The sequence below is a fragment of the Dipodomys spectabilis genome, unplaced genomic scaffold, assembly GCF_019054845.1.
Source record: "Dipodomys spectabilis isolate Male_0828 unplaced genomic scaffold, ASM1905484v1 ptg000140l, whole genome shotgun sequence".
NCBI lineage: Eukaryota > Metazoa > Chordata > Mammalia > Rodentia > Heteromyidae > Dipodomys > Dipodomys spectabilis.
Genome location: NW_024870817.1, coordinates 26,257,515 through 26,401,693, shown reverse-complemented (window position 1 = coordinate 26,401,693; position 144,179 = coordinate 26,257,515). Strand labels below are relative to the sequence as shown.

Here is a 144,179-nt window from a genome sequence, read left to right as displayed (position 1 = left end):
CACACACAACACACACACACACTCATGCACACATACATACACACAAAACACACACACACACACAAAACACACACACACAAAACACACACACACACACAAAACACACACACACACACTCATGCACACATACATACACAGAGATACTAGAGAGTTAAGGAGTACATTACCCATCACCGAGGATATTCCTCTAATAATAAAAGACCATCTACTTCTACTATATGATAGACACTAGGTTGACTACTGGGTACCAGCTCCATAATTTTTCTGGACTCAGTGAAAATGAATATGCAAGGCTTTTTGTTCAGAAAAAAAATAATGAGTCTGGCATAGTGGCTCACGCCTGTAATCCTAGCTACTCAGGAAGCTGAGATCTGAGGATCGCAGTTCAAAGCTAGCCCAGGTAAGAAACTCCATGAGCCTCTTATCTCCAATAAACCACCAGAAAACTGGAAGTGGTGCTGTGGCTCAAGTGGTAGAGCACTAGCCTTGAGCTGAAGAGCTCAGGGACAGCGCCCAGGCCCAGAGTTCAAGCCCCACAAATGACAAAAAAAAATAATGAATATCAGGAAACAGGTGGAGGAAGGGCTAAGGGAATGAAATAGAAGAATGAAGACAGGAAGAAAGGGAGAGTGCAGTCAATCATAAAATTTAGTGTATATCCTACAAAATTAAGAAAACTGATGGGAAGGACAGGGTTAGGAAGGAAGGGGAAAAATGATGAAAGAGGTAACATAGATCAAGACACATTGTATTCATAAATTGAGGTGTCGAGTGATAAATCCTTTGTACAACTACTTAAAGATAATATTATAAATTAAAAAAACCAATTTCTTAGGAAAAAATTAATCAAAAGTTCAAGCCAAGCATGGTAGAACTTGAAACGAAGTCCAGAACCACTGTAAGTACTGGACCCCAGAATGCAAGTCTAGATGGGTTTTGGTCATGAAGTTCCTGGCCCCAAGAGATCAATAAGTAAGAACCAGACTGGACCATAGCATGCATATGTCCTTGACCCATTTATGCAGATTCCTTAGACAGCTGTATTACTGTCAAGCATATACCATACAATTAAATAAAACTAAATATGGATGCATTTTATCCAAGTTTTGAAATCTTTCTCTCCTTTTTAAAATTGTTAAAAGCAACAGATGGAAAACTGCCAGAGATACTCTCCGAGTCTCCCAGCTGGTTGTATAGCCATTCTCAATTTCAGACAATTTCTCATAAAGGATTCTGTTTGAAAATCGTGCTTGAAATCCTTAAGGACATCATTATCTCCTTTCCTCAACTCCCTGGCCTTACACAGTTAGGTAGTCTTCGGAAGCCAGGAAGGGCAGGGCTCTGTTCCTTCCTAGAGACCAAGTATGTCTTCTAATTGAGCTCCAACTTTGTGCAGCATTTAATCCGGGGCAAGACCCTGCTCTCCGTATGGGCCAACATCATCCTGTCTATTGGGAGCCCAGATGAAAATTGAAAATGTGGAAGTAAGGTCTCTTCCTATCTCTCCCTGTGCCTTTGTCTCCAGACAGGGGGCTTCCTGGTTCTGAAGCTTCCAGGCTGAGCTCCATAACAGACTTTTTTGGCTCTGCAGCTTCCTGTCAAAGGGACTTCTTGGGCTCCATGATCACAGAAGCCCATCTTCCTAGTGAATGCCCCCTCAGAAGCCTGCCTGTCCCATCCTTTGGAGAACCCTGGCGGATATACTCTGCGACAGATTATACAGAGGGTGGGTAAAGGATGTGCAGGGCATCCTCTGTGTCAGGCGCTGCCAAGTGTTGTCTCTGCTTCTGTGGGGGATTTTCCATGAGTTGAACTGGGAATCCCAAAGCAAGTGCAAGGCACAAGCTGCCTCTGAAAGCCACAGGACCAGCCTTGTTATAAACCAAAGCCCCTGCTTACCAAATGGCTGCTCTGATCTAGATGGGCCCACCTCTGCCATTACTTTTTACAAACATTCTCCTCACACCATTTCATGTGGGAAACTGAAGCTCTTAACATGACATAGCCAGGATATAAATGCAGGTGCTTGGACCACTCTCCGCGGGCTCTTCACCTGACTTCGCTGCAGAGGTATAGACAGGAGGGAGTTAAAATCCTCATTCTGGGCTGAGGTCCCAGCTCAGTCCCCAGCAGAACCCATTTTGTTGTTCTGTTCCCCAACACAGAACAGGTGTTGCCTCTTCCACAGCTATCGAGGAGTTACTTCAAGGAGCTGAGCTTCATCTACAAAGTGGACAGAAGCCAGAACTTCTGAGATGGGAGGAGGTAAGAGGGCTCTTCTAGCTGTGCCAGCACAGAACCATCTCTGAGAGTTAGGGCAGTGGTGTGGATGGTGAATGTAGCAGAGGGTAGCATCCTTGAATGCTCATCAGACAGCCTAGGGTGTTGCACGAACCCTGGAATGCAGGATGGATCTGGGGATATGGGTTGGATCTGCCTTGGGAGAACTTAACTTCTGGAAATCAAAAATGAATGAATTTCAGTTTCGGCATAGTTGGGTTTTAGGTTTATATTTTTGTTTTTATTGTTGTTGGTTTTCTTGAGACACAGTCTTGCTGTGTAGACCAGGATTGGCCTTGAACTTGAGATCTTCCTGTCTGAGCACCAGGATTGCAGGCATAAACCCAGCCACATTTTATGGTTTTGTATAAAGCTTATTGAGAATGATGTGCTACAAAGGATATCAGAATCTTCTGTACTTGAGACCTGGCCATCTTAATCTGGCTGGAACACCCAATGTTCTTCTTACCTTGTCACATTCTACCTCTATAAATCCCTGTATGGACAGGCTCTATGCTTAATATCCCACAACAGAGGTCCCTTTAGGGAAGGGTAAGGCTAAGAACTTGTGCTAACACCTGTGAGATGATGCTAGTCACTCGTACTTAAGCCAGTTGAGGGGCTAATAATGGACATCAAAATTTCCAAGATGAACAATAAGAGCCTGGGCCAACAGGCGCCCAGAGTGGCAGAGAAAAGTCTTAAAATAGGGCAGGAAGTGGCATGCAATTTCTGCTGTCTAGCATTGGTCCTGTGTTTGTTTTTCAGTCGGTTCCACTGTCTGGCTTAAATATTGTTAAGTCAATGAACCTCACCTGGGAGTTCCCACGAGCCTTTCAGGTGGAGCGTAGGCCCCTACTGACTGCAGGAACTGCATTCTCTCGTTCTCCATGCCACACGCCTGTCAAGTGAACCTTTGCCTATTCCGAACTTTACTTTGTGGAGAACACAGAAAACCTTGCCCTGGCAACCAGCTTATGTAAAAGCAATAACCACATTGCCTTCTATACTAATTTCTTTACAAAGAGATGATACTCATATCCCCCACTTTCCCACAAGAAATCTGAGAAAGAGAAGGGTTAAAAAAAATTCTGCCCAGAGCCACACATTGAGTAAGACTACTATATTCTAGCCTGAGCTCCACCTCTGTACCCCCTTCACACACTAGCTTTAAAACAGGTTTTCAGATTCATTTTCTTCTCAACACTTTATATAACCCCACTGGGATGAATTATTAACCCCGTTCTATAGATAAGGACACTGTACCTCAGAGGGTCAAGCTTAGACTTCTTTGTAAGGTACCTTTTGCTTGGCAGTTTCACTCTGGAACATTTTGATGAGAAACAAGAGGAGGTTGGCTCATGAATATGGAGGAAGACAGACAATGTGGGATGCTGAGAAACCAGTTAGAGGAATAATTTCTTACCTCCTCACCTCCACCCCCAGCAGAAAGAGAGAATAAAACTTAATCATCTGTTGTAAAGAGCTGGTTTCAACTGGAGTGAGAAAAGCTAGCTACCCCTCACCCCACCCTGCTTTCCCAGGAGTAGAGAACTCTGGTAGACCTTATAGAATTAATGAAAGGCATTTTAATGAGATGATAAGGTAGATATGAACTTCATCCATTGGACCTTCTACACTGTATCTTGCCTCACATACACAGACAGATACACAGACAGACAGACAGACACACACACACACACACACACACACACACACACACACTTTAAAAAATTGACAAATTCAGTTTTGGGAGGTTTATGCTTTTTCAGTTAAACCAAGTCATGCCAATTCACAAGTTAAAAAAAAAAAACACAGCCTACTTTCTAAGACATTTCAGCTTTTGTAAGACTTAAAGTCCTTCCGACTCCTATAATTAAGCTCACATTATTGCTACATACCAATTTAGTGTCCAGATTGAAAAAGTGGAATAAATGTTTACCAGAAACCCATTTACTCGTCAACTTCAGCAATGACTCTGGGATGTGAAACAATATTTTCTAAACTGAGGGGTGTAATTTTACCACCCAGTGCTGTTCTCAATGTCTCATCAATTGCAAATCAATAAACTTCAACCAGTTCTTGAGATCCTATTGCCTGAACTTTTGGGGAGGTAAAAGCCCCTTTGTGCTCCTGGCAGCAGCAGATCTGGTATGGTTTTGCCTTTTCCATATAATCAGCAAAGCGCAAACTGCTTCCCGATGGAAGAAAATTGCTCAGCAGCCCTTGGTAAATGATTGGAAATTGTTTTCCGGTTTCCAACAATGACCATGGGAAGTGAACGCAATTGGAGAAGGCCACACTCTCAGGATCTCTGCAGGCGCTTACTAGTTTTTTTTCTTCTTGCTGTTTGATTATTTTTATTTCCCCTGTGTTTATTGTGGGGACTCAAAGTTATGTGGACCATCATCTCTGCCCACCAAAGGACAAGGTACTCCTCAATGGGAGCCTACTCCAGCAAAGACCTTGCCTTGCAAGCTGAGAGAGTCTACTGCTCCCAGCTCTGATGCTTAGGAGAGTAGCTCAAAATCATGCTCAGAATTGCTCAAGTTCAGGGGGCAAAGGGAAAGGAGGTGGGGCTGGCCTTCTCCTTGTTCTAGTTAACTTTTGAGACAGTTTCCTTTTTTTTTTTTTTGACCACTCCTTGTACCACTGATCAAAATGGGTTGGTATCTTGGGTGAATACGAAGCCCAAGATATAAGATAGAGTTATCCCTTGCAGCAAGCAGGTAAGGAGAGCATGGGAGTTGTTTCTAAGACAATGCCTTCCCATCAAGGGAAGCATGGGGATTTTATTCATGGATTTTATTTTATTTATGATTATTTGTTTTATTGATGATTGTATAGGAAAACACTTTGAGGAGGGAGGAGCACATTCTTGAGAATGCTCAAATTAAGAAGTACTTTCCTAAGGTAATGGACACATTTCTGGACATGTTCAGCTTTTCTCAATAACTCTCAGCTAAAACAAAAGGGAAGGATGTGTTGAAAGTTTCCCCTTAAAAGGGCTTGCCTTCGGGCTGGGAAGGTGGCTCAGTGGTAGAGCGCTTGCCTTGCATGACTGAGGCCCTGGGTTCGATTCCTCAGCACCACATAAGCAAAAAGAAAAAAGCCGGAAGTGGTGCTGTGGCTCAAGTGGTAGAGCGCTAGCCTTGAGCTGAAGAGCTGAGGGACAGCGCCCAGGCCCAGAGTTCAGGCCCCACGACAGGACCCAAAAAAAAAAAAAAAAGTGCTTGCCTTGCGTAATGGCTAACAGGTTGTATACTATTTTACCAAGTTTTCTCTTGCTAAGAGCATTCATCTCCATTTTTCAGAATCATTTTAAATATATTTTAAAATATGTTTCTGGCCATTTCCATAGGAACTTGGGAAGAAAGAGAACAATTAATGTGCAAGCTCAAATAGCCATCTTAGAACGGAAGTCTTAACGTCCCTTTCAAAAACAATTACTAATACAATTTATAGTCCTGTTTATGGCATCAGAGTAGAAAGCCCATGAACAGTTAAAAAAAAAAAAAAGCCCAGTAAAGTGGGGAATGAATGGCTTATTAAACTGTTGACTGTGCTCTAATTCTGGCTTCAGAATGATTAACTAACAAATCCATCATCTAGGGGAAAGCTGGCTTGGCAGAGATTAATTCTGAAACTATTCTTATTTGGGAGCATTGTTTGGCTTTTATTTTGGGAGAACTTCCGAAACTGTTAAGGAGGTGTGTGTGTGTGTGTGTGTGTGTGTGTGTGTGTGTGTGTGTGTGTGTGTGTGTGTGTGTGTGTGTGGTTCGATGTGTTTAAAGTTAGAATAGAAGTAAACTGTGTTTTATACATGGTTCTACATATGCTCCATACACTTTAACTGATTTTGTTTCCAGAGTAAAAAGCATCAGAATTACAGAAAGAGTCTCTAAAGAGATTTTTCATCAGGATACAAAGGGAAAGCAAGAGTATCAGTTAGGATCTGATTGATAGGAGTTATCAGAAGCTCATATGTTAAAATAATTGTATTTTATTGTAAAGGCGAGGGCTTGCAGTTTCATAAGTAAGGTAAAGAGTACATTTGTTGTCGAACATTGTTACCCCCTCCCTCATTTTTCTTCCACCTTCCATCCCCCATAACTCTCCCCCACCCAAGTTGTAAAGTTCATTTCCAACGTAGTGTCTTGTGAGTATCGCTGTGGCATTGGTTCACCCTTTGTCCATTGTCTCACTATTTTGTTATTCCTTTTCCTTTCCCCAAATCAAATAAACAGGGTGCCAAAATCAAAACAGGGACAACAAGGGATGGGGATAAACCAAAGGAAAACAAAAGAAAAAAGAAATAACTTCACACAGTACATTACAAACAAAGATAAAAACAAAAGACACTTTTGTTTCCATATCTTGGAGTTCATTTCCATTAGCATCATTTTATATGGTCATATGTACATAGCTATTGAGCTATTGTGATCCTCTAGTACTATCCTAGACATATACTAATTATTACAAATGAAGGAAACCATGGAGCCTATGTTTCTTTGGATCTGGCTTACTTCACTTAATATGATTTTTTCCAAGTCTTTCCATTTCCTAACAAATGGAGTGATGTCATTCTTTCTGATAGAAGCATAGAATTCCATTGTGGATACATACCACATTTTCTTGATCCATTCATCTACTGAGGGGCATCTGGGTTAGTTCCATATCTTAGCTATGGTAATAATACTGCAATGAACATAGTTATGCTGGTAGCTTTAGTGTGGCCTTGTTTGTGGTCATTTGGGTAAATGCCCAGGAGTGAGATTGCTGAGTTATAGGGGAGCTCTATGTGTAGTCTTTTGAGGAACCTCCATACTGCTTTCCAGAGTGACTGAACCAGTTTACATTCCCACCAATAATGGCCATTTTAAGTAGAGTGAGATAGAATTTCAATGTGGTTTTTATTTGCATTTCTTATATTATGGCAAGAGATGTTGAACATTTCTTCATGTGTCTATTGGCTATTCTTACTTCCTTTCTAGAGAAGTCTCTTTAATTCTTTAGCCACTTATTGATGGGGTGGTTGTTTCGTTGAGGATTTGTTATTGGGGGTTTAATTTTTTTAGCTCTATGTATATTTTTGATAGGGGGCCCTTGTCTGTTGTATAGCTAGGCTTTCTATTTATCTTGCTAGCTATATTCTTAGCTATGCTCTGCAGTTTAATGCAATCCCATTTATTCAGCCTTCCTTTGATTTGTTGTGTTTCTGGATCTTTATTTAGGAAGTTTGACTTGTGCCTAGGAGCCTTAACCTATCCCCTATCCCTTCTTGTAAAATTTTCTTGTAATATTTTCAGGGTATCTGCTCTTATATTGAGGAGTTTGATCCATTTGTACTTGATTCTGGTGCATAATGATATATAAGGACCTAACTTCAGTTTTCTACATGGGTAGAGCCAATTCTGCCAGCACCATTTGTTGAAGAGGCCACCTTTCTTCCATCTGATGATTCTGGCTCCCTTATCAAAGATTAGATGGCCATAGGTCTGTGGGATCATTTCTGGGTCTTCAATTCTATTCCATTTGTCCTCATATGTTCATATGCCAGTACCAAGCTGTTTTTATAAGTATAGCTTTATAATAAAGTTTGAAATTTGGTATTGCTGTTCCTCTAACACTGTTTTTCCTGCTAAGGATTGTTTTAGTTATTTGGGGTCTTCTATTATTCCATCTGAGTGTTTGGGTTCAGAAGCCCATGTTAACTTAAGATGAAGGATATGTGGAAATTGGGAAGTTTCTGCAAGCAGAGGTGAGACTGGAGAAGATCACTTGCAATGAGTTCAGCTGCCCATTATAGAAAGCTAAGTAGAACGGCTTCTCCCCATCTCAAGTAGATGGAAGTTTGAAGGTAGGGAAGACTCCCAAGCAGGTCAGTGATGTTAGCAAGTGTTCTTGTTGACATTTCTTTTTCTGACAAGGGCTAAGAGTGTCTCATAATGCAAGTCTGTATTCTTGATCCTTCTGTGGGGTAGATATTTAGATGAAACTAGGAAATCTTAACACACTGGAACAATAGTAAAAGCTTCTTCACAGTGTTTAAGAAAACAGAATGGTATCAGTAGGCAGACCTGTGCTTCCCCCCATGCACACGCACACACAGTGCAGGCTGAGCTGCTACGCATGGGTGAGAAAACATCTCATGAGCTGCATAATAATTAGGAAAACTATTGAGAAAATGAGACCAACGTCCTGCAAATTAAAGACAGTTGAAATGGAAAAGGAAATTAAATCTTCACTTAAAAAAGAGAGAGAATCTTGCTTAACAACATTTCCATTCTTTTCTCTCTCTTGTTTTCACCCAGTACACACATTCTCTTGATCTCTCTTAATTCTTTTTGCAGGGGATGGGGGTGGGGCTCCTATTCAGGTCTTCTGAATAGCAGTGAGTGGCGTCTGTCCTGAAAATAAGGATATAGTTTCTTGGCGTCTGTGATGACTTGGTAAGTTCAAACTCTGTCCACTGTGTTATTGCAATGGATCAGCCCCTCATTGCATAGAGCCTTCTGGATGCCCAGGGTGTCTGGTAGAGCTCTGTTTGGACAGTCATTTTATCCAATCAGACATGCAAAGGAGGGTCAGCCAAGTGTTATGGCATCCAATTATTTGTATGAGAGCCCTAATGAATTTGGGAGTGTTGGTTGCCTTTACTCTGCCTTGTATAGCATTTGGGGAAGCATTATGACTTTATACAGCATAACTCCAACTCCTGAGATCTGGGATGAACGCTTTGGGGTTCTTTGGTTAGGCTTAGCCAAAGCTGTATAGAAGGGCTTAGCCTGGTACTTCCTAAGTTTTAACCATATGGGTATATTGCTCTGAATCTTGTTTTAAAAGGGTGGGGCTTACAATCCTGCATTTCTTTTCTTTTTCCTGTGTGTGTGTGTGTGTGTGTGTGTGTGTGTCCCAGGGCTTGAAGTCAGGGCCTGGATGCTGTTCTTTTTGTTGTTGGTGGTGGTAGTGGTCATCGTGGGGCTTGAACTCTTGAGCTCTTCAGCTCAAGGCTAGTGCTCTACCACTAGAGCCACAGCACCACTTCCCGGATTCTGTTCTTTAGCTCTTTTTTGCTCAAGGCTAGTAGTGCTCTACCACTTGAGTCACAACTCTACTTGTGCCTTTGGGGTGGTTCATTGGAGATCAGAGTCCCACAAACTTTTCTGACAGGATTAACTTTGAACTGCATCAGATCTAAACCTCTAGAGTAAGTAGCTAGGATTACTAGTATAAGCCCCCAGAGCCTGGCACAATCTTGCATTTATAAGAGATGGTTCTTGTTCCACACCATACCAGATTTCCATGATTAGCAGATGGGAGAACAGAACTGAATGTGCCTCTGGGTTTCACCAACCCTGTGATCTCCACCATGAATAGAAGCTCTACAATACCCAAGCATGAAACCTAGCTTGCTAGCACTGAGCAACCTGAGTAAGAAAATGGTTAGGTAGAACCTGGCATGTGAGTCCTCCCTCCCTTTGTAACATTGCGAGTAGTTAGTGTTACCAAGGCAACTAGACAGGCCCAAGATGCCACCTCTAACAGAAGTAGACAGATGTTAAGAGAAACCAAAAACCTAAAGCACATGACAGGAAACCCCAATTCCAAGAAAAAGGTGCCCAAAATAGAGGCGTGTTGATGCAAATCAGCAACCACTGCTGTTCTCAGGGTAGAAGAATAGACTGGAAACGCTCTGGTGACTCATCAACCTTCACCATTGCCAGCAATTATCTTCAGCTCTAATCAGGCAGCCAGTCACTGCCTGGCGGAGGGAACCATCCCTACAAGCTTTTTCTCAAGAGAGATTCTGGATTGAGGAAGGAACTGGCTGGGACCCATCAAGCAGGGCCAGAAGGCATAATGGAGGATGCTGTACCCTGGGGAGACCTTTCTGGCAGGAGAACCAGACTGGTTATCACAGGCCTTTCTTAGTTCCAGTCCAAATCCTATGCATTGAAAGACTGTGAGTTGTAGGGATGTGGTTTCCCCAAACCAGAGAGAGATCCATTTTTCTGGAATGCTTCACTGTCTGAGTCTGGAATTTACACGTGATAAGCACCACAGGGCTGGCCCCTATGTCCCAGAACCGCAGGTTCCAGTTTCCACTGGAAGCAAAAGTCTTGAAAGTTTTCTCAGCAGACACTACCAACTAGATATACTATGTATACTTGCACTCTCTTGTCCTTCCGGCACTTCTGTAATTCACACCGCTTGCCTTCGATGGGAATCATCCTGCTGACTACAGAAGCCAAGAGTAGGTGAATAAAAATGGTTTGTCATGGTGTCAGGACTTCTGAAATAATTCACTTCTTAGGCAAGTATTTTCAAACATCAAGATCCTGGCCTAGAACTACTAACAGGGAAGAAAGGCTTCTTTGGAGTTTTGAAAGGTATTGTATATGAGAATATATATATATTGTATATATCGGTGTTGAGGCTCTTCTGTAGGTGCCACACGATGTTAAGAGAAATAACAACATCTTTATTATCTGATATGGAGTGGGAGTTTTGTATTCTGGATGGTTCAATAATACAAGTGCCCATAACAGGAACTGTAGGAAAGGGAAGATTTTTTCCCCCTTTTCCCTTGGAGAGGTCTCTACCTGACTCTATATTTACAGCAGATAGATTGACAGAAGAGAACACCAAAACCGTTTTGTGTACAAAGGTGTACCACAGGGAAGAAACGCATTACTACTCCAAAGCCAGTGAGATCTAGAGGCTTGTGTGTCCTCTTCATTAAGGAAAGGGGAGGAATCATAGAGGTAAGTTAGAGAATAAGTGATTGGGGGAGGGGGTGAATGGTTCATCAGAAGAGCAGTGGCAGTCAGTCTGGATCTATTGTTGACTTCCAACCTCCTCTCTGGAGGTCCTGGTTGACCTCTGGTTGGGAAGGCATCCTTCCTAGTGAGCTCCCTTTGGAGCTTGTCTTTAGGAAGATAAGGGGACTTCAGAAGATGCTCCTCCCTCCATTGGCTGTTCTCCAAAGGTCCTCAGTTCTTTGTTTTGTTCTGTTGGCAGCACTGGAGTTTGAACTCAGGGCCTCTTGCTTGTGAGGCATGTCTTCTCCACTTGAGCTGTGTTGCCATTCTATTTTTACTTTAGCTTTTTTTCCTTTCTTTCTTTTTTTTTTTTTACATAGGCTCTTGTTTTACAGCCCAGGATTGACTTCACAGGTCACCAAAGTGGCATATTTTGGGGTGGCCCTTCTTGAGCACCTTTAAAAGAAACGAGTGTGGCACATTCTAATTCATAAAGAACTTTCCTATGAATGCTGTCACTTGATTACTATCAACTAACTTGGAGCTTAAACAACCACAACAAAACCCCTGTACTTTGGAGATGAGTAAAATGAACCTCAGAGAGGTTTGGGTCATATTTCAAAATTAAATAGATGTCTAGAAATGAATTTGAGATTCAACTTAGATATTGGTGTTTTTTCTCCTTATCATAGTGCCTGAGGGCATTTTAGCTCCTCTGGAGTAAGAGAAGAGTGTCGTTCTTCTCAGGATTCTCCCCTTATACTGGGAGAATCCTGGACACATACATCTGGCCCTCATTCGTCTTACATCACTAACCCCTCATTCTCCACAAGATAGAATCCTCTAGTGAGCAAGACTTGTGACTCTCCATACACACACAAAATACCTTTTCTCTCTAAAGGCTTCTTCTTAGTTTAGTTGTTCCCATTTCCATGGTTAAAGGTAAAGAATGGACTCTTAGTGTATGTGGGGGGGGGGGAGAAGGGAAGGGTCCCCATAAGAAAAGAACCTATGCTATGTTGCATTGGAGCCACATTTTATCAGTTACAGTTTTATCAATATCTATATTCTCCTCAGTCAGTTTTATAAAGACTACCTTGTTTCACAAATGGATTATCTGTCTATAAATATCTCAGACTTGGGACTATGTTTTATTACTTGTGGTCGCAGCTCCTAGAAGATATTAAGGTATTAGGGGCAGTGTTTGACTATACTTACCAGAATAACCCAAGAGTCCTAAGGCAAAATCTGGAACATTACCCTCTTTGTCAGAAAGCATCTTCCAGGGCTCTGTCTATGGAGAAATGAACTCAGACTTCAGGATGTCAGTGGCAGGGCTTTGCCCCTGGGTGGCACAGAAGGCTTTCCAAGGAATGCTCAGTCATCCCATTTTCCTGGAGTCTCATGCCTATTTCCCTCCCTCCCCCTGTGCCCACCCCCAGCCTGGTAATTCCCATCCAGCTCTGAACCACCAGGAGACCAAGGATACAATATCCAAGAGGTGCTGTGTATGAACATGAACCCTGCCAAGTGAGGACATACACTTATGCGGGCTCATTTCAATCACCCATCCTCTTCTCACATCTGTGTTCTCCCTCATGGAAATCCCACAGGTCTGGGATTGGGGAGCAGCACCCCTCAACGTCTTTGCATTTTTTTGTACCTGAAGACATTCTGCCTTTTACCAATACTGCATTTCTATATTGTGATCTGGCTGGAATCTTTTCTTTCTTGGGCATTTTTAAAAATGTTTTTTATTGTAAAAATACTGTACAGAGGGGTTACAGTTATAGGAGCAAGGTCATGAGTACATTTCCTATCAAGCAGTGTTACCTCCTCCTTTGTTTTCCCCTACCCTCCCTTCCCTCCCACCTCTACAACTACACTCCCCCCTCCCCCTACCCCCTTTTCCCCTACCCCCTTCTCCCCACCTTAATTGTAAAGTTCATTTTCTACATAGTGTCTTGTACATTTCATTGTTACAATGGGTCAACCTGTATCCCTATTTAAGCATTTTGTTTTTTCCCTTCCCCTCCCCAAGCTAGAGAAGTGTATATACAAGATGCAGGACACTGACATCCAATACAGTGAAAACAGGGGGGGAGGAAAACTGTGGGGGAGGAACATACAAAGCAACAAAAAAATCACATGGTATATTATAAATATGTTAGGAACAATAGCAAGAAAAAAACCATTTGTGTCCCTATCTTGGGGTTCATTTCGCTTAACATCATCTAATCTGGTCATATGTACATAGCTTTTGACCTTTTCTGTTTGTCCCAGACATATACTAGTCATTGCAAATAAGGGAAACCATAGGACCCATGTTTCTGTGGGCCTGGCTTACTTCACTGAATGTGTTTTTTTGTTGTTGGTGGTTTTTTTGTTTGTTTGTTTTTTTGGTTAGGAAATGGAAAGACTTGGAAAATTCTTGGGCATTTGTTCAAAAGACTGAAACAAAGGCTAAGGAGGATGGGTGGTGGAGGAGGGAGGCAGAGTATTTGTTGGCAGAGCCAACTATGCCTCTCTGTCTGCCATGAAACTTGCTCTTTGCCCTGTACCCCAATTTAACCTTGGTGGAGCACAGATAACTCCTCACCAGGGTCAACCAGGGCAAGGGTCAGTGGAAACACAAGCTCAGACCACCTCGTGGATGTATTGGTTTTAGCAAGATCTGAACTGTGTTATCCTGTATGAAACATTCATTTTTGTATCCAGGGGAGAGCAGACATTTTTTTAAAAAATCAATAATACGCAGATAAGTAATTAGGAACTGGCACAAATACTTTGACACAGACCCCATAGGCTAGCTATTTTTCTATATGAATTAGCAAATTTACAAACAGATCAAAGTAATTAGTAACATCATAGGGTTTTTTTTTTGCCCCTACCAAATTCCATACCTAAAACAAAGAGTTTGTCTTAGCTCTTCCTGAATTCTCATCTTCCTTCTGTCACTTACTTAAGCAAGTTACTTAACCTCTTGGCTTCAATATCTCAAGATTTAATTGTGGGCAATAATATCTGCTTGAAAGAGCGAGATGTGAGGATTAGAAATAATGTATGCAGAGGAGGCTTTCGATAATAGCTAATATTGTAATGACTCTAGAACTCATTTCCAAGGTTAATGGAATGTCTGAAGATGAATCTAATTGCATGAAAGGCATAGAACTCTGATCTGTATGATATCAAAAATAAGGATGCAAGGTAGTGATTGGTATATTACTGCTCCTGTGAGCTCACACCACAATGGGTAAATAGCAATATTACGTCTGTCACTTTATTTGATCCTCATAATGATCCTGAGGCATAAACAGGCTTTCTTTTCTCTTTTTCCTTTTGGTACTGGTTCCTAGGGTTGAACTCTGTGCCTGGGTGCTGTCTCTAAGCTCCTTTTGCTCAAGACTAGCATTCTACCACTTGAGCCACAGCACCACTTCTAGCTTTTTCTGTGATTAATTGGTGGTAATAGTCTCACAGACTTTCCTGCCTGGGCTGGATTCAAACTGTGATCCTCAGATCTCAGCCTCTTGAATAGCTAAGATTATGGGCATGAGCCACTGGCACCCAGCTTCTTGACTCTTTTTAAATCATATGATATTAAAAATTAGAAAGTTTGAACAGTTTATTCCCACAATTTATAAAAATTGACACATGTCTTCAGAAGTTAAATTCAAAGTGTTTTCTACCTGATCATATTAGAACTTGTCATTTTGTTTTGAAATTACTCAGAGACAACATAGACCTAGTTATTAAGAGTGAGCCTAACCTTTTCTCATATTCAGCTATGAGAAAGTTATATTCCACAGATGGAAAGAGAATTCACTGAGATCACACAGAAAGCAAGAGGACTGGAATTGTTTTAAAGAGCCTTTAGTTTGCCACAGATTAAGACACCCAACAACATCAGAAAAAGCCCAGACTGTGCTACTTACTAGCTGTGAGATGAAACTAATTAAGTTTACCAGGGTAAAATTGCTTAATTCCCCAAGTTCTCAATTGGGAATAAAAGTATCGACTTCATGGTGTCATTATGGTACTAAACTAAATAACAGATGAACACCTGGCAAGTAAATGCTCAATAGACATGGGCTGCCTTTACCTCATGCATTAGCATGACAAATGAGTCCCTGGCAAAGGCTGCTAACTTAAGCCCCAGCATCATGAAGCCTCCTCATATCCACAAACTAGGAACAGTGGGTACTTGGCAGGGGTGGCCTAGCATCTCCGCAGTTCCCTATCTTGGCGATCCTAAAGCAGAGCTATTCCTAGAAGGGGCACCGAGAATGTTTTGGCCACAGTGAGCAGTTGCCAGCAAGGGTGCTAATGCCATCCAAATGTTGGAGTGCTTTGTCTGCTCTAGATGACTTAGATCCTGATAACTAATAGATGTGTGAGGACTGAAATCCAAGCTTAATGTGAACACATGCTTGCCTAAGAATAAGACTGGGGCCATTAGCTCCCAGAAGAGACTGTGTGAAATGATCACACAACACTGGCTTGATTTGCTGCCCAGAGCAGTGATGGGTTTGAAAGCCCATTACCAATGGTTGAAGCCTCCTTCCTCAGGCCCAATTTGTATTCCACCTGCAGATGGGGGTGATTCCCTGAGGAAGGAAGGAAGGAAGATTCTTTTCATTCCAAGGAGACAAACCTTCCCCAAAAGCATTTCTTTCTCCTTTCTCTCTCTTTTAGTCAAAAGACTGAAAAAAGGTTTGCAAGCTCTAAAGTTACATGTAAAGGAATACTGTTTCAAATCTCCTTCTATAGGACTATGCTATAATGCACACCCAAGGTCAACTCATTAGCAAAATTACACTTCTCAAACCCAGGTTATATCTGTGCCTCTCAGCTCAACCTCATTAACTAGGTCTGTGGGTTTGGCCCTGACTTCTTGGCTTGCAGAGTTAAAGTTCTTGCAGTGCCCCACCCAACTCATCCTGCTGAGAAAATACCAGTTGTTTGTTTGTGCTTTGGTTTGGTTTCAGTATGTTCTAACTCAGTATCTATACTTGACGTGAAAATGGCAGTCAAATGTTGGTCAAACTTTGAAGTGCCTTGACCCCAGGAAGGACCGAGAAGGCCAAAATGTTCACAGCTCCCTAGTACCTTCTTTGTGCTTGGCTTACTTCTTCATTACAGGAATTGTGGCTTCTACCCTTCTTGTCTGTCCAATGGCCCTTTCATCTCCAGAAGTCAGCCTAGGAAATCTCTACAACTCATTCCTCTCCCTCGAGTACTTAGTCCCATCTAAATTCTATCCTGTATTTTCTTGGGGAGAGGGGGAAATGGCAATATGTTGTTTTTTTTCTTGTTGCTATGGACAAATTCAAATGAATTTAGCATCTTATAACACAGCAAATACACTATTTTACAGTTCTAGAAATTAGAAGCCTCACAGAAGTTTCACTAGACCCAAATCAGGTACTAGGAGAGTTGTAGGTCTTCTATAAGCTCTAGAAGCATCTTTCTATTCAAGGCTACCCACAGTCCATGACTCATGGCCCATCTTCTATCTTCACATGCAGCAAGGCCAGGCTAAGTTCTCATGTTGCCTTCTCTCTTGTTCTCTCTCTCTTCTACCATCTTTCCCACTTACAAAGACCTTTGTGGTCTCTCTTATTAGAGAGACCCAATAATATTGTCACCTCAAAGTCAGCAAATTAGCTACCTTAATTCCATGTGCAACCTCAACTGCCCTTTGCCATGTTACCGAATATATGCATAGGTTCTGAAGATTAGGTGTCAGTCCCTTTGGGAGCAGGACATTACCTATCACACACAGTCACCATTTTTCCCAGGAAGCAGAGGTTGTACATGTACTGCTGAAGCAGGCCTGGTCATATGCTGGACTTAGAGCAGCCTCACCCATTGAACTATCTCCTTCTGGTCACTGATAAATGTCCACAATCAGTCTCCCTTGGCAGCCTTCCCAGGCATTTCGTCTGAATTGGCTTTCAGGGCTCCTACTGTCCTTTACCACTTCAGCTGACATATGTTCTATGTCCTCAGGGTGATCTCTGTGACCTATCTAGTACATTCCACCTCGAGTATAAATTTCCATTTGGGAAAAAAACATTTCTGAACAACTTCTGCTGAGGCATCAAACATCTGATTTGCTCCTGAAAGAGTGTCAACCCTAGGCCTGGTCTTGGGGCTATGTATCTCAGAAGTAATTGAGTTAGACTCATTCCACCAGCCCCTAGGGATAGGATAGGGCCTAGGACCAGTAATCAAAGCATTTATTTCTCTGACCACATTCTTTTTCTGTCAGTTGTGGGGCCTGAACTCTGGGCCTGGGCGCTGTCCCTCAGCTCTTCAGCTCAAGGCTAGTACTCTACCACTTGAGCCATGGCACCACTTCCAGCTTTTTCTGCTTATGTGGTGCTGAGGAATCAAACCCAGGATCTTGTGCATGCAAGGCAAACACTCTACCACTAAGCCACCTTCCCAGCCTCTGGCCATACTTTTGACCTAAAAATGGACATATGACCCATCAGGTGTGACAGGGGCTTAGTCATCCTGCACTTTGGAGCTTGTCATAGTAAACATAGTATATGTACTACCATGTAGCAAATTCTAGTAAATATAGTATAAGGAGAGGTGCTGTTGATCATTTCTGAACTAAGATGATGAAGACTCTATGTTTAATTCTAGAGTCTTTTCCTTCCTTTGCTGTACTAGATGACACAACTATAAATGGTGGCATGTCCTCCATCCCAGTTTCCTGATAAACAATGATACACATTGGTCAAGTAATAGTACCAAGAAGTTTCCCAAGTGCTTATAGCTAACACCTATAATCCTAGCTACTCAGGAGGCTGAGATCTGAGGATCATGGTTCAAAACCAGCTGGGGCAGGAAAAGTCTGTGGCCCCAATTAACCAAAAAAACTGTTAGTGGAGCTGTACTAGCCTTGGGCACAGAAGCTCAGAACCAAGACTCAGAATTCAAGTTGAGGGACTGACACAGAAAGAAAGAAAGAAGGAAAGAATGAAAGAAAGAAAGAGAGAGAGAGAGAGAGAGAGGGAGGGAGGGAAGGAAGAAAGAAAGGAATGAAGGAAGGGAAGGAAGGAAGAAAGAAAGGAAGGGAAGGAAGGAAGGAAGGAAGGGAGAGAGAGAGAGAAAAAGAGGAAGAAAGAGAATAAGAGAGAAAGAGAAGAAAGAGAGAAAGAAAGGGAAGGAAGGAAGGAAGGAAGGAAGGAAGGGATAGAAAGAAAAAGAGAGAATAAGAGAGAAAGAGGAGAAAGAGAAAGGGAGGGAGGGGGGAAGGAGAGAAGGAGAAGAAGAGAAAGAGAGAAATGAAAGAAAAGAAATGAGCTTAGTGTTAAACCTTGGATTTGAGATTGTTACCACAGCAAAATTTCTCAATCCTAATTAACATATCAACTCAATAAAAAGACTTCTTTGTGCTTCCCAGAGCTTTCTGGAAAGAACCTCTCCCTCCCCTCCCCCTCACCTTATACTTCAGTAAAGGCATTTCAACTTGGAACCTCCAATAGCCACCTTGAGATCAGCTACAATCTGAAAATGAAGCTTTTCAGAAACAAGTATTGCCAAGAGATAAAGACAAAGACATTTTGGGTATATTAGCTACATAGGCTGCTTGATCCTTCCCAGCTCTCAAGGTTAAAAAGACATTTTCACTTTTGTTTAAGCCAATATAAAATGGGTTCTTCCTCTGCCATAGTGAGAGTCATTATGGTCATGGTTCCTCTCTTCTGACTGACTTGTGACAATCTAAAAATATCTGTTTGGTTCCTTCCTATAGAAGACAAGACTACTACATAGCAGAGTGTGGTCTTCAACCCAACCTATTGCCTCTAGAGATGATTATTCTTTCATTCCATATGCAGAAACCCTATAGAAGTATATTACATTCTTTCCCATTTCATGGGAAGGAAATGACATACTAACAAACATTCAAATGGAAGTACTCTAAAATGTTCCTCTTTGGCCACCAAATCATGAAAGGAAAAAATTCACCAATGATCAAAGACACGGAGAAAGGGTTTTTTTTTGGGGGGGGGGAGGTCAGTTGTGGGGCTTGAACTCTGGGCCTGGCCCCTGTTCCTCAGCTCTTCGGCTCAAGGCTAGCGCTCTACCACTTGTGCCACAGCACCACTTTTGGTTTTCTGGTGGTTCATTGGAGATAAGAGGTTCATGCACTTTCCTGACCAGGCTGGCTTTGAATCACAATCCTCAGATTTTAGCCTCTTGAGTAGCTAGGATTACAGGTGTGAGCCACTGGTGTACAGCGAAAGGTAATATTGATGCCTTGGTTTGCAGAGATTCATGACATGGGGAAAGCAGAGCTACCTCTATTTCACTGTATAATACTCTTTCTAGGCATTGATTGGCCTTCTTGTATTTCCCAAACATTAGTGGAGATTTAGGGGGGAAAACCAAAGTTGTTCTGGCTTCTCCACTGTGCCGAGGATGAACGTGCATTGACTCATCCACAATCTCTTTGGTTCCCTGAATGGGTCAAGGAGACCCCTCAGAGACATGCTTGGAAAGGGTTAGTGTGCCGGCTAAAAGGTCCACTAAAGGTCAAACCACCAACACAGACCTTTGGCTTCATGCTTTAACCAACAGTGCTGAATTCACACTAGCTCCCCAACCACATTTTGATAGGACCCGAGCTGGTTCTTGCTTTCCATCAATCACTTTAGAGCTCCCTGAACAGATCAAATGGAACCTCCACTCTTGGAAGTGGTCTGTAGTCGAGAGGTTGAAGTCTCAAAAAAAAAATTTTTTTTTTACTTTGACCACAACTGAGTCAGGAGCAGATAAAACAGTCTTTACCAAGTGTTCTTTTGGTACTAGCTCAGGAATTCAGCCAGCTCTGAAAGACAGATGGTACTTTATTGAGTGTAGAAAGGCAAGTCCAGATTTTTAAGTTTTTGTTTATTTTTGTGCCTTTGATTTGTTTCATCTTGAAAATGGAGAATGTTATTACCTACATTCTAGGATTATTAAGCAATTATTATTTAAGTGCTTTTCCCTATGGTTAGATAGAACCTACCATCTTATAAATTTTACTCTTAGAACAAAAATGACCAAGAACTTCAGGTCACAATTTAAAGGTTACAGTTGTAGCTGAGAGCTGGTGGCTTGTGCCTATAATGCTAGCTACTCAGGGGCCTGAGAAAAGAGGATTATAGTTCATAGCCACCGTGGGCATCAGAATCTTAATCTCCAATTTACCAGCTAAAAGCTGTCAGAAGAAGAGTGTCTCAAGGGGTAAAGCACCAGCTTTGAGCAAAAAAGCCAAGTGAGCGCATTAGGCCTTGAGTTCAAACCACAGTATCAACAGAGAGAAAGACAGACAGAGAGAGAGAGAGAGAGAGAGAGAGAGAGAGAGAGAGAGAGAGAGAGAGAGAGAGAGAGAGAATGAATCACAGTTGCTAGGTGCCAGTGGCCCTTGCCTATAATCTTAACTAGTCAGGAGGCTGAGATCTGAGGATCTTGACCAGCTGGGTCAAGAAAAGTCCATGAGACTCTTATCCCCAAATAACCACCAAAAAAGGTAGAAGTAGATCTGTGGCTCAAGTGGTAGAGTGCTAGTCTTGAGCAAAAAATAAACCACCAACCAAAGATAGTGCTCAGGCCCTTACTTCAAGCTCAGGACTTTCACACATACACACTCACATACGTACACACATACACACACACACACACACACACACACACACACACACACACACACAATCACAGTTGCTTAAAGCTGTGAAGGGTGAGAAGAAGTTATGTTTATTGATGATTTCTAAACCACTTGCTAACTCATGTTCTGGGCTTTGCTTTGTCTTAGGTATAAAGAGCATCAGAATAAAAAAAAATTCTTTGCTCTTAGAGCTGTAGTGCAAAGAACAGTATGAGACAGATTATTTCAATAATACCTATAAGTGAAAGACAGTTCATTGTTTCCAAAATACTCATAAAACTGTTGTTTAATGCAATCTGTTTTACCTTTCCCGTTCTTTTCCATTTGGAAGTAGGCTCATAAATATCATTAGAAGACAATATCTAGCCTCCTGACAACCTGAGTTTATTACTACAAATGTTCTACCTGCCTGGTTTTGCTATCCAGCCTAACACTATATTTCAATTTAATTTGCAAGTATAGAAACTAAGGTTCAGGGAGGTGATAAAAATCAGTTAGAGGGCACAATGGGTATTTGCTGAGCTCCATGGATAGCAGAATGTGTGTGTGACAAGGAATACTATAATTTCAAGCTCTTTCTCACTGCTATCCAACACTTCCTTTGGCAAGTGTCTATACAAGGCACAGTGTACCAAGAGTTCCAGCAACACCAGGCAGCTCGGTAGAGCTGTCAGGCCCCAACCCAGACTAGACCTGCATTTTAATAAGATCTCCAACGCTACTAACGTGTGTCGCAGCTTGTAGAGCTATGTCTAAGGAAGGAAGGCTACTTGCTATTTTGCCTCGCTACTTGGTCCCAAGTCACTGTGACTGGGATAGTGCCTGGTAGTGCCCACATTTCTATCCCTGAATCACTGAAGACAGAATGCAAGAGAATCTCAGGCTGTTTTTTTCCATGTGGCCAGTTAAAGAAAGGAAGAGGAATGGTATAGTCAGGGGCCAAGAGGACAGGAGGAAGGGAACACAAAGGATAAGCAGCTACCTGGAATTTTCTAGTGAGAGAGAGATGTGTGAGCGTAGTTGCAATTTGTGTGTTATTACCTTTTTTGCAGCTGCCGGAAGAAGCCTTTCATCAAATCTCCATTTTTTTAATTTCAAAAAAAATAAAAAATAAGGAAGCTGCAAATAATAGCCTTATCTACCTACTTACGGCTTACACTTGGCAAGTTTTAATAACCTTTCCATGTTTTCCCTAGATGTTTAAACAATAAGGCATGACTGATAAGGCTAAAGCCCCCTTTGTTCTCCTTCTTGCTCTCGTTCCTCTTTCTAGATGCAACCAGTGTCATGATTTGATGTCAATCCCCTCTGTGTATACACAATTACTACATGTATATTTCCATATCATATGAAAATGTTCTTTGTTTTTAGATGTACACGATTGTTATAAACTCTCAGCAGTATTCTATGACTTACAATTTTGAAATGTATCCATATCCAGAAAGGAATAAAGACAAGGCACAGTAGCTCATGCCCGTAATCCTAGCTACATGGGAGGTATAAGAAGGAGTATTACAATCTGAGGCCACTCCTCAGACACAAAATCCTACCTGAAAAATGAAGAAAGAACAGGATTTGGGGTTCAAGTTGTAGGGGACCTGCCTAGCAAGTAGGGGACCCTGAGAGCAAACTCTAGTATTGTCAAGAGAAAACAATGACAACAAAAAAGTCATTTTTATTGGGATGAAAGATCCATTTTAATCATGTTTAGTGTATAATTTGGTGGCATCAGGTGTACTCAATATTTTATAATGATCATCACTCCCAATTTCCACAACATTTACATCTCCCAAACGGAAAATCTCCCTCACCCCATGTCCTAGCCCCTGATAATTCTTTTTTTCCTTAGTTCATTTTTAATTGCTATATTTCATTTCTTCAGTAACTGTTATATACATTATCTGTTCCTCTGCTATGCTAAGATATTGTATTTGTTTTCTGTTACTGAAAAAAAAAAGCAAACGGCCACACCCCTGGGTGGCTTAACCAACCTAAATTTATTATCTTAGAGTCTGTAGTTCCAGAGCCTGACATGGGCTTCACTAGGTGAAAAATCAAGCTATTGATGGGACCCCATTTCTTTCTGGGCACTGAAATTCCCTTTCTTGGTCTCTTGCCTCCATCTTCAATGCCAAGGACATACCAGCACTCTGACGTCGCTTCCCTAGCTGCTCTATTCTCTGATTCTCCCATTTTCCTCCCTGGTTCACCTTTAAGGTCCCCTGAAGTTACATTATGCCAACCCAGATTATCTTTCTTTTGCAAAGTCAGCTGATAACTTTCATTCCACCTTCAGGAAACTTTCCCCTTTGCCCTGTGAGATAATACCTTCACAGTTCTGGAGAATGAAGATGTGGATATCTTTGGGGAGCCATTATTTTGCTTATGAGAATAATGCTGCATTGACATTCAATTCATTCCTTTCTGCACATATAAGTCAGAGCTCTCTGGGCAAGATAGATGCAGTGGAATTTTTTCCTTCCTCCTTGGCTTTTCCAGGTCTTTTTTGAGTCAGGTTTGTTTGTTTGGTCATTGTTTTGTTTTGTTTTATATTGGGGAACAATTCTTGTGAGACAGACCTCAGAGAGTTTAGCTTTATTTCTGCTGCATAGGAATGCAGAATTTGACTCTGCTTTGTGTTTACGGGCCCTTGAGTTTTCTTTCTCACAGCTTTATACCGTGGAAGCCTAGTTCTAGTAAGAGCTAAGAGGGAGGCCAGAACATTCCACAGAAGTCTGGGGTGGAGTTTGAAGTAGAGCTATCAGTATTGCTGAAGTTCTACCCCTGGGATAAGGGAAACTGGAATGTCACTTCAGGGAGAAAGGCTGGCTGCGCACAAGGGAGCAATCCTGACTATCGGCTCTGTGTAACATGGAGGTACGTGTGCATATGTGACATGCTGTGTAACGGACTCGTGCCCCAGGGCGATCCACTTTGGAGGAGATGTATTTACAAGGACGCTGCTGCCCTTGTGCAAATTACTTTTAGAATTTCATTTGAAACCCCAAATTACATTCTTTTGTTGGCTATGATCACAGAAGTCATCATGTCTCTCTATCCAATAAGAAAAGGTTTACTTTGAAATAACAAAAGATAAGCCTAACTCTTACATTTTAAAAAAAGGAAATTATCAGCTGACTAAGAATATTTGGGAGGTGGGGGTCAAAAATTGACTACAACTGATTTTCTTCTGTGGCTCTGGGGCAAAGTAAACCACTCATTTTAGCTGCCCAAGACTGGGTATATGGTTATACCAGTTTCATTGTTGATAGGACCCAGTGTCTTTCTCAAAGTTCCTCAGTTTGTAAGCTAAAATTACAATGGCCTGTGCTGAAAACAATTCTAAGAAAGAGGTAAAAACATAGGTAAACCATGGCTGGTTTGGGGATGAAGCAGCCAGTTTTCTCATGTGACTACTTTTAAAATATAAAAGAAAAAAAATAAAATATAAAAGAATTATTTCAAATGTGATTGCCTTTAAAAAAAAAATAAACACACTCAATCCAATAAACCCTCCTCTCTGCTTTCGTTGGCTTTCTTGTAAAAGCCAAGGCAATGGGGCTGGGGGCGAGGGGTCCTTTCCTTTCACACACTGTCAAGATGAGCCATAAGGACTTTCCTTGCATTCCGCCCTTGCCATTGCTTACCAGAACTAGGACTTAGCCTCAATAATAATGCAGGAGGCTCTGATCATGTAAAAGCATATTTATGAAAGTGAACTCCAGGAAATGGAAACAAGAGGGTTTCTTTTCTTTGTTGTTTTGTTTTCTTTTTTCTTGTTTGTTTGTTTATATGTCTTTGGTAGACTAAGCGAGAGGGAATACAGAAATGGAGGGACGAAGGGTGAACAAATGCAGCAGTGATACTCACTAGACATTGTGTTGAAAATGAACTATACAACTTGTGGGTGGGGATGGGAGAGAAAAACAGAGAGAACAAGGGAAGGGGTTGTAAGGTCCACTCCTGGATGGCGAGCAGACTCTACCCTCCTCGCAGCAAAGTCTCCACCCAGTACCTGCGTTACCTAGGCAACTGGGACACCTGGAAGAGGTCACATCTGCATCTGCTGAGGTCACATCTGAATTTGATGTGGCCACACCTTTCTCCGCCCATACCCTAGAGAAGGCCTAGCGCAGCCCCAGGCTCTCTCTCTGCTCTCTCTCTCTGCTCTCTCCCTCTGCTCTCTCTCTCTCTGCTCTTTTCTAGCTCTTTCCCAGCTCTTTCCTTCTCTTCTCTAGCTCTTTCTCAGTTCTTTCCTTCTCTTCTCTTTCCCAGCTCTCCCAGCTCTCTTTCCCAGGCCTTTCCCCACCATGTGGAGGACCAAGATGGCCTGGTGCCAGCTGGAACGATGAATAAATCTACCCCTTACCTGAATACCACGTGCATGCTGCTGTTTTTTAAAGACCTAACAGGAGTGACATTGTCCAAAAAGAAAAGCTCTCTTTGACTTATGTAACTGTAACCTCTTTGTATATCACCTTTATATTAACAATAAAAATATTTAGAAAACAATAATAATGGAGGAAAATAAAGGAGCCTATGTAGTATAAGGTGTCCTGGGTCCTGCAGGCCCATGGGGATGGCCTTGAGCAAAAGCATGACGTTCTTTTGGGGGTCAGGATAAAACCAGAAGGGGTCAGCCCAACCATGAGACTGTAAGGAGGGAATTTTGAAGAAAGAGTATGAGAACGATGGCTCTAAAAGGGGCACAGAATCCGGCTGAGTTGTCAATAACTTAATTCCACAGACACTCCATCTTCTCACATTGTGGCAAGATAGCAGCCTATTACTTTGTAAATATGACCTTAATCATTATCATAATACATTTTCCTGAAAGCTAGCGAGGGCAAAAAATAACTCACAGGGACTTGTGATTATTGATATAACATCATAAAAGTCTATTAAGAACGTGAAGACATAATACTGACAACTTCAGACTATTTTGAGCTAAAGAATGTAAATAGACGAATGTTTCAAATAGCAACATCCCAAGCTGCTGGTATCAAGAATAATAACTGTGCAACAGGCCACATATCTGTGGGTTCTGATGACAAAGGACTTCAGAGTGGCATCACAAACCTAGTGATGAAATACAGACTCAAAATAACACAGTTCCAACTATTTTTAGAAGTCTTTTCTCCTAAGATTGTCAACATAATGAAGACCTTTAATCATTTGCCCTAGCCTAGCTCTCCTTGGGAAGGTAATGTAGGCAGGACCAGGTTAGAGAAGGGTAGGGAAACCAATTATTACTGAAACAAATATTTCTTGCATGGCTGTTGAGTTCAGGACATAGTATAGTAGATATGCATAGAGACTCATCTTCTATGAAGGGCAAAAATCCCCTCAGTGACTTACCTTTCTCTGTGTGTGCTCCCTAATTTAACATCAGACTGATCAGAAGAACTGATTCAGAGATGGGTTATGAGAATGAATCAGTTTAAAGCACTGCCCAGTACAGTGTTCCTTTCATATGCACTGGGGATTGGTTCTGGGATCCATCAGATGACAAAATTCATAGATGGGCATAAGAGTTGCCTATATCGTCACACATCTTGTAAAGATCTTCTTAAATCTCTAGATGACTTAGTAATCTAATACAGTAGAATACCATGCCTATACTTTTTGGTTGAATTATTTAAAGGACAAAACCAAATATTTATTCGTGTCCAGTATGGTTGTACTTTTTTTCAAATATTTTCACTCTACAAATGGGTGAATGCACAGGTCTGGAGCCTACAGATAGAAATGGCTTGCTATAAGAGGCACAAAACAAACTCTTACAAGCTACAGTTAGGGGGCAAACATATCTTCAGGTAAAAATATAACTATCAAGGTAGGGGAGCATGTCATGACAAATGAAGACAAGACAATCATGAAGGTGGAGGACTTCTTCATGGAGGGAACAAGGTCTGACCAGAATCTACAAATCCAGGAGAAAGCAAGCCATGTGAATATGAGCAGGGAAGGCAATAAGCTAGCCCTTCTGTCTGGAGCAGAAGATGCATGCAGGGGGGACAAGTGAGAAGAAGTTTCGGGTTAGTTTGCAATATTAGATGTTAGCTGATGAAGGGTGTTTTGGTTGTTGTTGTTAACAGGCTCAAGCATTTATGCTGTAGGAAGTATTGGGCAGGGGCTAGTCAACCTGGAGAAGAGAGGATTTGGGTTAGAAAGATCAACTGTACTATGGTGTTTTGCACTTTGGCAAGGGATGGGTGTGAGGGTCTGGACTACGGGAAGGTAGGTGAAAATGAACTCTTTTATGGGATCAGACAGATGTGAGAGGCTCTGTTTAATTTGTGCTAACTGATCTCTAGGAAACTTTGGGTGCTCAGGACAAGTCCAAGACTAAGGTTCAGCCTAGATTACTAGAAAAGAGAAATAATAAATTAAGTAGTACCTGCATTTCCTTTTTTTGTATGTGTTAAAAAAGAATATCCTCAAAGGGACAATTCTTATTCATCACAGAACAATTATTTGGTATCTGCCTATGTATCAGATACAATCAGAAGAAATATATTAATCAGTTCTTTAAGACTTTTCTTCATATTTTTGGTTTTATGCAAAATTCCATCTTGATCATAGATATAATGAGCAAAGACAATTAATAATGATAAACATTTCTCAGATGCTTTAGGTCGAGTACTATGCTATATCATATCAGTTTATTTAATTCTTAATTAAACAGGTACAAAATTATTATCTTTCTTTCATGAATAGAGATGTGTATAGAGTCTTATTTTATTTCCCCGAAAGATTGGATTTCCTGTCAGCATTATTATTACCCCATGACTATACTCAGACCTGTTATTTCTTTGTGGTCACCATTTCCAACACTCTTTTAGAGACTAATAGTCATATGATTTGGTAGCTTCAGGCATTGAAAACTTCCAGTTGAGACTGACCTTGGAAATGCCAGTATTGGGGCATGCCATGTAGTAATCTCTGCCTCAGGTTCAAGTCTACAAATGTTGCTCAAGCTCTGCAAAGAGCCACTGCTGTAAGCATTGCCTGAATTGCCTCCACTGGCCACTGCCCTGATCACTTGTGTGCTGATGTGAAAGCATAGGGGTAGAAGTTGGTGAAGAATGTGTATTTGCTCAGGTCTATGCCTTTTCAGATCCTTGGTCACTGTCAAAAGGGCTGGCAGTCCTCCACAGTTCCATATCTTCCAGCTCTTATTAAAGGCTGTGTGGGCTAAATAAGCTGTTTAACTCTGTAACAATTGCTTTCCCCTTCCATAACCCAAGTACCTACACACTAGGGTTGTGAAACTAAATGAGTCAGTGCAAAGCACTTAAGTTACTAAGAACCCATAATAAGTATGCAATCAATGTTTATCCTTGTTTCTGGAAGGTCTCAAGTGTTTATGAGGTGATTGGTGACTAGAGTCAAATCACACTTAGAAATGATAAATAACATGTATTGTGGTTATAGAACAAGACTGGCAAGTAGTTATTTTATCAAGGAAGTATTACAGTATCATTGAATTATAACTTGGGCTTCTTTATCAATTAGGAAGTGCAGCAAAGGGGAAGGCTAACAGGTTGCATGTTGGTCTAGTCAAGTGCCCTTGATTTCCAATACTGATTACAGTGAAGGCTGAGGACCACTTACACCTGGGTACCTTAGGAGATGGTAACTTGGATCCTACTGATTCAAAAGTCCTAGGAACCTATTACCTTTTCTCATTTCTTTAATTTTTAAATAAATACCCTAGATGACTGCATGAAACTTTGGTGGCTATCTATCCAAGGTTTGAGAAACAGCATACCATTGCGGGGGGGGGGGGGGGGGGGGGAAGTGGACTTGCAGCTAGATGAAAGCTAGCCTAAGCATTAAGGTTTCATAAAACGATACCAATTCTATACCTGTAGAACTCTAGCTAACCAGAAAAATAGTAATTAAACTGGCTTTGAGGGACATTTAAATTGAACAAGAAACATTTATCATCTTGAGATACAACCTAGCCTGATATGAACCCTGCAGAACACTCAGTGACTATGGATATGGGGCCCAACAGGAGCCGAGTAACAAATAGCCTAACAATGGCTGCCTAACTTCCCCTAGAAACTCACTCCCTTAATAACAATAAGCCTGAAAGGCAGAAATGCTGCCTTTCACGGTACTAGAAGCCAATGGAAGTTTGAAGCACGAGACATGGCCACAAAGGCACATGGAGGATTTCTAAATGACTTAACAGCATAAGACAAAGCCAACTGGGCGCTGGTAGCTCACATCTGTAATCCTATCTACTCAGGAGGCTGAGAGATGAGGATCTCAGTTCAAAGTCAGCCCAGGCAATAAAGTTCATGAGACTCCAATTAATGACCAGAAAGCCAAAAGTAGCACTGTGGCTCAAAGTGATAGAGTACTAGCCTTGAGCAAAAGTGCCAGGACAGCTCCCAGGCCCTAAGTTCAAGCCTCAGGACCAATAAAGAAACACATTGACAAAGACAAAGATCTATAGAATTGCTGAATTAAGCCAGTTCTCCTCTAGGATATTAGAAGGGTATCAAAATTGGTGACATTATGTATTAGAAAATGTGAGGACTAAGGAGGCTGAAATGGTAAGAAAAAGGATGATTAACAGCTATATAAAAATTACCAGAGTCCCATTGGGTTCTGCCCCATACAGAATAACACTGAAGAAATACGTTACCTTCCCGTCTTCTTTTTCTGGAAATTATTGGAGGATGTACTGAGCAAAATGGACAAACTAGAAAAGAGCAAGTTATGGATTTTAGTAAACAGGAGATCACACAGGAAGGATGTGAAGGGAAATCCCAGGATGATGGCAAAGGGAAGTCCCCAAACAGCTGTGTAACAAGTGTAAAGAGGACCCGGCCCAATGTGGGAGGTAGAATAGCTTTTGCTGTGAAAGGATTGCTTCCATAAAAAGATAGTGATTGAAACTTCACAATTACTGATGAATTTGAATATGTAAAATGTTGTATTGAAAGCCATTATACATAGCTATAGGCTTTTTTGGATGTTTCAAAATCCAACTAAATAAAAAATTAGGTAATAATTAACCCCAAGGAAAAAACAAAAGGTTCTATAAAAGGGATGTATAAACAGTATTCATCACTGATCTGGGAAGTGAACTGTACTGAAGAAAAATAAAAACACTGACTATACCAACCAAGGAGTATAGGAATGTTCTTTAGAACTATAATGTGCTTTAGAACAAAGACAGAACTCAACGTGTCAAAGAAAGCTATCTCTTGAGAATCAGGATAGTACAAGTTATACATGCTACCTTGTTATTTTTTTTCCAGATTCTAAACTCCAAGGTTTTATCACAAACTTTCTTGAAGCAGAATGCCACAATGTTAAGTGTGTCAGTGTCAGAGTTAAAATTCTAATGTGACTATTGACTAGCTCTGTGACCTTAGGGGAAATTTCTGAGGCTGTGTGTAACCTCAGCACAATGCAGACAAGTTGAGAATTCACTTTGTGAATGTGCTAAGAGTAAGAAACTCCTAGTTTGGGGTCTGACACACAGGAAACACTCAATAAATCTTATCTATTGTTATTTTAGTTTTAAAATATGTTTGTATATTAAGAAGAACAACATTTTTAAAGTAGAACAAAATAAATTCTTGCCAACAGAGCATTTCTGCCCATGCCAGCCCTATAACTGCATCCTGATTCCTTGTAGCCAGGAAAGGAGACTGAACGAGTTGTGGTTCCTGTAGAAAGAAAGAAAAGAGAAAAAAGAAAGAAGGAAGGAAAAAACAAAGAGGGAAAGGATGAAGGGAGGGAAGAAAGGAGGAAAGGAAGACAAAAAGAAAAATAAAAAAGAAAGGAAGAAAGGAAAAGAGAAAGAAAGAAAAAAGGAAGAAAGGAAGGAAAGAGGGAAGAAAGGAAGGGAAAGAGCTCAGTGTGTATGTGTGTGTGTGTGTGTGTATGTGTGTGTGTGTGTGTGTGTATTTATTTGAGATAGAGGGAGAGAATGAATATTCCTGATAAACATCACTATTTGAAAAGTTAAGCAAGGGCTCAAGGCTCTGAATTCAAGACATAGTACCAGAACACACACACACACACACACACACACACACACACACACACACACCATGAAAATTTTAAAAGCTGTGTTTTTTGTTACTAGCTCTCCTCTCCTAAATCTCTGATGTGACTAGTTCTCCTCTAGCCTTGTTCAGTGACCCTGCAGGTGGATTTTTTTCCTGGTTGGTCAGGCTGTGGCCTGTGCCTGCGCCTCTACCTGTCTTTGGGGGGGGGGGGAAGGTTAACTTACAGGCTCCTGAGGATGGTGAAGCCTTCACAATCCCTGTACATCTACTCCAACAGATGAAGAAAATGGCCAGTTCGGATTGGAGACAGGTTGGACTCAGGCTGCTCTCTTGACTGCTGCTAAATCAAAACAGCTAATTGGTACCTTTTGCAGCTCACTCTAGGTACAATTGGCTGAAAATCAACTGCAATAGCGGATACAGCGGGAGTTTGATTTTGTTTCTCCTGGAGAGGGCTGCCTGCAGGGCTCCTGTTAGGAACAAATAGCATTTACCAACTCACCATGCTCTGAAGAGGTCCAGACTAGAACCCCATTAAAAGCCACTGCCTTCCTGGGGCCCAGTGAAGGCATCTGGAATCTACCTTTCCTTACTACCCCTGTGGGAAGAGCTCACTGAGGTTTCTGAAATGCCACCACCTTCACAAAACTGCACCCAGCCCTGGACAATGGCATGTAGATGTTCTTTACTTCCTCCTGTCTAGACTTGTAACCTCCTGATCTTCCTCCCTCACTTCCCATCTTAGCTGTTTACTTGTCCTGACTCCCCATTCTCTGGGTACTTACCTGTGACCCAACTAGGCAAATCCTTTCTTGGTTACTCACCATCCCATGTTTATTTTAGGCTCAGTAATCTATCTTGTCCAAGTCTTAAATTGGGAACACCCGAGGTCAAAGATTGCATTTTTTTGCAATGCTCTTATTGCAATGAGACTGATAACAGCCATGGTATGGCCAGAATGCTTTGTGTTTCTCCAAATCTCATGTTGTAATTGGATCCTCCTGGTGGTGGTGGCATCCAAAGGTGAGGCCTTTAAAAGATGATCAGGTCATGAGGGTCTACACCTATGAATGGGATCAGCCTTATAAAGGAAGGCTTGGGGAAGGAACCTACTCTCCGATTCCATCTGGTGAGGACCCAGAGACACCATATGGGGAATGAATGCTTACCAAACCTTGAATCTGCTGGCACCTCGAGCTTGGACTTTCTAGCCTCCGGAAGGGTTAGTAATATGTTTACGCTATTGATCATGAACTCTCAGTCTTTGGACATTTTGTGATAGCAACCACAGGTGGCAGCTCTAGCTGCTTGCTTATGGGAGGACAAAACATTAAATTTTAAAGTTCAAAGAGGTTTGGAAAAGTAAGAGAAAAGCAGGAAGTTGAATAAGGACACAGGGTCAAGTTTGGGGATGGAGCAGCATCTGGCAAAGTGATGGTGTGGAGAGGATCTCATCAACAAAGGTGTGAGCCTTGGCTACCAGGTCCTCATTAGTCCCTTGTGTTATAGTCTTCTAGTTTCCATATTTCAGGATGCTAATGAATTAGGGAAGGGTGAGAAATAGCTGTGGAATGCTTCAGAGTGGCTCCACGAAATGAGGGCCTACACCAAACCTTTGGTGCTTTGAGTCTTTGGTGTGAGCAAAGTACAAAGAGGTGATTGACCCCAAGCTCATTAGAAGTGGGGTGGCATTTGTTGGTAAGAGGGTAGAAATTGGGCCAAGGCCGTCCCTTTCAGCCAGAGAGCCCAATGGTAAGAGCAGGGTTTAGGCCTCCCCATTGAGTGTTACAGGAAGCATAGTTCTGGCTAGCACTCTATTACTGTCTTATTTCTGTTGCAGCCCATTAAAACCCATGCATATGTCCTCTGGCAATGTGGATGTCAGGACAAAATAGGTCTCACAAGCTAAAGCCTACTGAGTTAATGCATTCACTTCTACAGGAAGCCATGAGCTGTGGAAGGGAGGGCCTTCTCTCTTTCCTTACATTCTCCAGCTTCAGGTTTGGGGGGGGAGGGGCATGCATTCTAGCCTTGGGACTCACCTTCCATTTTGTCATTGTATGTCCTCTCTTCACTGTCACACCCAGCTACCCATAAGGACTCCGCGATTGCAATGCCCTTTCCTAAATAATTCAGGATAAAATCCTTAATTCAGATCCTTAGTTACCACATCTGCAAGTCAGAAATAGAACATCTGGGGGGTTTTTTAAATAATCTTTTATTGTCAAGGTGATGGATGGAGGGGTTTCAGTTGCATAAGTTAAGGTAATGAGTACATTCCTTGTCAATCTTGTTACCCCTTCCCTCAAAGGGAACATGTCCAAAAGTTCTAAAGAGTATGATGTGGACATCTTTGGGAGCCTATTCTGAAATGTTTAAGACTGTTTTGTTGTTTTTAGTGGTTGAATCCATGACCACTTATAAACATCAAGTAAAATAAGCATGTCAAAGATTTAACTCATAGGAAGGACACCAGCGGGAGAGGTGAGGGAGGTGAATGAAGAAAGTGGATTACATTAGATAGATAGATAGATAGATAGATAGATAGATAGATAGATAGATAGATAGATAGATAGATATACACACACACACATACATATATATACACACATATATATGTTTATGAAAATCATGAAACACATTATTTTATATAATTAATATGAGATTATTAAAAAACTAAAGATTTAACTCATGAAGGAGTTGGTAAAAATGGTTCATGAGTCTCAAAGGATTAAAGAAATGCGCCAGCAGTGGAAGGCATAGATGCCTATGTATAGGGCAATAATTGAGTGCATTTCCCCACAACTCATGGATCTATGAACAAAGTAGTTTGCTTTACTGACCTCAGGGGTCCACAATTTGAAACAAAGTTGTGTTTCATTAAAGGACAATTAACCCAGATGTGTAGGCCTTGTTTTTGCTCATTTCACTCTTCTATAATATTTCCTGATACTTCTAAAGCTGAAGCCCTGGATCCCTATAGAAACAGCTTTCCTGTCTCCTAGCTCTTTAACCCCAGGGACAGTCTCTCCCTCCTTCTCAAGTGGCTCCAGTTTTCCTCACACATCACACCAGGCCAGCAACTTCACTGATGCATGTTTACAAGGCTCAGGAAACAACTTAGGTGCATATACTCCGAGATGGGTACAAATCACACAGGGATCAAGCATTGTGAACTGAATGTGCCATGAAGCTGAACTGTAGGCAGCTGTGTTCACCCTGGTTAGAACCACCTGGGAATTAATTTTTAACTGCCAGTGCTGAGCTGCAACCCTCTACCAAGTGCAAAGAACTCCCCAGGTGAGTCTCATAGGAAGGTGCCAAGTAGTCCCTAAGGTGGATCCTTGCTGCTCGAGTGCGCACTCTTTGCCGGAGAGAGAGAGATTGAGCAAGCCTGACAGATAGGTCCACCTGTTATTCCAATTAAACTCCGCAGTTTATTAAGAACTTGAAGGCTTTGTGTACTTGTTCAAGTTTGAAGATCGTTGGCCTTTTCAGGGACAATCACTGGACCTCATACTAGCTAGGCACCAGAATCATCCAGATGATTCTTTGGAACATAGAGCATACCCTAGAGTTGCTGATTTGGTAGGTCACAGGAGAGTCCAGGAATGTGGCTTCCTGAGATTCCCAGGGAACCATGGGACCTGGTTTTCTTCACTTCGGTTTATGGGTGTGTCTTACTTGCAGGTTCTAAGTTACTTGCAAGTTAATGCTAAGAATGCTCACTACCCACATGTGCCTCTGGAGCGTTTCAACAAGCAGTCATCCAGGTTTACTTTCTTTAGGTTTACTTTCTTCACCTGCTTTGTGGAATCAGCATCCTACCTTCAGCCCAGGGCCCCTGGCTGCTACTGGAGTGGACTAGCAGCCTTGTGCTAGAGGGTATGGTTAAGACTAATTTCCAGAGATGAGAGTTGGAAAACTCCAGAGCCCAGGGCAGGGGGAGAGTGGGGAGGAACTAAGGACCTGAGGCATACCCCAGCCCCATGCTTGCTGTAAAAGGAATTCTGGTACAGGTAGGGAAGCCACAGAACTCTTTGGTCATGCATCATGTATTTGTTTCATGCCCTGTTCTTCGAATAGCTGACCTAGGGTTGCTTTCTCTAGCTGGGAGAATAAAGATTTGAAGAAAAATTAAATGCAGCATGTTTTTCTTTTCTTTTCCCGCTCTTGCTGGATGCTTGCTTTTTTGTACCTCCTCTGAAAATAGCCTTTATTTTTCTCCTATTGGTCTCATCAAGCCACCTCCAATATCATATAGCTAGAACAACTTTAGATAATGCTTCATTGCTGTGTGATGAAAGCCTGTATGACTCTTCCTTCATGAGGAAGACCTGATTATTGTGCAGATGTGTTTCTGTGATTGCCTTTGATCCATAGCTAAATGGGAGTTTGCAGTGTGTCAGACACTGTACTAAGCTCTTCATAGCTCTTTCCTCTCATTTTAGCCTTCTGATATATTACGGAGTATGTAACATTGTGATCACTATTAGATAGGTGAAAAATCACAGAGAGGAGAAGATTGCCCTGTAAAATTTACTGCCTTCCAGCTACCCAGGAACCTGAGATCTGAAGATTATGGTTCAAAGCCAGCCAGGGTAAGAAAGCCAAGGAGACCCTTATGTCTGATTAGCCAGCAAAAAAGCGTGAAGTAGAGCTTTGGTTCAAATGACAAACTCTAGCCTTGAGGGAAAAAAAAGAAGCTCAAGGACAGTTCCCGAGCCCTGAGTTCAAGCTCCAGCACAAGCAAAAATAAGTGCTATACTCCAGAATCCTGTAGCTGATTTCCTTTAAGGAGGTCCCAAGTGAAGTTACTCCTATGATAGTCAAGTTCCAAAGCAAGATTTAGGCAGAGGGATGGCAAAAGAGAAAACATCCTGAGTGCTTTGTTAGTAAATTGGTGGCTACAGATGTGACCATGGACTGTGTAGCGAAGGGGCACAGGCACAGAACGGTCCAGGCTCTGTCATCGGCCCTGTGAGAGTCTCTCCATCCCTTTGCCCTTAGCTTCCTCATCTGTACAGTGCAATGGTTATGCTCTTTTGCTTCTAAGAACTTTGCCAACTGTCATAGGTCTGTAATTTTCCAAAGACCACATGTTTTAAAACAGTCAAAATCCAGTTTGACTTGAGATACCTGCTCTGCTCCTGTGTTTATGAACATGGAACCTGGTCTGCCTGTTGGACAAATGGACCAATGGGATATTTGACCTAAAATAGCCCAGTGGACTTTACTGGAACTTGCCTACCACAATGACAGATCTCAGCTATGAAATGGTGGCTGGGATGGTCTGCTATTAGCCCTATGTCCAACTGAATTGCCATCTTAATGTCCTGCCAATGAGGTTGTATAAAGCTCTCCTAGGCTCTGTCCCTCTTAGATGTTATCCATGCAGAGTTTACATGTCCCACAGTGAAAGCCCTTAACTATGGATTTATAAAATCAAATAGGGTTAACTGGAGGTCATATGAGAAAGAAGCTGTGGTAGGAAGCCAAGAAAAGAGTAGTCATGAGAGTTTCTTACAGACTCAGAATTTCAAATAGCTGCAAGTTCTTGAATCACATAAAAGTGACATAATAACGACATAACAGGAGCTAAGACCAGGGATCTATCTATCATATTCCCTTACTACTTCAAAATCTTTTGTTTCTTATTTGAGATAAGCAAAATAATAATCTGAGGATGAGTGAGAGTTAAAGAGGGAGGAGGGGAAATCTTTAATTTGGAGAAAGTATGCATATTTCTCTCACCCAAATCAGGGAGCATGGCAGCTGAGTTTAAGGTGCTCCTGGCAATAATGTCTTTGATCCCAGGGAGGGGCTAGAGTTTTCTAAGCTTCTATCAGCTTGAACACAATTCAGTGGTAGTTAAGCCAGTGTTCCATTACTCTTGGCAGAGAATGAAATGAGGATGAGGTGGTCACTTACTTTATGCCCCATTGCTGTCGCAGAGGGTATAAAGTCTCCCAAATGAGAAATCAAATGAGCCAAGTCTTTGGCCTGTCCTCTGTTTATTAACAATGCATTCTTAGCAATGTGGTGCTGTCTCTGAGCTTCTGTGCTCTTAATTCATCTATGGATTGTTTTACCTGTTCATTGTATTTCACATACAGGGGTTGTAAATATTGAGATAGTGAGCATACAGCAGGCTTTAACATAGTGACTTAGCCCACATGCCTGCACTCCTAGCTACTCAGGAGACTAGAATCTGAGGATGAAGGTTCAACGCCATCAGGCAGGAAAGTCCATGAAGCTTTATTTGCATTTAACCACCAAAAAGCCAGAAGTAGAGCGATGGCTTCGGTGGTAGAGTACCAGCCTTGAGTGAAAAAAACTAAAGAACAGAACCTAGGCTCTGAGTTCAAGCCTAAATACCAGCACTAAGTAACTAACTAACTAACTAAATAAATAAATAAAAATAAGGTATGGCTTAAAATAACCACAAAGATTATAATCACATAGTTTTTTCAAGAAGGTCCTGAATTAAAGGGAAGGTTCGGCTGAGTGGTTTAAGTTTAAGAGGGTGCTCATGAGGCTTAACGGGCTGGAGAATAGTCTTCTAGGATGGCACACCCCATGGTGAGCAAGCTGGTGCTGGCTTTTTGGCAGGAAGCCTCCCAAACAACAGATTCCAAAGGTATTAATATGGATAAAATGCATGGCAAAGAATTTAAAAGGTTGATTAGTAAACAGCTTAAGGAGATCTCAGAGACTGGAGATAAACAGTGAAATGAAATGAGGGGGCCATGCATGGTAGGGTTTCACTTTTCTTGCCTGGAATGTTATAGACAAAAATCCTCCTTCTTTAGGCCTTCGACACAGCGTGAATGACAGGTGTGAGCCACCATGCCAAGCTTGGAGATGCTGTCTTGATAGCTTCTTTTTTCTTAAGGCCTGGCTGGCCTTGAACGGTGATCCTCCATATCTCTACCTTCTGAGTAGCTAGGGTAAGTTACATGCATGAGTTACCATACCTGATATCTCTAATTTCATTTAACTGTTTACCTACCAGTCTCTCAGACTTCATTAGACTGTTTAATCTGTGATTTGGAGATATTCTGTTCTTTTGGCAAGGTAACATTAAGTGAGTTTTTTTCATATTTCTTGTATTCTCATACTGAGACCTGTGCATCCAGTGGGTCGAGTTTTTCCACCACATGTATGAGGTATCCTTAGCGTTGTGGAGTGTTCTTTGTAAGTAACTTCTTTTCCTGAAGACCTGTCTTGGAATTACTATTTTCATCATTTCTAGCCAGGCGTGGCTACAATGAATGACTCTGGGCACAGAATTAAGGGGTCCACCATCTCAGCAGGCAATTCAAGGGGAGGGAGACACTAGCAGTTCATCTAGGTCATGGCCTAGACAGTAGAAGGTATGCGGGTGCTCACTACTGTACCCGTACAGTGGGAAGTAAGGGTGCCATAGCCCACGATGGGGAGTTCCTCTGTCCATGTTTGTTTGGCTCTGAGACAGGGCTTCTGCCACTGGCAGAGTTGAAGGGCCTCACAGGAGCCCTCTAAGCAATCAGTGGTGTGGGCACAGAGGCTCCCTTGGAAGAAGCAGGTCAAGAAGAACCACAGCATCCCGCCTCTCATCTTCACATCTCCACAGCCATGTGTGTGATCAGATGCGATGGAGATGTGGCAGGAAATGGTGCTTGTCTCCTGTGGCAGTGGTCATGGCTGCCGAGGAGGGAAGCCTTGGTGAGCACTTGGCAATGTTGCACATGTTTCCTCAAAACTGTGTTTCCTGAGGTGATGGGTGACAAACAGAGCCAGGGAGTTGCTGGGGGATTCCTCATGCCAGGACAGCCAGGGGGCTATGCTATTCCCTCCTTGCTCTGTTAGGAACAAGCATCTGAGCAGGGCACAGGAGCAGAGAAGGTCGCAACTCTGTGCGCATCTGCCTTCAGCTCTGGCATCATGCACAGGTATAGACCATGCCTTTGGGCCCTGATCTGCCTCTCAGGGGTAGGGCCCTCCATTCCCTTTGGAGTTGTAACATTCATCCTGTATAGTTCAGAGTGCCTACTGGGCCTAGTCACAGGCATTCCACTGGGCTCAGCTGGAGTTCAAAGGCAGCTATGGCCCAAGCCATTATACTGGAATACTGGTGGAGTTCAAATGACAAAACTTTAAAGGTGCTTCTTCCTCTTAGAACTGTCCAAACTTAATAGCTCATTTCTCAAGATGAGCCCTGTCTATATCCTGTTTATATTTGCTGGGAGATAATTTGAGATACCATCTCTAAAGCCATACTGTTGTGCAGTTTTCAGGTTCTTTTCTTAGTGTACCATGAATCTATGCATGTTGGGAAACTTTTCAGTAGCCGAGAGTGCCGTGATCGCATGGCTTTGACTTTTTTTCTCCATCGCCCCTGCAAAGGGAAGATTCTTCTCTCCATGGCTTGGGAGCTGGAATGGTGGTTGATAGGGTATTTTATTTCTCTTACCACACAATTGCCTCTGTTCTCTTAATCTTCTAAGATTCCAGGCTCTCTTTACTTCCAGTGTTCTCTCATGGCTCAACTTTTTGGACTCTGGTTCTTCTTTGTGGGAGGACATGAATGGTGGAGGATCTGTTCAGCCACCTTGCATCTCCTCTCTCTCTACTCTGAGAAGGCACCTGGCCTACTAGTTTCAGTTTCTGTGGCATCCAATTTGTAGCAGTCTACTTAACATTTTGCCAGTCATGTGTTTCATCTGATGATAACAAACCTGGGCCCAGATAACTTCCTAGTCATGAGTGCAAGGTTCTCTCACATTTTCAAAGTTTATACAGAGATTCATTCTGTTTTCCAGAATCAATTGTGTGTAGGTGTGTGTTTGCTTTGTTTTTGTTAATGAATTTCTGGTCCAACCCTGTCAAAATGTCCACCTCATCCTTCTAACTTTATTGCTGAAACTTTTCACGTTTGGTAATTGGTGGCAAACTTTCTATAGCAGGAAATCTAGCTGGCTTGGGTTCTGACTGAGATTGAGTATGCCTCTGTTTGAACTTCTAATTGCAGAAATAAGAGCGAGGAAATGAGAGTGAGGTGTTAAGTATAGGGTTTTCATAAGTTCATATTTGTAGTTCTTAAAATTATTAGCATTTTGGCTGGGAAGGTGGCTCAGTGGTAGAGTGCTTCCCTTGCATGCATGAGGCCCTGGGTTTGATTCCTCAGCACCACATAAGCAAAAAAGAAAAAAGCCAGAAGTGGCGCTGTGGCTCAAGTGGTAGAGCGCTAGCCTTGAGCTGAAGAGCTGAGGGACAGCGCCCAGGCCCAGAGTTCAGGCCCCACGACCGGACCCCAAAAAAAAATATTAGCATTTTAAAATCTAACGTTTAATTTTAGAGTAGGCCTTTTTTGCAGTGGGATAGGAAACTTCCTACTTCCTTCCTTCCTTCACTCCCTTCTTTCCTTTCTCCCCCTCTCTCCTTTTTTCTTTCTCTTTCTCACTTTCTTACACTTTCTCATTTTGTCTCTCTCTCTCTCCTTTTTTTTGTGGAACTGGTCTCAAGCATGCTAGACTGTACCACTGAAGCCACACTGCTACCCACTTGTAAGCATGTAGCACCACACTCAGCTAAGTCAATACTTCTGGAAAATAGTCATCGCTGTAAATGATGCAAATTTAAAATCACATAAGTGCAAATACCATTAAAAACTTAATCATATAATTTTATAATCAAATACTCGAAACTCATTATTTCCTAGTAGTTTTACTACATTACATTTTCTGGGTTTGAGTTTAGGTTTCATCCATTCACCTTTATGGTGGCAGTAGTGTATATTAGTGTGTGCCTCTGAATATCTCTTTCCAACTCTGCATTTCATGGTTTACAGAATAGCTATTGGTGGAAAATGCTTTGGCCCACTCTTAACCTCAACTCTTAATTTCTTTAAGCTGGTAAAAGAGAAACAGACGAGATATGCTATGGGTTCTGGTAAGGATTATAAACACTTAGTTCCCAGAGACTTTTCCTGCTCTTAGTCATAGGCTAGCCAAAAGTTTCTGTGTCCTACCTTATGTTTACACATTATTACAGGCATTGACTCAAGTACCTATGTACTGAGAAGTTCTTCCCTTAGGAAAACCTGGACTTTCAACGTTTTGTGGATGATACTTAAATGTTTCATTGAAAGCTCTTTGGCAGATGGTATTAAAGGAAAATGGTAGAAAGAATTAGGGATATAGTTTGGTGATGGAACACTTACCTAACACAGTTAAGATCTTCGATTTTCTTTCTAGCAATGCCGAAAACAATGGTAGGAAGAAGAACTAAAGTGGAACAAGTATATTCCATGATAGAGTGAGGAACAAAATGTAGCAGTCCATGAAGTTGGGCACCAGACCAAGCTGATGTCTGGATGACAGAGTGTGGAGACCAGTCCCCGTGGCTTTGAGACTTGGCACTGCCTAGCCTGTCAAAAGGACTTCTTGAAACATCGCATTAACTTTTATTGGCCACGCGCCAAAACTAACATCAAACGGCATGAGATTCACCACCGAGTCGCTGGCATGTGACAGTCTAGTATGTAAGCAGTGGCCCTTGACTTTGCTAGCCTTCTGCAGAACTTGCAAAACAGCTTTTGCAGGTGGGTTGGAATGAGTGCCACCGAACAGGTGCTCACAAATGGGCAAGGTGTGCCTCAAGCAGGATTTCGAGCTCAGCCACCAAACCTCCTATTTGTATTTGGTTTTTGCCACACAATGAATAAGAGGACCATTGTAAGGAGAATATATCCGAATGTTTTTGAAATCAAAACTGTTATGTAGGATGCATCATTATTTACAAAGACCCCTTTGGCAGATTTCTCTAGGATAACAAGGGAAGGGATACCCTAACACATTGGACCACTCAGGACTATGAAGTCATTGCCTGGCCCTCTTTTTGCATGCTTGATAGAAGTTTCATTTTCAGCATTCTGGGTTATGAGTGATTTAATCTAAGAAGAGTAAAATAATTAAATATTTTGTAGACGTAAGCAAAGGTATGAGTAATTATATATAAATATTTTATATAAGATACATATATGTAATTTAAAAGTTAAGTAAAACACACTCTAGTTGGTCTTCTGTATATCCAGCCCTATGCTAAGAAATGCAGTAAGTCAAAAGTAGCAAATATAGCCCTTGGGAATCTAGTTTTATTCGATAGACATGTTTCATCAGCCATTGTATTTTTGCATCCATTTGTTAGATACCATGATGTTCAAGGGGCTGTATAGTATGTCATTTAATTGTCACCTCCCAGAGACTCTTCATAAGTTAGGTTTCCTACTAAATTGATAATTTGGCGATTGTAACTTGCAGACAGGGTTGAGAATTTTTCATTTAGAATGAAAAGAGAGAGACAACCTTATATAGATCACTTCCAGTGTGCTAAGTAAGGCAAAGAGGCAAGTGGGGCCCTGGTATCTGTCCCTGGATGGACAGAAGGACAATAGCTTTCCTAGAGCTTGCCTCCTATGTCTGAATTACCTGCAGTATGGGGTCATGCAATATGTGGACACTGACTTCTGAGAGAGATCTCCTAATGGTGGTAGTGTCTTTAACAGTACGCGAAAACCAGACACTTCTCCTGAAAGTGATGGCATTCATTAGGAGGTTGGGCCTCAACATTATAAGCATCTGGAGCAACTGACAAGAGTGTATGTACCTGTTTTTCAACCTTGGCTGACATTTGGTATGTCTTTGAAGGCAATTCTTTACCTTCATCATCAGATCTCCAGAGGGAAGTAGCAGAGTGCCTAGCACCTAGTCTGTACTCAATGAAGTTTTGTTTGAATGAATCAATAAGCCATCATCAAAGTCTTAAGCTTCCAGGTCCAAAGAAACAATTCACAGCTGCTAGTAACCACTGAAAGCCTGTGGCACAGGGCTTGTCCTTATGCCATAGTAAATACAAAATCAAGTGACCAGCACATTTTTCCCACTATGATAAAGTTATCCATATTTCTTAGTTTGTGAGAGCTTGGAGTATAAATCATTGAGCTTTGAAATGAAAGTCCCATAAATAAATTGGTTCCAGTGGGCTAGTCATACAACGGATGGTATATTTCCCAGTCAAGACCATAATTCTAATAAGCCATCCCAGTGATGAATGGAGCTATCGTGGAACTTTGTCCTTTGTGTGCTGAGTGGTGGCACTGGAGCTGCGTGTCCTGTTCAGATGCCACGGGGCAAACCTTTACATGTGGCCAGCCAGGTACAGCTTTAGGGTATTTTATTTAACAGAAAGCTAAGCCTGAGGTCATGCTTCAGCCTGCTGTGATTGAGTGCTACAGAGAGAAGGGAATTTCCTTCTGGAAAGCAAAGTACAGATAAGCACATTGGTGGCTAACTCATTCATCCTTTTTCACTTTTACTTACTTTTTATTCTTCCAAAAGCATCTCAGCAGTTTTCTGTGGAGCTGATTTATGGCAACAATACCAGGCCAGAGGATGCAAAGTGGTATTTTTTTGAGAAGATAATCTGGAACTGGGATAGCAAACAATCAATTTAGATCTAGTCACACTTAAAGATACCACAACAGGGATCTCATTTCTACATAGGTTTTTTTTTTTTTCTTTTAAAGAAACAATTCCAGGAAAAAGATTTTAAATGGATATACTGTATCAGATCTTAACAGACTATTCATATTCACTACTGCCCACACCTCTCAGGATTTGGTAGGCCACATTCTATGTGCCTCCTACTGGTAGACAGATGGCCCAAGGTCATTTCCAAGTATATTATCCTTAAACTGTTGAAAACCCAGGGACCAATTTTTATTCTCCTGAAGTGTATCTTTTAAGGTGCCAGCAAGACAACTGGATTCAGTTGTACTAACATCTTCCTTCAGACAACTTAACTGACAATACAAAAGGTGCGTGCTCAATCTACCACGGAGTGGTCTGCAGTCATCCATTGTGCTATGGGTTACAACCATGACCAGACTGTTAACTAGGGTATCGGGAGAAGATTTCATTTCATTCATTTCACTACAGCATAGCGCACGTCGTAAAAGGAGGCTCAAGACAGTTCAGATCCCACTGATTTCACAGATAAGAGCTGGAGCCCTATATAGGGCTGTGCAATGGCTAATTTGTCCCAGCTGATTAGGGCAAAAAACAAAGACCAAGTGGGATCTGTTAAACTACAAGTAGCCAATTTATTTGTCCTCTGTACAGTCTGACTATGGGCATACATTGCATTATAAAGTTATATTATTACTCCATGGTGAGGCTTTTTAATTAAAATGCTGGAAGTATTATTTTAACAGGCATCCTAAAGCAAGGACTTTTCAAGCAGTTGTGTTTTTTGTTGTCATGTTTACATAGTTGGATATACCTTGCTCAAATTTACCCCATATGCCTTTTTCTTAACCTTCCTCCCTCCCTTTTAAAAGAATTTTCAGTGAGTTTCATTATGCATATATAGATTGATAATGTAACATATAAATAGATAACATTGCTCCACATTGAGCTATAGAATTGGAGCCTGCGAATTTATACTCAGTGATGTTGGTGCTGATGTGGGCTTGGTCTGGGGTCTGTACATTGGGAACCCTGGTCTAAAGCAAGCCCATGCTATTCTGGGCCAAGAGGCACATTTTTATCTCCCCAGCAGGAAGGGTTGCTGGTGAACTTTTATTTTGAACTGCAAAATGTGTTTTCCATTGAAACCTGTTCGTTCTAGCATGGCAGGGAGGAGGACCCTAGCTGGAGTCTGATGGTCTATGGTGCTCAGCAACGTGTTCTAACATGCTGTATGTAGGCCTCCATTTTTCTCATCTACAGGGTAGGGGTAATATTTTCTAATTCATAGATGTGTGGAAGGATTAAATCAGATAAGACATAGGAAGAACTTAATGGATAATAATCAGAGAACAGCCCAGTGCCACACAACAGCATTTCAGCCACCTATGAACCACACCTACAATGGTGATCCATTATGTAAGATTATAATGGATCTGAACTGCCTATTACTGCCTAGTGACCCTGAGCCCAATGTGTTATCCACAGGACTCTGGTGGTGCTGGTGTAAACAATCCACAGTGCTATCACTTACACAAAAGCATAGCACATACAATTACACACAGCACAGTATGCTCAATACTGATAACAAATGACTGCTGCTGGCTTATGCAGTTGCTATTCTCTCCCTGGTTATTTTAGAGTGTGCTCCTGCTCATGAAAAGTTTTCAGTGAAACAGTACTGGGTTCCAGCAGCCGCCGCCACCTCCTACATCTCATATTTAGTCTTGATTGCATCATTTTCTCTTGTGCTTAATTTAATCCTACATTCATCATGGCTTGTGTCTCAGCCTAGGTGTGTACGGGCTCTGCCATCTAGATGGGTGTAAGGACAAAAATCACCTAAGAATGCATTTCTCAGAATGGGACCTAGTCATTAAGCAACACATGGCTGTACTTTTAGCTCTTATAGAATTAAATAAGAGAATCACTCAGCTGAGAGAAAATGTCAGAAATCAAAAGGGGAGTGGTATAGGAACACAGAGGTTTAGCAACAGCTTGAGTTGTGATCCTGTGGATAGAGGGGGGGTAGTGCTGTCATCATAGTGAGCCTTGGCTGATAGCTACAACACAGGGGGTAGCTCAGACCTGAAAGACAGGTTGTATTTGATGAGAGCTGAAGCCATGGAAGACTCACTCTCTAGAAGCCAGAGGGTAAAGGAGCCAGAGAACTTTTCTGTGATGTCACACAAGAGCAGGCGAAAGGCAGGAAATGAATCTGAGTTACTGCCATGGTCAATAAATGCTAATCATTGTTGCCAGGAAGATAATTACTTATATGCTCTCTCAGCTTTGTTTTTCCCACTCTGCATTCTTGGTATCTCAGACCCCAACTGTATCTTCCTGCAGTAATGTACACCTAACAAGGTAACAATCTTAAATTCCATAAGCAGTGAAAACAATGGGGAAAGTCACTTCGCAGTGAATTGTCTTGACTAGGTGATACAATGTAGAATCTGCGCCTGACATGTTGCTTAGTCCTATTTATAACCCCATACCCTTACCATTGCTTATTGTCTTGGCAGTGGGTGTTGAACATAGGCAGTGTACAGGAGAGATACCCCAGAGACTGTTAAAGGATGACTGTCAAGAACTGGTGATGAGGGGCTGGGAAGTTGGCTCAGTGGTAGAGCGCTTGCCTTGCATGCCTGAGGCCCTGGGTTCGATTCCTCAGCACCACATAAGCAAAAAGAATAAAAGCCGGAAGTGGCGCTGTGGCTCAAGTGGTAGAGCACTAGCCTTGAGCTGAAGAGCTGAGGGCAGTGCTCAGGCCCAGAGTTCAGGCCCCAAGACTGGACCCAAAAAAAAAAAAAAAAAGAACTGGTGGGAAAGAATGGATGGACAGCATTCTTTTATAGCAAGACTATGTCTTGAAATGACATTAACTAGATGTGTTTCTTATTGTTCTTAAGTACGTAGTGAAATTATGTCGACAGCACTGTGTACATTTGTGAGACTGTTGTGTTCTTGCTTTTACAAAACCCAGATAATGTGATCATGGACTTAGAAGCGGTGGGTGGGATCCCATAAAAGCAAAAATAACACTGGGGGGGGGGAGGGAAGGGGGATGCACTGGGGTTTGAACTCACCCTGGCTAGGCAGGTTTCCTATCACTTAAGCTATGCCTCCAGCCCTAAAAACAAATTTTAAGTCAAAAGGGACTGGTTTAAGAAGTGCATCTTGACATCTTCGATAATTGAATCTTTAAACCAGAATTTTAAGTTTCAAAACAACCTTTATTCTGTTTTTAAGACCTAATACAATGCATTAAAGCAACTTAAAACAAGACATAGCTCCACTGAATCTGTAACTTGAACAAAATGTCAAGGAGGTACACTCCCACCCACCCCCACCCCGGTTGCCTTGTAAAGGCAAGATTACAACTGACCATGACATACTCCCTCTCGTCAAAAGACCAACTTTATTTTTATCAATGTCATATAAACAGATTTGTAAAAACATTGAACAGATTGTAGTTTTAAAAAATACACACACAGAAATGAGTTGTTGGGGTATTTTGTTTTGCGCGTTTCTCTCCCCCCACCCCCCCAATAGCAGCATCTGGGGCATCTAATGCTATCTCATGGTGACCAATTCAATGTTCTTTTCAATGAACCCAATTCCATTCCTTCCCCACCCATGATACTAGTATCTTACTTAGATTTTTTAAAAAAAGAATTTGGCATGTGGGAACTTTGTCCCATGTGGGGCTTTGTGCTTTAAACTGCCCCTTTTTCCTTCAGAGACCCCAAATTCAAAGAGATAGCAAGATCTGCTTTTCAACCAACTCGAATACCATGCATAGCAAAAGCACACTTGTTAAAACCAGCCGTATTTTTCTCCCAATGAGGAACATCAGTAGGACTTCCCAAACATGTTACTAGTTCATAACCAGCTACACAACAGAGCAATTGGTTCCACAATGACAGCTCACATAAGCACACTGACTCAACACACTGTGAACAAGGACTGCCAACATAAGCGAACCATCCAGACCTGCTCCCCCCCCACAGGAGTCACTTTCAAAAACTCCGTTCACTTGGGAACAATTTTCACCTTTATAAGACAAAACAATCTCAAACAAACGACCATACACAAATACAAGAATTGTACTAGACATTTGCTTATTATGTAACTTGAGCTCAACAACTGTAGATCTGTTTGGGTTGTATAACAGGAAACCCAGTCCATGCACATATACATATACATATATATATACACATCTATCCAGGGCCGTGAAGTTGTTAAGTGTTTCAAACGTTATTGTTGCCTTTCCATGTGGTTATGATCAAAGTCCCAATGCTACCACTTGTCCAGCCCTATCACAACCTCTCTGCAGCTTAGCTCTGGCTCGGTCTTTAGGATGCTATATCAGGTGAGAAAAAGTGATGTATGGATCATCACCTATGAGAAGTGACTACTGAATCCACCTGTATTCATGAGCCACTCAGGGTTGTTAGGAGATGACCAATTAATCAAACCCACCCAGCCCTGATGCTCAAACACCTAGGGCAAATTTGGTGTGCATGCTTACACTGTCATCACAAAGGCATTGGGCAGAATAGGTGCAGTGCAACTTGCTATCATGTAGAAAGAATGACTCCTGTTTTCTGTTCAATGGAAAAAACCTAATGCACTTGTGCTTGTGAGATGCAAAATCAAGGCAACTGCCCAAATTGCAAGCCACCTTGCATAGAGTGTGAAGCGAAACCAGGAATGACACTGCAGCTTTTAATGAAGCATTCAATGTCAGATCTAGCTGAGAAACTAAATGCAAGTTATTGATATCTTAAAAGCATACATGATGTGCTACCAAAACAAAAACAAACCACAAACTTAAGTTTACAAACTACTATTAACTGCTAACTTTGATGTGATGTGGAAGAGGTTGTCACAAGTTTCAAAGCAAAGACAACAGACGAAACCCAGGGAATCAGCATTTGTCTGGTGATGAGAAGGAGATGGTCAGATCAGGAAAGTCAAGTTTGAGGGCTGCCAGTCTGGGTAATGACTGACGGTTTGCTCAAGGATGAGTAGTTTTATGAACAGAAGAAAACATAATACATTCTACAGATGAGTAACTCAACTATTTAGACTGATTCTTCCCAAAAGATTTTTTTTTAAAGAACATTACAAGACAAAACCAAACTAAACCCACCCTCATCTTAGTATTTGAAGGAAGGGAAAAGAAATAAAAGTTGTGGGTGACTCTTCCTAAATATTGAGAAAGGGGGCCTGAAATGGCAAAATGCCGCTTTACCAGGCAGGGCAGTGGCCATGCATAGCATTAGTCTGCATGCAGACAACTCCTGCCGAACATGTCAATCAGGAAGGGAGGATGCTCTCAGCCACCCTGAATTGCAAAGATGATTCCCCCACCTCTCCCTTCCCCACAGTGAAGTCCCCTCACACGGTTGCTGGATGAATGAGGATGGTACTTTGGATTTCTGTGATGCTCCACATAGCCCATGGTACCGACCATGAGCTGTGTCCATGCGCTTTATGTTCTACACTGAATGAAAAGCTAGGAAAATAGCACACATCCCACTAAAAGTATTTTTCCCAAACCATGTTTTGTTTTTCTAAAATGAATGTTGGTTGTGGTGACTAATCTAATGCGAAGAGGAGAAAACGCATTTTCTAAATGCAGAGTTTATACTTTGAAACCAGTGTGCTAAGGGGAGCACTATTCCAGAAAGCCCCCCCCAAAACTCTTCAGCACTTCCTTCCTCAGAAGTAAAACACTTCACCAGCTGCACGTGGGTTAGAGTTTACAGTAGGTTTGTAATTGTCATTCACTGATAACAACTAGCAAATCGAAGTGCGAAAAGACTGACGTAAAAGCAAGTCCACTCTGCAGTTTTTCGCCACTTCTCTGTAATTGCGAGAAAGTGCACATAACCTCGTCACCCCTCCCGCCACCACCCCCCTCCCTAGATTCAAGAAGTTCAGAAATTACTATCAAATAAACATTGCCAGGTACCGTATTTTAAGAGTCTTAAAACAACATCGTTGGACTCAGCAATACTTTGTCATATTCATATATCTTTTTCTCTTTTTTATTGAATAAAGCAGCTTTGAAGCTTATCAGGCACTGCCCAACAAAACATTTAGTCCAAAAAAAAATCTGTTATGAACTTTTTAACCTTGGGCTAACAGCCAAGTACTCTGTACAAAAAAAAAAAAAAAACCTGTAAAATATTTCATAGTTTTAATTCTGAAGCCATTTTTTTGTAACTGGCATTCTGTACATTTCTTCTTTTTAAAAAAAGATAATAACAAAAACAAAATGAATATTAACAAAAATCAGGGACAATATGTTCAAGCGACAAAACTGGGGTAAGAAAAGCTTATTCTGAAGGTACATTTTCAACTGATAACAATAAAAATTAAGATTTGCATAGCGCTGTGCATCTAGCCTTCAGCAAAACAAAACAGAAGCTATTTGGTATTGATACAAATCCATCTATTTGATAGTTAGTCATCCAATATTATATACATATTTTATATATTGAATGTCATTGTAAGTCCCGTTTTCCAAGCTCCATTTTTCTGTTGGTGGGCTGTTTGTGTTTTTGTTTTGACACATTTCAACAAAACACTTCCTGGCACTTTGCTACAACAGATTTTCCTCTGAAACATACAGGAACTGAAGTTTCTCCTGACTTCTCCGGGTGAGCAGAACTGCTTTCTGCTACATATTGTCCGTTGTCAGCAAATGAAATAATCCACAGTGCGATGTGTCTGGGTGCGACACCCAGGCTAGACCAGGCTGGACCGAGCGTTCTCAGGCATGGGCTCTTTCCGGCGTATCTACCTTCCGGTCTCCAACGTCCCAACTTTCAGCTGGTAAAGCTTCAGAAAGCATTAACAAGCACCATGGTTAAAGGCCTCTTTGTCCCTGCACGCAGAGATTTTTGCTTTTTCTCTTTATGTTGTTGTGGCTTTAAATTAAAAAAAAAAAAGGGGGGTGGGGGAAGGATAAGCAGTTCAGGTTAGAAACATCTGATCATCTGACAGCCCTAGGCTGCGTGCCTTCCCCTACTTCTTTTTGTCCTAGAAAGCTGTAGTCCCATCTGCAGGAAGACGGCTTCATTTCCACAGCTCAATTCACAGGTCAGGCTGGAGAGGAGCCCTTTGCTTTCCGGAGGCCTCAGGTGGTTGAAGGTCAGGAACAGGATTAAGAGGGTGGTAGCGCTTCATCGCCTCTGCTGGGCATAGACCGGGTATGCTAGTGTGACGTTGAGGGAGTCGTTGTGCTGCACAAGGGAGGTGTGTTGGTAATGTAGCACCAGTTCTTTCAGGGAGCTGTACAGGTTGTAGGGTTCAGCAAAGCCATAGCCAGTCGCCGTCTTGTTGATCACGCAATGCTTGACTTCGCCATCCACCCTGGAGAGGAGAGAAAACACAACTTTTTTGAGCTGATCCCAGATAAACCCATAAACTCCAGGGTATTTTTAACAAGGCTACTGTCAACAAAGAGAACAACAGTACAGGGTTCTGTCTGGAGCTGGTGAAACAGTCCTGGCTTGCTGTGGACGTGGGTGACTTGAGTAGGAGCCAAGGTCTTGCCCCACCTTAGTTAAGCCATCACATTTTCATCTTGAAAGTTGTCTAAGATAGTATACGCACACATTCAAGAACGGAGATGAGATGGTGTATGCAAGGTACTTGAAAGGAGTCTGGTGTGCAGCAAGCATGTGACCCAGGGCAGCTTACAACCATGATGGGTACTGCTCTGCTACCAGTTATAAGAACTTTTTTTTTCTTTTTGCCAGTCCTGGGGCTTGAACTCAGGCCCTGGGCACTGTCCCTGAGGTGCTTCTGCTCAAGGCTAGTGTGCTACCACTTGAGCCACCACATTACTTCTGGCTTTTTCTGTTTTTGTGGTACTAAGGAATCGAACCCAGGGCTTCATGCATACTAGGCAAGCACTCTACCGCTAAGCCACATTCCCAGCCCAGAACTCTTACTTGTTAATGGCATTCTTTCAGGCTATGCTTTAAACGTCTATACATTCCCCATCCCTCTATTTATTCTCCTGTTCCTGTACCTATTCAAAGTTGTTCTGTTTCTGTCCTGGAGGAATGGAACCTTTCGCCAGTACAGAACTACTATTCTTTTTTAAGCTAGAGTCTTATTAAATAACCCAGGTTCGCCTCAGACTCATGATCCCCCTGCATGCTGGGGGATCCCATGTGGTAGTGTGTACCACCATGCCTAGCCTTCAAAACTTTATTTCGAAGTACTAACCACATTACTAATAAGCAAAAAACAAAAACAAAACCCTCCTCCTGGATCTACTGGGTGATGCTTTTATATAAATTACTTCAGATTCTAAATATAAGCCTTAGAGGCAGAAAGCACAGCAGGGGGGCTAGAAGGGGAGTGGAGGGGGTGGATGACCGACAAGGCTAGTTCCAGTGTAAGGGTAAGAAGACTGAAAAACATCTCATGATTAATCTGTTCCTGAGCCTGATGTCAATCTTCCATCTTCCTGGTAAATGATACATTTCTATTAGACAATCCAGTCTATCACTTCATCTGTATTATTATACTGTAAGATTCTTCAAAGCTAGAGCTTCTTAAAATCCTTATCCCCAGTGAATGCGTGAAGCATGAAGAAGAGTCTGTGAAGGTACATACACCACAGAGCAGGCATAGCAGCCCTGCTTGCTGCTCTCCCGGACAAGGAAAGTGCCATCTCGCTTCCCTCGCAAGAGGTTTTCCGCTTTGTTTCGGTTGCTGCTTCCCACATTCCACGTCTTCTCATCGTGGTGGGGCAAATCCTCATCGTCTTCCACCAGGGAGTATTGGCTAGACAGGTGGGAAAGAGTTTCTCAGTGAGAAGCAAGCCTAGGAACTCCAGCCCACACCAGCGTCTCCCCTGGGAAAGGCCCCCTTGTCATTCCCATCTACTGCTTGTCCCTCTCATGCCAGTGCCCACGTGGCTGACTCAGCACCTCGGCTCTCACTTGACATTTCCTCTCTTCAGATTAACCTCCAACTCAACATCCTAGGACAAGGATCCAGCAATAAGTTATATACTATCCCTACAAAGTCAGCAACAACCCTTAGGTACCTGGGCAGAGGGGAAAGTTACTAAATAATTTTGTTTATCCAGTTTAGACCAGGAAATACATTGGCTCAGACGAGGGCCAGTTCTCTAATAATCTGAACCAAACACAAAAATTACTCTTCAGAACGTTTTACACATTTTTCTTTCCCTTTGATTGTTCCAAAGGTATCTGGGGATTTTGATTTTTCAGATGTTCAGGAACATCATGGGCAAAAATAAACCCACGCTCCCCTTGGCTTTTACATCCTTTTTCTGATCACTAAGTTTATACACTTCTATAAGTTAATCAATAGAATCCCTCATGTGTTAGAAAAACCCAGTCAAGTCTTGTCTTTTCCTAAAACTAAACTCCCAGGTTTGGTCACTACTCACTCTTCAGTGTTTTCATTGCCTAGCCACTCGTTCAATTTCTTTTGCCGAACTCCTTTTTGAGTCAACCACCTAGAAAAACAAACACAGATTTGGAAACAAAATTAGCACGAATCACTCATCTTTAATTGTCTCATCAGTTGCCATTCACCTCCAGGTCCCACTTCGACACTCACATCAAGTACTGGTCTCTCGTCTTTCTCAGCTGAATGAGATCGGGCTTAATGCTGTTCATGCGTTTGTCGATCTCTCGGTACTCAGCTGCCTGCTTCTTCAAGTCTTCCTCCAGTCTCCTCCTGCTGTCAATGATTTCACTTATTCGAGACTTTAGCTTATCGTAATTATGCATAATCCTACGAGCAAGAGAAATGTATACAAACAAAGCTTTATTTATCTATTATTTTCCTCTTATGACTGTTAAGTTATACAAAGAACATAGTGTGAGATCAATGGTCTAACCAGATTTTTAAATTTCTGGTTATTTCGAGCCCAAGGGCTCTGGAAATGCTCCTGGCTCCCTCACCTCTGAATTTCTTTCTCATTCCCTTCACGTTTAAATTTTTCTATGTATTCTTTGCTGTACCGCTCCTGGGTCTGACACTGTTCTTCAAATATTTTTATGGTTTCATTAAATGCTTCAATAGCTGTTCTTTTCATTTGGATTTCCTGCAACAGAAGTTGAAAAAGAAATGTCATACCCTTCACAGAACTATTTCTTACTGAAAGATACTGTCAGAACATTTGACTTGTATCATCACCTAGCTTGTAAGCATAGTCATCCAAGTACCATGAAGGAACCCCTCAGCTAGCAAGATCTGCAAATATTTAATTCCCACATGGCCATTAAAAATAGTATCCTCCAGGAAAAAGAAACAGAAGAGGCTTTTTCTTTGTTGCTCTTTTTGTCTTGTTTGTTCATTTATCTGTCTTTGGGAGGGCAAGGGGGGATACAGAAATGGTAGAACAAAGGGTGACACTACGATGAAAATGAACAATACAACTTGTGGGCAGGATGGAAGGGAATAACGGTGGGGGGGGGGGGGTGGTGGTGACACTGTTGAAAAAGAAATGTACTCTACCTGATGTATGTTAACTATAACCCTTCTGTATGTCATTTTTATAATAAAAAATGTTAAAAAGTGTCACAGAAACGCATACATTTCTTTTGGAGAATTTGTTCAATCTATGCAATACTAATATAGTTTCTGTCTTTCAAAAAGCCATTTATGTGGGCAGCATGCACACTGCCCACTGCTGGCTGCCCAATGACTGGCCTGAAGAGGCACGAGTCTCTAGAAAACACCACAGAAAACTGTAGTCTCCTCTTCTCACAGCACGGTGTTTTGGCCATGAAGCCTCCATTCCAGAGACAAAGCTGGGACATTTGCAGTTGCAAACAGAATTCTCCAATTGTGAACTGTAAGGTTTAGATACTAGGCCTAAGCAATCAATTGTGACTCACAATGTTCTCTCTAATTCCCCTTTCATCCCCAAATCTCAGCTGTTTTATACCTTTTAATAAAGTTAGTATCTTTAGTCCAATTTTCACAGAAAACTCACCTGGGAAGTACGAGTATATTCTTCATATAATCTATCATATTCCCGACTTTTTTCTTGAAATTGAGTGTTATATTCATGCAATTTTTTTCCTACGGCTTCAATATTATCTTCTTTGACAACTTGATCCTAGAAACATTAGAGGGGGAAAAAACGCAGTTGATTAAGTATGTAAGCCAAGCATTGGTGGCTCATGAGCCAGCCCTGGTAGGAAAGTTCATAAGACTCCTATTTCCAACTAACCAACAAAAAGCTGCTCAAGTGGTTAAGAATGAGCCGTGAGTGAGAGAGCAAATTAAGAGCATGAGGCCGCAAGTAATGCACCAGAAACAGTATTCAAGTAATAAAACAGCCAATATGGAAAAAAAAAAATCTTAATTATAAAATTGCCACTTCACGGTCATAAGGTTTTTCTAAACCTGAGTTCTATAGTTAATCTGTTCCAAAATGTTTTCTAAACTTTTCTTTTCTTCTTTTTTTTTTTTTGAGACAGAGTCTTACTATGTGGCCTTGAACTAACAAGCCCTTCAATCTCAACCTCCTAAGTACTTGGACTATAAGTATATTCTACCATTCCCGGCTATGCTTTCTAAATATGAAAGTATCTTGAATGAGGAATTCAGTTTTGATTACCTGCTGGTACTTGGATACTGGATAAAGTAATTTCACATCCAGTTTGGGGTTGTACTGAGCTAGAGATTCATTCCGGTAGTGGTTTATTAATTCGACCACAGAGTTGAAGGTTAATGGATCAGAGAAGCCATATTTTCCATCTCGGTGAAATATTTTGATTAATTTGTTATTTCCTCCTTTCCTGTAAATACAGCATAAAAAATAATAGTATTAAAGAAATGTTTTCATGTCAATGCAAATACCCCTATTCCAGCCTCATCTTCTGACTCACCTTAGTGTAAGAGTATAATCCCCATGCATTTTAGTAGATGCATCTCGTACCAAAAAGGTCCCATCTGCTGTATCCCGAAGTTTTTCATTTACTTCTTCCCTGAAAAGAACAGGACACAAGATCAGGAGTCAGTATTTGTACATGTTTTTTTCTTCATAGACTCTTTTTCTGCAGGGATGAGGATCAGAGCATCTTATCCATGCTAGCCAAATATTCCACCCATGAGACACATACACTCACACCCATACACCTAGCAGACTACTTTCGAGCATAGATTTAGGTTCATAGCAACAGTGAATGGAAAATACAGAGTTCTGCTCCCATACATTTATATTTGGGTCTTGTAGTTTTCAGAGGTTACTAATTATTTCCTGTTGTTTTTTTTTTAATAGGAATGTTGTCTAGTCTTAATAAAAACAGGCTATGAGAATTTTAAAAAAATTAATGAACTCACGCTCTGACTACTCATATAGTATACAATAATATCTCTGACAAATCAGCATAAAAATCCATCCTGATTCCCAGCTCCTCACTAACCCCCTCCCACATACCCCCCCCCCAATAAAGCTAAGAAAACAGTGTGATTTTTTTGTTAAGACAAAAGTGTCATTTTTTTTGTTAAGACAATAACATGATCTCTCAAAGTTGCTTACTAGAGAGAGGCTCTCTACCCTCAGCTCCATCATCCTGCCTGGTGCTTCACTGACATCTCTGTCAGTAATGAAACTTCTCAAGTATTTAATTTCCTATGGCATCCAGCACCCACTGTTAGCCAGTGCTCGCTGACTTTTCGCGTCGTCTTTGGAAGAGAACCAACTATGCTTCATGCTTTTGTTGGATGATATCCTAAAAATGGAACTTAGCAAGCTGGTGCTTTTCTGTCTCTAATCTAAGCCTCTCTGTATCTAGGGAAAATGAAGGCTGTGTGGCCTTACCTCGAGATATCTCCCCAGTACCATTCAGCATCTTGTAAGGCCATGTTGCTGTTCATACCGTTGTTGGCTACAGGAGTGGGCTTGGGGGGCTTGGGAGGCAGTGCTGCAGGCAAAGGAGAAAGAAAGAGTTGTGTGTCATCCAAACTCCAGTTGAACATTTAAAATAAGACCTACATTTCTTGAGATAAATAACATTTCCATTACAACAAGGAGGGGGAAAAAAAGAAGACACCAGTAATCCCCAATTCTATGAATCACAGAAGATAGTTTCAACAGGAATCTTTTAGAGTATGGCTCAAAAAGAAACAAAGCTGAGGAAAAAAAAAAAGAGTTGACAGGTAGAGACAGACCTTGAAGACTAAAAAACAAATGGAGCTGGCCATGTGAAGAAATTCCAAAGTAAATCCAGAGTCATGACATCTTCTACATCATGATTCTAGCTCTTTTAAAGTATTATCAGTCAAATTCATGTATAAAGTAAGAAATTATGAACAGATGAGCAACAGGAATACAGTGAGTTAGCTTTAATGTTCTCTTATTTAATTGTAAAAGACTAATTTGGCTTCCTTCTGTCCTGCACAAAAGCTGTTGCAGTAACTTAAAAAAAAAAATCTACAAGCAATGTGTTTTAAGAGGAGGAATTGGGTTTCTCTAATCTTAGCATTTCAGGCACTGTTCTGCCAAAAGCCACTTTAAGAAACTCATCTGTGACCTAAATCTCCTTGCTGTTCATGATACTACTGGGCTGGCTAAACTGTGCTATATATGCCAGGTCTGATTAAAACCCTATCCCCTTCCTCAATGTCAAATCAGCATTCACAGGAACTACTGACAGAGGCAACGGCTGCAGCGTTTCTACATTTTAAAAAAAAAAAAAAATTGGGGGAGGGAGAGAATACTGAAAAAAAAAAAACAATTTTAGGAAACAAACATAGGATTTTTAGCTAAATTTGAAGCTGTAAGTTTTCAAGCACTGTTACTATTTTAAGTTATGCAAAAATGATTTCAGGTGCCTAGCACATTGTTTTTTTTACAAAGTCTAGCACTAAATAGTGGAAAGCCCACTTTTTTTCACCCTAGTATTTTAATATAAGGCAGAGAGCAAGCAAAGTCTGCACTTCTGATTTAGAAGAGTTCAGATCCTAGAGAACTGAGTTTCAATCACTGCTACATTTTTACATGCTTTGTAAAGAACCAAGTGTTATCACTGCCAAATACCACAATGTTCTCTCATCCACTGCTAGCAGAGAAAAGCAGCACAAAGGACACATCCTTTTAATTAAAGGAACAGTATCTAACAAGATAGCCCAACCAGCAAAGGACTACGATTAACAAAAGACACTAGTGAAAAAGTAGCATCGAATTCACATCCATTCAAGTTAGAATCAGCCTTCACCCCACCACACAGCCGGAGCTGGCTGCCTCTTTTCACAAACAATCAGTTTGTCAACTGTCAACTTATCAAACGTGGAACAAATGAATAAAAATATCCTCAAGAGGATCTGTTAATAATGCTTTCAATTAAAAAGCCACAAAATTAACTAGTTCTCTCCATTAATCCTTCAGTATTACCTGGTGGATCCATTTCTATATAAAACATCAAGTCTGTGCCACAGTTTATATCTGTCTTGGCATATTCTAAATCCAGGTCTTCCATAGTCCAAACAGTGTTGTACATTTGTGCGAGAGTTTCCTTGGCTGAGACCAGTTATAAGAAAAGAGTCCGGCTTTCTTTGTAATGGTGTCTTGGAATTCATTTTAAAACCTATAAGGGGGCTGTACTGTAACCTATTACATCACACATCCCAGCCAATCAAGACAGGAAAATGTCACCAGACCACTCCCGCTTCATCAGTTGTCTCCGATGCCAGCCTTCAGAGTCCCACCCTTACCAAGAACCTGCATGTACCACAGCCGCACCGTCTACACTCTCATCTTGTCCAAAGGTGTTTAATTTGACCGTTCTCCTGAAGCAGTGAGTTCTCTAATTCCCTTTTTATTACTCTTTGCTGCATGGTACGTCGGGCTGTTGGCAGGCTGACAAAAGCTGATAGGCTGCAGCTTGTAGCTTTTTTTCCTCCCCCAGTCCATCTGGGTTTATAGATAGCCAGGGCATTCCGTGCTAGGAAAATCTTACAAAGGCATCAGAATGCCATCCGTAAGCTTTGTTTTACAGTTGTTAAATATCTCCCACATTTATTAAAAGGAAAAAAGGATTAAGAGCTCTGAAGATTCTATTCTGATTTTCCATAATTCAAGTTCAGAACTTACATGTACCCCATTAGGAAGAACAATTAAAATCTACAGACAAAAACTCTTCCTCCACTGAACATTTCAAAGTTTAAAAAAAAAAAAAAAGACTTCATAGATGAGCCATGAAAATTCTTCACAGGAATAAAGTCTATTAAATACTATTTGCATAAAACGGAACGGTCACATTAAAAGCAGTTCCATGTTTTTTTTTTTTAAATGAACCTGTGTAAGAAGCTGTCTCCTCCAAACAGAAACAGGCTACATTTGAAGATGCCGAGTGGTGGTGTAGAGATAAATTTTTGCGCAAGGTATTTCACCAGCCACCCGTCCTTCAGTGAGTGCTTGTTGGAGAAGGTGATGTAATCTCCCCCCCCCCCTTTCCCTTTTCCCTCTAGCTCAAATGCCTCACTTTGGGAACAAATATTTCTTCTTAGCAGTATATACGGAAATGGATTTCTCTGCAAATCACGCCGCATATAATTGTCACTCACTGGAGTCTAATGTATATTCCCATTGTGAGCCAACGTCGTCTCTTGTGCCACCCACAATATTATGATGTATGTGTGGGAGAAAGCTCCCTCCAGTGCAAATGTGGCTCATTGGAAAAACCAGAGTGGGTTCTGTGGCCGATATACATGTGTGTGCCATGTATTTGTGTGACAGGTGAGGGAACAGGGAAAGCAGAAGCCCTTTGGACTTTCCATCAAATCTGGGATCATACAGTACACCAACGAGTAGACCAAGGCATTCTACTATCTCCAGGTGCTGCTCACCTGAGAACCTTCTGCCAAGGGTGTGTGGGGGGGGGGGGGGAGGGGGGACAAGCATCCCATCCTTCCCCAGCCCTCACCTTTTCTAATTTGCCTACGGGTTTAGGTAAATCTAAAACCTGACCTTTAAAAGAATGGTGGAAAGCAGCCCGTGGTGGTGGGGTATGTTGCTCTGTTTGACCAAAAGATGCTGGCCCTGTCCCCACCAGTAAGGGGCAATCAGCCCCGGGCGGCCCGGGGCATTGGGGGCACTTGGAGTAAGCCAGCCAGGCCGCCGGCTCCATGGGGGAGTCCCGGGGAGACAGGTGATTTTTCCACTGGCGCTGCAAAGCCCTTGGCGGGGAGGGGGGGGGGACTTCCAGCCCAGAATGTTCTGATCACCTCCCTCTCAACTTCCTAGCTACCCCCCTCTCATCTGCCCTACCCCCGCCCCCCACCCCGTAGCGACCCCCTGGAGCACTGGGGGGAGCACCCCCCCCATCCCCGGCTGTCCTCCCCAGGCGGCGCTAACGGGGTGCAGAGAGCACACACAGGCGTGCACGCACCCGGCTCCACGCAGACTAGACCGGGAGGCACGGCCGCGGGGGGGGGGGGGGGGGGGCGGCGGGCGCGGGGGGGAAAGGCAACTTACTTTGCAGGTTATGCATGGCTACGGGTTCCCTTTGCAACGCCCGCATCCGACAACAGAAAAAAGAAGGAACATCCGAAAAATAAGACCCCCAAACGCTGCTGCTCTTCTACCCAAGTGGGCCGAGCCCCCGCGGTTCCCCCCTCGGGCCGGGCGCTGCGTGGCTCGCGCGCGCGGCAGGGGCGCGGGGGCCAGTGCCGCCCCGCGCAGCGCGCAGCGCAGCAGCGCCCGCCTCCGGGCTGGCCGGCCGGCCCCCCGCCGTCCCTCCCCTCCGCCCCGCGTGCCCCGGCCGTGGGCCCGGGCCCAGTCCCGGCCCGGCCCAGCCCAGCCCAGCGGCGGGCGGGTCTGCGCGTCCGGCAGCCGCTCACGGCCGGCTCCCCACGGAAAAGCCAACCGGATCTCACTACTGTACGCGGAGCGGAGGGAACGCGCCCGGGCGCTCGCCCCCGCCACCCGCCTCTCCCCCGATAAAGATCACAGCTTCATGATTAACTCAGGCAGGTTCGAATATGTGCTGAGCCAGGGATTTCGGGGTGGGGGAGGGGAGGCCCCCAGTCAAAGTTGTCGTGGGGCTGACAAATGGCAAGTGCCAGACCAGCTCGAGGAGACCAGAAGGCCATGGTAAGGGGGACCTAAAATAGTCTCCTCCTCCGCTGGCAGCCGGCCGGGCGCGCGCTGGCCAGCCGGCCCGCTCAGCTCGCCCAGCTCGCCCAGCTCAAGGAGCCCGTGGAGAAGCCGGGCGCTCCGGCGAGGCACAACACAGGAAGTGGCGGAGCTAGTTCAGCAAAAAATAGAATCAAAGCCTCCCTTGTAAAGGCCCGAGAGAGACTCCAGGCCCGGGGCATGGCGCCGCCCCGCGCGCGCCCCCAAGGTCGGCCACGCAGGTGTCACAGGGAGGCCATGCACACTTCACACCCCCCACGGCCCAGAAGGTGGGGGCCGTCCTCAGGAACACCCCCAAGCCCCATGGCCCTAAGATGTTTGAGGGGCCCCCTTCGAGCCCGGCTTGCCAGGCCGTGACTTTCTAATAATGAAAAGGCGCGTGTCCCTGCTCCTGGGGCGGGGGCCGGGATAGGAGGGCAGCAGGCCACACCTTTCCAGTAGGCTCTGGTCCTTTATTGGAGAAAAGTGGCAACGAATCCTATTTGGGACTGTAGGCTACTCTTTTTTTTTTTTCCTACAAACATTTCTTAGGCTTCCACATAGAAGCTTCTTCATGTTCTGAGAACAGTAACAGGGCAAATCCCAGAGTCACGGGGCCTTAAAGCACACAACAATAACTTGAGAGATGACTCAATTCACCTTCGTGCTACAGAAAATATAACCCACAACCGGACAACTACCCTTAAACTACATTCTCTGACCGCTGCTGCTGCCCCAGCACCTTGTCTCCTCTTGCCAGGGAAAGCACAAACTAGTAAGTGAAACCAAGCTAATTTCTTCTAAGACACATGCAAAAAATTTCAACCTGCAACGAAACTCTGGCTTTTCCTGTTTCACTTTTCGGCTTACCTATCATCCACAAGGGCCAACAGCTGTATAACAGCTTCGGGCTCACCGGAAACACCCAGCAAGGGTTGCTAAACCCAAAGCCAAAATTATTTTACCAACTCCCCTTTGGAACAACTTATTTTTCCAATGGAGCCAGTGAGTTGAGCAGAGATACCTGGTTTGTTCAGAAAATACCCCTCTCTCTTCTCTGAAGCTGCATCATCTAGCCCTATTTTTAAAAACAGACTTTCTAAAAGGTAGAAATACCGGATACATCGTTTCTAAAGACACCTGTCTTGGATTCACACAGTGAGTCATGTCAAAACCTTCAACCACTAAAATGCTCTCTACGTCTGACAGTACATTTTCTGTTTCATAATAGATGTAGAAAGTTTGCTTCAAACAAATTTCTCCCAATGTCTAATCATCTGTAGAGGCTCTATTGTATTACTGAATCTGTGAACTCAATCTTTCCCACTGAATTTTAGTATTTGGAAAGTGATCTCTGTAAGACACATGCTTTTCATTAGCTTAAAAAGGGCGCCCTCTGCTGACAGTATAGAATAACTCTTGCTGGAGAGAAAATGTATACTGTAAAATGCCACACAGACTAATCAACATATCTGCACAACAGCCATTCAATCCATACAAATCACTAATAAAGCAAAACACAGATTTCTTAATACTTAGGAAACAATTTTCATGTGGCTACGAAGCTCCTTTAGAAAAACTTGTGTGTAAATGCCAGCATTTATTTGGGACCTCAAAGATCCATCCACACTAGAAACCTGTTACACACAACTGAAGACTAACTTGTTTTCTGGATTCTCCAAGACAATTATATATCCCATTTCCCCAACCTTTTGTGAAACTTCACTTAAGAGGCAAAAACAACCCTCGATTTTGTTTTTCAGCAGATTTAATATGCTTGTCAGGAAAATGTCACCATCATTAAAATGTGTGAAAGTTTCAAAGGAGTGTTCAGTCTGCGTGAATTACCTCCAAGCAGCCAAAAGCCCAAAAGAAGCCTGAAACCTAGAGGGCCTGGTGCTTAAAGGTTTCCGTGGGCTATCACCAGGGAACGACCATTTAAAGGGGGGTGGGGGGAGGAGGGAGTAAGAAAACATTCAATGAGCCAAAGTCTTCATTTAAATGTAAAACGAATGCCTTCCCTTCATACTTTTTTAACTTAAGACAATTTAGACAGAAGGGTCTTTCAGGAAGATGCAAATTCATGGCTCCACATCCAATGCTCTTAGTGACTGCAGGAAGGAGTCCACTTCAGTTTATAAATAAACCCAGGTTTACATATGTGTAAAACCTGACACATTCTACCAGCGATGTAAAAAAAACATACACCCATCACCTGGTGTAAGGAGCTCCTCCCCAGGAGCCAAGAGAAAGCTACTCTGAGAGAAATGAGAGCAAAACTGTGAAACTGTACTGGGTCACAACTGCCCACTGAGGGGGTCGCATCGCTTCGTCACCCAAGCAAAACGTACTCGTTTTTATTAAAGTTTAGGGTGGCTGGCCTCCATTCTCTTCTGCCTGTCTCAGTACGTGTGTACATTTTTCAAGGTTTCATTTCTCACCCTGGTAACAACCTCCTAATGTCAGACCACATTTGAAATCCAATTTTTAAAAAAATCAGAAAAATGCAAAAGCCCTTTGAAATTAAATTCTCTTTCCTCCTGCTACTTAGGTGATTGCTTTAGTCTTGGTTGAGAACCAAGCCCAGAGCATTTAAAACAAGATTTATGAATCAGGCTCTTCAGGATGAATGTTGTGCAATGTGCTGATGGTTAAAAATTAACATAGACAGGTGTAGAGGGGCAGGGGTGAGAAAGAGCCATTTATTTTCTACTCTAGCCTTGAGGGTGCAATATTAGACTCCAATTATGCTCCATTAATATTTCTGGATATATCCGTGAAATATGAAATATGTAAACACACTTAGGAAGGGTGGCATTCAAAGGCACCTTGTCTTAAACAGACTTGTTTTTTTACCTTGGTTGCCTTATACAAATCTTCTGTAGCTACCTAAGTATGAGTAGGGTGACTATTACATATAATGATTCCAGCAAATCTGCTGTTCAGCAGACTTTTAGTAACAAAGAGAAACTATCAACAAAATTCTGAAACCTACGGCGTATGTTACCTTTGCAAATCTGTTTCCCTCCATAAAAGAACTCTTACTCCACACAGCTATTGATACATTAAATGACATGGTTTCTAAAACTTCTTTGAAGATTGTGGTTTATCAGAGTCAAAAAAAAAAAAAAAAAAAACCCTATACTAGGCTTTTCACTATACTGTACCCAGATCTGTGCTAGATACAGAGCAAAAGGAGAACAAGTTTGTCCTTGTCCTTCAGAAATGTAGTTACATGGTTAAAGTATAGGAAAAACTACAGGACCGGTAAGTACAGGAGGAGAAGGGGACCTAGGGAACTGAACATATTGAATGGGTTGTCTTAACTTGCACATAAAGCAGGGCTAGGACCTACTGAGGCACAGATGAAGTAGATGGTAGTGTTTGGGAACACTGTACAGTTGGACATTTTGTGCACTGTGCAGACATCTCAGACAACGTTACAGGAAGAGTGGTGCTAACATCCTGGTCACCCAACCACCAAACTACGTAGCTCTGTTTATGTCAGCTCACTTAACCCTCAAAATAACCCCAGGAGTGAGGAGGCTCTGTCCTCATTCTATAGTCTGGAAACAGTCTGGCAAAGCTGGTCAACTTGAGGAAGAACTCGGCAGGTAAGGAACAAAGAGCTGAGATTCCAGATCTCTCTCTCTCTCTCTTCAGAAAGCTCTGGGTTCTTCCCACCTCACATAATGGAGCTATGTGGGGCTTTACCTTGAAAGTGACCAACACGGACTGGGGCTCTGCTCACTACGCAGACTTTAGCTGATGACATGCTGCAAGCTTCAGAAGACTTTTTGGCTGGACACTAAAATGTTATCGTCTCCTTCCTTCATTCAAAGTGTACCCTTTTTTCAAGGCCCAATTCAAGCCACATTTCTTCCATGAACTTTCTCTTTCTGGTTAATTACTCTAAAAAGTCACCCACTGCCTCCCTCAAATTCATACTGTAATCTGATTAAGTATGTAACGAGTATGTAATTAAATCTATGTGCTACCGAGGCCTCAAACATCATCAGCTTTATTATTTCAAATTCTATCTGCTAAAAATGAAAAGATGTCTATCTGCCCCCTAATAGATGGGTGCTTTTCATGAGCATCTAAATATCATTCAAGTACTCATTTCTATTCATAGCAAGTTATCCTAAAGGGCTGATTTATTGCCAGTCGTTGGCAGTGAGCTGCTGCTATGCTTCGAAAGCCCTCAGGGACCAGCATAGGCTGGGGCTGTAAAGAAGGACATGCTGCATTCCTACCAGGCCTAAGAAGTCACTCTAGTGCCAAGCCTTTGCACTAGAGCCATCCAAAGTGCAAACGTGTTCAGGAAGGGGGTATTTTCTCTCACCCCTGCAAGGGAGGAAAAGTGTTTTCACAAGTGAGAGACACCACAGCATCCATTTCCTTCCAAAGGGTCTATATAATTTTCAGAGTGCCTAAGACAGCCTGCAAGAGAAAATGGCTCAGCTCAAGTTTATACATTAGATTTAATTTTTCTTAGAAGAGGCTGTATGAATACTTGGATGATCTACCCAGCGTTCAAGGCTTTGTCACTCTTCAGCAGAGCTGAGGGAACTAATCCTCCTTTGAGATCAGCACAGAAATTTCTTAATAGAGGAATGGAGGATCCCTTGACATATCAAGCCACTTTAAGGTACATTTATGAGAACAGCTGCCAATACATTTTTGCTTTGGTGAAATTAAGCTGAGGTTGATAGGAGACATTTCATTAGTTTTTAAGTCAGATTAGTCAAGTCCTACCACCAGGTCTACCATACCTTGTGTGCTAGAAATTCTCAAAAACTTCAGAGACAAATCAATTTGTGGGTATCTGTTAAATCCTTTCTGGCTTTGAGCTGCCTGTGTATCCAGGGATGCGGTGTCACTGAGAAAACCAGGAAGACTCTCAGCCCTTCACTGTTAAGCAGAGCTCAGCTTTCCCTCCCCTCTGACATACTTCAGCACTGGTCAGGAGAGAGGGAAAGATATGCCATGGTCTACAACCACTCTTTGCCACTTACCACAAAGCCCTTGAACACAGAACTCCCAAATCCATTATCAAATGACTTCAGCAGTCTTACACCCTACACCATAGTCCTAGACCACATCTGTGGATAATTAAGTACAGTTTGCCTGCCCTGTGGGCATCTGTGTGAAACAGTCCATTTCTGTTTTTTCTGCTATCTCTCCTTTTATTCGAGGCTTGTCCCAATTCCAGTATCTTAAGCAGTTATCTATCCTGTCCCCTAGGCTATTCCTGAAGGTTGGCCCATCCAGAGGCAAACAATCCAACTGGCTATGAATCACCTGACTAAAATGCACAATACAGATCTCCATTGTGTAACACGGGCCCCCTAGTTCCCTACAGCTGATCATCCAGAGGCAGCTACCGTCACCTGTCCAAGTTATCTATCTTAAGTAACAAAGGCAGGGGTTCCACTTCCACACAGGTATAAACCAAGACCTCAAAGAAGTACCTCCAGCAGTCCTAAGGTGAAGTTTTTGGACCAGGAATCACTACTCTAAATGACCAGATTCTGTTGGTTAGATTTTACCCAGAGGCACACAGCCAAATAAGGTTGCTTGGGCTCTCTACAGTAGAAGAAAAATACATCAGTTTAAATTAAATCCACTGCTCGCTCAGTCTACATTTCCTGCTTTGTTAAATGGCCAAGTGAGCTCCAGACTGCTTTCAAAGAAGTGTCTAGCCTGCTCTAAGTTGCTTCAGAGAACCTGCTTTCGTACTGCTTGCATTATTGAAAATGTTTATTTTGACAGACATTTCGCAGCATACTTGGTTCCAAAACACACATTCCAAAATATTTTAAATTATATAGTAATTATAAATCCCCTACTTTGTAAGTATTAGAAAGAAAAACAAAAATGTCAACAACTAAAATGAACTCCATAACTTTATTCAACAACTAGAAGCCTAAAAGGTGCTGGGTCCAAGGACCTTTCACAATCCACATCTAAAACCAAGAGGCTAAGGCAGGAGGAGCATGGATTTGAGGTCACCTGGGCTAGGTAACAAATTCAAGGCCAGCAGATAGTGGCTCTGACTAAACAAACAAGCAAGCAAGCAAACAAAAAGACAAAACCCAAGATAACTTAAAATCTGCAGTGGCTGAAATTCAGATAGCTACCACCTGCATTAACATTCCACTATTTTTTTTCTGTGGAGCCATTACTATAGATTGTAATTGTACCAGGAAGTTCTATTACCTTAGAGATGGAACACTACCATTATTGAGACTCAAAAACAATGAACAATAAGTCAATGACACATGTTGCCAAGCCTTACCTGGTGCTGGCTGTCGCTCATTCCATTCAGTTGAGATTAAAATTTCTATAACTTTTACGAGGTTTTCAGTATTATCAGAGCTGTAAGAGAGGGCTTTTATTAGTCACCTTATCCCACAAAGCAAGCTTGTTTTCCTTAGTGCACACTGCAGTGATGTGAAAGTCTGCATGTGGTTTGCATCTATGAACCAGGATCTTTACAGTCCAAGGGATTCTCAACTTGGGGCCATCTCCATCACCCCTAATGCCCACTAAATGCACAAATCACTTCTTGCACTTACCTGGTTGCTGGGAATCTGAAAAGCATAGGGCTGAAAATTTCGGAAAGCACTCTAGCACTCAAGAGATTTTTGCTGGCATTTTGGGAGAGCTTGAAGAAATGTTTTAGCAAATACTGAAGTGTAAGCCAATACTGATGAGGTATATTAGGCGATCTAATGAGCTTCTTCAACAGCTGGATGTAGTCTTCGGAGCTTTGTACTTCTGTAAGTTAAAAGGAAAAAAAGAAAGAAAAAAAAAAAGAATGAGACGATCTTTAGATAGCAATAAACTAATACCTCAACCATTTCTGCTCTTTCCACTAGCCACAGAGGGAGTTGCTCACAGCACTCTCAGGAGAGGTATGCAGGGCATTTGTCCTTCTCATAAAGATGTACTGTGAGAAAGTAAAACTCTCAAGTCAAATGAAAATTCAAGAAACTTTACTTTAAAAAAAAAAAAACCAACAACGAAAAACACAAGCTGTTCAGGGTGTGCTGGCAAAAACCCGCCCTGCATTCAGCAGCTCAAAATGATTGGCTCGTTCTGGGGAGCATCAGATAAGTATCAGGGGTTAAACTTTGAAGGTTATGAACCACAATTTCCTGTCCCCAAAGCACCAAAGGAAGCGCCTTAGCTCCTAACACTCCTCCCCCCATGAGTTTTGTTATGGTTACTTGGGGAAGATGCCCTTGAATCTGACACTAGTACTTGGAGCACCATGCCCTCACAGACATACATAGTGGTCTTGTAATACTGATCAGAAGTGAACAATTAACCAGTTCAACTCACGGCCAGGCTTGTAAGCCAAGGAGAATCTGGAGTTTCTATCTGAGTGAAGGAGGGAATTTTCAGTGGCACTGAGGGGGAAGGGTAACTTATCATGAATACTCTCTAAAGACAATCAGTTCTGTAGCATTTCGTCATGTATGTAAGCACATCCCCGGCTCAAAGAATGGTCAAGGAGGTTGAGGAAACAAACCTTGGGCTAAGGAGATCATTTCACTGTAAACAGCTACTGGAATGACAGGATTTGGTAAGTCCAGGAGATAACGTTTGAAAGCATCTGCTAAGATGTGCACATCAATCATGTCTAAGTCCATGGAGGCAGCATCTAGAAAAGAGATGTTTAAAGAAATATTTCAAACCTCTTTTTCATATCTCAGTTGGGCCAATTTTCCAAATATGGGAATGTCAGTGTGACATAGGAAAGGACATATTGTAAGGACAAACACTGGAATATTACTAGCAGCAGTGTTTCTCATAAAGCCTTCCTCTTAAACTTTTAGTGGCGTGATAGTCCCTGGTGTATGTCTGCCTGACACATTGCAAGCACTGAGCATGGCTGGCCACTGAGAGCTAAACTTGCCATGAAACATCTTCCCATGCTATAGTTCTAGGTGAATTCTGCCCCTTCACATGCCTATATTAGGAATCTATAAAGCCCCAATCCTAAAGAATGTGATGATCTTTGGAAATAGGCCCTTTAAGAGGTGACTGGGTTAAAAATGAGTGGACAGCATTTTTATAATAGGAGATTATGACACACAGAGACAGCAAGAACATGCAGAGGAGACACAGTCAGAAGGCAGCCATCTGAAAGAGAAGGGAAGCCAGCAAATGAGCCTGTAGCTTCATCTGAGGTTTCCAGCCTCTGGAAGTATGAAAACTACATTTCTATGTCTATTTTTGAGCCACTTGACTTGTAACTTAAGAACGGTCCAATCTAGAGATGGTGGTCCTATAGCAGGAAAATGAAAAACACAAAACACTAATTCCCAAATCCCCTTGAACCTGAACTGACGAATACTACATCCCAGAATTGACAACATTTTTATTTTTTTGGTGGAATTTGGGCTTACTTGCTAGGCAGATATTTTACCCCATTAGCCACACCCCTAGATCTCCCTCTCCCCCTTTAGTTACTTTTTAGACAAAGTCCTACATTTTTTTTCCCCAAATATCAGCCTTAGACCCTTATCTTCTTATTCCTCATTAATTGCTGTTATTACAGGAACACACTCCTTTCCAGAATTAACATAATCTTAACCTGACAAAGTAACAGATTAAATAGTAAGATGTTACAGAATGTTAGCTTCAGTTTTCAAAATAGCCATACAAATAATTTTGAAATGTTTTCCCCCACTACTAATAATCGAACCTGTGGACATCAGATTATCTCAGAAGAAAGATAAAATGAGCATCTGTCCAGTAAATCCCTCAGCTGGAAAAAGAGGTCAAGTAATTCTGTAAAGGAATGACACTAATAAAAAGCATTTTCTTTACACTCAACAACGTATATACAGCATTCTGAGGTCTTGGATGGAAAGTGGTGCCACGCCTAGCAGGAAGCAGAGATGCTGGAAGCAGGAATGACCATGGGCAATTAGAAACCAGGAGACACATGCGGTTGCTGTTGAAGAATGCACATTGGCAAAAAAAAAAAAAAAAAAAAAAAGGCTAAGCTAAATTATCTGGGAATCCAGGAACTCAGTGCAGAGAAGATGGAAGGATGTGCAAAACGTCACATTCTCCCACTTTTACCAATGTGAGTGCTGAGAGTACACCAGAAGGGAGTATGGACAAGAATAAATCGCATCTGAGGCAAAGTGATGAGATCTGTATGTATCCTAATGCAATGAAAAATGAGCAAGACATCAAGCAATGCTGTAACTTGGTGCTGGCCTGAGAGAGAATGAGAAAGTATCCCTCCCTGTCATTCCAAGGTGTTAGCATGTGTGAGGAGAAGGTGCTATCCTGGATACCTGTGACAACAGAGGAATGCTAGGTTAAGACCCTAGCTACAAAAAGTCCTTGCACAATGTTATATACAGGCAAAGGTTATGTAAGATAAATCATGCCACACTACAAAGCTCTAAGAAAAGCCAGCCAGGTGTAAAACATGGAAAAGAATTTAAAAGGTGAAAAAGCAAAGTGTTGTATCACCTAAATGTGCTAGAAAGAACTAACCAGAGACATATCACGTTTCCAGCAAGTATACAAGGAAAGTACTAGGTCTTTGCATAAAGGATCCACATTGAAAGTTTGCAATTACTAGTGTAATTAAATACTGTCAAATAAGATGGTACATGTTACCACTACAGGAATGCTCTACAGTCACCAATCATTTGGCTTCTGGCCCCCCACATACTTTGCCCTTGCATGCTTCATTTAATGTCTCTTTGCCTGGCAAATTAGTATCACTGAATTTGCTCATCCTGAAAAATCTGCTAAACTATTTGGCAATGTGTATAGGACATAAGATGCTAGATTCAGGCAGGGTACCCTCTGTGTTCCTGCAGAGCTAATGAACAATCCCTCCATCAGGACTCTTGGCAAGCAGTCTGGCAATTATGCATTCCCATACGAGACTGAGGTTGCCCCAAGGGAAGGGCTGCAGGTCTCATGTGCTCTCCCAGCATTCCTCTGTGCCTACCACATAGAATGTGCTAAATGTTTGAAGACTGAACAACGGAAGTCCTCAGTGATGCTCATTCCTCAAAGCCCTTCTTTAGAACACAGAAGTGCATTCCACAAAACCTTTAGAATGTTTGAATGAAATTGGCATGCACACACACACACACACACACACACACACACACACACACACACACACACACACACACCCCTTTGGTTAAACCCACTATACATCAAATTCCTCTGGAGTTAATGACACAGTGTGTGTTACTATATTTTTGGAATGCATCTTCTAAAATTCCTTGGAGTTTTCAACTTCTGCTCCACAAGACTTCTCTTCTTCATTGACGCTAACCTAATAGACACTTTCATTAGCTCTCCACAGCTATCATGAGATAACTTTTGAGTAGTTACATAATCTCTTTAGTTTCAGTTAGGGGAGGTGGCATTCTTTCTCTTTCTCTTCACTATTCATTTCATCTGCTCATAAGAGGTTAACAGTATTCCTCCCTCCCACTCTAAGGCATCCCTCCCCACTAGATCGCTATCTAGGCTCATGGCTTCCCCCCCAGGAGTAGGCGGTGAGTGAGAGACCAACTAGCAAGGTTCGGAAACATTCTTGACTGTCATAAGTAGGGCAGAATGCTACCGGCACCTAATGGGTAGAGGCCAGGGATGTGGCTAACCATCTCATAACACACATCGCAATGCTCCTCCCTTCTCACAGTTAGTTACTCAGCCTAAACAGCAGTAGTGTGGAGGCTGAGAAAGCCTGATTCAAATTAAGAAACACTAAAGGGAGTCAGAAGAAGATCTACATGATTAAATCTCAAATGAGATAAGAATGAAGCAATGGTTTTAGGGCAAAGTAGGAGGGGCAGGGGAAGACAAGAACTCTTGGGGCCATAACAATATGTAATAACTCACAGCTTTACCAGTCAGCCACTGAAATGTTGGAGAACTTGTTTACCTGAGAGTCAGCTTTCTTTCTGTGGAGTAAAGGCCACTCATACTTACAAGGTTAGCATATGGATAAAATAAAATGACTTAGCAGATGTATAGTCCCTCACAGTTGTCATTTTCAGAAACTGAAAATTCACAAAGTTGGTTGGAAGGCAGGATTTTTTCCTTATCTTGGAGCATCCTGCGGGATATTATAATATTTGAAAAATCTACAAGCTGGAAACAGTTTTGGCAAATCCTTTCCCAAACTTAGATAATGCTTACTTTTGGGTGCCATAAAAATTCACTTTCATAGCACAGAATCCAAAGGACCCAGGTTTCCTACATGCATGTGTTTCTGATGTCAATGGGGGAAGAGAACTGTCTGTCAAAATGCATTGCTGACGTGAATCCTAGTTGTTTACATCTCATAGGTGATGTGGAAAAAAAAAAAGTGCTCCTTTTAAGCTGGCTTTGCATCATTTTGTATTGGTCCCACTAAAAAACCTAACCACTGCTTTTCAAATAACATGCATTACATTGGTTTCTGAAGTCTACATATTTCCTGTGACTTTTACCATGCCCAGTGTGACTAATTTTCTGACCAGCACATGTATCTCTTTCAATTAGTTAAGGAAATTCTAACAGTTAGAAATACAGAAAAGCAAGTCTTTTCACCTTGAGTTTTCTACTAATCACCTACTCTCTAGGAAATACAGGATCACAGAAGAAAGGAGGAAAAGCCCTGTATATGGAAGGCTGTTCCCCCTTTCCCCATACAAATAGTAAATTAAGTTTACAAAGGCTGTTTTTTTTGTTGTTGTTGTTTCAAAACATTTGGGCAGTACATTTCAAGGGATAGTATTTGCTGTTAAACATCTAATACCTTTTACAGACTTTTTCTAAGTTGACTAATTCTAAAGCTACTACATACTTGGATTCTTCTTTTCTAAATCCCTGTGGGCAATCCTATATGAATTCTACTTCTGAAAGAGCTTCTTCCAAAACTGAAAGAACCAGAATTGGACTCCTTTGGGTTCAAACATTCCAATTCAGTTAAAATGATATGAAGCACTAGGAGTGAAGGATTTGAGAGACTTTAGGAAAAAATACTGGGACTGAATGAAGGATTTGAGAGGTTTCATAAGTTGATGTGAGATGTGACTTTCTAGAATGGTGGCCAAGAATTGGGGAAACCCATCTACTACCAGGCTGCATAATTAATGTCACCCAACCAATCAATGGTGTACTGGCTCTAGCTTGTTCTGTTTTCCCCAAATCCACATTCAGTGACAATGTGTTTTTTAGGTTGAAATCAGCCACAGTAAGGATATTTACACCACAGAAATAGGCACATGCTCCATAGCAGCCCCTTTTCTTTCCAAAGAGTTGGTTTACACTACTGAACAAAACAATATGCTGATGTGCCTTGATATATTTGTGACTTGTAAAAGCAAGCAGGCAAGAAAGCCAAGTAGAAGAGAAAATGAAAAGGATAGAAGTATTTGTTAAATGATACCAGCTTTAGAGGAGGGAATGATGGAAAAGTTGACACCAATCAAGATGCAGTGTACATCTCAAAAATAATAAAAATAAATACAAAAAGAAACTCACAACCTAAAAAAATTACATAGTTTATATATTTTAGCTGATCCAGATGTATTAGATGTAGACAACAGTAGTTAACAAACGATGGTAGATACACTGAACCAGAGACATCCAACCATTTGTTCTCTCTGTAATTCCTACAGAGCTCGAAGACCCACAGCTGTGTGAATGGCCTATACGCCTGCACTCACACTTTACCTCAGAAGACATACATCAAAGGTCTGCATAATAGGTCAGAGGGAACTATGGGCATTTGTGAGTTCCTTTCAAACTTAAAAGGGAATACTGCATAAATTCTTTTTTTCTTCCTTTTGCACATTACCAGAATCAAAAAAGGTGAAAATCAATCTTTTCCCTGTATATTTGCCTCTCTGTGATACTCACCACAATCAAGAAGCTGTCGTAATTCTGCAGGGTTGCTGGAGCTCTGTGTTCGGTATAGAGTTGAACTTTCTAGACCTAGGACACAAAACAGAGTGTGTATGCAAAACATAGCTCTCCAGAGCACCTCTGAGTCTGCTGCCAGGGAGACATTCCAGTTTCCATCCAGTTATCTATTCTAGATGTGAACCAAATATTCTTGGAAGTCAACTCATACTATTAATCTTATCTGGCATGTGAATAGTTTTGGCAAAAACCAGCTGGCCACTAGGAAGCCAGCTAATCATATTTATTCAAATATGGGGAATTTAAGAGTTTCCACGCAGTAATTACATGTTAATCTCTATCAGCCAAGATTATCTCCCCACTACAGAGACCTAAATTGCTGGTATATCTGGCACAGTACCTGCCCATGACAGGCAATAAGACATTTAATGAATGTCCCCAGAGACACATATGAATCTTAACAGCAGGAAATAAGTTAGGGTCTAACAAATGAACTGATTTTTTCCGAAGGCCTAGTTACCTTTCTTTTCAATGGCTTCCAGAAGTTTGGTGAGGAGAGGTGGGGCAACATCAGGAGGAGCAAACTGCTCTGCCAGATCCGGAAGAGTCAAAGCTGCAAACAAACAAAACCCAACTATTAGATGTCACTTGGAGTTGTCAAATGCCCTAGCCCATATAGTATTCTTTTATTTAAATGTGCAACAATGGGAAGTTCATCTGACAGTAACAAACTCAGGCCCAACAACAGGGATCCCCACCATTGAATGCATACTTTCAGGGCCAACGGGACACACTTGCTGCTTCTTTCCCAGCATACTATTCAGAGTACCTACTCAGAATCCCAAAATTCCCAACCAAATGGCCTCTTTCAGTCTATCCTCTGGGGCCATCTTCCTCAGGGCAAACCTCCCTATCCAGGTACATCAGAGTCTAGTGGTAGACTGTGCCTGGGCACAGCTAGCTCAGACTAGACTAGAGCTTAGATGTCCAGGGAGGGGCAAGAAACAAGCCAGGGCACAGCTCTCCTTTTTATTACCATGAAGCATCCTGAGATAGCCAAGAAAATAGAATTCAAGTCTGGCCTCTTGTTTAATAGAAAAGAATCACTGCCCAAATAGGAAAGAGAGTAGAACGGATTCTATCTAATAGCTTCTTAGTACAATACATAACTAAGATATTTAGGTTCCAAGTACCTGGGTTTGTGTATTTGAACTTTTATTCCAAGTGCCTAAAATGCCAGAGGTGGCTAGAGGCTAGTACCTGACTTCAAATTAAGTCCCTAGGTAATTGTCAGAACTTTTACTTGCTTCCATATATTCTGGGTCACTACTAGATTAAGAAATATTATGCTTTTATATAAATGGTTTTTCCATACTTTAATGTTTTACCAGTTGTAATGACACATGAAAATCCAATGGGTAGCATTGATAATTTCCTTCAACCTTATATCGATAGCTTTATTTTTTCCCTTAAAAAATTCATTATAGTTCATACAATCTAAGAAAAACTAATTGTACTTTTGTTTTAATGTGTTTTAGTGGTGTAGTTTTTTACCATAAGCCATACACTATCCTAAACAAGTTTTTTAGCATGGTATTTCAATATTGCTAAAAGTTAACATAGAACAGCAACCAATACAAAAATAAAAGTGGTTAGATTCTGACCGGAGAGAACTAAATATGATTTGTGTAAGTTACTCTGCAAACCCTAAACCCCTTGTCAAGCGTACTGTCTGCAGCAAACAGACATTTGTGATATGCCACCTAACTACTAGCCACCGTGACTACCCAGGACAAAGGAAACACTGGCTAAGTTACTGAGGATCTTGTGATCACAGAAATATTTGCAGAGCTATGATTGTCAATTAAAAAACTACTAGCCACAGGGGCTACTGAACATCAAAAATGCAATCAAGGGTAAGTTCAGGAACCAAAGTTTTAAATTTTTAACTGACGCAGACTGAAATAGCTATCTATATAATGCAAGTATGGGGACAACAAAGACAAATCTTTTTCAGTGGCAGATGATTTCTGAAGCACTCTGTATAACAAAGACTACATAATAGCCTGTCTCTGAGACATGTCCTCCTGACAGGCTCATCAATGCTTGATTCAAATGTTCACCATTTGGTTTGCTCCGTGACTTTGTCCTAGGGCAGCATGGCTGGCTCGCATCCTTTTCAGCCTCTCTAAAGGCTGAAGATAAGCCATCACCTAATCAGACCACCCCTGTGCAGAGCTGGAGGGCCAATCCATCTCTGGAATCAGAATGCCCAAGATTGGGGTTAGTAATCTGTTTGGAGTCAGCAATAAGTTTTGCTATTTTTGTTGTTGTTGGTGGTGGTCGTGGGACTTGAAGCAGTAAGTTTTGAACTCCCCTGAACAAATCCAACAACAGCATCTCTACATGTCTAATGTAAAAACATGAGTACATTGGGAAACCACTTGAAACACAAATGTCTTTAAAGTTTTCATAGTCTCTGTAATTAAAAACACTGTTAAATAAAAAAAAAAAGAAGAAGCACTACAAAAGGAAAAGAGCACACCATTTCATTTCCCTTTGTTGAATTATAAACCACTTCCCCTGGCCTTAGAATTTTTAGCTCATAAAAGTATTTTCTCCCACAAAGACCTACACTAAACAAAATGAACATTGTCCTATTAGGATATGGAAAAGAAAGGAGATGTAAAGGTAGAAAAACGTATCAATTCGAGGTCACAAAATGTCTCTCCGTAGCTCTCATAAATCAGTGATTCTTAGCACCTCTGATAGACTCAACAAGCTTGAGATGAAATAGTAAATACACAGACAAACATACCTACAAGTACTCCAGTAACTCTCATACCAATTCTTCCTGTACCCCCCTAAAAAACACAGGTGTGTTTTTAAATTTTAAAAAGAATCATTGGCACTGCAAATGGAATTGCTTAATAAAGGTTTATCTGCTTCCAGAATCTTATCAGCATGACCATTTCTGCAGGCAAATCTGAAAGTTAAATTAAATGATAATTAGCGATTTCATCTAATTGTGACTGAAATATGTACCCAATAGTGGTTAGATTGCTGGGCTGGCAAATGTTACACACAAAGAGCATCTCTTTTTTTCTTCATTGGGAGTGAAAAAATTGTCAAAAGCAAAAAACAGTATTACTTTCCTTTGTCCTGTGGTTCTTCAGGGAAAAAAATAAAAACATTTTAATTTACCCATACTATGCTGAGCTACAGAATATCATTTGTTTCAAGGGAAGTTTCTGAAAACTCTTATGACTAACAACTAGGTATCATAAGAACATGGCCTTTCCCCAAAACCAGATTACTATTTGAGAAAAAAACAACAACAACTATGTATCCTATAGTAAGAAGTGTAAGTTGTTTTGTAAAATACTGAATAAACTTCCTAAGAAATTTTTAATGCTGGAAAAAAAAGCTTATTGTTTAAGGGTATGGACTGAAACATTATAGCTGAAATTTTTTACTAGTTTTTTGTTTTAGTGTAACTTTTTTGGGGGGGGGGGGGGTAGGGTACAATGAGAGTTTTAAAAGGTAAAATTTATGAAAAACTATCTACTTTGTCTTTGAAATATTTAGACATAGGGAATATAGCACCGGGGCCCAATAATTTTCAAGTTCTTTCAAAACTCTATATAGTATTATAAAAGGAAACATTAATTTTTACTGAAAATCTAAAATCAACTATTGTTTTAATCGCATTAGATACGCAAGGTCTGTGTTTTTGTCAGATTTTATTGTAAGAGATTCCAAAGGGAAAAAGCCAAACTCAGCAAGTTGTTCTTTGACAAATCCATGACAAAGCATCACATAATAGTGTGATCACAGAATGAAGCTAAAGAAATGAATTCAACAAATCTTTCTAAAGTCTACCTATAAATATAAATATACATTTGCTTTCACCTTCTGGAAAGATTTCTATCCCTGAATGAGGAAGACTGCCATTCACACTGTCTAAGCCTAGAGAGCCAAATTCACTCGTAAGAATCTGGATGCATTGGTAGATTTCTCCATGACAATCCAACCACAGTTTTCACATAGCTGTATTATTTTTCATCACAAGAAGTCAGTATCACATAAGAAGAAACAAAGAAGAGCTGAGAGGTCTCAAAATGGTGAATCCAGGCACACTTTACATCAGAAAAAGGAAATCAATCTTCAATAAAATTGACAAAGAACATGGACGAGCCAGGCATTTCAGGCTGTATAATTTGTGACACATCAGAGGTTGCATTTTCATATCACTTCATTCCCTTCTCCCCACCTTGTCCTGGTGGCAGCCAATCACAGGGAACCTTTGGAGAACCCTCTTTCCAAACTGAAGCTTTTTCCCAAACCACTAACACTGACAGGCCTTAACAGTCCTAAGGCACAAGCGCTGTGTTGTGTGGGAGACAGTGGCATTCCTTGCACAGAATGGTGCCAACACTACTGTGAAGTGCAAGATGAAACCGGCACACAGCTGCACCTTTTGGAGGCATTCTCCATTAAAAAAAAAAAAAAAGATTTTTAAAGTTAGTGTCTGGCAGGGCTGAATGGAAAGTTGAAGCTGTAACACTGGGACTCAAGAGATTACCCAAGCCAAGTATTTCATTCCTGATGGAAGCAGCTTGGAAGTATGTGAAAATTTGCCACTTACCTTTAAATATGTAACACAAAATACACAGACAAATATTAAATCAAGAGGCTAGCTTGTCCACTAACTTTTGCTGAATCAAAAGTTTATTTCTGTCTCAAACAATCTCCCTCTTGAATTAAATGAGAAATGTATCAGAATTTCGATGGTCAAAATTCAAACAAACCCCCAATTCTTTTCTTAAGTAAACCTTACAAGCACATTCATACTTTATAAAACGCATATATTAAATAATGATTCATGCTTGCCGGGCACTGATGGCTCACGCCTATAATCCTAGCTAGTCAGGAGGCTGAGATCTGAGAATCACAGTTCAAAGCCAGCCAGGTTAGGAAAGTCCAGAAGACTCTTATCTCCAATAAACCACTAGAAAACCAGAAGTGATGCTGTGGCTCAAGTGGTAGAGCATTTACCTTGAACTGAAGAGCACAAGCACAGCGCCCAAAGCCCAGAGTTCAAGCCCCACGACCGACAACAAAAAAAAAAAGGTTCATATCCTGGATTTTAAACTTCTTAAGCTTTATGGGTAACACTACAACCAATGCTGGCCTATACTCGTTGGCTAAGAAAATGATGCTAAATCATAAATTTTAAAAATTCAGACAGAACAATGGGTTCCTTAATTTTGATCATTTGCTTAACTAGTAGTACTGAAGTGATCAAAGGCTCAGGCTTGGAGATAAAGAGGCCTTGTCCTGGTTTTAGTACTTGCTAAGTACTTGGTCAAGCTAACCAACTTGGACCTCAGTTTTTTAATTCTGCAACACGGAAATTGAGGACACTAGGTGTAAGGATTATGTGAACAATATAAATAAGTGTAGTAAGCTTTTATAGAAAGCACAGCCATTAAAAGGTTAGCTTTGTTTGTATAACTTTATTATTAAATAGAAATGCCCAAACATAATAGCAAATTTTAAGACTAGAAACTATTATGATTAAAACAATCTTCTCAATACACTTTAAAGACGTTGAGTTAGAGGTGAATTTGATAAAGTAGAATATTTTGTCTCTCATTCTGCAAATAACAATATATTTTCAGAAGTCAATATGAATATCCTTATGATTTTAAACTTATCACACTTCCTCCCAATATGGACTCTAATTTAATCAATTTGAGTTATTAGACTTCAGTTTTCTGAATGTGCAGGAAACAATGTGAAGTTGGAATGATTATATAATAAATTATATTAAGAATAATAGAATTAAGAAGGATTGGATTTGGGGTTTTTTGGTGGGTTCTTTTTTTGAAGAAGAAGAAGAAGAAGAAGGGGAAGAAGAAAAAAGTATGGGAGATGGAAAATGAAAGCAAAAAGAGTAGATATGGAAATAAATCTTCAGCCCTAACTATATTAATATCAGAGATAACCAAGAGGAGGAAATTAAGAGTTGCCAATAGATTTAAAGTAGAAGTCTGCAAATTTTTTCAGATACCTTTTAATATCTCAAAGTTTATTTTCTCCCACTTATCTCTTCTACTCTGCAGCTTAAAAACAAGTAAAAGGAATGTGAGACTCTTTGCCCATTTAGTTTTATTTCTAGACAACTGGCCCTGGAAGCAAACAACAGGCCAGGATCTTCTTAAGCACAAGCAGATGTTACAACTTCACTTCCCCGTGGCCTTAGCTAAAACCTTGGAGTGAAGAAATCATTGATATGCAAGATTACACCTAATCTTTGATAAGCAGTTAACTGTGATTCTTTTTTTTTTTTTGGTCAGTCGTGGGGCCTGAACTCTGGGCCTGGGTACTGTCCCCTAAATTCAGCTCAAGGCTAGCGCTCTACCACTTGAGCCACAGCGCCACCTCTGGCTTTTTCTGCTTAAGTGGTACTGAGGAATCCAACCCAGGGCCTCATGCATGCAAGGCAAGCACTCTACCACTGAGCCACCTTCCCAGCCCAGTAACTGTGATTCTTATCACCTAATCTGGAGTCTGATTTAAAGATGTCAATTTATACTGTACAGCAAATTAAAATACCAAGCAGGAGGTAAACAGAGAAAGAATAGGACTTTCCTCTCTTCCCAAGAAAATAAGGACAAAATCTTATGCCAAACATGCAATGTTTGTTGAGTGAATGAATTAATGATTATCACTAACACCAACTAGAAGCCACATTCAACATCTTATGCAGCTTGCAACATCACACTAGGCTTCATCTTTGAACAGGGGTCTCACTAACTTTTTCTGCCTAAGATGATCTTTGAACCTGTCTCTCCCATCTCAGGGCAAAGCAGGATCTTAAAAATGGAATCTGATATCCCCCAAGGCAATTGGATGTAATAAAACGATCCCTGATCCACTGATTGGGAAAAGGCAGAGGTAAGGACAGAAAGGTATTATTGATAAAAGTAGATCCCAGAAAGAGGTTCCCAAGGCTGGAACCTCACTGAGTACACTGAAGCAAATACTGGCTGACCAAGGAGAGCAAGCAAGCTCAAGAGGAGCTGCCAAAGAGGCAAAGGGTCCAACTAAACAGAACAAGCAGTTTTAAGAAAACCTGAGGCAAAAAGAACCACTGGATGCCATCCTAAATCTAGAGAGTCTTATTGTTTTCTCTGACACTTTTACAAACTGAAAGTAGAAACAATTGTTCAGTGATCGTCCAGATGCCCTTCACCTAGTCTTTATAATTTTCATCTGGCTGTAAATATAAATAACTAACATTTCACCACCATGCATTTCTAGGTAAGGTACAGAAATTAGTTGCTATGGGCTGAACTGTGCCCTCCCAAATTCACATGTTGAAGCTGTACCCCCAAAGTGATGGATTTCAGAGATGCAGCTTTGAGTTTAGATGGTGCCACAGAGCTGGGAACTTCACGACAGGATTAGTGTCCTTACGAATAAAGGTATCACAAAGCTTCCTTACCACGTCTTTTGTGTGAGTGAGTACCCATGGCATAGGTTCCATCCAAAAATGAGGCTCTTCAAATTTGGCACGTGGTCTGAGGAGGAGGTTGAAAGAAACAGGAAAAGGGAGAAGGGCTGCAACTGCCTACAGCTTGGGAAAATATGCTCAGAACTTTTACTTCATTTAATCGGTACAACTTTGTGAGTTCTTCCAATTGTCCCCACTTTAGAAAAAAGAACTAGCAATCAGCCGTGTTTGAACAGAATTGGAAGACTGACTCCAAAGTCAATCACAACCACTCCACGAATCCATGCCTTCAGAAGCAATCATTTTCAGAGTTACAGGGCCAAAAGCAGAGGCTGAAAAATCTTCGCAGGACAACAAGAGAAAAGCACTTAGCCACCGTTGTAAGCCTTGGTGGCAAGAAGTGCATTTGTTCAATGCGAGCTTGGACTGGTGGACCAGCTCCTTGCCATCACCTCTGCCTTATCGGGATTGAACTCTTTCCAACCTGCTCAGCCAGCCTGAATCTTTTCGGGACAACATTTATTAAATAGTTTCTAATAAGGCTAAAGTAAGCACATTCTTCCCCAAGGATGTAATGGGTTTTATTCAGTTAAAAATAAGTAGCTAGCTTATCACATTTAGGAAAGTACAGTAGACTGTTTTGGTGAATCATTAGGTAGGAAAAGGGTCCAGCACATATTTTTTTTTTTTAAGCAGATATTTCATCATGAATTGTGTTAAGTTACTTTTGCATTGCTGTTCTCAAAATACTTAAGAGGACAATTTAGAGGAGGAAACACTTTTTTGGGCTCACAGTTCAGAAGATTCTGTTTGTGATTGTGGTAGCACACAGCAGACTCTTCACTTCATGGTGGACAGGAAGCAGAGAATGAGGAAGTGGTTAGTAACCGAATATAATCATCTCCAAAGGTGCATCATTAACAACTAACTTCCTTCCACTATATCCTATCTCCTAAATTAAAGACCCAACATTCAACACATGAGCCTGTGGCAAGGGTGTGTGTGTGTGGGGGGGGGGGGGGGGGGGAGGGGAGGAATCCCACGATGAAATCTTAGTAAGGTAAGTATGTAAAAACAGTTTAAAGTTACCCAGGATCAGAGACTCTTATCTACAATTAACCAGACACGCCCCCCTACACACACACACACACACACACAAGGGAGATGTGCAGTTATGGCTCAAGTGAGAATTCTAGTCTTGAGCAAAAAAGCTCAGGGACAGGAGACAGGGCCCAGACTAAGTTCAAGTCCCAGGACTAGCAAAAGAAAAGTATGTGGAGTTGGAAGAGAAGGGAGGGGAAACGACACAAAAGCCAGAAAAACAAGATGCCTGAAAATTTTAAACAGAAATTGCTCTATCAGCAAATGCAGAAGAAATGCATTAAAAAATAAGATAGCTTTAGTCAGACTTTTTGGTTGATAATTTTTTTAAATCGCTGATAGCAGACTAAGCTATTTATGCATAAGAAAGGCTAACAATTTTGTATTTAACACTGACCTAAGAATCATGTATTTAAGGAAGAGAAGCAACATATTTCCATTTCCTTTGACTGAGGTGATTAATTCTGGTGGCTAATAAAATCCTTGTATATCATAATCTATAATGTTCATCAGAGGAATGAACAGGGTGATTCTCTTCTCTGCTAAATAAATTATGCATCTATTATGATTTACAAAATTTTAAACAGGTTAATTTGGACAGAAATTGGGCCATACTAAATTCTCAAAAACACACACACAAAAATCAATCCATAATCCGTAGGGTAATAAACAGTACTCTGGCTTTTGAGAGTTATCTGTCCAAGGATTATCTTTTTTCTCCAACTGCAGCATACAAACACAGATAGAACTGTAGAAAATATATATATGCGTATATGTAGAGAGAGACAGAGACAGACAGAGATTATATCTGATTACATTCTTAAGTCTCAGAATAAACTAGCAATAGGGAGAGAGATGGTATTTGAGGAGTGGGTGTATACTAATAGCTTAAAAGTCAACAGAGTTGAGTGGTTAGGTCAGTATATAAATACAGAAGAAAATGAGGGAGAAAAGGAAAAGATGACTTGGATAGAAAACTAGTCAGCTAGTGGTTTTAATCAACACCTTAGGTTCCTGATGGAAATACAGGTTGGCAACAACCTGTAGAAGGAACACAGCAGAAATGTCCTGGCTCAAAGAAGGAACATCAGGAAAAGGCTGGCTTCCTATAATAGAAATACCTGCAATGTTGTAAATGGAAAAGTAGCAGTGACTCAGGCTGGTGGAGGGCCCTGGGGTGAAGGCAATCGCTTTCCCTGCGGGGTTTTCTTTTCTGCATTATCATCTCAGAGCTGCCCCTTTCAAAAAGACCAGAATAATCTATGCTCTACTTCTCACAGGCTGGAAGGGAAGTGGGGGGCCTGCACCCCAGGAGGGAGTTTTGTACATTTTGTTCTATCAGATTAGCCTCAGTAACTTTATGAATTATGAGCTGTCAACTCTTCTTTTCGTCTACTATAGAATATGCTTCTTAGAAATTGTGGCTATAAATAAAACAACAGATGTTTCTTGTTGGCTCCACTAGGAGCTTGGGTAATTTTTTTGAAGGAGTTAGAAGAGAATCTAATCCAGAAGGCTAGATTAAGTCTCCCCCTGTTGGCTACTTTGTGTATCAGCCTTCTGAAGACACTTATTTTCCTTCTTAGAAATACTCCTCAAAATTGAAACCTTGTACAATTACAGATAATTTTGAAAAAATAAAATAAAATTATCTTTGGGCCATTTCAAATAACCAGAAAAAGGTTTATAACACAATTGTATCATTCCTGTGACTTCTACTTCCAAATGATAAATAGGATTAAATGCCATTTCTGGAATGACTCATTAAATTCTACACCCCGCCCCCCCCCCCCCAAAAAAAAAACACTGAAAAAGCAACAGGTGTGAAATGTGTTCTAGATTTTTCTATTGATGAGTTGGGTAACTTTAGGAAAAATGTTCAAGGTCTCCAGGTCTCACTGTATACATCAAGTGAGTGGTTAAGGTTTTGGTTCTTCTTAAATACTTTTTAGTTCTTAAGTTCTATTTGGTGAGGAAATCAAAATAGCACATGGCCAATACAGAATTATTAAATTTACATGCAAAAGTAAATTTAGTTACTTGATAAATATGTTCCCATTACCCACTGTGTTGTTGCAGCTTAGCACCAAGGATGAATGACTTCAGCATGTAGAAGAAGTATACATGAAGTGAAGTAAGTTGGAGTGTGTGTTATCAGGCTGCTTAAAGCTATAACATCCACCCTGGAGCACAGAATTCAGTAGTGTTTCCAAGTTAGGTATTCATTTTCACCTTGGCAGAATGAACAGCACAGCCCGAAAGACTGAAAAATCCCTCTGATGTCTGGTCATGAATCCAAGAGCAGAAAACCAGCTGCTGCATGTCCTCTGGTATATTCCAAAGTCCTGACTGACACAAGTCAGAATGGTGCTGTAACTGGGTTTCTCTGTATCATGATTTTGGGGAAGGAATATTATGAAATTGAGAGCAAGAAGAAGCCAGTCAATGCAGGGAGGAGGAGGGAGGAAGAGAGGGAAAGAGGGAGAGAGCAAAGGAGGGAGAGAGGGAAAGAGGAAGAGTACTGCTCACTTATGGTACTTCCTGGAATAATGGCAGCAACTGAGTGAAGCACACTGCCAAGTTAAATGACCACACCAAGGTCCCTAGATGAGTGTTGGCTGAACAGAGATTACAACCCATATCTGTGTAGGCCCTTCTCTTCACACTTCACTCTTGATTTTTTCTCTCTTCTGTTCTCTTGAGTTTCTCAATTGTCACTTGTACATTTAATCCCTGTTGACATTTTGGGTTTTTGAGCCAGTGAATGCACAATACTGCTAAGCTCTAAAAGATGGGAGTGGGTAAAAAATTAGTTCATGAGTCACAGCTGGGAAGTATACAAATCAGTGGTAAGATGGACAAAAGAGGTTACTTAGAGGTTACTCAAGAGGAAACCGCTCTGCTCCCAAATTCTAGATTGCTGTGCATTTATCCTTCTCTGAGGGAACTTGCCATTCAGGTATTTAATTCTTTGGAAAATTATTTTCTCAAAAATGTGGTAGTGGTAGATAATTCAAAATCATCACGTAGGATCACAGACAATACAGAAAAAAACTACCCTTAATATTTAAGGTTCTTTTTATCAGGATGCCATCAATTGCAGCTGACATTTATGATGTGCTTGCTATGTGCCAGGTTCTGTGCTGGGTGGCTTTACTCAACTTACTTCAGAAAACCACACAAATCATTCACAACGACCAGGGAGGGTCTATAACTACCCTATTTTACAGAAGGCTAAGCCAAGTGATCTGTCTGGACACACACAGTTGTATAGTCAGGGCCAAGGTCATCAGGTTTAAAGAACATAACTGTGGCTCCCTTTCAAGAAATCCGTATGCACTAATTAAATGCTCTGGAGATGGACTGTCAAAAGCCAGACCAGAAGCCAGACCAGAGTTTTCTACCAAAGAACAAACCTGGAAGTTGAAAATTCAAAAATAGCCACTCCAGCCAGGCATTGGTGGCTCACACTTGTGAACCTAGCTACTCAAGAGGCTGAGATCTGAGGCTGGAGGTTTGAAGCTATTCTAGGCAGAAAAGTCTGCATGATTCCAACTCCTATTACCCAGCAAAACAGTTAGACTGGAGCCTGGCTCCAGTGGTAGAGCACCAGCCATGCAAGAGCATGATACACCAAATTCAAGGCCTAGTACCAACCACCCCCACCACTCATATACACACCCATACCTCCCCCCAACCTCCTTCTTGGCCCATTTTCCTACAGAATATTTTTCTTTTCTAAGATATTCCATAGATTGTTTAGCATGTCTGATCCATGAGAATCCAATAAAGACAGAACCCCTACCATAGTGACAGACCCCCACCTCCTGAAAACCACAGTATAAGCCTATTTGTGCCTAATCTGGCCTTCTATCCAGCTGAATATTCATCTTGGAGAAGAGAATATAGCTATCATGAAAAGAGATCTAAGAATCTACAACACAGCCAACGCATACAGTACTCTATAAATAATGAGGGTCCAAATGAAGGCCACATGAAATGGTCCAAATGAAAGCTATCTTTGCAACTTCACGCAGCCAAATTAAGAAGAAACAGGTGAAAAAAAAAAAAAAGAAGCAGATGATTTAACCTCATATAGGCAACGTATTGTCATTTCAATGATAGGCAAAGTATTATAATTTCAACATGTTGAAACATGAAGCTGGTGTACCCAGTAGTGAGCCAGATGGTTCTTTCAGATAAGTTTTCTAAGTTTTCAGTGTGAATCTAGTTATCTGGATGATGTAAAGCTTTGAATCAATGATAAAGGTATACAAAAAAAGAACCATGTTCCTATTTCCCAAAAGGGTCAAATAAGAGTCATCATGTGTAATGAGGGAGGAAGTTTTTTTTTTTTTATTTTTTTGGTCAGTTTTGGGGTTTGAACTCTGAGCTTGGGTTCTGTCCCTGCACTCTTCAGCTCAAGGCGAGCACTCTACCGCTTGAGCCACAGCGCCACTTTCGGTTTTCTAGTGTGTTTTATTGGAGATAAAGAGTCTCACGGACTTTCCTGCCTGGGCTGGCTTTGAACTGTGATCCTCAGATCTCAGCTTCCTGAATAGCTAGGATTATAGGCATGAGCCACAGGCATCAGCTCATCATGTGTAATGAATACAAATGGCTTGACCCTTCTGGGAAGGCATTTAGTCTGAGCTGGCTGGGAGCTGACAACAGTCATCAAATGCAAAGAACCTTTGGGAATGTTGAGAATCAGGTATCCTAGAGTTTGCCACAATGGCCAGCATGAGGTCAGGACATCAGGCAGGCCTAGAAAGCTGGCTTTTGAGAAACTGTGTGATTAATAAAACTGTTGCATCTGTGGGTTCTCCATCTGCTTGCTCCTGGCTCCCCTTAAAGTGAGCACGAAGACTGTCTGTGTGCCTCCTGCTCGAGACTGTCCGCCTGCTGCCTGCAGATAACAGAAGGGTCAATTACCAGAAAAAGACTTGCATAGCCCCACTATTAAGTAGAGAATCCCGGGTCTGCTGAAGTTCCCATCTGGACAGTATACGCTCCAATCATTTCATCTATAAGATTAGGGATCATAAACACGTCCAGCATTAGCTACAAGACTAATTGGGAGATGCGGGTACCTTAGTGAGCTGTCTTACTTCTTGCTAAGATGGTCCAATCCTGTGCATTGTTTTAGCACAATTTCCTTGCACCTAGTCTCTAATCTATGCAGGTTAATGAGTCCAGCATTATAAAGATGTGGAAATTACTTTTCCACTTCGTTGGTTACAATTAAAAATTGCTTTTGGAACTTCAAACTCCTGCTAAAATGTACCGTAGAGAGCAGAGGAGCAATTCTAGCAGCATCTTGTGTAACGATGTTGTCTTTCTTGCCTTAGGTGGCTGTACTATCTAAAACCCAGCTCGGTTCTATGCTAGCATGTGAAGAAGCTTCAACCCAGTGTCTTTTTAAAAGTCAAGTTATTATTTTCTCCCAGTGTAAGACATTTTGGGAGTAGTAGAAACTAGAAGTTTCAAATCTTACTTAACTCAGATCACAGGCTAGCATTATAAATTGCTATAAGACAGTGAATCAAAAATCGTTATTCAAGAAAGGCAACCAGAAGAGGGAATTATATTATCCACTGGGGAGTCTCCTCTGGAAATGTCAGTTCCCAAGTTAACAGATGCTATATGTAGTGAATGTTTGAAAAGGCAACTAGCAGCAAAGAACAGGGGGTTAATATTACAAACACAGAATCTCCTTTAGAAATGACAGGTTTTTAAGTAAAAAAAAAAATGCTATAAAGTGATAAAGTGAATGTTTGGAAATGTGAATTAATCTACTCTACAAAAAAAATGTCTAAGAGTGAAAACATAATTTTGCAGCATATGAGTAAAAGTTTTAGCAGAAAATATTACATTCAAAGCATTTTATGTTTTGTAAATTACACTGTGCACAGAATGCACTCCAACTGGCTGTCATGACTATTATGCCAAAGGACAAACCTACATAAATCATGATTACCAGCCCTGTGTTAGAAGAGTTTACTCCTCTATGGTTATGTCTGAATTTCAGCAGGGTTTCTGGTAGATAGACTGGTAAAATTTGAAAAAAATCACATGGTTCCTGCTAAGGAAGAGAAGCAGCTCCCATAGTTCCCATCTGAATTCTCTTTCCTTGCTCCTATAATATAAAATGTTGAAGGGATCGTTATTTAAGCTGGGATGTGCAGGTGGGCCTGGCCTGGGTGGGCCTGCAGCCCTCACCCCAGATCAGACCTCCCAGCATCCAGGCATACATCATAGCCATTGCCAAAGAAATCCCCAATAAGGGAGGGATCTGCCCTCTCCCTTGAGGAGGACCCTCTGTACTGCAGAAAATGCCCTACAGCACTAACTCCCCCCACACTTGCTGGATCACAGCTGGCTGGAAGAATGCACCTACATGTAATAGGCCCAGGTCCAGCAAGCAAACCTGAAGAACAGGATCCAGTTTCCTTTCCCAAAGTCTTTTTTCCTCCACCACCTCCCTCCTTAGCTGACCATCTTCCCTAATCCAAAAGCTAACACAGTGCCTTCGGATCTATCTCTACCCCAAACTCTCTTAGACCTTCTGATAAACTCAACCACCCTGATAAGAAATAGAAAAGATCCAAGAAGCTAGAAGTACCATCACGTCACATAATGGCTGGTAAGTGCAACCTCCTGACAAATTCTTCAGTTTTAGAATTTCAAGTACAATCTTTCCTGCAAAGTCTCAGGTATTGGGCTCTTTATTTCTCTGCTATGAATAAATGTAATTAACACCATTAAAATACTCCCTGCAACAGTGAATTCTGCACAGCTGAGACCAGACAATCACTCAGGACACCTAACTATTCACAGCGCCAAAGCCTTCAATTTGTATGGCATTTATAAGTTTACAAAATGTTTTAATATTTGTCTTTCTATATACTCATAAAACAATACAACCACCACCAACCAAAGAGAAAGACACAATGGAGTGGTCAAGTTGGAGAAAAACCTGGGCTATTCACTAAGTTCAGGTGGCTTTTATTTAAGAACAGAAAAACTTGTAGTTGAAGTCAAAGTTGCTTTGAATTCTGTGCTATTTTGAATCAACAAATACTTGGTTTTAAAGACTTCTGTGAATCCACCCTTGTGGATTCAGGGTCTACTCCCTGTAGGCAGGTACTTCAGAGAAATCACAAAACCCACCTCTCAAAGGCACTTGCTTATTCAGCCGGCAAAGCCCAGCCCTTTGTGGTTAGAGAAGATAGTACTAGCATTTTAATGTGCAATGTCTTACAGACTGAAGCCCCAATCACCAGTTCTAGGGAAATTTGCAAAACACAGTACTCCAAGAATATTACAACTCTGCATGTTCTAATCTCTCCCCTACAGTAACTAGGAATGACAACCGAATTCCAGGGCTGGATAAGGAGTACCTCTTTCATACTGACAACTGGTGTGTTTTACTTTACACCCCTCTGACGTCCTTCTTTTAGAAGCAGCACAATGAGGCCAAGTCAGGTTGAGATCCTTAAAAAAAATGCTGTGCAAATAGTGATGTCAAAGCTTGATGTGAAGATGCAGCTAGCTCACTGTAAGCAAACTCCGCAAATGCAAGCCTGGTCCTTAAAAGTCACGGAAGAAGCAGCTAACACAGATATCTGTTTACCCCACTGCTGAAGCTAAGGCTGCATCTGAGGCTGCCTGAGATAATCAGCTATTCAGATATAGCTGGGGAGGTAGATGAATACCTTGGGAAAAGCCTTGAATCCACCATTTGTTCCTGTGGACACTGACTTCCCCTTTTTAAGTAAGAGTGGGTTATTTCTTCCACATTGGTGGTATGGAGAGCTCTTTAACTGACAAAACACTTGAGATGACAAAAACAAACAAACAAAAAAAAAAAACGAGTCCTTTGCAAATCACTTGGTAATTTTAGGACATCAGATGCTGTTAAATTTCATCATCCATTTAGAACTCTCAGAAGTTATGCTCCAAAAAGCTTTGGAGCAACTTGATCACCAAGTAGTGTTCCAAGCCTTTTCCAGATTTATTCCCCTTGAAGGCTCTTACCCCAGAAGTGCTGTCTCAGAGCAGCCTCTCGAGCCATCCACGGAACAAATCATGGCCTGATTCGTGTCAAGTCGGGACAAAGGCAGGAGGAGGATTTGGAGGTTACCCAGTGGAAAATTTAGGAATAAGATTCCAGAACCTCAGGAAAGCCTGATTTAATTTAAGATACTGCTTTATGCGCCTTGTTGAAGGAGCAGGAAAGACTGCATTGATGTGATCCCACTGTAGACCTAAAAGAAAGGATTATGGACACGAAACATAACTAAGCACTCCAACAGTGTCCTCTTATGAATTACATTCGAATTGGGAAAAGTTACAACTGCAATGAAAACAGTCATTAGTCCATGAAACCACTCTAAAATTAAGAATGATTTAAGTATTAGGCCAATATTCCAGAAGCACACCAGACCCCTACCCTTGAATTTATTTAAGGCTTCACTAAGATAAAGGTACCCTTTTGGATAGATGTCTATGATAGAAATACCTAAGAGATAGTATCTCTTTAGGAAAATATTCCAGGTTCCCAGCACTACATGACACCATTCATCCTCTTTGGAAGTTCTGAAGGGGAGGGGTGTGTAATCCTAGGCCTCTCTACCAATCTAAAATAATGCAAAGTCTTTTTAATAAACTTCCAATTCTCTGTTCCAATTGATAGGTCAGAGGACAGAACAACACAACAAAGAACTACCCAAAGAATTTATATTTAGGATACAGATGCAGGGTTTTGTTTTGTTTCATTTTTCCCCCTGAGGAGTCTCTCCTAGTCTCCGTCTCCTTTTATACCTATTTCCAGTTGAAGAGAGAGTTTCCAAAAGGATCCAACAATGGCTGATACCACATTTATATCACATTTAAGTGTGCAGATTCACATTTACTTGCCACACTGAGGACCAGAATGCCAACATGCAAGCATGGCTCAAGACACTGAGAAGGTTATAAAAATACTAAAATGTAACCATGAGACCCACGGGAAAATAAATAGAAGACATTTCATAGCTCTTTCTTGGACTGGATCTGCCTGAGTTTAGAGTTCATTGTTTTCAGCCATTCTTCTACTGAATAAACTTTCCACCTGCTTAATCAAGTGCTTAGGGAGCAGGAGGGAGTCCACTAAAGTAGGCAGGAAGCATGTGTTCCATTTACCATAAAGAACTCTAATAAGGCAACTGTGTGCAGCTGGAACTAACTTGTACCAGATTTCACCAATCCCCCTGCTCTTGGTAGACATTTGCAAACACCGCTGTAAGTCCCAGCTGTTTTTAATTAAGAGCTCAGGTTGGGAGCATTCTGCTAACTTAGTAAAAATATCACCTTATTTAAAATAGGATTCTTATTTTTTATAAGGACTAGGTCCACTTATTTACAAGCAAGTAAAAAATCCAAAGATAAATTTAAGCTAGTCTCTTTTAAAAACAGTAATATTTCACTTTGAATGTGCTCCTGAGGCCACAGGAAATGTTCTTTCCTTTCCTAAAATTTCTAGCCAAGTACTCACAAACCCTGTTTCTTCCCAAGAATTTTTTTTTTTAAATTTCTCAGCGCCTAGTTGAAAAAGGCTGGAACCTTTCACAAGACAGAATAATTCCATTTGCTAGTTGGCGCTTTCTCTAAGTCCAGCTTGGATCCTGGGGGACACATAAATTCTTGTCTGAAATGCAGGGTAAGTGTCATGCTAGGATATTGGTAAACCACAGCTCAAAGCAGAAATACAAAGTGAGAAGTGAAACTTGCTTTAAAGCAAAGCTATGGTGAGCAAAAATACCAGCAAGCAATCATATTCTAGCCAAGGTAACAAAAACAGACAAGGGGAAATAATGCACAAAATGTCCAATTTGAGGAGTGAAAGAGTATTGTGGACCTTAATATTGCTAGGAAAAAGAGACATAAATTCACATCTACCTTGAGCCAGAAATACACTGAATTTTTCTAACCCCATTATAGGAACCAGAAGTGTAGCTCAGCATGTGTGAGACCCTGGCATCAGAAATAAAAAAGTGGGGCGCTGGTGGCTCACGCCTGTAATCCTAGCTACTCAGGAGGCTGAGATCTGAGGATCGCGGTTCAAAGCCAGCCCGGGCAGGAAAAGACCGTGAGACTCCTATCTCCAATAAACCACCAGAAAACCGGAAGTGGCGCTGTAGCTCAAATGGTAGAGCGCTCGCCTTGAGCTGAAGAGCTGAGGGACAGCGCCTAGGCCCGGAGTTCAAGCCCCACGACCGACAAAAAAAAAAAAAAAAAAGAATAGAAATAAAAAAGTGGTAGGGTAAGCCGCTGGTGGCTTATGCCTGTAATCCTGGCTACTCAGAAAGCCGAGATCTGAGAATTGCAGTTCAAAGCTAGCCTGGGCAGGAAAACCCGTGAGACTCTTATCTCCAATAAACCACCAGCAAACCAGAAGTGGTGCTGTAGGCTCAAGTGGTAGAGTACTAGCCTTGAGCCGAAGAGCTGAAGGACAGTGCCCTAGCTCAGAGTTCAAGGCCCACCATCAAAAGAAGAAAGAAAGTGAAAGGTACTGTTAGTGGAGCAAGGAGCAAAACTCAGCTGCATCGAGGAAAGAGCTCTCAAGAGGAGGGGTGGAATACGGTCTGTTTTACAGCTATGGTGCTGTATGGCCATCCACCACTGGATGGCAGTGAGGTTTTACTAAGTTGTGCAGAAAGGATGCATCAGTGGGTACTGGTATTTTTCCTTCACATTCTGTCCCAAGGTTTCAGGGAAAAGATAGGAAGAAAGGAAAGGAAGGAAGGAAGGAAGGAAGGAAGGAAGGAAGGAAGGAAGGAAGGAAAGAAGGAAGGAAGGAAGGAAGGAAGGAAGGAAGGAAGGAAGGAAGGAAGGAGGGAAGGAAGGAGGGAGGGAAGGAAGGAGGGAAGGAAGGAGGGAAGGAAGGAGGGAAGGTTGGGAAGGAAGGAGGGAAGGAGGGAAAGAGGGAAGGAAGGAGGGAAGGAGGGAAGGAGGGAAGGAGGGAGGGAGGAAAAAGCGTTTTGGCCTAGAACTGCAAACCTGTGATTATCAGTAAGTCACTTGAAAATTACTAATTTATTATCAGAATATGGAATTAGGGACTGAAGCAAATTAGAAGTTGTAACTAATATCTAGGGTTTTGAACTTCAGGGAGTGAACACTGATACAAGCACGCACACATCCCTGCAGTTTACTAGCGAAGTATCATCTTGAGCCCAGTACAGCAAATTGAAACCACATTCTATTCTGTTTTTCTTGTAAAGTTGATGGCTTTATCACACTTTTAAATGCTACACACTTCCCTCTCTCTCCCTTGGCATTTGATTTTTCTTCTTCTTTTTTTGGTCATCAAATCAGTAATCTCAGCAGTGACAAGTCTTGCTTTCAGTAAGTACATCTGCCAACTTAAACGGCATTTCCTACGGCAATGGAATAATGAAAGACACATGTAGGTGCTTGCCATCGTAAGATGCAAAAGCTCAAGTCTGCCTAAGATTGGGCCTGTAATTTGGCTGATACTTAGGTTCAGGATGATGTGGCCCAAAAAGGTCTAGAATATGGCCCTTAGTCTAAACAGCAAAAAAAAAAAAAAAAGGGGGTCATGGGGGCCAACCTTGCACATCCCTGCTGGGCTTCTGAGTGACTACTGCTCCTTTGTTTAAGGGAAACATGGGAGGGATTGCTTAAAACCTTGGCCAATAGAAAGGTTTTAAGACAATTAGTGAATTCTGCCTTGCTGCTGCTGGTGAACTTGAGGCCCTCTGCTTTCCAACCCAAACTCAGGATCCAACCAGAAGACATAGTTAGTCACTCCCTCACACAGCCAACTTTCCATCCATCCTGACCAGAGACTTCTGTAGATACTCCTCATGGTTCTTTTTACCCCTCTCAGAATGGAGTCACCTGTGTACTTTCTTCAGTGGACAGAGGAGGATGAGTTTAAATACGTATGAAGAATGAAAAGGCTGCTGGAAAACTTGGAAGAATGGAGCTGTATGTAGTTCTAGTCCACAAAAGGGTTTTCTACCCTCTGCATCTGGTCTACAAATCAGGTATCATCTACAGAAATCCTATCTACCCCTACCTAGGAAGCAAATAAAGTACCCCTTGATGCACTTGCTGTGTAAAAAATGACTTACAAATGTCCACAACCCTCAGTTCTGTCAAGTGGGCTTTTCAGGCTGATGAAGACATACTCATTATAAAATGACTTAAAACAAGATGCCCTGACAAAAAAAATTCAGAAATGGGGTTTACACCTTGCACTGTCTGAACCAGAACTTATGAATGGCCTCAAGCACAACAAGGCTACCAGAGATGTATTGCAAATGTTTTACAGAGTAAAATGTAATTACATTATTATTTTAAAATCCACTCTAAAATTTTTACTTTACAATATGAAAGGCAATGCTAATCAATGGAACCACTGTATCATCTACATTCCAGAACCTCCTTGGCAAAAAACAACAACAAAAAAGTCCCAGGAGGGCTGGGAAGGTGGCTCAGTGGTAGAGCACTTGCATGCATGAAGCCCTGGATTCGATTCCTCAGCACCACAGAAGCAAAAAGAAAAAAAAAAGCCGGAAGTGGTGTTGTGGCTCAAGTGTCTGTAGAGCACTAGCCTTGAGCTGAAGAGCTGAGGGACAGTGCCTAGGCCCAGAGTTCAGGCCCCACGACTGGTCCCCCTTCCCCCCTCAAAAAAAGTCTCAAGATAGCAATAACCTATTTCTGCCATCAATTTTGGAGACAGATCTTTAATACCAGAGAGTAGACGACTATATTTGGAAATTAATCATTTCCCTCACTTCCCTTCTGTCTCGTGGAATCAAAATGCAATGAGCAACAGGTTTCCTTCAACTCAGTGGTGTTGGCAAGCACATTTTGAAATCTCTTCACAAACTCAAGGACAAATTCAAACTCTTTGATCAATACTGCGTTTGGAACAAAAGACTGGGGAGCAGGCGGGGAAACGGGACACAACACATTCACAAAGCAAGGGCTCCTAGTTTGGATGACTGTTGACTCTGGAAGTCATCCACTTATACATTACTATGTTCCTTTGGAAACAGCTGTTAAGTTGGCTGTGTAAAACCCAGAACACATTTTTCCCTAGAAATACTACAAATAAGGATTGGGCCCTCAGTTTAAGACACTGAAGTCCCTTCAACTCAAATGACTTTGAATGACTACGCTGTTAATGATTGCAAATGGTCATAACTTCAGAGACATTATTATGAGTAATATAAATGAAAAATGGAAACCTAACTCATTTATGGTAGTTTCTAGTCTATATTAAATATGTGGAGGCCAATGTGAATAACCTATCTTTCTCCCTGTTCCCCCACTTCATAACTGATGTCAAGAGGTAAGGAGCTAATGGTTAGGGAGATACAAGAAGCAGTTAGTGGGGATGGCTGTAGGTCATGAGCACAAAATGGGCCTCCAATGTCTTCATGCTGACTCTTGTTCCAGAGATCCAGGTCCTACAGAAGACTCCTGGCCCCTCCTGCCCCAGCCATCTGAGGAAGGGGTACTGAAAGCCCAGCATCCTTGACCCCAGAGGAAAGTACAACCACAAGGAAGGACCAGGGGGTAAGGGCCTCGCAAGAGCCACCCCCTTGCACAGCAGGTGCTTCTTTCTCCCTCAGTTCCCAAGAGACAGTGCTCACTCAACAGGTAACAAGCTTGACACATGCCCTCTGCTTCCCTCTATTAGTCTGGGAGCTGTGCTCAAGGATGAAGATGTCCCCTTCATTTTGGTGAACCCAGCATCCAGTCCAGAACTTAGCAAAAAGTACATAATACATGATTGTGCCAGGGATGCCCAGGAAATTATTTCCAGTTCTCTGGAGACTGTAGAATCAATGGTATGAGACAGATGTTCTTAGACACTTGCCAAATAGTTCAGTGTCTTCTCTATGTGGGGATATTTGAATGGTTGATTGATTTAGAAAATGTTAAGTTCCCCCCCACACACCAGCACTTTATATTCAAACAACACTTGAAATACTTGGTAAATGATGCCTACAAACAGCTATTAAAATAAAACTTTATGGGAGATTAAGTCTTTATCATGGCAGCATGGTTATGGCCTGTTAGATTAATCATGTCACTGGAGAAAGTTTAGACATGAAGTACAACTATCCAGTACAGTATTTTTTAGAAATGATACTAAATTTAAGTAGTTCAACAATTATGTCTCAGTACTGGATTTTATGACAAAATCACCTGGTGCCAGAGTAGGTACACACTATAAAACCCAGTATACTTGCATTTGTGCAAATACAATATAGAATAAACAAGGAGAGGTAGCATAATTCAAATGTACAGATGACAAAGTTGGTAAAAGTAGAATAAAAGAAAAGAGTGACTAAGGGCTGGGAAGGTGGCTCAGTGGTAGAGCACTTGCCTTGCATGCCTGAGGCCCTGGGTTCAATTCCTCAGCACCACATAAGCAAAAAGAAAAAAGCTGGAAGTGGTGCTGTGGCTCAAGTGGTAGAGCACTAGCCTTGAGCTGAGGGACAGCGCCCAGGCCCAGAGTACAGGCCCCACAACTGGACCCAAAAATTTAAAAAAAAAAAAGTAACTAATTCTTCTTTAATGGTCGAAACAAAAGAAACTGAAACAGGAAAACGACTTTTAATTTTAAGTAATGAGTAAGCATATACCCCTTTTCCTAAAGGAAGGGACCAAAATAGAAGAGAAAGAAGGTATCATTACTGGTAAATGGGCAGGTCTTTGCAGAAGGAAATTACACAGCCTGACTGTAACAATGCATTTCAACTTTCCTACAAAAAACGCTCGTGCCTTAAATTTCTTCACAATATTCTCTAAGTTGCCTTTTCTTTTTTTATCTTATCTTTTCAAATCATGCCACAATACTAGGGAAAACCTAACAGTCCTAAGAATCTGCAGGAAAACATCAATGCGTTTCACTTTCTTCATAAAGCATTTCTTGAGTTATTATGGCCTCATTCCAAGCACTCTTCTGCTTAGTTTTTGCTTTTATTATGCTATGCACATTTAAATTCATCAATATGTTGCTTTGTAACAGTTTATGTGTTTTTTTCACACATATATAGGTGTACTATGTAAAAATTGAAGCAAATAACATATGGGTCTCCCAATTTTCCTTACAGCACCCCTTCCTTTGCTGTTATAGTACTCAGTTCCAGTGGAGAACAAATTTCTCCAGATTAATTAACTGAACATGAGATGTCAGAAACAAGGATATCAAATGATTACTTGAGTAGTACCCAAACAAAAATAAGTTTAACATTCCAAATATGAACAGACAGATGAGAAAGAAACAGTGCCATCACATCAGAACAGTGGAAGTTTTAATTCCCTAAAGAGGATATCTATACATGCGCACGTGCGTGCATGCACATGCACACATAATCGCACCCGGCAAATGATAAGACGTTAGCCTATTTTCCCCAAGATTAAAATGGTATAAATACCAAAGACAGGAAAGAGAGATTTAAAATGACAGATTATTAATAATAAATTGCTATACTAGTGCTTCATATTTAAATCCAAGTCATCTAAATAACTTAATATATCCATCTGATAGCATGGCCCGGGGGTGAACAGATGATTTACCTGTTTGGAATCACTTGAGAATTTTTTTTTTTTTTTGGTTGGTTGTAGGGCTTGAACTCAGGACCTGGGTGCTGTCCCTGACTCTTTTTGCTTAAGGCTAGTGCTCTACTACTTAGAGCCAAAGCTCCACTTACAGTTTTTTAGTGGTTATCTGGAGATAGAGTCTCACCAGGACTATCTGTCCCGACTTAGAACAATGATCCTCAGATCTCAGCCTCCTGAGTAGCTAGGATTACAGATGTGAGCCACTGGCGCCAGGCTTAACTTGAGAATTTTTCAAGAAGGAACTTTATATTGCAAGTATCTTATAGATGTTTGGCAAGTCCTGGTAGATGGCATATAAGGCATAGGTCTATGCACACTGCCCATGATCTGGGAAAGCAGATCCCAGCTCCAAGTGCACCAAGGGCCAAGCCCACCAAGTCTGTTCCATTCCTGCTGGGCAGGAAATACTAGATTCCATAGGCTGAAATGAAGGAAATTATAACTAAACACAGAATTAGAAAAATGTTTTCAGAATCAATCATCAACCTTCCAAAATTTGTTTAGTTAAAACTCCATTTAATATTTCATTAAAATGGAATTATGAGTCTCAAAACTGACTTTTTCAAAGAGACCATGACAGCAACACACCTCCCATCCTTAATACCCGTTTCTATTTAAATTTAAATCACAGATCAAGCTCCTAATCATACTGCACATTTTCAAATACCATAGCCAAAAGTCTCAACAAAAGAATTATTTCATCACCAGCACCACTTGTGATTGGCAATTGCCTTATTTAGTTTTAGTTCTTTCTTTCAGCCAATAGGTGGCAATCTTTATTACTAAGACTAAGCAAGCAAAAAAAGATTTTACAACATGCTTTTCCTCCCTCCGAAAGCTCAGACTACCCCCCACTTTTACTAATGAGCTATTTCATAATTGATTAGTAATACTGAAGCCAAAATATTTGTAACTTATTATGCTACTCTAATTCTTGCTTTGTAAGGGAAAAAAGAAGTCTTGAAAAATCCCAAAAAGAAACACACCAAATGGACAAAGCAAGAGAGAATTGTGAAGGGTCTTTGGCATGGTCCAGGCAGTATACCTACAAATATGGCATAAAGTATACAGTACAAAACACCTGAACAGTGGGCTAACAACCTGGCATGGCTTACCAATACGTGGTATAAGAAGGAAGCCATGTATGTGAGTTCAGGAATCTTCAGAAAACATCTTCCAAGGGGTGTGACTTACAATGGTGAATGGCAATTCTGTCTCAAGAAACACAGCATTGTTCCAGCCGTCTTTTTGTCCTGGGCAACAGCATGGCTGTCTAGTAAAGGCACCACCTTCTATCCAAATGGAAGAGAATATGAAGTAACTGCCTTAGAAAGAACTCGTCAGTATAACCTCAGTTACTAACTTCTGTAATTCTGCTGTAAACTCCATTTCTTGTTGTACTATCTTCAAAGGAAAGGAGGAGCTCATTACTATTACCCATAAAATACTACTTTATGTAATTTTCAGCTGTTTAAATAGACCCTGGGCTTTTATGTCCTGTGACTTAAGGCAATTTCAATTCTTTTCTTGGGGTGAAACATATCACTTAAGTATAAGAAAAAAAATTTCCTTGTGTTTATAGGTTGATTCCTCCCTGACATCCTTGTCTATCCACTTTATTTTTCAGATGAGAAAACCAACCACCTTCTTTAGGTGGCACAGAGAATTCACCAGAACCATTAGGACTAATGGCTGGTAAGGAAAGTTGTTCAAAATTCTGAGATGCCCAGCCTGCTCACAAGTAGCTTCATGAAAACATGAACCATAAAAAGTGACAGTCAACAAAGTACAACAGTTAGTTCGGTGACCCACATGCCCACAAGGACCTGCACCTGGCAAATGCAAAAACCCTAGGAAACCATAACCAATGTCAAATACATTACAAAATACAATTGAATTTTCCCTCCCACCAGGAGGTTCTTTTTCATTAGAAAATAAGGGAGCTATGAAGATCCACATACTATACACTGTGTTCTTTCTGGATGCTGCAATACATTTCTTACTTTTGAAGACAGTGGCTGAATTTCAAAATCAATCTGAGATGCCTGATTTAATCCAGTAATTAGTGTGGGTCACTTCACTCCTGTTTTGTCCCCTAAATAACAAAAAGCATCATTGTGCCAAGGGATGCAGAGAAGTTGATAATGCTACCTAGGATTTCCTAGACACTGTCTACAGTTTCAGATGAGGCTCAGTGAAAACTACTGTTTCTTACGTCTAGTGTTACTGGTACAGTCACATTAGACCCAAGAAATTCAGACAAGTGTACTCTTCTACAATGTGTATTGCCTTGTAACTATTATTGGAATACAAAGGAAGAGACCCTTCAACTGACAATGGTTAGGGCCGGTTAACTACTCACCAACAGTTAATTAACTACTGGACCACAGCATTAATATTTTTAACATGAGTCATAACTGTGGTTACTGCTCAAACTCTTCTTTGGACCCACAGAAATTTATTACTTGACATAAAATAAAATATGCAGTTAGAAAAGTTTTCACAAAGGCCACTAAGTGAGCTTTAGTATTTCTAATTAAAATAAATAAATCCCAAAGTCTTTAATTATGACCCATTTAAGTAAAAGACTTTCAACACATGCTTTCTGCTAAATCCCACTGAAGAACAAAATTTTCCATCACTCAGTCCTGTCTCCATGCAAATACATTCATTACTGCTCCATACTTTCTTTTTCTTCTGCCTTACTAGGAAAAACATCAAGCTAAATTATTTCAATTCTAAAACATTTTACTGTATATAGTAAAGAAATTCAAAAGCAAACCAGCAAGGATTAGTGACTTTTTCTTTTCCCAGGTAAGCATACATTGTTGTGTATATACACTTGTCAAATCTGCAGCAACTTAAATCTCGGTAGAGAATGTAATTAATGCAGCCACAGAACACTCCAAATTAAACAACAGCTGTTTATCCATCTCATTGTAAAACACTGGAATACTTAATGCTTGATTCTAGAGAAGGAAGTAAACTAGGGTCAAGAGAAGAAACTGAAGTTACTCAATTGTCCATGAAGACTAAGGAGCCATTTTATACAGTTTCAATTAAGCAAGTCCTTTGTCACTCTGGTCTACATGATTGTGACACAAGCACAAGCAGTCTGTTCAAAATCTGGATTCCAAAGGTAACCTGTTTCTACACTGAGCTACCACCATTAATTGCAAACCTGATTGTGCTGAGCTCCAAGCTGGGAGCTAGTTTGATGTTACAATAGCTTTTTGTTGTGAGCATTCTGAACCTAATAGTTGTAGTGTCCACACAGTAGCATTACATGTATTTTCTCCAGTGATAATTCTGGGGAGGAAAGAAAGATACGACTATTAGTACAAATTCCTAGTGTGTGCCCACTACATTCTCCTCTCCACTAGGAACTGAAAATTGTCCTCTGCAGACACATTTGCTACACATTCTGGGTCTGTCCAGGCTCCAAAGTGAACTGGCTCATTCAGCCCCAGCTGTGGTAGGACAGAATTTTCTGCTTCCTATCCGGCCCTCTTTATTTCACAACCACTTCCCTTGAAGAATTTTCTAGGTTATGACCACCATAGATGGTTCTTCCCAGAGAATTTTTCTCTGAGGAAAATTCTCTCAACTAGCAGGAGTTCACAGAAGACGCTTAAAAAAAAAAAAAAAAAAACAGGAAATAAAACATCAAAACCTTTCAAAGTTGCATGTGTCCAATCACAACAATGTAACAAATCTCTTAATTAAAATTATACTTCGACTAGTAGGTTTTAGATGCCTATCAGTGAGTTAAAAAAATAAAATAAGAAAAATAAATTCTCCTGATACCAAAAACAGCAGAAATCCACAAGTGGCTCAAAATGGGCCTTCCTCTTTCATCTTGGCCTTTTGTAAAAAATTGCGACAGTGGGAGCAGTGGGAATTCTGGCAGGAAGAGAATCCCATCAGAGACTGACTTTTTGTTTAAAAAAAAAAAAAAAGCCTTGCATGTGCAGAAACGTCTTGCTTTTTCCATTATGTGGTGTCTGGGGGTGGGTGAGAGAGGAAGGCTTCTTTCTATATCTGTAGAGCACTGTAATTTACAATGAGTCATGCAAAACATAAATGAAAAGTGTTAACCTCTGAGGCAAGGGGTCAGCAAATTTCATTCTCACTTGGATCCACTTTTCTCTGCCTGAAACAAGGACTTCCCCTGGATAGACACTCTAACTTACCCAGACACTAAAAGAAGGCAAGTTCAGGAAGGAGGTCTGTACAAAAAAGTTCTTAGCTACTGCTCAGCTTGTGGACAGGCTTTGGACTGGCCAGCCACCCAGCACAACATACTTCACAGAAGCCACTTTTTCCCTAAACAGAGATACTCTAACTTCTAAGAGAGATAGGCTGATCTGTCCTGGGGTGATGACATCTGTGACAGTTTCCTCTATCCTAGGTCTGGCCTAGGAACACATTTGAGAGCCTACATGCTCATGGAAGATCCAGATTTCCCAGAAACAGTGCCATACATAAACAGTCCAAACGGTCACCTCCTCATCACTTCATAGAGACATCATACGATGCACGCATTGTAACCGTGGTGAACCGTACTTGGACTACTGTGTTCTCCTGAGTAAGATCCAACATCAGACTACATGAAAAAACAAATTCACCTCCTGTACCAGCATCTAGCCCTGAGTGCTTGACATGGGAGCTGTCTCCTCCAGAAACAAAAATTCAACTTTGCCTAACCAATCAAGTAAAACATAAAGCAATCTTTTAGACTAGAATTGCTATAAAAGGTGCTTGAATCTAAGTGCCCAAAACATATTAATCATATTTTCTTTTGCCTAAATAAAATTGGGTCATTGATAACCTATGAGATTTCTTCTGTTCCCTTATTTCAACTTCTTTAAAAGAAACTTATGCCAGGCTCCACTGGCTCACACCTGTAATCCTAGTTACCTGAGGCTGAGATCGGAGGATTGTAGTTGGAAGCCCACTGGGGCAAGAAAGTCCATGAGATTCTTATCTCCAATAAACTACTCAGAAAAAGCCAGAAGTGGCACTGTGACTCAAGTGGTAGAATGCTAGCTTTGAGGAAAAGAAGCTCAGGGACAGTACCCAGGCCCTGAGTTCAAGCCCCAAGACCAGCAATAAATAAATAAACAGACAGATAAAATTGTAGGACACACAGCACATGCTCAATGTCATGCCTGCAAATGTGGGAATACAGAGTGACATGTTGAAGAATTTCAAACTTTTCATTCCAGAGGTAAAACATTTCCTCTTATATGAATCTAAGAAAAAATAGCCTCGAGATATAACAGACTGCAAACAGAAATGTGTATATTAAAAAGAAACTTGCACAGACTCTTCTCAGCAAATCAAAAATTCATGCAGCTTATCAACTAAATGCCCACAAATGAAAAGGTTCAGAATAAATAATAATATTAGCCAGAACCTTAACTGCCTTTGCTGAAAGCATTAAACATTAAATCTCCTCTTTGCAATTCCTATCAACAAATTGTGCCCTGATGCTAAAATCAGGCTTTAGTCACAGTGACTATTACCACTCTCTCCATTTCCTTCTCGTAGGAAGTTATACACAAACGGAGATAACAAACACTGAGGATTACTAACTACATTTACTAGAATGTTAAATTTGCAACATTTCAAAATGTCAACAGCATTTGATGCTGGTAAATGATGTTTTCTTTGGAATCCAGGGACTCTTACCATTATGTAAGCAAAATCCTCAGCTACAGTTTAGACATGTTTTAGAAAAAGGAATGAAGCTGGGCTTCCTGGTGGCTCACACTTATAAGCATGGATTATAAGCCAAATTTACCCTAAGTATTCATGATGCTGAGATCTAAGGACTTAGGTTCAAAGCCAGGAAAGTAGGAAAGTCCAGGACAACCAAAAAGCCAGAAGCAGAGCTGTGGTTCAAATGATAGAGCATCAGCCTGGGGTAAAAAAAAACCTTAGAGACAATGGGGGGAAAATGGAATGAGGCAGAGCAGCCTGACAGTGGTTTGCATCTTAAATGGATCCTATTCTTCTATTCTAGGCTAAGTGAAAGGCAACTAGTCTCACAGATTATAATGGGGGGGCGGGGAGGAAGGGACACAGGAAGGTTGGGAGGAAAAGTTCACCTCATCTCTTAAAAAGTTAACTACACCAAGTATTCAAATCTAGGTTTTAGAATTTTTGGAGTCCAGCAAAAGTAGTTTCAGGAATAAAAATGGTTAACTGATGACAGTTCACTTATTTGTGCAAATTGTGATAGGCAAAGAGGTCTCAGATGGGCTGCGCAGACTCCGGATCTGGCAATGAAAACAAGAGTAAACATTTTTTGCACTTTGTGAAACTTTTCCACAATGAGGGCCAAAGTTGGATGATTCCAATCACAGAAGAGCTGGAGAGATGCGGTCTGACAAGAACCGGAGTTTTAGCTAAACAACTATGAATTTTCTGTTCCAATATGTTTAAACTTCCTCCACATGCAAAAGCGAACCATGTTTCTCAAGTTTCCCTGAAGGGGAAGATTAGACCGCAAGTGTCAGTTAAAATGTAACTGTGTAGAAACTCCAAACAATAGAGGCCACAGAGAAGTAGGGAGAGGAGCTTTCAATTCTGCAAAGCACACCCGGTCCCCCTGTCAAGGGAGCAGAAACTTCAATTATAAAGGTATGCCTGCATAATTAGTCCAACAATGGATTTCCTATTTGGCCTTACATACTGCCCTATAATATATGTATGTATATGATAGATACAAGTGCAATGTTTATATAAATGTCACACTGTATAAATCAATAACATTACCTATAACATTTAGAAGCACTAGCCATTTACGACCTGCAGGTTCCAACATGCACAGGGGGGAAAAAAACTGCTCATTAAACAGAATCACCTCTCTTTCTCAACCCGTAGAGGTGATGTTCTTTTGCTATAGGAAGAATGACTCAAGTCTGCTTCATACTCTCGTTTTCCTTGAGTCTTTTTCTTCAGACAGAAAAATTCACTTGTTTTCATTCATTGTGTCATGTCAAACAGCATCATAGGTCATTGGCAAGTGTGTGGAAGCGGGGGGATTTGCTTTTGGCCCCAGACACTCCTGGCTAACCAGGAATAAGTAGTGTCCTACAGTCTGCCATTACCACCCTCCAGCAATTTGACTGTGTGGTGGCAGTTGCTCAAGAGCATTGTGTAGATAGACTGACCACAGAAAGTCAAATGCCAACTCCTCCACTGGCTGTGTGAATTAGGCTGTCATTTAACTATAGGTTATCTTTCCAACAGATGTGATAATACTAAGGCCAAGCTCCTAGAGTTGTTATAAGAAGTAACAAGTTAACAAAGAAAATATTAGCAAAGCACCTGAAACACTGTATGTCAGACATCCTAATATACATTGCTTATATTTATATAAATACATGTATATATCTATTTCTTGGAAGTTCTTTTACATTAGAAAGTGTTTTCACCCACTGGCATTTTTACATTTTCTTAGTTGTCCATCTTTTGTAACAGTGTAGTACATTTCTAGGAATCTGAACATATACTCTGGTTTTATACATCTGGTACTCCTCCCTGCGGCCCCTCTCCCCCCCCCCCCCCCCATACTAGGGCTTGAACTCTGGGCCTGGGCATTATTCATGAGCGTCTTTTGCTCAAGGCTAGAGCTCTACCACTTGAGCAGCAGTGCCACTTCTGGCTTTTTTCTTTCTTTCTTTTCTTTTTGTAATTTATTGGAGATAAGAGTCTCAAGGGCTTTTCTGCCTGGGCTGGCTTCAAACCACAATCCTCAGATCTCAGCATCCCAAGTAGCTAGGATTATAGGTGTGAGCCACCAGTGCCCCACTATATTTGGTACACTCTTTGAGGATGTATTTCTCATCTCTGCTTTTCCAAGTAGAAATTTTAAGGATGAAACACTAACCTTTAATTAATCTTCCCTGTAACACAGGAGGTCTAAGCCATCCTTTCTGAGTTCCAGCATGCCAGAGAGTATCTTTCAATTACTTTTCCATATAACATGGGAGGCAGATTATGACATTCTTAAGTCTCCATCTTTTCTCCTCAAAATTCTACTGACACAATCTACCACTTTCTCGGTCTTTACTGCTACAAGAAGAAGATAATGTTGCTTTCTGGTAGAAATTACCTGGGTCAGACTGTTTTGGTAAGGTGTTTTAATACTTTTCTTACCATTTTTAACTGCCAAGACATACCTTACCAAGGTGGCCTCTCTTTGGTTTCAGTCAAATCCTTATTCTGCTTGATATGAATTCATGTTTGCCAGTGCTTCCCAGTTCTCACTGCTAGACCTGTTTACCTTCCCAGGGATTTTAAATCTTTCCTTTGGATTTTGGAAGAGCTTTATCTTCATTCAGCCTGCACAATCAGATTTTATTGTTAGCAGTGTCTATTCTACTCTAGAGTGGCCGATAGGGATTTTAATGTACAGGCTACTTTTTAGTGCTGTCAATCCTTTTCTGTTGTTGTTGCTTCTCAGTAACACTATTTACCACTAAACATGATGTGATCACCCATGTTTGTTCTAAGTCGGCTCTATCTACCTGGGTTCCTGATTTGGGCCTTCAATCAGACAAGTTGAACACAAAATGCTTGTGGGCACTTCCTAAAGTGGTTGCCACTTAAATGTAGTAGTCTTGGTAGTCTGAGAGGAAAAAAAAATCTCCTTGCCTTCACTGTCTGGCTTCCTCACACTCTCATTGACCAGGAGCTGAGAATACACAAGACCCTCAATTATCACAGGTCTTCTCCAACACTTCTTGGAGGTAAGGTTTTCCGGCCATCACAGGAATATTCTCCCTCCTACCCGGCTCTGCTGTGACTTCCAACTGAGCAGAAAGGCACTGCTGGAGAGAGATAGTAAAGGAGGGAAGCAAACATCCAGGAGCCAGCTGCCTGAGCCCTCTTTTAGTTATGGCCAGAGAATTAGGGAGGGCATAGGTCTACCCAGATGATTTTGAGTCCACTTAGTTTACAGCAGATATTACTCCTTGATAGTTCTAATTTTGATAGGTGGTGGAGAATTTTTATCCTGGCTTCTTAGAATCCCAGTGAGAAGAGAGTCCCTTAGATAGAAAAGTTAACTTAGGAAAGTCCTTTACTTCCAAAGTTTCTTTTCTAATGGGGGAGGGGGGAAAAAGCAAAACCATCCAAGAAGCTTTGCTGGCACCACTGCCTCTGAAAAGCTATTGGTACAATGTCATATTATGGCTCTCTTTATAAAACTCACCTGGTGCCCTTCCTTTGACCTACCCATGCTCTATCATCCTTGAAAATCAGGTAAGAGAAACACAATGTTTATGTTACAAACTTGGCAGTGGTCAACTCTCCTGAGAAATAAGGTTTGACAATCAAATGAATTTAGTAATTTACTCACTCTTTTACAAAGGTATTTACTACTAACCTTGACCTAATTTAGTTTTAAGACTTCAGATTCATTCAAGTCACCTCTGAGATTCATCACAGTAAGGAGTTCTAGCTGCCATTATCCACATGCCAAAATACACAGTTCTTACACCAGAAATCCTCAGGTTTGGGGCTTTTAGACAGATGATAACCAACCTGTGCTGGTTAATCAAAACAGGAGTCAGAAATAAGAAAATTGATAACAGGGAAACATCTTCAAAAACAATAGAAATGGAAAGTGGTTTTGTTTAGAAAGCTCTATAATGTTTAAGTTATCTGTTCAAGGTGTGTTTCTTCCAGGGGTAAACTGTATATACAGACACACACCCTGCAACTTGTCTTCATTCCAGGGCCTTATCAGTCTCTCTGTATTTCCACCCTTTCATGCATTTGCCAGACAAAAGAAAATATTGTCACTCATACACAAAGAAGTAGCTTCTTTTGTATGAATATAATAGCTAATAAAATGGAGCAGATAAAACACACACAACTGAAGTCCACCCAGAAAGCAGAGTTCAGTTACTGATAACTAACTGCACAAAGCAAAGCCTAACAGACTTGTGACCACAGCCCTGCCTGGAAGGTTCTACAGCCCTAGAATGCTCCCTTCTCATGTGGAGTCTCTTTTCTTTTTCAGTATTTCCACAGTAATCTTAGCTCCTTTTTTTTTTTACATCAAAATGGTTATTATCACCTTTATAAGGTGACTGTGAAGATCAAATGAAAAATGTCTATGAAATGCCTAGCAGAATGCCTGGCAAATGGCTAAAGCTACAAAACTTTAAGGCTGAACTTAAAAGTACAAGACATTTTCTGTATTTTAAATAAATCTTTATGAGGAAGTATGAAAAAGTAACTGTAAGACAGATGTTTTCGCGCCAAATTCTTTATATCCCATCCCTTAGTATCCACTAAACATTCAATTCAGCTGAGCACTAAACTCTCTCAGGAAATACTCTTCTTCCCAGTACTGGGTTGCAAAATTTACCATTATTTAGATGTTAGTTCTCCAATATTTCTTTCCTACCTAAAAAGACCCGAAAAGACTCAGTTGGAAATGTCGCAAAATGCCTTCAAACCGTAAGTTAATAATTAGACAATGTTCAGTTATGAGCTAAAGAAAGGGAAATCTCTCCAATGATTTGTTTACTGATAAAGTAGCAACGTTCTTAAACATTATTTTAAGGGGCTGAAGATGTGGCTGGCAGTGAAGCCCTAGCCTCACATGCTTGAGGCCCTGCTTCACCCCTAGCACTGTAAGAAAACAAAACAAAACAAAAAAAAAAACAACAAAATTTATTTTTCTTAAGTAGGGTAAAAATAGAATTAGCAATCCTCAATGCAGACCTACAATAGTAAAATATTAGCAGCAGTATATACCTATTACAAAAGTAACATAGTAACATTTTGAAGCAATTTCAAAAACTACATTTTATCAAATACCAGTAGCAAGCTGGAACCAATTCTGACTCACACCCCCCCTGCTGAGGAGTCTGGGAGTATTATGTGGGTTTTCTTGTTAGGGGTGGCAATGTCCACCCCATAGAATCTCATCTCCTTAATGCCTATGAGTAACATATTGCCACTCAGGCAGACCTAAACAAGTCTAAACGTATCTTGATAATCTAAATAAGCTAATGCTATAACCATTGCCCTCTACTAACTTTGAAAACTTTAACAAGGACAACAACAAAAGCCCATTAAATAAATCTTGGGGGCGGGGAGAGGGGGGAACGGGGGGGGATCACATCAATTTTTATATATGCACACACTATTTTTCTTTTTGTCAGTGCTCAGGCTTCAACTCAGGGCCCATGTACTCTCTCTCTCTTGGCTTTTGCAGTCAAGGTTGAGGCCCTAATATTTAAGCCACACCTCCATTTCTGGCTTTATGGTGGTGAATCTGTAGTAAGAGTCTCAAGGACTTCTCTGCTTAGGCTGGCTTCAAACCATAATACTCAAATCTCCTGAGTGGCTAGGATTATAGGCATGAGCCAACAGCATCCAGCAATTTCATTGTGTTACACAGTACAAGGAGTCATGCCATGGGTATCTTTTCATTCACTCCAGTACTACAACATAGAAAACTAAAAATTTCAAGCCAAGTATGATGTCAAGAACTACTGAGTAGCTGGGTACTGGTGGCTACTCAGGAGGCTGAGATCTGAGGATTATGGTTCAAAGCCAGCCTGGGCAGGAAAGTCTGTGAGAGTCTGATCTCCAACTAACCACCAGAAAACCGGAAGTGGTGCTGTGGCTCAAGTGGTAGAGTACTTGCCTTGAGCTGAAGAGCTCAGGGTCAGTGTCCAGGTCCAGAGTTCAAGCCCCACGAATGACAAATAAAAATTTAAAAAAATTTAAAATTTTTTTAAAAAATGCTGAGTGACTACCAACAGAAGTAGCGCATTATGTTTTCACACCGGTAAAATATATCCTAAAATTATTCATAATGGGATATGTAAAATCTTGGCACCAACTGAGCATTTTCACTAGAAATAAATCTCATGGAATCCCTAAACCAGTTTCCAATCAGATCTTGCAATAAGGACATTTTAGAATAAACACATCTTCTAGCCTATATCCCAACTCACCACTCTACATAAACCTACTACATTCTCTTCTTTCTAGATATGGGAGGTTTTGGTTGCAAAACTTCATTTTCTAGGTTTTACCTCTCCGCTGATTTTTTTTTTAACTTTTATTTTTTAGCGTTCTGGGTTTTACTTTCTTTTTTGGTGGTGCTATGGTTTGAACTCAGGGCCTCTTGCTTGTTAGGCACTTCTACCACTTGAGTCACACCCCCACTCCCAGCCCTTCAATAATTCTTTAGTAGAAATGGGGTAAGTTAAAAAGTAAAAATAGAAAGAAAAAAAAAACAGAAGGAGCAGTATCTAGCATTTCTTCTGTCAATTAGAGAGTGCTAGTTCTAAAAATAGCTAAGACATTCACAGGGTAGAATTTTTGCTTCACATAATATAAGAATAAATATATTTCACTTATTCTTCCTTATCTCAGGTAAGATCAATAAAACAAATTATGTTCAGCAACATACTGTAATAAATTCAGTCAGTACTTCAATATGCATGAAACTGTGACAAGAACCATCAATAGACTTTACATAATGCATGCTGTCAACTGAAAATAAACAGATGGTTACAAACCCACTAAAAACACCTACAACAATAAATGGTCCTGAGAAATATTTCTGAAAAATGACAGCAAGACATTTTGGATAGTGTAAAGCTACTGGGAGAAAAATGCTACACAAATAATTAAACAGAAAGCTCTTCAATATGCTTTGTTTTAAATTGCAAAGTTACATTTTAATGTTATACATTGTATCACAATGGTTATTTTGTTTATAAATTGCAAACTTACATCTTAACAATTGTTTCTACTTCCATAGTAGATACAAAGTATCTTGGTTCTTTATAAAATTGCTAAGAATGATACTTTTTGCTAGTACTCAGGTTAGGCAGATGTTCTACTGCTTGAATTCAAGTTGAATAGATCTCTTTTGCTCTGATTTTTTTTAATATTTGGGGGGGGTCTTATTTTTTTGTCCTGGACTGCCTGAATCATGTTTTTCCTCTGTATGCTTCCCATGGTAGCTAAGCTGCCCAGTTCTTTTCTATTGAGATGGGGTCTTGAAAACTTTATTTTGTCCTAAAGGCCTGCAACTATGACCCTATCAATTTCCAGCTGCAGAGTAGCTTGTAAGAACATATTTATAAAATATTTGGACAATATTTTGTTAACCTTTTAGGGAAATCAGATACAAGAAATAGAAAATAAGCTAATTTCTATTTTACTTTAGTTCTTTTGAAGGCCTAAAAATGGCTTTGATATCAAATGCTATAAATTCAATCAGGATCTCAAAACAGCCAGGTGTGGTGACTCACAGCTGTGACCCCCAACTAATGGAGAAACTGAGATCAGGAGATCAGTCTCAGGCCAATCTGGACAAAAAGCTAAGAAGATTCCTTCTCCCAATAACCCAGTGCAGTTGTGGGTTGCTACAATCCCTGCAATGGGGAGGGTCTTGGCCCAAGGCTATTCCTGGGCCCAAACTCCAGACTTTATCTAAAAAATAAGAGCTGGGGGCTGCCTAAAGTGGTAGTGTACCTCTGCCTATTAAGCACAAGACCAAGGAAAACAAAACAAAACAAAAAAACACCCTCAAAATCTTTAAGTATAATCCACAATGCAAGTATGCTTTTCTTTTTTAGTTATCACACCAAGTCATTTTCTCCTATCTTAGTTTTCAGATCCATTTTACATCTTTCTTATTGTCTGTAGGTATGTATTTTTCCTTTTTAGGGGATGTAACTTAGCAGATGTCAGGCACCATTTGTTGTTGAATTTCAGAATCTCTAATGTTTATTTCAAACTTTGACTGAAGAACTAAATGCTTACTAATCAGAGACATGAGAGAGAGAGAGAGAGAGATTCACTTAGAAATCAGAAAAAAGAATGACAGCAAACTTACCAAAGAACATGACAACTTAGCTCAAACATAAAACCTACAGCCTTTAGGGTTTTGTTTTTATGACAAAGCTTTCTGTGTTGTTCTTTCAGCACTCACTTGTTACTAGTCAACAAAATAGGCTCCCTCCATTTAAATATCCTTTGTCTCAGTCAAAGGTGTGAGGGGCTTTGGCCAGACAGTTCACATATGGGCATGGAACTTTACTGGTTTGGAAGAGGAAGGGGGACATTGAAAACCAAAAGCCTTAGCAAAAAACATCTGAGCAAATACAGCCACTTCTGGGGATGGGAAGGAATATATTCTAAGACTGTCAGTGGATAACTGGAAACATAGATGGTACCAAACACTACAAAGCATAGGGTAAATGCTACTTTTTCTTCCTGCACATACATATCTGTGATTAAAGTTTAATTCACACATCGGTAAGAGATTAACAATAACTAATTATAAAGAAATAATTATGACAATATACTACAAGATACTACAATAAAACCTTTGACTTTCTTTCTCAAGTAGGTAATATTTTCAGACCCTGTTTGAGCTCAGGTAACTAAAACCATGAAAAGCAAAGCTGGGAATAAGAAGGGGGGCATCATACCTCACAAGCAGGGAAATCAACTTGCCCAAATCAGCTCTGGGATGTAAAAGACAAAGGTCATGGTAACCTGGCTGAAGTGTTTGCCTCAAATGACATCCTGCTGACTGTAAGTGCCACCACAACTTTCCCAGGAAAGAGAAAACCAGGTCCTTTCTCTGAGTAATAGCTTGAGGAAGCAGGAGGTGCCCCTTTCCCCTTCTTAAGCTATCCAGGAAAGCCCTGACTCAACAGCTTCCCAACTCTGCTGGTCAATTCCTAGTGGGTATCAGCTGAGGGACAGGATATCCCACTAAATGGCAGGAAAGGTGAGTCTTTTTTTTTCTTGCCAGTCCTGAGGCTTGAACTTAGGGCCTGGTTGCTGTCCCTGAGCTTTCTGCTAAAGGCAAGTACTCTACCACTTGGGCACAGCACCACTTCTGGCTTTTTCTGTGTATGTGTTGCTGGGGAATTGTACCCAGGGCTTCATGCATGCTAGGCAAGCAAGGTGAGTCTATTCTTGCTCAAGTTCTTTTCAAACAGCTGTGGACATGAAAATTATGAATTAGGGTTCCTTTTCTTCCCTTTACACATTAAGAGGAAAAACAGTATAACAAGTCAAGAATTTTAGCCACAAGCACATAAATGCCAATGTATTCGAGGACCTGTGTTACACTGCATACATAATTGATGTGTGTGACACATTTGTGATCCTTAGAGAAGCGGTTGGGCTCCTGCAACTGTACCAAAAATAATGATCGCACTTATTTTGTTTCTTTTTTCCAGGCTCTTAATTGATTCCACTGATAAGATCCTCAAAGACATTTTATTTTCTACAAAAACACAGAGGCAAACACACTTTTACGCCCATGTAAAACACTATAGTGTTCTGATGGCTTTTCTGGTTGGACCGAAGTTAGAGACAGGGTTCAAGGGCTTCAAGATCCGGTAAATGGCCAGGCTCCGCCCTCCCTACCCCAAGGCACCATGGTGACAGAATGCAGAACTTGCAGACCAAGTCAGGCAGCAAGATAACCCTCCAACTCCATGGCAAAGCCTCACTTTTGGAAGAGGGAAGGTGGAGACAGAAAGCATTTGAAAATGAAACAATTCCTGATGCCCTGGCAAATTACTTACAAAGGCATTGGTGTTTGTGCTGTGGCAAAAAGAGAGCCATGTTATGACCACAGGGCTCAGCCAAGGTGTGTAATTTGGGATCAGGTCGTTGTTTTCCGTGAACTCTGTACAGTACAGTCAATTTATGTGATTTATTACAGCCTTGCTTTCTAGATAGAGGATAACAACCATGGAAGGACACTCAAATGCTGTGGGTGAAAAAATGTAAAAGTAACATGGCTTGAGAAACCACAAAAACAAACACCAATTCCAGGCTATTTTCTTTTACTATTTACAAGAGGGTCTGATCAAAAATTAAAACAGGTCAAGCTTTATTGTGTGAAAATGGCTACTGTGAAAGGTGGGACTTGGGATCTCAGGGAGGGTGAGTATAATCTCTGGTCACAGAATCTCACTGTCTAAATATTCTGTATTAGCATGCCTTTACAATATGATCTGAAAGTATGTGTTACCCCACCAGATACCTTACGTGTAAGAAAGGAAGATGTGTTTATTCCCTTATCCTTAAAATCTTCATTTGTATTTGATTCACTTCCTGTGTACAAGAGAAGATATGACACCAGCAAAAGGCAGTTGTGGGTAAGATCAGCTAGGAAGAAAAAGACCCAGCCAGAAGGCAAGTGAGAAACACACGGCATGCCCTTAACATAAATGAACAGTAAAAAGATTGACTTCAAAGGTCAAACTGGGCTTTAGTCAGCTGTGGAAAAATGAAATAAAATGTAATCCTCACATTGTCAACTTTAGCCCATGCAAAGAGAAGGGAAATAAAAGTGGAGAGTCGAGACAGATTTTGTGCCCTAGGACACTTGCTATTCAGGACACACCTACTCACTATCAACTTCACCCACTTTCTCCACAGCAGAACTACCTGTCCTAAGCTAAGCATTGGGAACAGAGATAAGAACTCTGGATCAGGCTGCAGGGTACCTCAGGAATGAATGACGTAAATAGGGCACGCTATCCAAACAAGGCTGGGCTACTGAGCTCTGCACATACCGAGCATGTGGCTAATTTCAAAAGCTATGCACGTGGGTCACAGGGGGGATGGGCTTCAGCACACTGGCTGGGACCCTATGTGCTGTTCTAGGCATCTGGAATAATAAGAGAACACAAATGATCCCCATCCCCCCATCTCATGGAGTTCACAGTCAGAGAGAGAGAGAGACAGAGACAGAGAGAGAGAGAGAGAGAGAGAGAGAGAGAGCACAGAGAGTAAACATAGAAGATTATATAGTAGGTTTGATAGTAAATGCAAAAGCAGAGGGGCAGGTTACAGCAGGAAACAGGGTGTCCAGAGCCAGCTTCCATGAAGATCTGAGGACAGGTGTGAGTGTGCCAGCCAGATGGATGTCTGGGGAGGAGCTTTATGAGCAAAAGGGACAGAATACTGCCACAAAGTCAGGGAGAGACTTGATGTCTTGCTTACGGGTCTCTTTTATCCTTGATTTCTTAGCACAAAGTAGGAACTTAGTTCACATTTACTGAAAGAATTTAAGGTCCTCAAATCCAAAATTATCCAGTAAACTCACTCAATAGATCAGTCAGGGCTTCCTAAACTACTATATGCAAAAACGTACTAGCAGAAAATGTATTTTTCTTGAGAGGAGACATTTATCAGATGTTCGCATTTTTTTTTTTTTTGGGTCCGGTCGTGGGGCCTGAACTCTGGGCCTGGGCGCTGTCCCTCAGCTCTTCAGCTCAAGGCAAGTGCTCCACCACTTGAGCCACAGCACCACTTCCGGCTTTTTTTCTTTTTGCTTATGTGGTGCTGAGGAATAGAACCCAGGGCCTCAGGCATGCAAGGCAAGAGCTTTACCACTGAGCCACCTTCCCAGCCCCACATGTTTTTTTTGTTGTTGTTTGTTTTGTGTGTTTGTTTTTTACTTACCCTCATAAAAGTTAAACTTCACAGCTTTATTTCCAGGAACATAAAATAAAAAGAAAGGGGAAAATGGATTGTACTGTATAGGGTGGAGCCTCTTACACAAATACTACTTCGAGCTAAAGTTTGATAACAACTCTCTTCTAGGGTCTGCGGTTGGAGTGCGATCTACTGAAACTCTTAGGAAAAAACACAGTGTATAATGTTTTCTAATAAATTTCTTTGCTAAATAAGCAAACAAAACAACTTTCTTCTAAAAACAAAATAGCCAGGCATGTACCTGGTACTTGGGAGGCTAAAGTAGCAGGATTATTTGAACCCAGGGGCTTGATGCCAGCAAGGACAAGAACCTAACTCAAAGAGAGGGAGAAAGACATAGAGTGCAGTGAAGCTGAGCAAGGTTCAAGGGAGTATGATTAGCATGCAGCCTGATCTACTATTGGGGTATGCCAATTGTTCACAAGAGAGAACTGCAGGCAAAAACAAACAAACAAAACAAACAGAACAACCACAAAAACCTGGATGAATAATTAAACAAAGCAAAGACAGCCAGACATGGAAAGAAAAGGGGAACTCAGGTAAAAGGATAGCAAAAGAATGACAGGAAGGATTGAAGAAAGGGAGAAGGGAGAAGAAAAAAAAAAAGACCAAAGAATTTAATTACAATCAGAAAAGAATTATCCTTTCTTGCCATGACACAATCTTTCGCTGCAAAAGGTCTTCAAATACGGAGACAATCAGGCAAAAGAAACCAGAGCCTCACTCATCATAAAATTCATCCTTCCAATTATTATTTTCCATATCCATTTAACATGCACCTTGTGGGAACTACTGAAGACTTCACAGGAGTCATATTTGAATGAGAATACAAGACTAATACTTCTAGCGAATCTAATGCTTGGTATAATGCTCCCACATAACCCCTGATACACCGCCTTTCCAACCTTTCAGTTGTTCCTAATTTCTCATTTATATTCAGACTGCTTCTTTCTAAAACTGCAAGATGATTACCATGGATCTCTTTCTTGAACTCTACTACAATTTTTCAGTTCACTTTATCTTTCCATGCATTCAAAAGCAAAATGACAAAAAAAGTATTTTAAAAATTCTCAATTGTCACATTAGAAAAAAAGCATAATAAAATAGTTTTAACAACTAACAAGAAATAATTTTGCCTAGAAAGTCTTGCTTTCTGAATATTCTACCTAAGTAACCTTACATTTGACCACAAGTATCAATTTTTATTCTATAAAAATTCTTTTGTTATTAATCTTGACAAAGTACCCTTATTCCACCTTTTAAATCATCTTCCCTAATTCAACACATTATTCCAATTTTGCAACCTTTTGTACTTTGGGGCAAACTAAGTCCATTTTCCCTTGAAAGAGCACTTAAGAAAAGTGTTTCTAACTTTAAAAAAGTAAAAAGTCAAATTATAAAAACATATAATCTGGGGGCTGGGAAGGTGGCTCAATGGTAGAGTGCTTGCCTTGCATTCATGAGGCCCTGGGTTCGATTCCTCAGTACCACATAAGCAAAAAGAAAAAGCCGGAAGTGGTGCTGTGGCTCAAGTGGTAGAGTGCTAGCCTTGAGCTGAAGAGCTGAAGGACAGCACTCAGGCCCAGAGTTCAGGCCCCATGACCGGACCCAAAAAACAAAAACAAAAACATATAATCTGGCTGGGCGTCGGTGGCTCACGCCTGTAATCCTAGCTACTCAGGAGGCTGAGATCTGAGAATCACGGTTCAAAGCCAGCCCGGGCAGGAAAAGTCCATGAGACTCTTATCTCCAATAAACCACTGGAAAACCACAAGTGGAGCTGTGGCTAAAGCGGTAGAGCACTTGCCTTGAGCTGAAGAGTGCAAGGACAGCGCCCAAGCCCCACAACCAAAAAAAAGAAAAAAGAAAAAACATATAATCTGGTGGAGAAAAGCAATGATATTTTTATTTTCAATCTGCTAAGTGACCCTACAAAAGAAATAGGGCTGATAAAATTATTTCTACAAAGCCAGGTGCTGGTGGTTTAGGCCTATAATTCTAGCTACTCAGGAAGCTGAAACCTGGGGATCACAGAAAACAACCCAGTCAGGCAGGAAAGTGAGACTCCTATCTCTAATTAATCACCAAAAAAAAAAAAAAAACTATTTTTAAGCTGGAAGTGGAGCTGTGGCTCAAGAGGTAATGTGCTAGCCTTGACAAAATGATTCAGGGTCAGTACCTAGGCTCTGAGGAGGTCAGGCCCCAAGACTGGTACCAAAAAAAATTATTTCTGTAGGGATGAGCTGAAGGGCTTTTGGTTTACCTGAAATAATAATAGTAATTTTGCTTTTTAGTCATCTAATAAAAGCTATTATTTGAGTATTATTATATGATCATTTATAAAACAATGATTACTTTGGTCCAGTAAGGGTGAAACTTCCCTTCCAGTGTGCCTTAGAAAGTTTCTTGCCTTTTACACAGTACACTGAATCCTATCATCCAGTGCCACAGGCAACTTTTACCCTGTATTCTTCTTCTTTATTCTCATTATGTTTTTCCTTTTTGTTAGACATAGCCAACACTAAAGAAAGCAGACATGGTACAATGAGAATCTCTCCTGGAAATCTATATTGCTGATATCATATGTAACCACTGCTAGCTAGCTCTTCCTACTTTGCCTTCTCATTAAGTTCTAAGTCTCTAAAGAAAGAGAGAAAAAAGACTACACACACACACACACACAGTGTGAGAAAACCAGTATTTGATGAAGATAATAAACAGCAAGCCAGAGCATAAGGCAAGTTGTGGTGAGAAACTGAACAGAAAAAAAAATCCTTAAACAAAAAACTGTGCACCAAGCTTAAGTATGGACCATCTCCAATAAACAGAAAGTAGGTTTTGAATGGAGGTGGTTTCCATTTAAGAAAAGTACTGAGGGGCTGGGAAGTTGGCTCAGTGGTAGAGCGCTTGCCTTGCATGCATGAGGCACTGGGTTCGATTCCTCAGCACCACATAAGCAAAAAGAAAAAAAAAGCCAGAAGTGGCGCTGTGGCTCAAGTGGTAGAGCACTAGCCTTGAGCTGAAGAGCTGAGGGACAGTGCTCAGGCCCAGAGTTCAGGCCCCACAACCGGACCAAAAAAAAAAGAAAAGTACTGAGTAGGTTTTGCTTTCCTCTCCTGACAACCAAGCAGACCATAGGTATTAGTGCTGCAAATGACACTGGCCCCGAGGGAAGAGAAACCCCTTTACTTTTATGCTAACTCCAGGATTGAGTTTCAGCTTAAGCCATAGTGTTCCTGGAGAGGAAACCAGGAGGTAGATACCGGGTTAGAAAAACAATGATTTCTTCACTGCTGAGTTCTGTGGTTATTTTATTACTCTACATTTTTCCATACAAACCATATCTCCCTTAAATATGCTTATATTAGACTTACTCTCAACTTTCCCAGAGCGATTCCTCGAGCTATATAACACAATTACAAGAATAAGAAGGCAACAGGTATATCATTCAATGGCAACTAAAACAGTACTTAAAGATGCATCGAACAGATTCTCAGATACCATCTCTCTATTTTTATAAAAACGCCAATCCCACAAAAACACACCTCTAAGCAAGTAATGACTGACCACACTTTTATGTACTCTATATCAATTCAGGTAAAGTTGCCAGGATGCACCTAGCCCAGACCCAAGAATCTTCTTTACCAAAAAGAAGAAAACAAAACTTAAGAGGGAAAGAATTGCTCATCAATGCTGACCTTGCTGCTCACTGTCTGCTTCGGTTTTTGAAGAACCAGGTGCAACAGGAAGGGGTCGCGGTGGCCGGGGCTTTGGAGTGGGAGGTGAAATTTTTTTCCTTCCGATATATTCGACATAAGTTCCTGGGAAGTCTCCCCTTTCCCCGGTGGTTTCATTATAGCCGTTTAACCAGCCAATTTCTTCAGGACGGGCTTCCTGCCCATCACTGAATCCAAGGGCTACCAAGGACCCTTTATTCACAGTCAATACGTCACCCAGGTGCAGATCAATGTCTTCTTCTCTCTCTTTCTTGTAGTCATACAGCGCTCTGTACTGGTACCCCTCGGCACTCATGTTTACAGATCTGTTACCATGCAACAAGTCAAGTCTGGCTGTATACAACAGTCCAAATTTACGTTTTGATGGAAAGCAAATTCAGAGAGTGTGCTAAAATTCCTAATAGGCGTCCAGCAGAGGACGAAGGTTTAAGAGGAGATGGCCATCCGGCTGTCCATCTGTCCTCCATCAATGGTGTGTGTGAAGACAGGGCTCCACTCCCTCTGTGTGCCACAGTGCCCCCTGGCTTCCGTCTCAGCAACTTGTCAACTCGCTGCCTGCTGGGTGACTCTCATGGCCAGGCCCAATCCTCTCTGATGCTGTCACACTGTCCATCTGTCTTCTGATTGTACTGCCACACTTCACTCGCAGCTTCACCTAGCAAAGGAAAAACAAGACTTATGAATGAACATCACCCTTTGCCATCTGTGAATCTGAATTCCAATTTCCATTCAACAAGTCCTTAATCAACCTGGCAGACACACATGGCTAGTGTGCTATGGCTTGACACAGAGCACAAAAGACTACTAAGACAGTTCCTGCCTTCTAAGAACGCTGGGTGGAGATAGGAGGAGGGGTGTGGGCATGTGGCAACGTCCCAGAGAACAACTAGTACACAAGGAACCAAAACATTAGTTAAAGCAGTAACAGAGGCAGACACTAAGCGCCATGAGGTTCAAGTGAAGGAAAGACTGCATCTAATTGCAGGAATCTGAGCACAGAATGGAATGTGTGGCACAATCCCAGGTGCTGCTGTCACAAGGTGAATGTTATATTCTGGGAAGAGCTAGGATGGGCCATCTAATCCATCTGAAGCCAAAGGAAGAAGCGGGAGTCTATCCCACTGAAAAGACAGGGAAAGCATGTATGACTTGATGCACACCGATGATGAGTTTGTGAACAATACACTTCACAGGGGGCAGCACTGAACAGAACGAAAAAGGGAAGCAACAGAAGAGTCACACTTGAGAATTCCAACCCAAACACAAAGGGTCTGACAGAATAGAGGTGAGGAAAGCTAAGAAAGGTGCACTGCAGAAAAAATTAAAAAAGAGAGAAGAGGGAGAAGATGGATGGGAGGGGAGAGAAGGCACGGTGATCTAAGGGCCAGATACTCAGTGATCCAACTGAGGGACATTCAAGGATTAGAGACAATGTGATGTCCCAGAACAGAGGAATCAAGAACAGACTGTGGAGGCAGAAGCATCCACACAGGGGAGACAATCATCATGGACTTCCTGAGAGGAGAACCCAAGCAAGTGATAAGGATAGCAAAACTAAACTTTCAAGAGTTAAAAAAACAGAGGAGTGAGAGGTTGCTGCTGCAGAGAACTCTGTAAAGCTGACTAGTAGAGGGAACAGGCTTTCCTTTCTGAAGCGCAGTGAGGGCAGAACAACTGGCAAACCTCCACTCTGCAGTGAGTTAGGAGTCAGAGCAAATGGCTTCTTAGACAGCACGCAGACATTGCACTCTGCTTGCTTCTCTGTGTTATCTTTATTATAAGGAGTAAAAGCAACCTGAAGCAGTTAAGCTGGCCACACAATAAAGCAATAAAGACAACAGTCACACAACTTCAGGGTGTTGTATCAAAGAGAGCTTTTATAAATTCTGAAGAGTGAAACACGTTAGAAGTTTAATATTATAGGCCCTCTTCAATGTAGGCATCTTAAGGAGCAAAATCTAATCATAAATTAATTGTTTCATTGGCATTCAGAAGTGTAAAGTATTCAACTTCACAGGGCTAAAGCTTCTTAGCTGTAATGCAATAGCACTCTTAGGAGAGCTGCATATTAAAGGAAGTAAAAACAAATACTGGACATCTTTGTGTAGCAAGAATATTAATTTGAAATTCATCAGAGAAAAAAAATAATGCAACCAGCAGAGCATAGGAGAAAAAATAAGCTATATTATATTGAAGAAAGCCTCTCCTTTAGAAAGATCCGGAACTGAATTAAATATTCATTGCATAAATTCACACAAGAATGTAGAACAAGCAAATCTCATTTTTAGGACTGATGTACAAAGGAGACACAGAAGTCTAAAGAACATGGAAATTTGCATATCCCTAAATGCTTGGAAACCAGGCAATATGCCGAAGAATAATTTAATTCCTCCAAATCTGCCTCAACAGTTTTGAAAGCTTTTCCTGTTAGTGTATGGCTGAGTGGAGAGAGAGGAGGGGGAAGGAGATCCTAAATCAGTAAGATTCTTAACAGAAGGGAGAACAATGATCTCAGCCTGGAGCAACCACCAAGCAAGCCCTGGATAGCAAGCACACCTAGATAGCTAGGTATAGTATGTTTATCTCTCACAAGGGGCACTGCAGTGAGGAAAAGCGTGCGCACGTGCACGCACGTGTACACAAACACGCGTGCGCTGGAATTCTGGGCCTCTAGCTCTCATTTGGCTTTTTTTACTCAAGGCTTTTGCCCTACATTTAAGCCATGCTTCTAGTTCAATTTTCTTTGGGTTGATTAGAAATAGGAGTCTTCAGGATTTGTCTGCTCCAGTTAGCTTTGAACCATGATCCTCAGATCTCAGCCTAGTAGCTAGGAGTATAAGTGTGAGCCACCTGGTGCTCAGCTTCTATTTACTTTTTAAGATCTAACTAAAAATTGCTTGAGTCCATCTGTAGATAAACCTGTAGGAAAACGAAGAGGTATCCAGAAACTGCAAAGACTTATAGGGCCTTCATACTCTCCCTGGCCTTGCCAGAACTTTACTTTTTCTTTGTAAGAAAAGCCGTGAAGAATTGTGGCTCCTGTTGGACAAAGGAGCTGTACACCTTCTATGACTCAGAGACTGCAGTAGAACATGGTATTCCTGTCTTGTGAGATGCCACAATCACAGCCAGGGAGACTGATGCAGGGCAGGTTTAACAATCAAGGTCAGCCATGATTCTGTGTCAGTTAAGTGGTTTTAGGAGCATGATTATAAAAGAGGGAGAGCAGACAGGACATTTATTTGGGTAGGACTTGATCATGTGGTGCCACAGTTCAGAGAGACTTCTGTAGGGCAAAGGAGGCAGGCATTTCTACTCTGACTGTACCCTGAATGCTCTCTCCTGACTGCCATGCCCATCTCAATGAGTCACTGTTGTTATCACCAAGGTCTTCTAATACTTATGTGTCTATTAACCCATTCAGTCTTCAAGATAACCACAAAAGGCATATACTACCAATTTTCTCACATTACATATGAGGAATTCCAGAGGAGCAAGTTTAGTACGTTAGCTATGATTACATGCAGAAATTGAGAGGTACATCTAAATTCAGATTCTGGCAGCCTAATCCATACAATCTCCACTTCTGCCATTACCAAAACCTACTTCCCTACTCAGCTTGCTGGGATACCCAGGGACAGCCCAGATATGTCAATGGTATTAACAGTGCAGAATCTTGCCTAAGCTGGTTGTCCAGGCAAACCTTGAAGGCCTGCTTTTACTCTCAAGACAGAGTAGGCTTGCTGAGATTATTATTTTGCTCTGTCACCTATCTGAACAAAAACAGGCCATCACAGCTAAGCAACAACCCCAAGTCCAACATCCAGCATGTCAGCCATGCATATTCCTCCCCCACCCTCCTCCCCCCAGACTTTATGTAAATTCATTCTTGCCTAAGAAGTCCATAAAGCTGTGAATGGAAGAACCCTGGGCACACCACTTCTGGAAGGCTGCCCACTTCTGGAATTCTGCCCATTTCTCTTCTATGAGCTTAGCTTCTGCCACCTGTATCCCCCTTGGCATCTGTCCTCTATCCTACCCTAGGCCCCTTACTGCATAATTTCTAACAAGTTAACTCCTCCCCAGGGAGATATACGAAGCTTCAATCCAGAGTTTTGTCTTATCTAAAGGACTGGTAGATTCTTTCCTCTCTCTCTCTAGTTCTCCCCAGGACTTCAGAAGATCTAGCAGCTTGAGGCATCTGGCAATACCTATGGAACCCTCACATATACAACCTAACTCGAACCTAGCACTGAGTCTAGGGCAAGCACTCCACCTCAATCCATACATTCCCTTAAAAAAAAATATTATTTGAAACTCTTTCCAGCTTTCAAATTTCTGGAGACCATAAAAAAAAAAAAAATCAAACTGAACCAAGTAAAAATAACCTAGTACACAAAACCAGTTACTATAGCTCCTAACCCTAATGGGTTAGGGTGAATTTCATAGTGTATGTATTTCACCTCCATTAAAATGGGGAGATGGGCTCAACTTGAACTGAAAGTTACAGACATCAAACATCTCAACATTCATTTTCAAAGCAACTAGTTAACTACAGTGTGCTGCTTGCTGTCAAGCTCTAGTCTGAGTGGGTAACCCAGGCAAGCAGGGTCTAGAGGCTACAATCTCTGCTGACAAGGGGGTCAACAGCACATAGCAGGTGACACACTAAGGAGACAGGGCTCTTTGAAAAGCACTCACAGTACTGGATGCCCCTGAGCATAGTAAGAGAGGCAGAGGACTCAACGCAGTCCGCAGACACTCTAGTCATCACAGGGAGGCTGGAGAAAGAGGAAGACAACTTGTAGAACAGATCCTACCCACCTAGAAGAGGCATGATGAAGCTCACTGGTTTGGTTTCAGCATCCTCAGAGTATCTAAAGAGAGGACTAGAGGAGACAGCCGAAAGTCCCTCTTCTTGTGAAAAAGAACTGCTATTCCTTAAAAGTCCATGGCAAGAAGGATGAACACTGAGCTGCAGACAGAGGCAGCTGCCCTCATCAGTGCCTAAATAATTGTGGGCAAGTCACTTAAACCTCTCTGCATCTGTATTGTGTCTGTGAGACAGACACAATAAGCAGACCTATAGTACCCCTGGTTATTATGCAGACTAAAGGCAATTACACAAAGCACAGCACTCCATGAGTTACGGTAAGGCTTTAGTATAGTTAACACCACTTCAGTGGCTACTATGTGCCAGGCAGAGTTCTTAAAAGTTGTACATGTACCAGCTCACCACCCTGGATACAATTACCATCACCATTTTCTGAAGGGATAGCAAGCAAAGACAAGTTAAATAACATGCCTGAAGCTACATGGCAAACTGCTACCGCGGCATTACTACTCTTAGTAATAATAGAACTGCTAGTAAGGGTCACATTGAATGTCACTTGTCATTTCTACAACTCAGATTTAAAACAGAAACAAGCATCTGCCAGGAATTTTCTCTTGCACTACCTTTAAGTTCAGCAAGCCAGTTCTAAATGGATCCTGAAGCTATCTAAAATAAAACACTGCTGTAAATAGCCAGATAAAGCCTGCATGGGGACTTTGTCCAAGTTGTTCTTCTTTCTACCTGAAGTGTGGCTCTGGATAGGTCGGAGTTCCAGTGATCATGGAGGGGCCAGGGAAGTGCATAGGGGCAGTAAGGGAAGAAAGTTGGGGACACCACTTAGCTCCAGAATGGTTTAGTGGCTGGTCCCAGGCATGCTTCAAAAAGAAAAAAAAATAAAGCAAACCCCTAGAGGGAATGAAGACACTAAGTCCACAGGGTATAGTCCCAGTATATGCGACTGGAGGTAGGGTGGAAGCTACCCAGGAGGAAGGTTAGCCTAGGGCTAGGTTTAGCCAAGAGCCCATCCAGGAACCTCCGGATTTACCAACTCAACTGTCTACTGCAGTTGGTTGGTGGAGCCTCCTCACCCTTGAACCAGACTCTAATGATTTCAATAGTCTCCAGGGTGATCATTAACCAGAAAACTATTTTGACTACAGGTGCCTGTAGGTATGTATTTGATTTACTTTACAGGAAAACAATGCTTGCTGAACAAGATCTCCAAAGATTTTTTTTAGTAAAGTCCCTTTTGTTTCTTCCAGTAAAGCCTGTACAAGAATCATTCTAGGCTTTGAGAGAGACAGAGATGAAGAGACAGAGATCTCTAACCCAAGCTAGGCTGACAAGTTTAAGTAATTACCATCTATTTTTCAGTTCATTTGGCTTAGTATACATGAACTTGCCTTTAATTGCTGCTCTCAGGCAAGTAACTTCAATAAGAGTATTGGCAGAAACATTGGCAAATTATCACACTAGGTTGTAGGCGGACAAGGCTGGGAAAAATGCAATAAATATAAGTGCTTTTAAAAATTAATTACAACCTACACTTTTAATAAAAAAGGTGATATAATTTTATTATGCCATCTACTGATAACTTTGTAGTTTTCCAGAGTTTCATTAATAAAGAAAATTTCAATCCACCACCCTAAACATTAGAGCAATATGGAAAATCTTATTCAGGAAAGGAATGGACTTTTAACAGTACAAAGTTTGCTTAGATTAAATAGATCTACACTTGAGACTCAAAGACCTTCAAGGAAAGACTTAGATTTTCACAGACCATTAGAACAGAGGGAAATGTGAGTAACTAAACTTGATCATTTATCGAAAGGTATGAAAATGTCACAATAAGTGCATTATTTTGTGCAAGTAATATACATTAATAAAGAATAGTCTCAAAACATTAATTCAAAAGCCCTCCAAACATCAGCTAAGGTGTATTCGATATTTCCAGAAGACAAGTGCTTCTTACCACCATTTCCACTGTCAAAGCCAAAATGTGGATCGCTACCTACCATTTCCTGTACCACTTCTGGTTCCCAAAAACCACTTCACACTTCAAATACATGAATTCAAGAAATGGCTAAAGAAAACAACAACCAATGAATGATCAGTTAAATACGTTTAGGCACAGATGATGCAGAACCACAAATATGAAAGAACACCATAGTATCATCTTTTCTTTAATCAGATAAAACAGCAGCTAACCATGTGTACATTGCAGCGCTCTGTTATGCAACTAGGGAGAAGTCCCAAATCAAGATCAAAGTTAAAAGCAAATTCAATAACAGTTTGAAGCCAGTATCTCTCTCTCTCTCATACACACACACACACACACACACACACACACACGTATTTCCACTCTTAAAACTCTAGAGACTCCTAAGGAAAAGTAGCATGGCCCTATAGTACCTACCTGCAACAGGTATGAACCAGCAAGAACACTACCCAGCACGTCTGCAAAGCAGGAAGCCTTCCCTTCCACCGGCCTTTACAATTTAAAACTTACCTCTGAAACACCAAACTTTGCAAATAGAAGGGGAGGGGGGGGGGGGGAATCGTAACTTTTTTGGTAATGAGCAAAACACTTGTTTCCCAAAGTTTAAACAATTCTTGTATCTAAAAATACCATCTGCTGACTTTAAGCAGTTCAAGAACAGTATAATCTGTCAAAAAGAGCCGGTGTGGAGTTTTATTTCCTTCTGCAATTATAAAAGCTGCTAGTGGCTCCCCCCCCCCCCCCCTCTCTGGTGCACAAGTCACCTAATAGCTTGAGTCAGAAATGACCCTCCAATCCTTCCCTAGCTCATAACCAACCATCTTGAAGGTTGCCAAAACGTGCCACAAGCTAACTGAATATCAAAAGGGATTTCCACATAAAAGTCTAGGTCAGTAAGCTTTGAAAAAAAAAAAAAATCCCACTTCACGGCCCAAACTCAAAACTTCTCACTCTTGATAGGACAGACTCTCACACTGTACCCAAAACCCGGAACTGCTTTATCCATTCTTATCTCGCACTATTTGACAAAGACTCAAAGAACGGGGTGGGGGGGGGGGAGAAGAAGAAGAAAATTGCCATGAAATCCCCCCAAATAAAGTTTAAAAAAAAAAAAACTCACACCGAGACCAATAGCGCCCGCACGCAGCTCCGCCGGGAATTAACGGTGGAAGTGAGACCTTTCCGGTATGCACAGCGCCCCGAAGCTGAACTTCCCCAAATCCTGCGCCTGACACACTCGGCATTCAACACGGAACAGCCATTCCGCGCACATCCTCGCATTCTCAGGCTCGAATTCGGGTTAGCAACATACATTTCGGTACCCGGGTGCCTGTCCAGAGCTTTGGCTGGGTCTTTTGTCTCGGGATCAGCGGGATAGTTTCTGCCCTTGGGAAGGAAGGGAGGGTTAGATCCGCGGCTTCCAAGACCATCCTCCCCCACCCGTCTCCGCTACATTTCAGCTCCGGCTGGCACGCTCGCAGGCTCTCCCCAGCCGGCTCCATATTGCTGGGCAGGTCCCTCCAGTCTCGCCCCGCCATACACGCGCGCGCGCGCGCGCACACTCACACACGCGCACACACACACACACACACGCACACACACAAAGCTAGGTTTCCGGGCGGTGCCGAGACCCCGGTAAATCATGCTTCCAGCAACCTGGCCCGAGCCCGGTCGGGCCCCGGACCCTAACCGCCCCAGGGCGCACTTCCCCCACCCCGGAAGGGGAGGGCGGCAAACTTGGGCCGGCGGGGGCTGGAGTGGAAGCGAGCTCCGGGGACCACCGCCGCCCCCGGGGCCCCGGCCTGCAGCTGGAGGACCGCGGGGGGGGGGGGGTGGAGACCTGGGTGCTCCTTTCCGTTAAACGCCAAGGCAGCGGGGTCAGGGCGCACTCCTCCTGGGGTGATGGCCCCGGGAAACTGCCGCCGCCAGGCGCAGCCAGGTGGCCCCTCGGAAGCGTGCGGTGCCGGACGCGAGCAGCCTGAGATCCCGGGCAACTCCCCGGGGCGAACACAGCCGGCGGCGTGCACACCGGCTCGGAGGAGGGCCGGGGGCCCCGGGAATGCCGCCGGGTGGCCCGGCGTGGAGAGGGGAGGTGCTAGCGCCTGGGGTCGGGGGGGGGTGCAGGGGGGCGGCGCAGGAAGGGGGACGCGGCACCGGCCCGCTTCCCACCCCCCTCTCCCGACTCGGTGCTGCAGAAAGAGAAGCGACTGCCGGTGACAGGAAGCGAGCGGCGTCCGCCGCGCGCACGCACTGCCTCCCCCTCCCGAGCACACACACACACACCCGGACCCGCCGCCGCCGCCGCCTACCTCCTCCCGCCAGCCGCTTTCCTTCCTCCGCCCGGCCCGTGCAGCCCCGGCCTCCAGAGCTCACGGCTCCCCGCGCGCCTCTGAACTCAGCTCCGGCCCGCGAGCCGCTCCTCGCTGCGAGCTCAGCTCCACGGCTCCAAGGCGCTCGCTCCGCCGCTGCCCTCGCCGCGGCCGTCGCTTCCTCCAAGTCCGCTCCAGCTGCTCCAGACTCCTCGCCGTGCGCCCACAGCTCCAGCGCCCGGCGTGGCCCCGCCTCCCGGGCCGTCCCCCCCCCCCCCCCGGCTCCGCCCTCCAACCAGCGCTCGCGGACACGCCCCTCTCCGCCCGCTCCACGCCCTCGCCGCTGCCACTCACGGCGCCGGCTTCTGCGCCCCGGGGCCGTCCGGGCGGGCGAGTGGAGCTCCGGCCGGGCTGACCCCGCTCGCGGCGCCCGCGCCTTCCGCCTCCTGCCGCGGGGATGCCCGAGGCGGTAGGGCGGCGCGCAGCTTCCCCCCGCGGAGCGCTCTGGCTCTGCACGCCCGAGGCTAGTCCGGCTTGGCTGGGCGTCTCCCGGGTCTGGGGCGGTGGAAGCTGGGGAGGACCCGGGCAAGTTCGAGCCTCCCTGGAAGCCGGCTCTACTGCCTTGCTGCCAATCCCCAAACTTTTTGGAACCTCCACTGGGCGGTTTGGGAGTTGGGGAAACGCGGATCCCGGAGCTCGCCAGAGCCGGGAGGCCATGGAATGAATTCCTGACCTCGCCGGCACAGCCTTCCCAAGTGGGCGGAAAAACCGCGCCACCTCACGTGGCGTCCCGGGGGCGAAGGCGGGGTGAAAGGGTGCACCCGGAGGACGAGCGCCCGCAGCGGGCGGCGGACGCGGGGAGCCGGGCTCGGCCCCGTGGGGAGCCCGGCGACTCCTGCAGGAGGAAAGACTTTCACGTGTAGAGCAGACGCGGCTCGATCCCTAGCAATCCTGAAATGCCGAGCAAATGTAGGTCGCACAGACCGAGGACTGGCCCCTCGATGCTCGGGGCCAGGTGGGAGAAAGTCAGATCGCTTCTATTTCTTAAATGTTCTTAATTGCAAAATGCAGATCCCTGGAATAAATCGTTACGTAAGTTGCTGGAGAAAAACTGGTTCAAACCTTCCCCTGATATGATGGAAGGCTAGCACCCGGTATGTTGCTCTGTCTCTATTTACACATATAGGAGCCTGCTTTTTTTTAAAAGCTTTTTCTAGAATTCGGGGAGGGGGGAGGGAGTTTAGACGCACCAGCCCTGAGTGCCTAGAAACTCCCTTTACAGCTCCTCTCCAAACCTTTTGCAGGAATATTACTTTTTTAAATGTATTAGTATTAAATTTTTCTTTTCCTTTCTCTTTTTCTTTCTTTTTTTTTTTCTGGGGGGGGGGTGCTGGGCCTGGGCCTAAGCGCTGCACCTAAGCTCCTTTGGCTCAAGGCTAGGACTTTACCACTTGAGCTACAGTACCACTGGCTTTTTCTGTGATTAACTGGAGATAAGAGTCTCACAGACTTTCCTGCCCTGGCTGGCTTCGAACCATGATCCTCAGATCTCAGCCTCCTGAATAGGTAGGATTACAGACGTGAGGCATTGGCATCTGGCAAACATTTTTGGTCTTCACGTAATTGTACAGATGGGTTTCAATTCAAAATGTCAGCTTATAAGCATATTGATCTAAGTACGGTACATCGTGATTAATGTCAACTCCCTCCATCATTCTCTCTCATCTAGGAATATTACTTTTAAAATGAGAGAGAAAGAGAGAGACAGAGAGACAGAGAGAGAAGCTAGGTTCTGGTGGCTCAAGCTTGTAATCCTTGCTACTCAGGAGGCTGAGATTTGAGAATCATGATTCAAAGCCAGCCTAGGCAGGAAAGTCTGTGAGACTTTTATCTCCAATTTTGCCAACAGAAAACCAGAAGTAGCTCTGTGGTTCAAAGTGCACTATCCTTCCACAAAAAAGAAACTAGGGGACAGCACGTAGGCCCTGAGTTCAAGACCCATAACTGACTTCAAAAAAAGTTAAACTTTGAATTTGGTGGTTTGTTTCTGTAGCCATTGGAAGTGGAAAGAAAAAAAAATTTGAAATTCACTACCTATAGGAAACAAAATTACTCACTTTTAAAGGTTGCTCACATTCTAATGGAAAAGTCCCACATATCTAGTGTTTCTGTTGATCCAAAATGTCTCTTGAAGCTGAGATACAAAAACCCAGCAGCTACCTACATCATGTTTAAGAATCCACTTCACCAAGAGAGTGGAAACAGTTTTTATATTTTTTGTTGTTGTTGTTTTCTTTTTGTCTTATTTGTTCATTTATCTGTCTTTGGGAGGGTAAGGGGAACACAGAAATGAAGGGACAAAGGGTGAACCAATGCATCAGTGGTACTCACTAGATACTGTGTTGACAATGAACTATACTTGTGGGTGAGGATGGGAGGGAAAAACAGAGAGAGCAAGGGAAGGAATGACATTCTCCAAAAAGAAATGTCCTCATTACCATGACTTTAGTAACCGTAATCCCTCTATACATCACCTTTATATTAATAATAATAAAACATATTTACAAAATCAAAAATTCACTAAGAAAAAAAGAATCCACCTAAAAATAAATCTGAAATTGACCAAGATACATTCTTGGCATGTACTGTGTAAAGTGAATGGTGTGTCTCACCTTGTGGTAAAATTATTTACAACCAGTCAAATAAGCAGAGATGAAACTTCTCTGATGTTTGCATTATTTCCTTTAAGTCCAATTTTGAAGAAACGTCAAGAGTGGAAGCCCTTTGTACATGCCAAGTTCCTATAAAGGGATGCATGTTCTCTTCACCTTCAAAGCTAAAACCAGCACAAAAATCCCTAATTGTACTTCCTATTTTAGACATTCTTTGACAACTTATCCTCAACGTATATTGTGTTTTTCTTTTTTCTGTCCTAGTTGAACACATCGCTGGAATCCACAGCATGTCCCATGAAACATAAAAAGATCTTTTTCCATATACAGGGACAAAATAATCTTTCATTTGTATTAAATTGATACCTAACCCCAATATCACTAGTGTTAACATTTTATTTTAATTTTTCATTGATTTCTATGAAGAAGCAAAAAGCAATACAATATCAATATTCACATTTGTTTTCATTTTATTTTATTTATTTATTTTTGTGAACATACTGTACAGAGGGGTCACAATTACATGGGCAGGATAATGCGTACATTTCATATCAAGTATTGCAGCCTCCTCCTTTGTTTACCCTTCACATCCCTTCCCAGCCTCCCCCTTCCCCCTCCCACCCAATCCTCCCCCCCCCAACATTGTAAAGCTCGTTTTCGACATGACAACTTGTACTTCTCATTGTTGCAACAGGTCCACCTGTATCATTAAACGACTTGTTTTTCCCCATCTCCTCCACACGTTATACTGACATCAAATATAGTGAAAGCAGGGGTTATACTGTGGGGGAGGGACATACAAAGCAACAAAGAGATAATCTTATAAATGCGTGAGAAACAAATGCATGAAAGAAAAAAACATTAAAATACACATCTAAGGGTTCATTTTCCTAACATCACATTATCTGACCTTTTCCGCTTGGCTTGTACATATACTAGATATTGCAAATAAGGGAAACCATGGGACCTATGTTTCTTTGGGCCTGGTTTACTTCACTTAATATAATTTTTTCCAAGTTTTTCCATTTCCTAACAAATGGGGCAATGTCATTCTTTCTGATGGAGGCATAGAATTCCATTGTGTATATATACCACATTTTCTTGATCCATTCATCTACTGAGGGGCATCTGGGTTGGTTCCATATCTTAGCTATGGTAAATAATGCTGCAATAAACATAGTTGTGCTGGTAGCTTTAGTGTGGTCTTGTTTGTAAACATTTGGGTAAATTCCCAAAAGTGGGATTGCTGGGTCATAGGGGAGCTCTATGTGAAGTCTTTTGAGGAACCTCCATACTGCTTAATATTCACATTTTTTATGTGTGCACACATATGCCTGTCCTGGGGTTTGAGCTCAGGGCTAGGGAACTGTCTGAGCTTTTGTGCTCAAGGCTAGTGCTCTATCACTTAAGCCACAGCTTCATTTCAGCTTTTTGGATGTTTAATTGAAGTTAAGAGTCTCATGGACTTTTCTGTTTGGGCTGGCTTTGAACTGTGATCCTCAGATCTCAGCTTTTTGAGTAGCTAAGATTACAAGCTTGAGCTGCTGGCACAAAGCCAGATTTATTTTTTAAATAACCTTTTTCTTTAATGAAATCTTACTTGGAAACCTCAAATAGCATTGTTATATGGTGTAGTCAGATAGTGAGGCCAGGGGTCCCCAAGTACCTCCATTTGCCTTCCAAGTCATTACAACAGTACCTGAGAATTCACTCACTTGGGAACATAAAGTCTGTCCTCATGGAAGAATTGCTGGGATGGGCTACAGCAATCTGCTTTAATAAGCCCTTCAAGACATTTGATGCATGCTAGAGTTGGTCAACCATTGCTAAGACCTCTGGGACACACTCGAGCCCACCATAATAAAATGTTCATAGAAACCTATGAATCCCACTGTTCAATGTATAACTAGCCAGTTGGTTGGCTATCAGCTGGCACCCCCACCGAATAGCTCCTGATGTCTGAGGATGTACAGTGTTCAACAGGGATACATATATAATGCATAACTGCCAACATGGGTCAGATGCAAGAGGTCCAAGACAATTTCCATACAGTGAGGATTTGAGTGGCTCAAACAGAGAAGACAGCTTGTCCAAAGATCGACAGGGAGGTGCTTTGACTTGCCTCCATCACTCCAGCTAACTCAATCTGAATGTTAGAACAAGCTTCGTACACTTGAAACCTGGGTATGTCTTTTTAGGGTTCAAAATCCAAACTTAATAAATATAAATGTCTTAGAGCCTTACAGTAAGATTCCCTAGGCTATCAGTAAGAACTTTGTAGAAATGTATAATCCTTGGCTCTCTATTAGACCCCAGGAACTGCAATCAGCAGTTGAGCAAGGTTCTCAGGCAATTCTTATTCAAGTTAAACTTTAGGAAGTTCTTAGAGGTCCCCAATGGCACCTTGCCATTGCCCGGGGAGCTCATAAAAATCCCATTACCTGGTCTTCATCCCAGATGGATCATATCAAATTCTGTTATTTTTAAATCTCCTCATGTGATTCCAATGTGAAACCAGCTTTGAAGAGCCATGGCCTTGGAGATTCCAGGCAGGAATGGTGCCATCAGGACTCCCAAGCTGGGGAAGAGTCCAAACGCTGGCCTGACAAAGAGCAGCTCAGGCTGAAGGTAAGGTTAGAGCTGTCGCACAATGATGTCGTCACACATTCACCAGGCCTTGCAATTTTCAGAAGGAAGCTGAAAATCCAGACTTCTTTTTCTGGGCAATTTCCCAATTATTAAATGCTGGCAATTAACATTTTTTGAAATGTGGGTTAGGCCATATTAGTGTGATGGCCACCAGTTTGTGATTTTATGATGCTGTACATCATAAAATTAAGTGTGCTTAAAGTAAGAAAGGTCAGCCAAGAAGCATGGGCTTATGATGGTCTAAGGACGTGGGTTTTGCTCTCCAACAGCACCAGGCAGTGTAAGCATGCAATGGCTAGGTTGGTAATGGGTAAGATGGAACTGTAGGGCCTTTTGCCTAACGTTTTTTCTTTACCTTCTATCCTGCTTGGTAACTAAAATGTGCTTAGGGAAAATTAATCTGTGCATTACCATCTTACAATCATTACCTATTATGTATTATCCAGCTTAAACACCTATTATCGTGCAACATTCCAAAAGTGATTAACCAGAATGCTTAGTAGCGCAGTAAGAATTCAGAGGATGAACAGGAATACAATTCTCATTCTGTAGATTTGAGGCTCCTAGGTGCTGTTACACTGCATGACCTTGAATTATTAGGAGGGGGAATCTCCCAGCCATGTCTTGGAGAGAGAGTCAAAGCATAGTCACTAGGCTCAAAGGTCTCTGATCAGAGCTCATGCTCTGGGAATCCTTCACTTGGTGAGTGAGCAGTGCTAGAACCCTGTGCCATACCTCCAGCGACATTTTGCTATCTCTTTTAGCATTTCAGTCATTGTAATTTGACAATAGATTACAAATAAATTAAGCAGTATGAATGAAGATGATGAGGCACTTAATGATAGTTTCAGGTAAAGATATATGAATATATTCAGTTATAAAAAGGGAGTTCTGAGCCAGGAGCCGGTGGCTCACGCCTGTAATCCTAGCTACTCAGGAGGCTGAGATCTGAGGATCATGGTTCAAAGCCATCCCAGGAAAGTCTGTGAAACTCTTATCTCTAATAAACCACCAGAAAACCAGAAGTGGCGCTGTGGCTCAGGTGGTAGAGTGCTTGCCTTGAGCTGAAGAGCTGAGGGACAGCGCCCAGGCCCAGAGATCAAGACCCATGTCCGACAAAAAAAAGGACCAACTGAAAGAAGCTAGACATCAGAAAAAAAAAAAAAGTATGATTCCAATTTATAAGAAATAGCTAGAAGAGGCAAATTCATAGAGAAAAATATAAAAGTAGGTTGGCGGGAATGGGAACTTATTGCTTAAAGGGTACAAATTTTCTGTTTGAAGTCATAAAGAAATTGAAAATAGGTGATGATTTCACAAGATTGTAAATGTGATCAATAACATTGAATTATACAAGTAAAGTAACTCATTTTATGTTACATCAATTTTACCACAATAAGAATCCTAAATTAAGGATCAATTGTATCTAAAGGAATCTTGTGTTTTCTAGATTTTTTTTTTTTTTTTTTGCCAGTCCTGGGGCTTGAACTCAGGGCCTTGGCACTGTCCCTGAGCTTCTTTTGCTCAAGGCTAGCACTCTACCACTTGAGCCATAATGCCACTTCCGGCATTTTTTCTGTTTATGTGGTGCTGAGAAACCAAACCCCAGGCTTCATGCATGCTAGGCAAACACTCTACCACTAAGCCACATTCCCAGCTCTTTTCTAGATTCTTAATAGATTGAAAAGCTAACACAATTCAAAACCACTGCAGACCCATTAGAAAAGCTAAAATTAGAAAGGCTCTCTAAACTAAGTGTTGACAAGGATATGGAACAAGTACAAGTCTATTGCACTGGAGGTGGGAACACCAAATGGTGTAATCAACCCAACAGTTTGAAGTTTGTTTAAATTAACCATTTATTTATAGTAAGATCAAGCTATTCCACCTTGAAGCATTCACAAGACAAATGAAAGCACATGCCCATACATTGGGTAAATACATGTTCAGCTCTATTTGTAATCTCCAAAACTTTGAATAATCCAATGTCTATTAGCAAGTGAGTGAGGAAACACAATACTCTCACATGATGGAATATTACTTGGCAAAAGAAAGAAAGAAAGGAACAAAGGAACAAAGGGAAAAAAGGAAGAAAGAAGGAACGAAGGAAGGGAGGGAGGAAGAGAGAAAGAAAAGAAAAAAAAGAACAGTATATTGACACACAGTATGGAATAAATAGCAAATTAGTGATACTGAAAGAAGAAAGCTTCAAAATTTTTAAAAATTGAGCTGGGCACTGATGACTCACACCTGTAGTCTTAGCTACTCAGGAGGCTGAGATCTGAGGATTACAGTTTGAATCCAGCCCTGGCAGAAAAGTGAGATGTTTATCTCCAATTAATCACTAGAAAACTGAAAGTGATACTGTAGCTCAAAGTGGTAGAGCACTAACCTTGAGCAGAAAATCTCAGGGACAGTACCCAGGCCCTGAGTTCAAGCCCTATGTTTAACAATCAACAAAAACAAAAAATTGTACTAATGCTGGTGGTTTATGCCTATAATCCTAGTTACTCAGAAGGCTGAGAACTAAAACCAAGGCTCAAAGCCAGCCAAGGCAGGAAAGTCCATGAGACTCTAATCTCTATTAACTACTGAAAAGCTGGAAGTATGGCTCAAGAGTTAAAGCAGTGCCTGAAAACATAAGGGACAATGCCCAGGCCCTGAGTTCTATGCATCTGGCTTGCTTTTTCTTAAAATTCTAGAAATCCAAACATCTATGACAAGAAGCAAGAATTTGAGCACTGCTTGCTAATCTGCTGGGATGAGGTGAGCATGGAGAGATGCAAGGAAAAAGAACAAAAGAAGATTTTGGGGGAGGGAAGACTTGTAGTTAATTATGTCAATTATGCCTTGGTGAAGCTGTAGGGAAAAGAAAAAGAAATAAGATCTTTTTCTTCATGGCATTCTAACTTCATCAATCAGAAAATTGTTATGAAATACTGATTTTTTTCCCAAACAATGAAAATTTTGTAAGGTTTGCCAGCAAGTTGTCATAATAAATACTCAAACGTACAATGTTTACTTTGTGACTGATGTTCTTTTGATATGATGTTCCTGTCTAATGCATAACCTTTAAAGCCATACTTTGCAGGCTGAAATATCTTCATAGTTATGTTTCCCTCCTTCCTGAAACTGGAGAAACTGGAGATCAGAATTATTCATTGAATATTTGTTATTGTTGTGTTATGGTAAAGGTATAGTCCAGACTGTCCTCAAACTCATGATTCTCCTACCTCCAAATCCTAAGTGTTAGGATTACAGGTGTGTACTACTACTCCCAGCTTGAAAGTTGTTTTTAGTGAGCATAGACACTGAGGAAAGTGTGGTGGAGAGTCTTGTTGGATATATATATATTATCCTGGCTATGAAAATTCCCCTCAAAGTTGCCCAGGCTTCCTATGGAGTACAACAGGAACTCATTCCCTTGAATGGATAAACATATTCTTTTTTGTTTGTTTGTTTTATTTTGTCTTGGTTTATTTTTGTCTTGCCTTTTTAGGTCCTGGGCATAGAACCCAGGAGGTTGCACTTGCTAAGCAAGTGCTTTGCCACTGAGTTGCAGCCCAGCCCCAGGCTCTTGTTCTTAGCCCTTCCACTCACTGCTAGGCAGGCACTTTTCCTACAGCCATTTTTGTTCCCATTGTTTTGAGATAGTCTGTCCTTTGCCCAGGTCAGTGTCTGAACCATGAACCTCTTATTTTATGCTTTCTCCCATAGCTTGGAGGATAGACACATTCCACCACACAGTTTGTTCCATTGAGATAGAATCTCACAATTTTTTTTTGGTGGGGGGAGAGGACAGCAGGGCGGGGATTGCCCTGAAATTGCAATCTCACATACTGTGATGATCACAAGCCTGACTATTGGTTGAGAAGGAATCTTATGACCCGTATTGTCCTGGAACCATGATCCTCCAGATGTCAGCTTTACAAGTAGCTAGGATTACAGATGTTAGCCACTATGCTGGGCTTCTGGATTCCCTTTTTGTGCAGACTTCACACAGCTACTTCCCTTTGATTAAAACTCTTTAACAAAGCTTACTATGATACACTTTACCTTCCAGCTTTCTGAGTTAACATCACAATCCAGTTCTATCTTAGAGACTAGAACTTCATCACTTTGGTTGGACTTCAGTGATAATGAGAAGTTTTTCTACCACCATTTACAGAGTCTATCGCTGAGATTGATTAATTGTGTCTTAATTATTATATTGATTTGTTTGTTTCTTAAAGTCACTTTTCCCACAGTTCCAGAGCCATATTACTCCCCAAACTGATCCTTGGGAGTCTGTAAAAATTGTGCCAGTCCAGTTATAGAAGTGATCCTGAGACATTGGACTCTGTCTTTTCTTTTTTAATCTGAAAATGAGCTTGCATTCAGAAAGTAACAAGGAATATAAATACAACAAAAAGCAAGCTAATAAATTACATTTCTTGGTGATTCAGCTAATTGGAAATTTAGTCCCTGATTGATTCCAGTCCACACCCTAGCCTTGAGCACTGGCACACATTGTCAGGGTGCTGTTACAGCTGTCTGGGTAAAAGGATTTGCTGAAACACACTCTTGTTGGTACAGCCAGCATAAAAATTAAGGGTAAAGTCACATGGATAGATAATGAGTCCTTTATGGAAGAAACTATGTTGGACAATCACATTGCTCGAAGAGAAATTAAAACACACACACACACACACACACACACACACACACACACACACACACACACACAAAACCCCTCCCATCTTTGTTTCCCCCCTGAAGAGGACCCAGAGCTGTCAGGTTGCTGACAGAACCTTGCCCAGAGTATTCAGAAAGCCTCACAGGAGAAAGGGAATACATTATCTCTGCCTTTCTAATGTAGCTCCTATCACAAAGTTGTGTTTTTTGTTTGTTTTTTTTTTTTCTGGGCCTTCACATACTGTGTGTGTGCAAAGAAAACATTTTAGATCAGGTGCTGCTCTATTCTGACAGTATTGATGTTTCCAGAAAGCATTAGAATCTTCTAGCGCTCAAACTTCTCCTTGTAGAAATGAATATATCACAGTGCTCAGAAGGATCTCCTTCCTGAAGTTATGAGTAAAATGCATTTTGAAGGAATGAAATGACTACCAGTAATTTAGAATGTCATAGGTTCTTTGTTTCTTTTACCAGTAAGGTGCTTGGGAGGGGGGGGGAAGGGAGGTGGTGGGAGGGTTGGGGGGGGGGACATGTCTTAAGTTTTCTGTTGTAGGAAGAGATTCATATATATGGTAACTTTTGTACTAAAATTTGAGGGTTTAAAAAAGTCTTTTTATAAAAATTATTTTATCTGATGTACTGACCTTGAGTTGTAGGCAGAACGTAGATTAGGATTTTCACTTTATAGATGAAGAAATGAACTATGGAAGGTTATGTGATTTGGCTCAGGTCCTGTGGGGGTGGGGGGTAAGCCACAGAACTGAATCTCCTCTTTGTTCTTCTGACTGGAAGACTACAGCACCTGCTGCCGCATCATTGGCTGAGGCTTCCTTTCAGGGTAACTCCCTCCTAATCCTGAGTCTATGGCTGGCCACCTGGAGGCAACTTTCAGCCTCTATCATCCCTACAAACTGACTCCAAGCCTGAAGAGGATGTCAGATGACTACCCCAGAATCCCAGGCATCTGAGGCCTCCTCACTGCCTAAGAGTTCTACAGCATAGGCCGATTCTCTAGTTCTTTCACTCCCTAGTTTATGGGAAAGGAATCTTAAGTTCCAGAGAAGCTCTAGAACTGTCCCCCCACAACAAAGATAGTTGCTGCTCCAAGTCTTGTGGCTGGTGAATGACAGGAAGGAACATGACCTGAAGTGGATTCTGGACCCCGACTTGCCTGTTTTAGATATGGCCTCTGTAGTATCATTCTGGTTTAGCTAGTATCTGGTAAATACATACTTGCCAAATATAACAGCACCATTGACTTTTTGAAGAAAAGATTTATGACTCGAATAAATGATTGCAGAACTGTCAACAATGCCCTTGTAAAAGATTAGTAATTGTACAAATTCAGGCACTGTGCCACGTGAAAGAGAGGGAGGGAGAAAGAGAGGGAGAGAAGTCCAGTGAAACAATCCAAGGCAAAACTTACTGAAAGTTGAAATTCTGAAATATCTTTCCCTTTCAGTGGCAAAGGAATTGTTTATTCCTGCTCTTCTCTTCAGTCACCAGATTCGGAGGGACAAGGAAACACACATCTGATCTTAAGACATTGGTGTGACCAAATGTCTCCAGACATCCTCATTCCCACCTATACTACACCATCCCGGTTGAGCCTTATTAAAATGCAAGTGGGATCCCCTCATTCCCTTGCCCATCTCTGTGTCATATTCCCCAAACAAAAATCCCCGTACTCTTCCTTTCATAAGGAATAGCATTGTGTCAGAGGTGACTTCACTTTTTTCTTGGAGGGAGGTCCAGAGTGTTTTGGCTCACCAACAAGTCACCTTGTGTCAGGAGGCAGGACCATTTGTTTTACAGTCAAAGTAATTCTCCAAGTAACCACTAGAGCCATTATAGTCTGAGGCAAGCCAAGCAGATGTTTAGTTAGGTTTGATCCTCTCAGTTTACAAATAGTTCACAAAGAGAGGGAGAGGTGTCTTGCACACATTAATCCATTTAGTTTCTACGAGTGATGTATAAGGTAAGTAGAACCCCTTCTTCCATTTTATAGAAAAGAGAAAAAGAGCTGAGCTAGAACCTCAAACAACTGAGAGACAGGATACTCTAGCAATCTATGAACTATACTGGGTAGGCAAACTCTGGTTCACAACCTGCTTGTTTGTTTGTTTGTTTGTGTATGCAGAGCTAGCCTCGTGCAAATGCTCTACCAACAAGCAACATCCCCAGCATAGGCGGCTTTTGAAGAAACTTTTATTAGAGTTGCCAATGGTTGCTTTCATATTACCATGGCAGAAGTAAGAGAGTTGTGGTAATGGAGACTTTCTGGCCCATAACATCTAAAATATTTATTGTCTGGCTCTTTGCAGAAAACAGTTGCTTGGGGCTGAGAATGTGGCTCAGTGGTAGAGTGCTTGCCCAGCATGCATGAAGCCCTGGGTTCAAATCCTCAGCCCCACATACACAGACAAAGTTGGAAGTGGTACTATGGCTCAAGTGGTAGAGTGCTAACCTTGAGCACAGAGAAGCTCAGGGACAGTGCCCAGACCCTGAGTTCAATCCCTAAGACTGGCAAAAAAACAAACCAAAACAAAACAGAAAACAGTTGCTGGTTCTTGCTGTGAGTTATATTGGGAGAATAATAGGAACTATCCCTTTCCTTTTCTAAAGATGCAAACACAACTGAGAGATGTTCTTGGATTCACAACTGAGTTCCTGAGGTATGTTAGCATCTATTTCATTCTTCCCTATTTGGTGTAAAGGTAAGGAAATTGAGGACTCCATACAGTGTAACTGTACCTCTTAGTCACACTGAGTGAGAGAAGACTCAGAACTGGAAGTCACATCCTCAACTCATGGGGCTGTTGTATTTCAGACTTCAGTTTTGACGATACCTTAGTAAGAATAAGATGAAAGCAGGCTGTATGAACGGCAGATATGTACCATCCAGGTGGAGAATGAAAGTAAAGGTGAATACAGAAAGTCTGAAAGGAGAAAGACAGCCTGTGCTAATAATGGGGTACAGCCAAGGCAAACATCAGGGACTTCACAGATTTGCTCAGGTCAGCCCTGGAGGAACCATCCAAGCCTGCTTAGGCTCTCACCTTTATGTTAGCAGAAGTCATCCACTGGACAGTACTGAAGAATAGATTAGTCTGTAAATGTTCTTAGTCAGATATGTGGTCATCCCTAACCAGACTGTGAATTCCTGAGAGCAGATCCATAGGCCATGAACACCTGGTATGGTTGGTCTTCTTGCCCTTTAGAGAGGGCTGTGCCAAGAAGACAGAAAGGAATATTGGCTTGATTGTTTCCTGGTGTTTTCTCAATGCTTGTCCATTAACAAATGCCTGTAAGAGATCTTTATTTGTGATCATTTTCATCATCAGTAATACACACAGCTCTCATTTTATCTTTGAGCTTCAAAAGAATGCACTATCAAAACTAGCGTTTTTATGACTTGTCATCTAACAGGTTCTCCCCTATTTTGAAGAGAACAAAGTACATATTTTCTCAAAAGCAATTGAAATTTCAATTCCTGCTACTTCTTTCCGAGCTTTGAGGAGTCTCTGCATTAATCAAATCAAAGTCAAAAGAACTAGAGTGTGTTATGTAATTTTCCAGCTACAGAAATGCAAGTGGTATTTAAAATCAGAACTAGAACATTGCTTTGTTGAATCACTTCTAGCTTCACAATCCAAGCCATATAAAAATGCAAATAGATTGCCTTTCATCACTATCTAGTATGAAATATTAGAAAACCCTACATGCCAAAGTGGTCATAAAAACTCCAGCAGTTTAGAGAGATGAAATGTTTTGCAAAATTATTAGCCTTCTTGGAACCGTGTTCATTTAGGTACAGGGCCCACATATGTTAATTTACTCAGTTGGGATCTGTGCTATTTAATTTTTTTCTCACTGTAACAAATGTCTCAGATAATCAACTTCTACAAAAGGTTCTTTAGATTCTATTTTAGAGGGTTCAGTCCATGATTGGTTGTCTCTGTTGCTTTGGGCCTGTGGTGGCATATCGTGGGCAGAGCCAAGCCACTTGCCTCAAGGCTGGGAGGTAAAAGAGAGGTGGGAAGCATGGTCCTATAATTCCCCACAAAGAGCAGGCCTCTGAATGACCTAAAATCCTCCTAAAGAGATCCACTTCACAACCTCACATTTAGTATTTCCTAATGTACTGCAGGAGATTCTGACTCCCAGTGGAAAAGAATTGTAGCTATATAAGACAGAATCTGAACACGGGCCCTGCAAGTTGCTCCTGCTTGCCTCTCTTTCTTCATCCTATACCACACCCATCCTCCATTCTCCACCATCCTCCATTCTTCATTCTCCATTCTATTTTAAGAGTAGGACTGACTTCCTCAAAGTCCCCACCCTACTTCCGCCTGCCTGCAGGCCTTTTCCTGTGGCAGGGCTCCTTCTTCTCCCACCTGGAGCTGGCCACTGCCCCTCCTGGAAACCTTCCTTGTTCCTCCCTGACTGGTCCACTCCCAGCATGGGCTTATCATACATTGTGTCCTTCCTTTGTGGCACCTGCCACAATAGTTTTACTCTCTTGTGTCATATTTTGAATACTGTTTGTCTTCCTCAATGTGGGTCACTCCCTGGCCTACACTTGGAAGGGAAGGGACAATTAAAATTCTGCACCAAGCTTCTTGTTACCAAAGTAAGAAAAATGTTTAAAGGAAATCTTAGCTTCCCAAGGAGAATCTATAAGGAAGGGAGAAGGGGGTTGTGATTGATGACACAATGGGATGGAAAAATGCTGAGCTCCTGTGAAAGGTCTGGAAGAGAGTCTTCTGTTTTATTTTATTTTTATTTTTTACTCTATCCCCTACAATCCTCTGCTTGTGACTGAAGGAGTATGGCCTGACAATAGGAAGGCAACCTTTGCTCAGTAATCCCTTCTGGTTTAGCTACTCAACACAGTGTTTCTGCGGGGCCACTGTGGCAGAGTGTGGGTTTTTGAGTGACAGGACTCACCCAACTAGGGGAGGTAAAGTCAGCTTGGTGGTTAGATTTGGGACCAGACTGTCTAGTTTCCAGTCTGAACTTGGCTCTGCCATTTATTTGCTAAGTGAACTTAGGACACGTTATCTATGTTCCTTCTGTTGTTGCTTCCAAACTGTAGCATGAGGATAATAACAGTACATAAGATTATATAGATACATTGGCTATAGCCTTGGATTCTACTTAAAGAAACACAAAGCTCCTTCCTTTATTGTCACTATAATTTCATTTCATACTTTCATTCTACCAGTGAAGTAAGGAAGTCAGGTCTGGCTGGTGCCATATTGGCCACATGGTGGATGTTAGGGTCTGGTAACTTGTCTTCATGCTCGGGGAAGGAAATGCCCCTGCCTCCCAGGTGATGGGTGTGCCTGGATCCCTGGAGACAGGGGTGGGCACTTGGCTGATAGATTACTGAAGCTGTCAGTCCAGTGCCTGGGACTGGGAATTTCCTATGGATCTGCCCCCTGTGCAGACCCTATTTAGACCTGGACCAGCCCAGCTGCCAGGACACCATGCCATGTGTGCCTCTGTGATTGTGTCCTGGGTCCTGTCTCCTGGCTCATTTCCAGTCCTCAGGGCATCCCAATTCATCTCTCCATTGGAGCTGAACTGGCTTGTTGGTATTGTTTTTGTTATTTCTTTCCTCTTTAGCATGTTTTCTAGTAGTGTTATGTATATTTGCATGCTGCAGGCCTTTGTAACAACTGGTGGCCTACAGCCTGTTAACTGTATAATAAAGATTCCAATATTCTATATTTTAAAATGTGGCTTCTGGGATGATTTACCTTATAACACCAGGTTACCTTATAACACCTGGTTTTGCTTCTGTGCCAGTTGTTCTGTAGGTGAAACAACCACACACAAAGATAGACTTCCCACCATCTTATGGGGAAAGGCTCCTCATTCATGAATAAGGACAATGTGAACAATGGTTTGGATTCCTGAGTTTAGAAAATTGTAACAGCACAGATGGCTTGGATTCCAACTGCAGGCTCCACATTGCCATGGGGGGGCTGAGAAGTTGGGTGAAGCTTTAATCTCTGTGCCCTGCCACACCTCTGCTGACAAGCCTGGTGTCCCACAGATCAGATATATAGATCTTGCCTCAACAATGCTTTCAGGAGGCTCACCATGCTATGTAGATTATCCTCTCTGTCCCTGGGTCCCTGCACATCATGTTTGCAGGGATAGGCATAAAAGGGCAACTCATTT

At 41.6% G+C, this 144,179-nt stretch overlaps 1 protein-coding gene across 4 annotated transcripts; it reads right to left on the bottom strand.

The window, feature by feature from the left end:
* Nucleotides 1–47,527: 47,527 nt before the first annotated feature.
* Pik3r1 (phosphoinositide-3-kinase regulatory subunit 1) lies at nt 47,528–128,210 on the bottom strand. Of its 4 annotated transcripts, XM_042691082.1 has the most exons (17): nt 127,993–128,210; nt 118,812–119,505; nt 73,831–73,923; nt 73,308–73,382; nt 71,060–71,062; nt 67,939–68,070; nt 66,980–67,181; nt 66,700–66,779; nt 56,106–56,208; nt 55,171–55,269; nt 54,900–55,080; nt 54,270–54,395; nt 53,233–53,375; nt 52,886–53,062; nt 52,713–52,781; nt 51,908–52,078; nt 47,528–50,650 (listed from the first exon to the last, which is right to left on the bottom strand). In XM_042691082.1, exons 2-17 carry the CDS (start codon nt 119,143–119,145, stop codon nt 50,461–50,463), a joined length of 2,178 nt encoding a protein of 725 aa, XP_042547016.1. In that variant the 5' UTR covers nt 119,146–119,505; nt 127,993–128,210; the 3' UTR covers nt 47,528–50,460. The 4 variants fall into 4 exon arrangements, with proteins under 4 accessions (XP_042547016.1, XP_042547017.1, XP_042547019.1 ...); XM_042691083.1 differs by lacking the exon at nt 71,060–71,062; XM_042691085.1 differs by lacking the exons at nt 66,700–66,779; nt 66,980–67,181; nt 67,939–68,070; ... (3 more) ...; nt 118,812–119,505; nt 127,993–128,210 and adding an exon at nt 59,760–59,851.
* Nucleotides 128,211–144,179: the final 15,969 nt, after the last annotated feature.

What these genes read in the sequence shown, in the direction of transcription:
- Pik3r1 (XM_042691082.1), bottom strand. Translation starts at nt 119,145, where the DNA reads ATGAGTGCCGAGGGGTACCAGTACAGAGCGCTGTATGACTACAAGAAA. An exon ending in TTCAGATTCCCAGCAACCAG is followed by an intron (nt 66,780 to 66,979) that starts GTAAGTGCAAGA and finishes CCTCTCTTACAG; the next exon opens with CTCTGATAATACTGAAAACC. An exon ending in GATTATACTCTTACACTAAG is followed by an intron (nt 55,081 to 55,170) that starts GTGAGTCAGAAG and finishes CTGTATTTACAG; the next exon opens with GAAAGGAGGAAATAACAAAT.